Source organism: Blennius ocellaris (assembly GCF_963422515.1).
Source record: "Blennius ocellaris genome assembly, chromosome: 4".
NCBI lineage: Eukaryota > Metazoa > Chordata > Actinopteri > Blenniiformes > Blenniidae > Blennius > Blennius ocellaris.
The window spans coordinates 7,770,241-7,914,419 of NC_137653.1; the positions used below are offsets into that span (position 1 = coordinate 7,770,241).

Consider the following 144,179-nt stretch of genomic DNA (forward strand, 5'->3'; position numbering starts at 1 on the left):
CTTTATGGATCTGTTGAGCTAATTACTTTCAAGCTGAAGGGCTGTATTGACTATAGTTGTTATTCTGTGGTTATTTGTAACTTTGATTTATTTGATTGTATTTGTCATGTTTGTTTGCAAAATTAAAGGATGTGTTTTGAAGAGTGGCAGGAAATCTGAAGATGCCTCATAATCTATTTAGTGAAATTCTTCGAATATAAAGGAAGAGCCTGCTAATTCGAAGGTGGCGGCATCAACACCCTTCCCATCCCTCGTTTACACCTCCTTTGACTTCACCTCCTCCATCAGCCAACATGGTTTAATCTGAAACACAAGCCTCGGGTTGCAAAAGTCACTCTACATCTTGTCAGGACAATATTTTCACTGCCTCTTTTTCCCAGCGGCGATGACCTTCCTCTGTCTCTCTGATCTGTGCTGCAAAAACACCCAGCCCACATCGACAGAACTGCGAAAGGCAGCCAGGCATATCTTAATCCATTCAAGCTCCACTCTGCTTCGGCCCGGGTTGTCTCGGATGCTGTTCCGAGTTCTCTCTGCATCGAAGAAGGCTTTTCTCAACCCTACCTAGTCCATTAGTCCGAGTGGAAGACACGAGTAAAGACTGGGGAGATTCAGACAGCTGACAGAAGCTGATGCATCCTGTCGTTTCATGTGATGCAGCTAAATCTACCAATCGTCTCCGACTTCCACCCTCTGAAATATTCAGGCTGTGTTTGCGAAAGCTTGCACACTGTTTCAATTTGCGCTCCATGTAAATGTTCTCTTGTTAAATTATTCATTGGGTATAAATGTGCCAACGTGCTCATTGTAAAGACTGATGTAAAGAGCAGAAGATTCATTTTCAGTTCAGATGCTAAACTCCTCTGAAAAGGGGATTCATGCGGCATTAATTTCTCCGCCAAATCAAGTCACATCTGCTTGCAGGGCTAACCCTAACCCGTAAACTTGTGTGTTTCTGTTTCATGTTTTTATACACATTTATTGAGTTGATTCTACTTGTTGAATTGACTGCATGAATAAAACCTGAATGGAGCTGACTTCCAGATATTGATCTCATGTTCACAGGTCTGCTTCCATAAATAGCCACATGACTTCATCCTTGTGCACCTCACCTCTGTAGTGCATGACGTGCACTGAAACATAACAGCTGTAGACTGTTGCTCTTTATATAACTCCTCTCCTGCCGATCTGGAACAGGAATATGGAGAAGGGTCTGTTTGCACTTGAAAATGACAGCTCAAGATGCACTATATGTTGCTGGTGGGCTACGTTGTGCGTCTCTTTGCCTCCCTTCACAGATGGACGGGAGCGCTCCAGGTAAGTGAAGACCAAACCAAGGATATGAAGCAGGGATGACCAGGCTCCCACCGGATGATAACAGAGGAACTGAGGGATTGTGGGATCTGTGCTACAATAGATAATTAGTCAGGAACATCTGTTGGAGGAAGTTCCCCCAGTACCTCATGGGCTGCTGATCTTAAATCATTCTTTGGCTTGGAGACGAAGGTGTCTGTCTCCAGCTATTTACATTGATTAATCATTCATATTAATCACCTCGGTCCACCTGTACACTAACATATGGCTGTTAAAGGGTGGCGCCTGAATGTCCGTCAGCTAACAGAGTGATGAAAAAGAAAAACAATATCAAATGATGAAACCAAATTAAACTATTCAGTGTTAACCATTTGCTGCAGGCTTACAAATTTAACATTTATTTGAAATGCAAATGCAGCGGAGGGTAGATTTAAACTTTCAGGTGGTGTTGAACAAGAAACGTATGTGTTTCAGGGCTGAGTGGCAGTGAAAGGCTGCGAGTGCTTGTTAAGGTGGAGCCCACTCAGAGCAACACCGAAGGGGATTCTTCAAAAACATCACTTCATGAGCCAGTGACAGTGAAACTCTAAAACATGCCTCTGAAGCCTCCTGTTATGCTAGGATAAGACTTTGGTCTATGATCGTATCGTATTTTATTCATTACCTCAGTGCAGTGTGGCATCATGTTAACACATTTTCCTTTAGTTGTGAAAAATCTAAAACTTTTATTTAACAATTTACCAGATTGCATGATTGTTTGAAGTACGGTAGAATACATTTTAAATAACAGAGTAAAGTCTGACAATACCCAATGAAGTAATCATCCATCCATAAGAAGAATTTGCTTGAGTTGACACGTGCACACAGTTGTGGTTTTGAACGACCAAACTTCTCCTGTCTTTGCCCCACTATTGAAAATCAAAAAGGCACAGCACAAAATTCAAACCCTGAACAGAAATGCCCAGAGTCTGAAAGTGACACTGCCATATAATATAACTGGGCTATACAATTACTTTTTCCATACAACAACCGTGTGTCAAATTCTATTGACACGTGTTTAGGATGGTTTTTTTCCCCCATGTTTTCTGATATATCTATTGACTGTGTCTACATCTACTTTTGAGCAAAGAGTAAACTCACTTTAGTTTTGGACAATGAGAAAAATTTGCAGATGACAAACACGACGGAGGCCGGAGGCCCCCTTTTTGCAAAGTGACAGTCCATTGACCCCACTGACCTCTATAAGAACAAAATAAAGACACTTTAATTTCATTAGCGTCATGTTGGTCCCCTCAATCATGAAACGTCGCAGTGGGACTGCCCCTGCTGCTGGTGCAGAGAAACCTGACCATCAGCAATGAAATAGATTCTATTTAGAGCGCCAAGAAATTAGATAAATAAATAAATGGATGCACCGTTTCGTTTTGTTAAATGGGGCCAAGGAGAAAAAAGTCAGTTCAAAATCCATCAGGATGTCATTTAGTGCATCTCTGCCTCTCCCCCTCTGCCCACCCAGATAGATATCAGCTCATTGCAAACCCCGCTCCCATTAACCCATTCGGAGGCTGCCGAGAGAGGAACCTGAATTTTTCACCTCTCTATCAACTCCCCACCTCCCGCTGCCTGTTGACACCCACTCACCCACCCACCCCCTCCTCCTCCCCCTACTTTTGGTCCATCTGAGTAAGTTCCACAAAAGATAATTTCCTTTTCAAATTACAGCAAGCCTTTTCACTGACCTGGGGGCATTGTGATAATGCAGTGTGGGAGCTGAGAGGGTCTCTGATGAGAGGCAAGAGCAAATGCACCGGCCAGCACTAATGTATTGTCAACACTGTACTTGGAAACGGCGCCGACAGGACGCTACCACGGCCAGACCTGCTGAGCAGAGCGTTTCAGTCCGACTGCTCCACGGCATTTTGGGCTATAGAAAAACACGGTATGATTAGCTGACACTTGCTTCACACGGAATGTGTCGGTGGTGTTTGTGAGAGTACAGTATGTGCTGCTGTGTAACGGTCAGAGGGTTGGGAGTAAAAAAAAAAAAAAATGGAGGGAAGAATAAACTTTGGATAGGAAGCCGCAGCAGAACGTGTGACTGACTGGCGAAGCAGCTTGCAGGCAGTGTTGTGATTCATGAGCTAATCGCCTCTCAGTCCAGTCAGGCATGAGAAACACTGAGAAGAGGAGGTGTCAGGTACAGCGAGGAATACTTTTGATATTAGAATTCAAGGCATCTACGTCTTGCCTTGAGCAGGATAATCCCATTATGCCTCAGGTCACAGAAATGCACACACACAGAGAGAGAGAGGCACAACTCACTTCAAAATAAACTGCTTACAGTTGACAAGAATAACACAAACAGCCGTCAGAAATAACATCAAACTCCAACCCAAACTGAATTAGAACCTCCAATTTAAGGAGAAAAAATACCTCTGGTATTGAAAAGAGTGAACAACACAATTAGATTTTTTTTTTTTTTTAAGTGGGAAAGTTGGTGTTTTTTTTCGCAGGCAGACTTTTACAGTTCATCTGGGGTATTTTCAAGATCGAGCGCTTTTTCATTACAGTCTGTCAGCTTTCATTATGAAATGAGGAAATCTAATTTCGCTTGGTGTATCTGACAGTTTTTCTAACTAATTCATCCTGTCAAGATAAAGAACCGGCAAACCTACCAGATGGTGTTTGTGTAACAGAGAGCTTTGTTTTTGGTGCGCACATTTCGTAAAGTGCAAGACCCCCTTCATTTGAATCTCAACATTCACTGTGTTTTAAAGTCTTTTTTTCATCGTGAGATGGAAAATTGTCTTTACTGAGCTCTGATTGCTATCTTGTTTGATTCAGATTAGGCTATAATGCATACAAATTGGCTGTTAGTGTTCTCTAAATTATACCAACTTTAGCATTTAATTAATTGGAGATATTTCCTAATAAAAAAAGTAAATCCTACAAATAGAAAGCTGCGACACTCTGATGAGGTCTAGATGAAGCTTTGCTCTTATATTGGCCTTCAGATAATAATAGGATTGGTGAGTCAGCGTCATCCACTTCCAATAAGATGTCGGCACCTTTCTGACCACAGTGAGAAAAATGCCATTTTAGTAATATTATTCTCTCCTGCAGATAGCTGACCAGGGAATTTATTCCAGGGGGAGAAATGGAGGATTTAAATCAACAGCTTCAGAAGCATCAGTCTGTAAAAATTGCAATGAAACCGGCTATGAGTTAATAACTTACACACTATAACAAATCTAAGAAAAAAAAAATCCCATTAGAAGGAATAACACTGGAGAAGTTTAATGTGTAGGATGATTTAAATGCAATTGCCATGGTATTTTCTTCCATGATAAGAAAAAAATTGAGAGGATGCTGAATATTTTAACTGAAAAAAGGATGCTAAATTAAAAAGGAATCTGCACAATAATGAAATGTCATTGGCGACTGTGACAGATTTATCCTACAGACACGAGAGGCGCTAGAGACATATTTCCAAACATATCTTCAAAGTCAGCCCGTTCGACTGAATCACCAGTTTAATCAGGAGCTTTCCGCACTGTTGACTGAAAACATTGTCCTCATCATAGTCATGATTCCCAAGATTCACAGGACTTTAAAGCCACACAAGCTAATATTGATTCAATGATTGCAGCTAACAAATGATAAACTAGGAGCTGTTAGCAGTATACTTGAACTGTACGGCTCCAGTTTTCTTGAAACTGAAACCACCAGAGCCTGTGTTCTTGCTCACATTCATGAGGAAAATAAAGCTCTCCTGAAGGCCAGTCTGGCTGCACAGCAGGGGTGTCTGGCTTTGGCAGGAGAAAACAAAAAAACCCAAAACAAAACAAGAAACCAGGGTTGTGGGGCAGAAAATTGCAACATGACTCATCGTTTTTCACGCTGCAATGTGACTGCTCACATTCTGTGCACGTGGAGCGTTTCCTTCGACATCACCATCTCTGTTTGTACTTTTAACCTTGCAACCAACTCAGCTAAGTGCAGTAGTGTTGCTGTGATCCCCTTCCAGAGATAATCACAATCTTGTTTTCAGATTGAAAAAGCATGATATGATATATTTGGTGATTTTCCTTGATAAGACACTTTACAGAAAATAAAGGGTTAACAATGCAATAAGTAAACACCAGGCAAATAAATTGGTTGAACAATTTTAAGCATTTGTTGAGTTTGAATGGAAGTATAAACAACCTTTGGTAGCCTGGGATAGTTTTTCTGGGTTAAAACTCAGGTCATTAGTTACCTTCCGGTATGCTTAGAGCAGAAAGCACAGATATTTAGAGACAGGAATGAAGAGAAAACGAACACGATCATTACTTAAAATGTGGATTTCCATAGATTGTTTCTGATGCACAACTGCAAATTAAGACCATGTGAATATCACAATGGCTTCCGGTGATTCCTGCCAGGATGATCTGTGAATTGTTCACAAAACGTTATCAATCACGACTGCCAACGTCGTCCTATGTGCATCCTGCCCAATGCTTTTTACTCCCGAGAATGAAACCTATAAGTCAATAGCAGTACACAAAATTGTCAAACAGCCAGGCCTCAGCTCCGCACTGTGGGTTTCCCCAACACGCACAGTGCATTTCCATTTAACTTTTGTGAAGGTCTTTTATGGCAGAGCAACAAAACCCAGAGGAGCTATGGTATGAAAAGATCTTTCATTATTAATAGAATATTAGCCCACATAAAGGTGAATGACTGAAGGATTGTGTTTCAACACTGCAGGGGCTGTAAAGTGCACAGAGGTTAATTCTCTGATCCAAGGGTAGATTTGTATCATTGTTTGTAGATAGAAAGGGTTTTTTTTCCAAGGCATTGGATTCATGTCTTCTCTCTCTCTTTTCCTTGGAGCACTGTGGTAGATTGCCTGGTCTGATTAATCTTAATGAATTATGCAAATAGCCTTTATCTCAAATGATTTAGCAATGTTTCTGTATTGTTTTATTAATGCACTTTTGAATTACTCTGTATAATCACGTAGCCTTCCCTCAGCCGTGCGCTGTTTGTAATTCATCGCCAGCTCTTTATTAAATCCATGGTAGTCTCTGGCGAATTGCATGCAGGAATGAGAAATTAGTCATTACTGTAATTTAATGATTTCTAACCAAACAAGAGGCAACCTGGATCGCTAACCATAGCAACCCCTCGCACTCCTCCCCCTCAGCGCCGGTCCCACGGGGCTGATCTTTGGGAGGGAGCCTTCCACATTTTTGCTTAATTAATTGTGTTTAGTATAAGAAGCATTCTGGTGGTGAATGTACCGTTTCAATTACTCACAGAAATTGACTTACAAAATATGAAATTCCCAACAAAGTGGATGGTTTATTTGCAGTCTAGATGCACTCTTACAACCAACTGAAGGAGTTTTTCATTCCATATACTAACTTTCTTTTTTTTTTCTTGTAATGTGATGACATTTTCCCAATTTATGCTGTGATGCTCACAGAGAGGTTATTCCTATAGTCTCTTAGAGTCATAAACATGAGGGCTATAGTGGGAATTAGCATTTCAAAAAGCTATTTCATTTTCATGTGAGAGGACGAGCTCCTGCCTTATAGTCTCCAAGGTGTATGTGGACAGTATGTTTTGCAGGCGAAGTATAAATACATCAACTGTTTGTCATCTCTAACCTGCTTGGTTTCCTCAGAGATTGAGAGAGCTCCATGTTGATATCTGAAATGATAGTAACCACATTACACACGTCAGAAGCGGTGTACTTCCACCAAACTGGTTCAGGTAGATTGCAGCTGAATTATCTATTTCCCATTCATCAAATATCTCCAAAACTTCCCGCTTCACACAACCAAGCCTGGCTCCCTCCAAAGAGGTGTTTTTCTTAAGCTTTTAATGATACGTAGTTACAATGCTTCTGACAGACAGTGCGCTGTGGGAAATGATTTGGACCAAAGAGGAAGAAAAAACTTAGTTTGGTTGGCAATGGGGAACTTTCATTTGAACACAATGAATGGGGGCTCGGGTGACACCGACATCTAATTTAGGGGATGAATCAGATCGGATTAGGGTTGTTTGAGAGTGAGAGCTAATTAGCCGTCCCTCTGTGGACCAGATTTCAGATGGCTTTTTGTAAAGTCAAGAGAAAAAAAAAAATGATCTAGTGAGAGTTTCTCTTTTGTATTTTTCCTCTTCTTTTTTTTGTGCTCGTGTCCTATTTTTGCATTTGCTGATTTTCACATTTCAGCTCCACCATGAACACAACCTTGATTAGCTGTGAGCTCTTCTCTGCCTGCTGCACTTTGTTTTGTTTTTTTTTCAGATTATTTGCTTGACCTGCTAATTTCGAGTCCCAACAGCTCCTGCCTATACAGCACAATGGTCTGATATGCAAATGGTATTGGCACATATTTTTCTTAAGACTCATTTCCATCGAGTTAGATTTATTAAGATAATATTGACATTTGTAATGAGTAATAATTACCAGGGCTTGAAAACAACAAATACAAATAAAACAGTTTGGCAGAACTCAGCTATGTCGGCCCTTGGTAACTTGTAGTCAAACATCAGTACATTTTTCTGGGTTTTATTGTTGTGGCATCGTCTTCTCTGTTCAAAAGCTTCACATCCTAAACAAAGTTTTACAAAGAAAAAGTCCACTTTTAAATCAACAAACAGAAACAGAAATTGTATCTGCTTCATAAGGCTAAAAGGATGGAGATGCTTATGATCTCACTAGATCTTCAACACAGAAATGCATTCAGAGTCTGGAGCTCTTTGTGGTCAGAGAGAAAAAAAAAAACAACACAAAGAGTTTCACATCACATGGTTTCTTTTTGAGGGTGATCTTTTTTTTTTCCTGTTGTAATCCATAGTCTTTCAGTCAATAAATATCCTCATTGTAGGGTCTTCTAGTTTTTAGGAACAAAACTATAATACAAAGAGAGATTTGGTGGGCAGTACAGCTCAGAGACGGCTACTTTTGCTGGATCAAAAGTCAGGATTTTAGATATGCAAGTCTTTCACGAAGCTCGCTGGTCACCCATTCGTTCACCGGAATGTCCATGATCACTGTCCTTGTTGGTCCTCGATCTCCACCAAAGCTTAAAACACAGAGATCCAAATGTCCTCCATGTTGGCCGAAGAAGCAGAGTCTTGTTCTGAATGAAAGTCTCATTCAGAACAGCCGACTATCGGGTGACCTACAAAGAAAAGACAGGAAAACTTAAAATGAGGAAACGGAATAAAACGGAATTGGGAAGCAAATCTGACACAAATATTAACAAATTAGAGGAAATAGTCTGAGAACAAGTGCTATTGAAGGTCAACTATAAAAGAAAATATGTGGTTAAGGTATGAAAAACTAAGAAATATGACCACAAGCAGTTCATACTCAGACAAGGATTTGTCTCATTGTCTCAGAAGGAAATCATTTCATCACATTAGAGCTGCAACTGTTGAATAAGATACGTCGGGTATATAAATCTCAAAAAACACAAAGCTCCATTAGGGGGATTAGGCTTTTAACAGACCGAAGTAACAACACACACATGCGTAATAGTATACAGTGTTGGAAAAAAACAAGAAGGATGTAAGCCTTTTGAAAGGTTTGGATTTTCTGCATGTGCACACATAAACATAATGCATCAGCTGTGATGAGACTAAAAGCAAAAATCTAAAACAAGCATGAGCAATTTCTTGTTTAACAGCAATAAGAACAAAACTTGGAAAAGGGCAACAAGGTTAAACATTCCTAAAGCATATCACTGCATGCGAATGTAATTATTTATCGTGCATCACTGATGTGCTGCATATAAAACTGGCGAGAGCACGGCTGTGCACTCTGATTCATGTGTTTGTCCAGCAAGCGATTGAAGAATAGTTTCAGCTCGCCGTCAAATTGCAGCTACCTCATTTAAACAAGCTGCTGGTCTGGAGCTGCACATCTAACAACCGTCTATCTGTCAAATGTGTGACAGGTTCAAGGTGTTCATATTCCCAGCTGGCATGCTTGTAATTCCAACATCTGCGGTGTTGGGACTGCAAAAAGTGGAAAGACAGTGAGCGGCAAGGAGTCCGAAATAATGCAATGTACATCATGGTCAATGACTTCCATGCAAACAGGGGGGGGGGGGGCATTATTATTCATGACGGCATACTGCTGGTATAAGTATTCTCAGAAGCTTTCATGAATAATAATCTAAAGGATTGAAAGACGCAGTTTGTACTACTCTTTAACTCTAAAAATACTCTCGAAGGTGAAATGCTATTCTTTGTTGGTTTGCCCTTTAAAAAGTACAACACAAGTAACTTTTTGACTTGTCCTGTGATGTAAGAGACGCATACACACACGCGCACACACACACACACACACACACACACACACACACACACACACACACACACACACACACACACACACACACACACACACACACACACACACACACACACACACACACACACACACACACACACACACACACACACACACACACACACACACACACACACACACACAAGAACAAGTGTTCCAGGTTGAAGATCTGCACGTTATGTCATTCAGTTTGCAGTTTGCAGCGTCCCACCAATTGAATCAACGAGACTTTAACACACACAATCGGTGTTCGGAGCGATGTAATTCTGAAATTCCGTGGAGGTGTGATTTTTTTTTTCAGCCTCTTAGAGCTGCTGCTGATGACACAGTGTTCGCTGTTTGGGGAGGCACTATTTAATTTTCACTTCTATGTGACAATCCTCAGGAACCACGGGTGTGAGAGAATACGAAAATTATTCAGTCTTGATAAAAGTTGCAGCAGCCTGCAGACCAAAAATATCCATACTATTTTCATTAAATAAAAACATTAAGAAGCACACTCTGGTAGATTCATACCTGCTGTTCTTATATGCATGTAGTAAAAATATACAATTTAAAAAGAGGAGTAGCTAAAAGAGACCAAAAAAAAAAGAAGGAATAAACAAACAAACAAAACCTTAAAAGCTGGGTGAAAACTTGTTGAAGTCATTTGCATGCTGTGGCATTGTGGGCATCACTGCGAGGGTTATCGGTGAGTTAAAACACAAAGGAGAGTCAGTGGGACAGAAGACAGCTCCTCTGGGCTTGACGCTTAAGCCGCTTCAGGATGAAAGGCCACACTTGACTGGTCAGCCGTGGTTCAAAGTCTCATTGACAAACAAACTACAGACCCACCTTTGATAGAGAGCTACAGAGCGTGTGTGTGTGTGTGTGTGTGCATGCTCATTATTATCCACATAAAAGAGCCAAATATTGATCATTCCTGAAAGATCACGGTTTTTATGCGTGGCTCTCTTAATTCCCACCGGTCGTTTTTCTTTACCTATTGTCTAAAAATCACAAATTACATGCTCGATTTCTGCCTACAGGAATGTTCTAAAAGAAAACAATAATCAATACACTGATTTAGTTCCTCTTTCTGAACTCAATGAACATCTCATGCTATTTTTCTTTATGGCTTTCAACTAATCAGAAGTTTTATTTCCTCGCGGACACAAAATATTTGAAGCTGATGAATATAAACAGTGTTTTGATTTCTCATAAAGAATCCGAGACAAGCTGAAATTTTTGTCTTTACGACATGCCTCAAATGGTTGCTCGTGGAAACAAATAAGTTCTTTTAAGATGGTCTGAGAGTCACAGCCACTAAATGTGGTCTACTCTCAATGTGGCTGAGGTCTGCTCAAACGATTGGCCTTTAGAAATCAAGGATGAACACATTAATATTCACTGCATGAATTTAATACATCACTTCTTATAATCATTGTGATTTCTCACTATTCTAAATGCTTCATTTTAATTCTTTACTATTTATTCTCCTGTTTTAATTGACTTTTGTCATTTGAATGCTCTTTTCTTTTCTTTTTTGTATTGCTTTATTTCTATAATCTTTTATATAACTTTATGTATTTCTTTGCCTTTGTGAAGCACTTTGAATTGCCGCATGTTTGAACGGTGCCATTCAAACAAACTTGCCTCGCCTTAATGTGTATTTTTCACTGTAACTTCAGAAAAAATTTAAGCATCAAGGTGCCCTAAGCCAAATAAATAAATATCTCCCCTGGGTAGCGGGGGTATAAAACAATATGCCTGTGTGCATCGATCAACACACAGAGCAGCACACAGAGCTCCTCATGGTTGTTTTGGCTCGCTGAGAGAGTGAATGTTCACGTCTGATTCACAATGTCAGAATTGTACAAGGTCAGAAGATTTAACTTGTGTGTCTAAACCTGAATTTGAATGGTAATGATTGCTCTTCTATTTTACTACAGGCTCAAAAAGCTACCTAGCATTTTCATGACATTTATCTTGCATTCACATCAATGCTTAAGTCAAACATCCTGTGCATTTCAAGTTTTGTGGAATATTTATTGGGCTTTTAATTACCTTCACAAATGTTTTCAATTTAAAAAATTTTACATATTATACATTGGTGAAGCCATTGTGTGTGTGTTTTCTTTTCAGTTGAATTATACATTAGAACTAAACCTTCTCTGTGAGTTGACGCCATGAGGGAACAAAGCCACCGTGACTCCTGTGCTTCATACACATCGAGTCCATCGTACTAAACGTCAATCAGGAGTGACATATACATACACACCGCTAGCAGAGTAGTTAAAAGTCAAAAGAAAGATGTTAAATGATTTATACATTTCAAGCAGTTTATTCCTCACCAAGGCTACAATACATATCTTGTACACGGTAGTGCAGTCCATGTAAGACATATTGTCATTATGGCGTGGAAATAAATCTCTCTCAGACAGCTTTCCTTCACCAAACTCCAACACATTCTTCATCTGTCAAGTGGAAAGACTCTGTGGTTCTTTCGCTTTCCATCCTCTGATTGATAGGAGGCGAAAAGCAGGAGCTGTCAGGGTTATAATTCCTGACATTACCAGCAGGACTATAAAACTCGCTGCCCGGGGACAGGCGCAGAAAGAGGGAACAGCCGAAGTTGTCCGAGAAAGTGTCTGCAGGGTGTTAACACGTCTGATTTACTGATGTAACTTCATCACGAGCCAAGACGCCGCCGTCATTTTTTATCAACAAAGCCACCGCTGGACATCAAGGAAGGAAGGATTTATTGTGGTGTTTGAGGTCTTTCTTCACACCAGATGGATCGTTCTCAAAACAACACCAAACTGCTTGTTTTACCTTTAACATACACAATAAGTGAATGGGACTATATGGGGCCATTTTTATTTTCTCAACCGAGTACAACAGCTGAAACCTACTGAGCGTTAAATCACATACATTTAATGTTAATTGACACTCTGCATTACTCATATAACTGAATAAAGCTGTATAGAGGACAGTTGCACTTTTCAAGGTTGCCAACTTTGGACTGAAATTCTCCTTCAAGGGAGATATATAAACAGAGATTATGGTGTTTCATTTATATTTCATAGTTTGTCCTTTCTTTATCCACAATTCTTTTGTTATTATTGCCCTGCAGGAGAACTTCTCTCTTTTTGCACAGTATGTCCAGACATTAAAGCAATAATCAAATTATATTTGTACCTTATCAAATACAACACAGTCATCTCGAATCACTTTTTATAGAGAAAAACCCAATTATTTCACTTGAGTGAATGTGGGCAACATTGGAAAAGCTCTGGAATTTCCTTTTTATCAGGAAGACAACAGAGTGAGACTTAGAGTGCCAATATCAAGTGTTTTAACGTATTAATCCGTGTTTACAACCACATCAGTTAATGGTTCATTAAATTTAAGACCCTAAAAAGTCATTAAAGATAAAATTGTTAAATGTAGTTACAGAAAAAAAACACCCCACACAATTTGTGTGTCAGGATAACTGTCTGGCAAAAGCAGAAGTAGAAGAATTTAACAGCCTGTTTTACAAGGTAATTGGAACTCAAATCAAGCCGAGTCTTGCTCAAGAAGCATAGATTGTCTCTTAACTGGGTTCAAGGTATTTTTGTTTTGTAATTAATGCTTCATAAAGTAATTATAGTTCCACACATTTCTGGCATTATCCCCTCAGTACCTGGTACTGCAGTTAAATGTTGACGGTTGAAGCATTGCAGAGCTGAAGTCACTCCATCGTTCTCACAAGATAGTTCAAGCATCAGCTGTTCATGATGATGGATTACTTACTATAGTAAACAATTATCAGTTTACCTCATAATGTTTTCAATTCCTAAAAAGTTTGGCAATGCATTAGTGTTCATCAAATAGTTTTTGTTGTTGTTACTATTTTAACTATGTCATTCCAGTGTATTATTTTATTACCTATCACAGTGATTTATTATGACAATAATCCCCATGTTGTACTGTTACTATAATATCCCTGTCAAGCACGTATAAGCATGTTTTAATTCATGTTATAAAGAAGTTATTATTATTTTCGTCCTCGAGACCCGTCTGCTGCTATATGAATGATCTGCACTTTCGTTCATGACTGTTTACATTAGTTAACATTCACATTACAGAGCATCATCATCCTATTAACTGATGTAACTTTGGCTGAGCTTAATGAATGAATCAGTGATCAAATCAACCCGCACAGTGCTGACAGCTCAACTGATGCATCAGAGAAACAGCACGATAGTGCAGCTATGAACACATTAATCAAACATGTAAAGGTGATAAAGGCTGTCCAGGACTGGGCTGGTAGGAAACTGATAGACAGTACAATGCCTGTGAGAATAAAAAATAATCTTTAAATCTTTCAATTGGGCCTTGAATGGTCAAATATCCTCCATATCAGCTTTAGAGGCCCATAATAACAGAGCAGGGTGCTCAAGTTAAATTATGATTACAGCATTTTTTTTTTTACTCAACACAGATCTAAAAAAAGGATTTAATGTTTGCTCACACTTGCTTTGACAGTGTGTGAATCTACAAAGCTCTGGTGTGTTCCATGTGAAAAGGGATGTAAAATGTATTTTTTACAGTCTCCATATTCACTAATCTGAACAGAAAACCAGGCCTGATAGGTTTGATATTGTTTTGTGACAACGCACTTTTAAAGAGCTGCTCAGGTTTTATTCATAGGACTTTTTGTTCACAGAGTAATGGACTTCCCAGGAGCCGTCACAGCACCGGGGCCACTCTTGAGAGGCTGCGCTGGATGCTCACAAAGCCCCCCCCCCATTCATTCCCCACAATGATGTTAACTGTCCAGGAAGCTTGGGGAACGGAGCCTTCCAGCAAACACAAGCCATCCCCTCACCGGCTCTCTGCGGGGGGCGGCAAGGCCATGAGCATGGAGAGACCCCCGCTGACTCTCTAATCAAAAAAGAGCTGAGGTTCTGATGGGTTCCACTCGCCACCTGGACCCCTGCTTGTCTGTGCCTCTGTTTCTGCTTTCCCGTGGCTGTGTGAGAGGGCATGAATTATTAACCCAGCTAAAATAAAAAGCTCTGCTTCATCCAGGCCTCCTGTAGCCATGAATAATGGAAAAGGGAGCTCAACTACAGGCGTTTGGTGAGTCAAACAGTGGACCGTGATGGATGGCTGAGGGCCTACTGTGTCCCCCCTCTTCACCTACCATCCACTTCAGCTCTACCACACCCTCAAACCCAAAACACGCTTCGAGATAACCTCTATTAATCTCTAGAAGTGCTACAGCTTGAGCCCTTCTGCCCTGCCTCGTCACATCCTACTCGACAATGTTGCTTCCTGGAAGGACTTTAGTATTTGCTTTGTTTGTCTTCTTCGTTGCCTTTATTTTTGTTTCTCACTCCTTTAAAAGTACAAGCAACCATGTTTTGAAGGTAGAACCTGATTTGAGAGTGATTATCCTGAAGACTAAAGCTTAAAACTTTTAAGTGAAGATGGATACAAGTAAGCTGAAGATCTGTAGTCATCAGCAACATGCTCCGATTCCCCAGGAGCCTCAGTTTCCAGCTTGTACCGATGAGCTCACTGGTGAATAATCACACTATGTGCTGCAGAGGCGATAATTACTTCAATTTACAAAGAAGTCATGTGCTCTGTTTCCATGTCTCATCCTACATCACCTTAACCTCCAGCTAACAATAGATGGTCCCGTGGTAATTTTATTTCAATATTCAATCTTTTGATTTTTTTTTTTTTTATCACCACAGAGGTGAGAGCTGAATTATTATTTCAAACCCGTAACTCAGATTTTCTGTGAAATTATACAGTACATTTATGCAGAAACAAGCAAAATGTGTTGCTGCATATATTTGTGTGGCACATTGTGAATATTCATGAACAATTGTGACACTAAATATTCTGTTTTCTACTTAGGCTCTGTCTTAAAACAAGCTTGGGTGTCAATTTAAGATGAAAACCCAGGGTTTACTCCAGGACTAACAATGACAGCTCTCATGCCATCAAAGAGGTATTTGACTGCATTGTATTTGAAATAATTATCAGTTTTCAATCAAATACTGAAATTTTGAACTTGATTACCTGAGTATTGACACAGCACGATACTTTTCAGCTAAAGAATTGAGTTTCGTAAATAAGTAGCATAACATTCCTGGACGTTTAGGTGAGATTTTATCTGCAAAAATACATATATATGAAAGCACAATCCCTTCATTCATCAATCCATCAAACCATCCATCCATCCATCGCGGGGCGCTGGGGCTGATCTCAGCTTACTATGGGTGACAGGATAAACCCTGAACAGATCTCCAGTCAATGACAAAGCAAACACAGAGACATTCAATCACACACACTCACATTCACACTTACGGGCAATTTATGGCAATCAGTTTATACCCAGCTCTAAAAAAAGAGAGAATACACTTAAACTATGTACAATTTTACTTAGAATCCCAGATGAAAATTACTTATAGCGTTGTAAATATTGAAAATAATTACAAATCAAATCAAACACACACTGGTTTGATGTGTGAGATAAGTAATGAGGTAAGAGAAACCTCGTATCTGCATTGCTGTATATGGTAGTGGAGGTCTTACCTGAACACATTTTGTGTGATCTTTCTTATCCACTGGGGATACAAATTAGTGCTGGCAATTGATTGCCAAACATCAAATAATATTATGTTCCATATGTTAAGAGTTTTATGTATTTTTATTTTTTGTACGTCAAACAGCACCAAATTTAACTGACAGAATTGCAATCTAAACAGTGCCCACAAAAAGTGAAATAATGAAAATATCCAGATAACCAGATAAAAAGATTAAATTTAAATAGAGGCAAAATAACATTTCCCAAAGAAAAGCCAAATAATAGCAAAACTGGATCATCTCAGGGGCAAAATATGACAAATATAAAAATGAATTAGAAATGAATAAAAAGTAAATCAGATGAGGAGTTCAACAGATTCTATAAAAGTAGTAATTAGGAAGTCATTTTGAACACATTGCCAAATTCCACACCGCTTAGAATCACAGAGAGATGAAGCTATTTGAAAGGAGGCAAAAGGCACGGTATGTCTCGGGCAGATCAAGACAGACAAACACACACACTTACATCATATTAATTGGTAATTCTGGATCAATTAACCTCACATGCATGGGTTTAGAATGTCTAAAGAAGCCATGTACCATGAAATATTTTTGCTGTGAATGCTTACCACTACATCAATTGTAAGTCTTTTATTTATTGTCCAAAAATAAACAAACCAATAATGTAGTAGAAGACTGAATGCAGTCATGTTTTGTTACATTTGAAAATGTACAGACAATCTGTAGAAGACTCTGTGGCTTTATTGCACAGGAGAGGATGTCTGGACTTTGAACAGTTTGACCACACATCCTGCTCTGGGAACTGCAGACAGTGTGATCTACATAGCTCAAGCGAATTAGCGGATTAAGTAAAATGCAATAAACTGACTTGGTGTAGTTAGACTTCTATGACAAAATGGGACTGTAGCTAAAGAGAAACCTCAACCTAACTCACCCCTTTCTAGTGTTGTAAGCCGATTGCTTCGAGACACACTTCACAGACTCTCCCCTGTGAGTCACATCTTTCTCTCCCGCCGCCTCCTACTCGGCTCTGCACTCATCTGAAGTTAATAAAAAGTCTTCCAGTGCTCTCTCTGGCTCTTGTCTCTTTCTTTTTCCCTCGCGCTCCTCTATTTTTCCAGGGTCACATTTAGTTTCAACGATTATTCTAGGCCACGGATTTGCAGTCATTTGTCGGCTCTTACAAATCTTCTGTTCCCCCTGCTTTGAAGCGGGATAATTTTAAGTTCACCCCCTATTCAGGCTCAAAAACTAGTGTGTGACACACCTTGGTTGTCTTAACTTTGTTTCCTGTACTGCAGCTCCATCCTTTGAGATCTGGCAGGACTTTACACTCCTCCCCGTCCATGCAGGGATGCATCTGGCACCACCACTTCTGTGCAACTATAGACGCTGTGAGAAAAAAAGGGGAAGGTTGGTTAAAAAAAACAGTACTGGAAGCAATTAGCAGCATGCTGTTTGAAAGCACAGCACTGGTTCTGCCCCTGCTGCAGCCTCAACAAGCACCTTCAACCTCTATGTATATCCCAGTGATTGAAGAGAGCATCTTGATCTCTGGCTTGACAGCATAGACCTCTCAGTTCTGGCCCTGTGTGTTTTCAGGTCTGAAATACAGGGCACGGGTCAATGTCAAGCCTGCGAGTGTTTGTGAGAAGATGTGCCTGACATCAGGGGGCTGGTTGTTTGCATGTGGACGGAGTACGGAAAGCAGTGCAGAAGACTGGTGCTTCAAGGTCTTGTGTTGCTTTGAGGAGGCCTACAGGAGAGAAACCGCTTCCCCTGACATTTCTACGGTGAAAAGAGAACTGTCAAAACCGAGGAAGCCCCTGTCAGAGCTATTACAGTGCGGAGAGAAGATAGGAGATCGATTCACCTGTAACTGAGGCCACTTTTGACATGATATTAAATGACCTTCTGTCGACTTGCCTGCACGGATCTGATATCGCCTCAAAAACAGACAAAAGTGCCAAGTAAATGTACCACATGAGTGATTCGACACTGAGGAAAAAGAGAAGTCTTCAGATAATACAATAACACAAATGTCAGCACATTTCTCCCTTCTTTAAGGCAATAAGGCTCTCATACCCAAATAATCAATAAAAGAAGCACCAGTAGCACAGTGACAAGTGTGACAGCTTCGCTTCGTGCCACATTTTCTACCCCCTAATCAGAAGCCGGTTTCATATCATTAGCAAAATCTATAATGAGAAGCCTGTCGTACCGTCTACACAAGATGGAGCCGCTCTTGTTGTTCCCGCCACCTGTCCGGGGAAGCAGGAACATTTGACAGTCTGGGATCTCTCTTCGATCTTGTTCTTGTTGCAGCATCGGTGTGCAGCAATTACCTCACAGGTTCCCGCTTTCACATGAACTGGAAGCAGAAACATATACAATGATGAGAAACAAAGTTTCTACAGCAGAAAATCATCTGTTCTTGACATTTTTTTCGCACAAGAAAAGGAAAATATAAATATTTGTGATAATGGATGTTGTGTTCTTCTTTTCCATGGACAAAATCACTTTAATTTTGCGAAATAAAAAGGCTTCAATAGTCCAAAACTACTTTCATAGATCATAAAGGGCACTGCATTAGCCCGCTTCTCTGTATTTGCCGCTATTTTTTTGTGGTACTCAAACAGAAAACCATTAGTTGCAACTGAAAACATACATTTTAAAAGATTGGAAACACACACAAAACAGCTTTATTGTCTGGTAAGTAATGTCTGACAAGAGAATTGCATTTTAGCTTTTAGCAAACAACTCAGAAGGAGTACATTTATGGGAGACTATTAAAAAATATATACGCATTAGTGAGTACATTACAGCTGTAGGGCAACATGTGTAGGATCAAATGTGTTCATTGTCATCAGGGAAAGTAGTGCCAGATGCAGCTGTGTGCTTTACTAATGTCTTTTTCTGGTTGTTCTGGAAAATGTTTGAGTTCTGCGCATCAGAGTAATGAACTTTTAGCCTTTGCCTACTTACTTTTTTTTTTTTATTATTTATTTAAGGGTGACTAAACCTGACCTATTTGCACTAAGCTTTGTCGTCTGTAGTCTGTAGTCTGTACTCAGCCAGGATAACCAGCTCCAGGTGGCACCTTCTCATTTACTGTACAGACCAGAGTCATACAAATTTAGCAAAGGAGCAAATGTGCACATTTCCAAAAATGCAGATGTATTTATTAAACTAAGCTGTACAGGCTTGGTTTTAATGGGATTAAGCGTGCTGGCAAGAATGCAGCTGACAAATCTGTCATACCATTTATTTCCAACACGAACCTCCAATGTTCACGCTCAAAATATTAAATCCTCACCAACCACTCATTTATTGTGCAGGGAGCCAAAGAGGCTGTTTGTGTAATACAGGAAAACAATCAGTGCAGGGAAAATGTTCAATGTTTTGTGGAATCATGAATATGCGTCTAAAGAAGGTCGAACAAGGTTTCCTCAGTGGTGTGCTTCCATGTCTGAAGAGTCCTATTAGGGCGTTGAAGTAATTTCTCAGAGAAGTCTTTTTTCCAATGGCTACTTGGAATCCAGGTCATCCCCCAGGTGGAGGAGCTGGGCTTTGAACCTCAGCGCAGCCCCGCCTGTCCACATATCCTTGAGCAACACACTTAATCCACTAACCCTGCCCTCCAACCAGAGGACAAAAAGAGACGCTCTACTGAGGAGGTTAATTACATAACCCATTTATATTTCTTGAAAATTGGCTAATTAACATCTCTAAACTTCTCAAATGTGCACAAGAATACTATATTATCAATTACAAGAACGCTGTTTTCATCGCTATTAGGTTAGATCAAACATCAATTCTGCTCTGTTTATATTCATTACCTTTTTTGCATCACAATTCAAAGCATGGTTGTGTATTTACACATAACAAGCAGGATCGGTATGGGTGGGGGGGCATCTGAAAAGTTCTGACATTCTTTTCAGATAAACCTTAATTATGCCTGTAAAGATTTTCAATTTGGGACTTGACTTGAAAATAGATTGCAGGGAGCTTCCATCTTCCCATTAGCTGGCAATCCAGAAATCTCATCTACAACATTAAAAACATTTTGCTTCCAATCAATAAGGTGCTATTCACATTCCCACAAAAGGCAAGACAACAATTGCCGATTGAGTGCTTTTCAGCGGAGCAGAAACTTACTGATGCAAAAACGGGTCAGACTCCGTGCCCTTGATGTGATTATCTTTAAGCCACCAGCACGCCCCTCCGGTCAAACTTAATTTTAAAAGTTGGAATAGCTTCGATAGAATATTCAAACTTTGTTTAAAAGACAGATGCACATGGACTAAAGGCAAACACAAGAGGTGCAACAGGCGAAAGAGTCACAGTCAAATGACCAGACTATGAAGGAAAAAGAAAATAGAGCATTTGCTTTAAGCATCCGGAAAATACTGCCTTATCTTAACTGACCAGTCATGACAAGCCCAACAGTGCAGTGCGATAAAACAATGGCTTTTTACACTTGTGCAATATAAAAGAATCGACTGAAATCAAGGAAGCGTCAAGGAATAGATGTCACACAAGCAGCCTTTTGAATCTTTTTTAGTGTTGTGTGCTTCTTCCTTCACAAAAAGTAAAAAACATTTTTTTATGTAGCTTCACTGTGTGTACGCCACTCTGCCATGATGTGAAAATCAGAAAAAAAGGTAGCTACAGCTTGAGATGCGTCCGGCCCAGGTCTCTCAACCCATTAAAACTGGAGATGTCGTCCAAGGTCGCTGACTCTGAGGCGGGACCCCAAAACACCACGCAGGGAGGAGAGGATGAAAGGTCAGAGAGCAGGACACGGTGGTCCACCCAATAGCAAGTCATAGAAGGAACAAACCATGAAATGTACAGCTGTCACTCTTACTACACACCGAGTCTGCAAGGCGCTGGAAGTAGAAAACTTCAAATGAAGGAACCTGCAAACAAGAGCTTAAAAGTTCTAATTCAGAAAAATTAAGCAATTTAGAGTTATTTGTTCTCGTTTTTTTTGTTTTTTTTATTACAATAGTCGTTCAGTTTTACTGCCAGTGCAGAGTCATTGCTTAAATCACTTGGTGTTGATTGCTCAAATAAAACAAAATAGTTTTTTGTGGAAAAATACCTGAGGCCTAAACAAAAACTTCAAAACTCTGCACTGACAACACACCTGGTTCGATAATGAGCTTCTCACTGAGTAGAGTGTGCATGATCTCCCTGTGCATGTGTGAGTGTTTAACTTGCCCTTCGCACAGTCAGGTGGGATCCACTATACAGGTACATAAAATGTGACTAGGCGATAAATGTAGGGTAATGTTTAATGCTTTTACTTATTACCCAAACACCATTATAGAATAATTCTGATACTCCTTACTGCTTATTCACAGGAGCCTCATTCACTCAGAGAATCTTCCTTGCAGCTGTCGCGCCTTTAATTGCCCTTCACACCGCTATTGGTATGAAGGGCATCGAGACAATACAGAGATTTGATTTGTTGTGCAGCTGACACACCTTGATGTGCAGAGAAACACGGGCAAAACCACATCTTTGTAAAAACAAGTTACCACAGGAAGAGCGCACATATACTAATGTGCCATACATTTCACTCTTTTAACTCTCTGTTGCACAAAGCCAGTGGCTGTTGAAATTGTACACGAGGTGGCCTGACCATAGTTCACACTAAAGTCCCAAAAGCAAAAACAAGAATAAGCGTTGTGCAAAGGGAAATCTAAAAATGTTCAACAAGCAGAACAGGAGTCATACAACTGTGGCCGATTAAAATCAAACCCAGACTGTTCATTTATGTTGGCTCTGACTGTAAATAATCATTAAAAAAATAAAATAAAACTACTTCAACACTATGTTTTTGTCTCACTTCAGCAGAGCCCATCGACTTCACCCCACTGAGCCATCTGAGTGCTTCCGAAATGCAAATTTTTTTTCCCCCACCAAGAACCACATATTTCTTCAAAAAGACTAGTTCAATCTGCATTTTTGTTGCGTCAACAGAATGACATCAACAGGTTTTCATGAGTGTTTCAGGGACAGATGCTTGGCCTTCCTGACACTATCTCTGTGCACTGGTGAGCTTTCCCCAAAAACCCAAGAAATCAAACTAGAATGATCTGCGCCACATGTTACATATTGCACACAGTTAATAAGAACTTGGTTCCAATGCTCTACAATCATTTATATTCAAGGGGCATCTCCACACGTCCGATGAAAAGATTAAACTCAACAATAGTTACACCGTCCGTTCAATATTTATCTTGTCATATACCGTCTTTCCCTTCATCTCCTCTTCACGTGTGGCTACTGGCTAGTATCCAGAGATATCTGGTTACGGTCACATTGACACGCACAGAGATATCTAGAGTTTTGCTTTAAAAGGCAACAATGACAATCACTTGTTACTCTGCGATAAAAACAATTATAATAATTTGATGGGACGTTGATATGAGGTTTCTTCAACCCTTTATACAACATTCATTGAAATAAAACACAGCAAAAGGTTATCATGATAGTCCAATATTCTAAAGTCTGTGGAACACCTTCATGTGTCATTTATACATTATAAAAAAAAGTGGTACAGTGAGCAAAAACAAAAATTGTATTATGTGTATCTATACAAGTCTACAAATTTCTTACTAAATTTCAGTAAAAAAAAAGTGGCCACATGCTACTGAGTACCCCTATCCTACTATATTCTATATAATTTGGTCTAAAAATGCACCCTCAGCATAACTTAGAAAAAGTTTAGTGCATGTATTTGAAACCTTGAACCAATCATAGGAACTGACTGGAAGGAAAACATGTTCTTTTCCAAAGCAAATGGGGCGAAACACACCAGCAGCAGGAGACATCTCAATATTTAGCATAATAATTGAATTATGTGCTAAATTATTGCGCTCAATGTTCATTCACCGCCCAAGAGATACATGGAAAAAATACAATTAAGGGTGGAGGAAAAACAAATTGTGCGCAAATTTTAGAAAAACCTTTTGGTTTTTGCTTTTTTTGTGTTTATTGAAAATGTCGCATGACAATGATGATTTATTTAAAATAAGACATGTGTCTTTGAATCAAACCCACAAGAAACACTTCAGAGTCACTGCTATGAGCAGCTGAAAGGTCAATGTTTTGCTCAAGGGCACATAAACAGTATTAACATGACCGCTGAACTCTTGACCTCACCGTTTCAGTACCGTAATCACCCTGTCATCGTCTTCACAATGAAAAATCCTCATGAGTTTGTCATCGACGAGAGAGGCTGATGGAGGGGGGGGGCGAGTAAATTGCAGGGGAGGCAGCCTGTTGTCGGCTCTGCCCATGAACAACCAGGTAGCTGCATAAATGGCTCATAAGCCCCCGTGATCAATACATTTCTATTAAAGCACTTAGGACCGCCATCAGTTTGAATCACCAGGCACCCACGTCAGCAGGAGGGATAGATGAGAGGCAGAGAAAGGTGAAAGGACAGAGACCACTAATGAGAAGTGGCACACGGCCCACTGATCAATAGCACTCCGAAGGAGAGCACTCTGCTCCACAATCATATCCATCGATCCCCTGATTGATAAATGCCGATATGATGCAAGCAGAATAAACAGCGAGCCGGACAAGGGGGGAAAGGGGAAACTTACGGGCTCCTTTTCTCAAACTGCCTGATACAGACATGAAAGTCAAATTGTCTGGCTTTAATAAGGCTGATAGTCTATATGGCTGCTCCCTTTTTTCAGCAGGGAACACCACACCAGGTAAACCTGGCTCATTTTTATGCATTTTAAGATGGGCTTTATGCCACAAAGTGGATCTCCTACACTCAATGCCAAGATTAAACTTCTGAAAATCCCAGCACATTTATTAGTTATATAATTTGTTTTTCTTGTTTGGTTTAAATTAAATGGTTAACCAAGGAGACAAAACCATTGTGGCAGATAATGACATTTCCAAGTCTAAAATGACAAATTAGGCAATAACTTTTTATTTTTTTTATTAAATTTTTTTATATCCTTCACACTGAAAGTTGCAAAGTTTGCATGGACTCTGTAAACACTGAGACAATTGAACTGGATCTGGAACTAGCAATATTACTTCAAGTGCACATCTACACTGTGAGGAAGAGCTTGTGAAAATGTGTATTTCAAAAGGTTACAGTAAATCACGCAGCCTGGAAAAAAATGCAGTCTTTTTAGGCTGACATCACCAAAATGTCAGTCTAAATACAATCACTGAGGCAAAGAAGATTTCACATTATATTTTTATATTTAAATGACATTCATTTATAGATTTTTGTGAGAAAGTCGTTAAATGTGAAAAGTTTTGAAGAATTCAAGTTGCCATTAGTTATAGATTATGATGACGTAAGTTTACTAGTTCAGCCCTTGAGTTTACAGTATGTTTTCTAATAGAAGGCCTGCTGTAGTTTAATTTATAATGTGATGGCGTCAAAGCAATGGTTCCAGACCTTTTTTTCACAAAAGTTTGTCTTTTGTAGTGTCGGCAGACAAAAATGTTACAACTACTGGTGGACAGACACTAACATTTTACATTCGATCTAGATAGTGAAAAGTGTCAATATCAACAACTCAAGTATTACAAGCGACAGAGCGTATAAAGGCTCCATTCACCACCGCTCCCTTTGTGAAGAGAAAAAAAAAAAAAAAAGTGAGGGTCCATGATCAGTAAGCACCCAGAAACTGCTTTAATAAACTTCAAGTTTTAAAACTAGTTAGTTAGAATTTAGACTGTTATGATCTAATTATGAGCAATTCAGTGAAGGAAAATAATTGCTTCCGTGTTCTTGTTCTAGTCCCAAAATGGAGATATTAGGTTTTACTGACAGAGGAGATAATTCCCACATGTCGGAAGAAACCACCGCTGCGCTGGCAGTTACGTCTAAATAAAATCGAAAAGCAACTGATTCAAGCTATTTAAAAAAAAAAAAAAAAAAGGGCTGTTTGTATCTGGTTTGACTCATTAAAAGATAAAAATACAAAACACGGCAAAAGGACTAATTTAAGATGTTTAAATGGCTTGAGAAAGGCTGTAGAGGGAGCAACAGTGCGTGCACAATCCCAAAAAACAAGGTTTGACTGTTCTTACTAATCCCATTTCTATAAAAGTAGAGGCAGCAATATTTTTTATTTTAAAAACGATTTAATTTGTCAGGCTCTGCATCCCATCACACGCTGGCATTTTATTTTGCATTCATCAAGGTCATTATTTGGTCGTAAACATTCACGTCCATTCACTTTGAAATCAATAGATTAATGTGAAACCAAACTGTTTAAATGAAACGGAATGCAGATTTATATTCATGAGCAGTGATTCAGCCCGTCAGCAAAACTGGTGCCTGAACTTCACAATGCAGGGCACACATTCAGTTTTTATGGAACTTCTAAAAGTAGATGATAGAAAATTGTCATCCCTTTAATCAAAATATGGTACATTTTCATTTAAAAGGCTTTGCAAAGTGTGAATCTACTGACTGAAAAACAAGTTGAAGGATGTGTTCACCTTTCTGTTTGCCGATTTCACCCGTCAATATTGCCCACTGGCTTTGACTTACTATGTTTTTCATGCAGGTGCCTGCTGACACGATGACAAAAATAGGTATTGAGAGAAAGAACCACAGCCCCAGGGATTGTCTGCAAAATATGCTTAAAAGAAAAGGATCCTTGCTGCAACAGGGAAGCATTGTGTCTTTTACTTTGAACTATTTCTGATCTCAAATGGCTACACAAGGCAACACACGGCCGTGTATTTGACAGGATAATAAGGTCAATCTGAATTTAATTCAAGAGTACTTCTTGGAAAAGTAGTGGGACTAGTTTAGTTACCGAAACAAAACAATGAGTAGTAACATGCATTGCGTTTAATTGTCCATCTTTTTCAGGATGTTCATTCTCGGCATTGGACCCCATGCAAGAGAGCAGAGAGTTGCCGTTACAGGGTTCGGGGAGCAGGCGAGACGATGCTCAGGGGCCAGCAGTGCCCTGGGAATCAAACCAGGGACATTCTGAACACAAGACTGTGTCGCTGACTTCTCGGCCACCATCACTTCTTGAAACAATTGTCTCAATAATCAAATGACAACAAAAAAGGAGGACATAAGGAGTAGAGATGAAATACCTGTTCTTATTTGAACTTGGACAGTTCTTATAAAGTCCAGTTAATGTTTAATTATATAATTCTACAACACTGTGAAGGCATGGGAGCAGTCATCGGGGAGCAGAACAGAAAGAGGGAGCAGCTCTTGAACTGTGATGAAAGTAACAAGTACTTGGCTCACACGAACTTCATTTTATAATAGAAATATCTTCGGTTGTGGTGTTTTGTAACGAGTTATTCCCAATACTGGTCGTGAATACATAAAACCTTTAATGGGTCTATAGTATAACCATTGTCTTTTGAAGTCAACTAAAGTCAAGCTGACATTCAGTTTGTATGTTCCTGCTGATTTCTGCAAAATCCCACTTATATAGGAACACATTAACTGTAGGATGCAGTTTGTCCTTTAAGTAACGACATTCAGAACTCAGCTGAAAAAGCCCTTGAGATAATCCACTAGTGACTGAACATTATAGGACATTGCTGTTGGTTCATTTTTGGTGGAAAACTTTTAGCTCGTCTCTGCTCCCCTGTTGTTCTTATCAAAAAAAAAAACAACCTGATGATATGGTTTAGAACAAAGCCAACAGGTTGCTTTCAGCTTCTGTAGCAATCAAACAATTGATCTGACGTGCAGGTGGGGAGGCATCAAGAACAACGCGGCGCTCAGGCTGTCAGTTACATGACTGGCTGTATCAGCCTCACCTGGCCAGTCAAGCACAAAGTACAGTAATAGAAGCACAACAGGGGATACATGAAAAACAGTGGCATGGTGTTCATTTTAATGCTGAAAGGGAGACCTCACCGGCTGCAACAAAGAATCAGAAATACTCCGTGATGCACTAGATGTTTCATTTGTCATGGTGACATCAAGCAGACACCCTGTTCCATCCCAAACAGACATCTATTACAAGGCTATTATAAAGCTCAAACAGGAGTCTGCCATTCACATGAAATATGGACGATTTTCTGGAGAAGTATTTCTTTGCAAAGATTTTTTTTCCTTTAATTGCCAATGCATTAAAACATTTCACAAACAACATATAACTAAATATCAAAAGAGATATATGAAATTAAGTCTGCTAAAAGCTGGACACCATCTGCTTTTAAAATACCATTATCCTCCTCTTTAGCTCCACAGAGGTGAAGCACACCTACAAATGTACATTATAGAAATGTAATTGGAAAATGTGTCAGTTATTTTTATTCTCAAAATATGAACGAAGGCTGTACAACATATCATTACTGTATCATTACTGCAACATTAATGTGCGTAATATACATACAGCAAAAGACTGACTGGATGTGATAAATTATATTTCTCTGCACTTCGCATTAATGCAAATTTAGCATTAATGCAAAATTAGCCCCAATTATTTCATGCCTATTTACCACAGGTGGATTAGTCAGAAGCACTAAAATCAAAGAAATATCACCACCAGAGGGGACTACAGACTCACATCTTATGGGGACATAGAGGAAGAAAAAGTGATCATTAAATAATAAGAAATAAAAGGCCCAGTGAGAACTGGTGTAAATTAACAGCAAACCTTAAAGCACAACATTAACATCATCATCTTAAGTGTTTGTATCTATCACCAATCATACTTTTATCACAATAATCAATGAAATTATTGCATATTTGAGCATTATTCCCATTTCTACCATTTTTTGTCACTGTAAAAATATAAAGCGTGGAATAAATGAAAACATCTTTCATATTATACATTCTTCAAAATAGCCACCTTTTGCTTTGATTACTGCTTTGCACACTGGGAATTCTCTTGATGTGCTTCACCAGGTCGTCACCTGAAATGGTTTTCAAACAGTCTTGAAGGACGTCCAGACTTGTTGAGCACTTGTTGGCCCTTTTGCCTTCAGTCTGTGGTCCATCTCATCCCGAACCATCTCAAATGGTTGAGGTCATGTGACTGTGGAGGCCAGGTCCTCTGGCGCAGCACTCCATCACTCTCAATCTTGGTCAGATCGCCCTCACACAGCCTAGAGGTGTGTTTGGGGTCATTGTCCTGGTGAAAAATGAATTATGGTCCAACTAAATGCAAACTGGATGGGATGGCATGTCGCTGCAGGATGCTGTGGCCGCCCTGCTTGAACCAAAGATCTCGAATTTGGACTCGACAGATTTCCACTGGTCTGTTGTCCATATCTTGAGTTTCTTGGTCCAAACAAATCTCCTTTGCTTGTTGCTTGTCTTTATTAGTGGTTTCCTTGCAGCTATTTGACTGGAAAGGCTTGACTCATGCCATCTCGTCTGAACAGTTGATGGAGAGATGTGTCTGCTACTAGAACTCTGTGTTGCATTTATCTGGGCTCTCATCTGAGCCGCTGTTAACTTGTGATTTCTGAGGCTGGTGACTCAGATGAAGTTGTCCCCACTAGTAGAGGTTACTCTTGGTCTTCCCTCTCTGTCACCTACAGTATGTACCAATCTGACTTGTGCACCGCACAACTGATCGTTGTAACTCAATTAAAGGCAAATGAACCGTGACAAGACTCAGCTGTGAAGTGAAAACAATTTCAGGTGACAAACCTCATGACACTAATTGAGGGAAGGCCAAGGGTTTGCAGCTCTGTCAACCACGCAAACGGTGGCTACTTTGAGGATTCTAAAACATAAAACATGTTTTCAGTTATTTTATGCTTTTTTGTTTACTATATAATTCCATATGTGCTCTTTTATAGATTTGATACCTTCAATGAGAATATACAATATAAATAGTCAAGAAAATATAGAAAAAAAATTGAAAGACAAAGTGTGTCCAAACTTTTGACTAGTACTGTATATGAATGTAAATGTCAAATCCCAATCTACATATTTTATAAAATGCTATGAGGAATAAGAAGATGAGATACTGTTGTGTCTATTTATAGCAAGTGACATCGAGCAGCTGCAGCTTACCTGTGCAGACTGCAGAGCAACCAATTTACACTTCCCACAACAGCACATTTTGTACAACATATTTGCTGTAATCACCATTAGAACCTGAACTTGTCTCCTTTTGTCATCTGGTCTAATGAATGAATAAACTGTGCCACACAGGTAGCGAGAGATATAATTGATTTTGTTACTTGGCTGTCTTTTCCCATTGCCGAGTAAGGCCTAACAGTGTTACATAAAATGTTATTGTCATTAATAATGTCAATTAGAGATGAGAATTTACAAAACACCCGCTGATGTTCAATCAGCTGTGCGAATAAATCAATACTCAGCAGTGTTGTGAACGACTCTGAACTGTGATGCTGCTGCTTTTGGCAGTAACATCCTGGTAACCGATTACCTTTATGACAATAAAACCTCAGTTGCAGTTGCTAAAGTTTTTCTACAGGCTTGTTCCTCTTCATTGTTGTTGTCGGTGGAAACAGTTGGAGATTTTCAGAGTTTCTGTCACTGTCTTGACTTTTTTACCGAACTCCTGTTTACTGAAGGAGGAACTAACTCAGCTCTCCTTGTAACAACCGATAACGTACTAATTTTGCACACTGTAATAGAACCAACAACCATGATTGAGAGAGTGATGCAGAGTATGTATCCTCAATGAATGAATATCCATCCACTATACGTATTTTGAATGAGCAAAACCTGCAAAAAGAACTGTTATTTCCAGGTAATGCAGTCAATTTTGTAATATGACATTCGCTGCAGTTTTTACATTCTGAAAGGTTTTTCAACAGAATTTCAACTGTGCAATGTATTTTTGGCAAAATGTTATCACAATAATTATTCAAGCATCTTATTGGATATTTATGATGTTATGAGCTTTATTACAGGGAATAAGAAATATCGCTATTTTCTCAGCAGGTTTGTTGTCACATCATTAATATGATTCATTTCAGGAAAAACCATCAACAATATAGAGCGTCTTCCTCCAATTATCATCACGAGAACTTATTGAGAGAATCCGTCATGAGACTGATCCACACGGCGCTCACATCTCAGCCAACATGTCACATTAACACATTATTACACTATTGGGCATGAGGTTACAAAAATGAATGAGTTTCTCTATTAATGCAAATTTTACTTTGGTAACTAATGAAGTAACTCAACTGTCAGTCAGTTAATATGTATAAATGGATATAAATGACCACAAACATCACACCTGGTGTAACCGCCACTGCGTAAACATACTCTGTTACAAAACCTTCATTGATTCACTGACATCAGACAAATACAAAGCACAAACTGATTTATTCACAAACAACTGTGCTTCAAAACAAACAACAGACTGGTATATGGTTATCAGCTGTGAACAGACCTGTGCGCCTGCTCGTGTAGAAGAAAATAAATAATTACTGAAGTTCATTACAGCTTGAATTTGATAATTACAGCAATTATACACGGCACTTTACAGAGAGTCAGAGAGCCTGGTCATCTGCCTGCAAAGGGCGGAGATAGAACACAGACTCTTGACAGGCCTTTGCAAGCAGGACGCCGAATTGTGCACACAAAGATGTTCACTCGAATTATTGTCAAAACAAATGCTCCTTTCCGGCCCTGATGTTGACATGAACAGATGCATCCACCTGAAAAGAAACAAACTTCTTTATCCAGTAAAGCATGAAGCAACAAGTCCAGCTTCAGTAGGCTTTCGCCGCAGATGGACTGAGGACAAATATACAGTGTGTGTTATCTGTTTGCCTCCCGCCTCATGCAGTGTGCAGCCAGCCGGCCTTTTCCAGTCTGCAAATGCAGAAGCAGATCAAAACACTGAAAGCAGTCACGTCCTGGCCATGGGGCCCCGACCGCAGAAACAGCAGCCGCCATAAAAAAACAGAGAGGTTGTAGGTCACACAATACAGACAGCCCGTGAATTAATAATGATTCAAATCATCCGGTTTGCTCCAAATTCTAATGACTCATCATGGTACATTGAAAAACCTCTACAGGTCAAAAATGTCTCCAACAGCGAGTTTTCCACGTGAATCAGAGTATTTATGGACCAAAGCGGCCAACGTCACGGCCAAAACACAAATAAATAAGTAAAAGCAGACATGAGTGGGCTATGAAGCAAAGAGCCAGGTAAAACAATCCAAAACCCCCCCCCAAAAAATCTGTTGATGTGACAGCAATGACACCAGTAACATATTGAAGCCAGGAGGCTCATGCAATATTCATTCATCTTGCCTGGTGAGCAACACAAAGTGATCTCTCTCAAGACCAGTGTTTAACTGGATTACCATATTGAGAAAAGACTGATTCATTTCCACCCAGCTGTAAACCTGCTGCGCTGACAATCAGCCTCAGTACGATCCAGGTAATAGGTTCACGTCTGAGAAAAGGCAAAATCAGCTAAAGAAATAACTCCGACCACCAGTTTGTACCTCGTTAGAGACATTTCTTTTCAAAGAATTGTGGTCAAGACAACAATTACCTTTTCTAATAGACTGTAAATACTTAATGGTTGTTGGTTATTTGCCACATTTTTACTGCTTCAACAATCAACAGGATTCCCATGATTGGTAAACATTTACACAGATGTACTGTCAATGGTACTGTCCGTTGGATGCAACATGGGGAATCGAACTGCCAGTACTACGATTAAAGGATGATGGAGCTGCAGTGAACCTACTGTCATGAAACATATACAACGCTATTAATGGCTTTTCAAATAACATAAATTCTCATCTTTTTATACAGTGATGTTTCACACTATAGCTGCTATTGTACATAGGTTTTTCAGGGTGAAAATAAAGATATTCACTGAATGTGTTCAACAACATGATTGAAATGTTAATGAGACACAAACAGGCAGGTACATTTCTTTTTGGTTTCTTTGCCCTGCTTTTTTCAGTAAGTTATTTAGAACTGTTCCACTGTACTGAACAGCGTAAGGGGAAGTCTTCTTTATATACTCATATACACATACAGACGGGTGGAAATTGCTCTTTGGGTTACTCTTGCTTGAGGAGACTTTTGATTATACTAAAACATGTACATGTTTTTGTATAGTTTTGAAGAAGAGGAAGTAATTCAAAATGTCACTGTAAAAAAGTGGGGCGCTGCAAGCATTCTTATTCCGTGTAATTTAAACACACTCATGCACAAACTCTTTTTGTTACATGTGATGCATTGGGGGTTTTGTCTGCATAACCCTGATGTATGTTTTTAATTCCCTTTCATGTATGTATGCAGTATCAGTCCAACCCACAGATTGGAAAACAAAATGAGCTAAAAAATCTGTACACTTAACACTCCAACTATCTTATACAACTGATTTATCCTGAATCCTTCCCCAAGTTTACATTAGGCAATAGGCAGATTACACACTGCGCAGGTCGCCAGTCCATCACAGGCCACATGGAGACAGACAATCAACCATTTACACATGACATGCATACTGTACATTGCACTCGATGATGTCAGGAACCACTCAGATTAAAGGCAGATAAATGTTGAAACACTGCAAGTGGCTAAAATGGCTAACGTAGCTGAGCTGAACAAATTTGATCTTAAATAATCAGTGACACAGCGTGAAGCCTGGCAGATCCATCAACAGTCAACATGCTATGTGATTAAAACTGAAAATTCCACAGGATCAGCTTGTGTTTTTCATGTTTATTCAATTTAGGAGACTTAAACATTTTTTGAAAGGTACTGAAAAAAATTCTATTAGACAGACTTATTGAAAAATGAGGTTATCGATTTTCCCAATAAAAAACAGAAGAATGTTGTTATGAGAAACCAAAAACATAACTTGTTATAAACTTTCAGAGAATTGCAGAATGGTCTATTCAGCAGTCCGGTGGCCCTGTGAGAATAACCAGACCAAAAATCAAGCTCATCATGACACAACTGCAAGATGAGGCTTTTAAGATTATACAACACAATATATTACTAAAATAATGCGCTGGCATACCCTTCTCATCAATCTTTCTTCTCATAGGCCAGTTTCCGTGTAAGAAGAGTACCATTTCCCTTTATTATTTCATCTTCTACTCACTGAGGAGGATCTTTAGAAAGGAGGAATATAGAAACAGATGTGTGCTCTCACATTCTCAGAGTGTATAGTTTAGAGTGTGAGATGAAGTCCATGTCAGTGGCATTCATCTGGCTGCCACACTGTAAGAGCCCACCACTGACTGATCAATTGGACTCCCTCAAGGAATCACACAGCATTATAAGTGAAAGGCTACTGAAATTATTGAATTCAGGGACGGCAGCAGCGACAGCAGCAGGAGCAGCAGCAGCAGACAGGAAGAAAAAGAGTTATACAGACACTCAAAGCCTCTTGGAAAGAAAAGTGTTGTCTTGATACTCTTACTCATTCTCTAGAGTCTAGACAGTCACAGGAAATCTAATAAGTGATGTTCAGACCGACAATCAAGGATCCATTATCATCCTTTTCTCATTTCATCACGTATGATTTTCTGGCGTTTTTAGCAATCATTCATTTTTCATCATCTCGTCTCAACACGAAAAGAGCCAATGAAACACATCATTTGTACAAGTTATTTCATGTGACGTAGAGCTATGCATTCATGTCACACAATTGTGTGTCACCACATGCATTTGCATGCGTGAGAACCATTAAAGTTGTTCAAATCTCGTGAATTTGGCTGCAATGTTTAAATAGAAGATTTTTGTGTTTTTCCGTTTCACACGCTCTGAAATAACTATCATCTAAATTCACTACACAAGGCGACTAATTAAAGCTGTAACTGTAAAATCTGCATTTAACGGCCATTAAATTTTATGGACCAACTCATTGCTTTGGCTTCCATTTTGACTGCTGTGAAGTGATTGAGAATGAAATTCTGAATACGTCCTCGGAAACGGTTTAAGGCGGGTCATAGCGAGAAGGTCCCTGGTTCGAGTTCAGGTAATTCATGGAGTTCAAGGTAAATGGTAGCTCCCCTTTTGTGTCGTTGATTGGTGTGATGGACTGACGGATGGATGGTTGAAGATCTCATTAAGGAAAGAGCTTTTCCCCTAACTTGAACTACTCTCTTATATCATTCTTGTTTGACAGGCAACTGTCTCACTCTGTCTCTTGCATTGATCTTATAGCAATAATATGAAAAACGAAAACAATCTTTCAAAATAACTTGACACTACCATCCTGATGCAACTTAAAACTGTTGTCTCGCTCCGTCAGACTGCTCCCCCGTAGCTCAGAATATTATGTGAAGATAAAAACAGACTTTTTTTTCCCCGTCTTATGTGACTCATATCAAAATCTTAAAAGGAAGATCTATCTGCATAAAGACTAAAAAGTAAAATTATTATTTAATAATGCTTCAAGGCAACTTACATGGGAACTGCGAGAGTTACAGTATTTAACACGTGATAGTTTTTACATCTGCACATTACATTTATAGTAAACATAATGGTAATAAAAATAATCCCCGGTTTGAGTCTGATTGGTTGCCTTCCCGTCCACTCAGTATGCATGTTCTCTCTGTGCATGCATAGGTTTTCTTCTGGTTTCTTCCCATCTGTGTGAATGTGATGGTGTGTGTTGCACTCCGTCTTTGACCTGTCCACGATGTATTCTGCCTCTCTCTGTATCAGATCATTTTCAGCCACCCGAGACTGTTAATAGGAAAGATGGGTTAGAAGATGAAGCTGGATTCTTGGTTTTGCTTCACTTATTTATTTCCTGAAAGCATTTGTGGTATATGTAGATGGCATACAGGATAATGTTACTACTCTTGCATACTGAAGTACTGTCAGTTGTAGCAGTTGTCACCTCTGTTCCAGTGGAGAATGACATTGTGCATGCAACCATGTAATTGTACCCATGTTTATGAGATCCATGATGCACAGTATAACAGGTAATAAACCTAAACAACTCCTGAATTTGCATACCTTGTAGGAGCCATACTCCTTATTTTTGAGAAAGAGGTTATGTATTATGAAGCCTGATTATTTCACTACAGATCATTAGTTGCAAACGTATACAAACACAGATCTAAAACAACATAACTGGCCCTGGCTCTGAATGTGTATGTTCTCCTAAATCATGTAGAAAATGCATACAGTATATATATATATATATATATATATATATATATATATATATATATATATATATATATATATATATAATGCGTATAATGCTATGTTTTAACAACACTTTACTAAATCTATGTTGTGAAGGAAAATTCCTGGTTTTCATAACACTGCAAAAAAAAGCATAGCCCCCCCCCCCCCTACTTCAAAACTTCAATATTTAACCAACAAAAAAAAATCTTTATTTAACCTTAACCAACTGCTTAAGGGATCTAAATATATTTTGAGAAATGCAGTAGATTAAAAAATGTATATTTTGCAGATGTTCCGAGAAACCTCTCCTTGGGTTGCTGAAATTCAATATTACTGAGATGTATTTCTTTCAAAAGTAAATGTTTTCTCCTGCAAATCACTGAAGTTTGCACAGTAAGGACAGCGGTTGACTGCAAGAGAGGATCAAAAAGCCTGGATTTGTATACGGAGATACTTCCCTTTCTTCAGCAAAACATATTCCTTATTTTATACACTGTATATGATAATTCAAATAACAATGACATTGCATGGCTTACATGGGGTTTTCTGAAAGCTTTACTAATATCTCTCTTTGTCGAGCTCCACCAAGACTGAGTCGGGCTCCACAGCAGCAGACAAAAGAGAAGCTGGAGATCCTTTACTCACATCTCTGGTGTCTCATCTGACATGCACACATGCTGGTTTTCTGTCAAGCCGATGTCATGTCTGCTCTAAACGGCTGCCATTTCCGCTCTCCAACTGGATTCCCATGTTTTTCATCTTTAGCAGATTCCACTGATGCCTCTCTGAGCGGAGTGACAGGCACACAGAGGATTGGTTCAACTAAAAGGGGATGAGGGCCCCACACTTAAACTGTACATTCCTGTAACAATGACAGAGGCACAAGGATCTGAACCGCACGCTGATCCGTCTTCATTAGGCAGAGGAGACGACAGCAGAGAGGCGCAACAAGCACGGAGTGGAAATAAGAAGAGCCACTGGGTTCAAACTATTTATAGCCGAGGATCGGGGATTATTCTCCTCTAAATCAAACCGTCGTCTAAATTACATTAACTACACTGCTAACTGAGAGGTATATTTAACCAGTTGCTTTAAATCAAACCTTACCACTGAAAACAATATTATCTTGTTAGTGGCGAAGCAGCCACCGGCACTGATTCCCCCGTTGAATTGCGGGCCGCCCGAGGACACTATTAAAGGAGCATCTGACCCGTCCACCCACTGACAGCTCAATATAAATGTTCCCCCTTTTAATAGACCATCTTGCTGAAAAATATGTCGACAAACCTTTTAAAAAAGCCATTTCGGAAGAACTGCAATGGTCCCACCCATTACATTTTATGCTCCGGTCCGTTCACATAAACTTGATGCTCAGCCTCGGTTGCTGTTTTTATGGTCCGATGTGGACACTCAGCACTGCACTTCATTCCTGAGGAGATGTGAGCCAGAAGGCGAAAAGTCGTCGAGCGCAGCCGGAAGATGGAGGCAGGCAATTGATAGACTGCATTTCAGAAGCTTATATTTCACTTTATTCAGTCAGTATCCAGCCTCCAGTGAATAACCACCGGGCCATAGCATAGCATTACTTTAAAAGAAAAGAGGAAACTACCCGAGGCTGAGCGGCTGAAGAGTTACTCTTCGGCTTCCTCCTCAACATCGCCTGACTACAGATGAGCACTCATAAATGTCTGTTAGGATTTATATTATCAAACCGCATAGAAACGAGGTTTCGGGGGACAGTTTTTAAGGCAAATGTGTTAAATTTACGAGCGTGGGCTGCAAATCTGTAATAGTAAGTACAGGGGAATTAGCGTTGAGAGAGGACATTAAACTTTCCCGGCATGTTCTCAGACATCTTGAAATAATAGCACATGCCAATTTGGAGACAGATGTTGAGCTGGTAGAGAGCTTTCACCGGTTTTAATGACAGTAGAGCTACAACAGGCAGCCCGCAGAGGGAAAAAACTGAATACTGAGGATGAATTTCAATTGATCATGACAAACAAAACACAAGCTGAAGCTCCTTCTTTCACTTAAAATTGATCTAGAACAAGGATACAGCATTTTTTTTTATGTGTAATACTATGGGCCACCCTTTAAACAAAAACAAGCTTCTTGAACCTGCTCTAAGTTTCAACACAGCCACCAATGAGGCTTTAGGGAATGCTTGCTCACTCATAATGTATTTATCATTTTGTTTCGGGTATGAGTAGAGGGTTTTTTGTTTGTTTTTTATGGGGGAAACAGTGGCATATTCTCCTGCTTCTGCGACCAATTGTTACCTGCCTTTTAATGTTCAAAAGCTGAAATTCATAATAAATAAATCACAACTTCTGGTTTCTGAAACTTTTGTAACTTGGACCATTTCAGAACCATTCGGGATTTTTTGGGGGGGCTGTTTTTCTTGCTTTTATTCATCATTCTTCCTCAAGTTCACGATAAGCTCAGCAGTTGGTCTTGCTCTTTGAAGTCTATAATCCCCATGCACTACAGGATCCGTGCAGACATCAGGTTGTAAACACCAAATATGTTTGATAAAGATCAGTGCAGTTTAGATCAGCCTGTGAGTCAGTCAGGGCTGAAATTTGCAAACCATAAGACCCTCTCTTCAGATCGGTTTACTTTTTTTCTTTTTTAATACACTCTCATATGTTGGAGTTTTGGCTACAATGGAAATTTCCGAGAGTATGTGTCTGTTAAATGTGTCCATTTAAATTTAAAATTAATTTCCTCAAAATTCTGCTCATTTTAAATGTTTGCGGTGTTCATTCTGTGAAAGCTGAGACCTTCTTCCATCTGATTGGCTGTTCACCAACACATTTTGCGCTGCTCCATGTACAGCTGCAGCTGTCTCCTTCACTCTCCATCAGACTGCTCTGCCTGCATATCTGAACCTAATACACTGCTATGATACACTCAATATACACGTATACTGCATGCACATCTCTCTCTGTGCATGTCACCCAACAGGTATCAATATCTTATATAAACCTTTCTGTGTGAGGTTCATATCCTGCAGTCGTGTGTTTTCTATGAACACTTTAAACTTACAATACAAATACATGCTTAATTGGTGTTAGGTATAGTACATTGTGTGTGTCTTCTGTGTTAGCCCCCATGACCTGTCCAGAGGGTCCACAATCAGCTGAAATCGGCTCCAGAATCAATAGAGCTTATATTCATGTTGCCACATGTGATTTGTTCAGGATTTAAATGCCCTTTTAACATGAAATTTGGTATTCTGTAGTGGCTCACATAGTGCTGCTACTGATAATAAGTGGGAGGCTGAGGAGATTGCATAATACAGTACTACCACACTATAATAGATGCATGATGTGGCTGTAAGAAGTCGAAATCACCATTAAACTGCTGTTTCACCTCCACCTCAATTTACTGCACAACCTTTACCTTCCCAGCTCCTCAGTCCTGAGTAAAAAAGGATTTCTTATTAATGACAAGCTGAACTGAACTCAAACTGCATGCAAATCTCCATTTGTCACAAACTGACTCAGAGTTTGGATCAAGTCCATGCACAGGTACAACATGCCAACTCCACACAGGAATACCAGGCCAAGAAAGAAGCCAGGGATAATTTCACTTTGAGGCATGACAGTTAACCCCTTCTCCACCATGCCAACCCAAGCTCATATATTTATGTCCCTTATTGAATATCCATCCCCTATATTTAATATCAGCTTTTCCAGCATTTGTTTTTTTGAATATTGTAGTTGCAATATAAACCAAAACCTCAATATATCAACATTTATGGCAATCTTCAAATACTCACTCTCGAATCACATCTTTAACCATTTATGAAGAATCAATACTCAAATGTTACAAAAATTAAGATGCCTATTTGCCATTTATTTATAAGCGAAGAGTACAACTGACAAATTACTTTTGTATCAACTGGGTATATTCCTCTGTGTATTTATGTGATGGTTATAAAATATTGCAGGCACTATTGAGTATTGAAGTCCTACAATGATGTTTATTGTATTTTTTCACATTTTATATAACTGTCATTAACTGATCAATATCAGTTTGGGGGGAACGGGATAAAGTGAGGAAATTGACAAATGTACTCACTTGAGTAATAAAAAGGGTTAAAAGCAACAGGTTTAAACATTGAACAATCATACAATTTTACCCAAATGAAAGACAAACTGTGTTAGAAACAAATTTCAAAGTTAATGTTACGTAGCAATGCACATCAAACAGACTGCTATATGACAGTCTGCGGAGCAGTGAATCATCACCAACATGAACAAATTAATCACTTCAAACTCCACCGCATTAAAATTTCAAGCCGCTACAAAAACCTTGGGATTAAGACAGAACCATGTCCAAGTTGAAAGGGAACTATCTCCTTGTGCGAAGCTTTAGCCAAGCATAGCCATTAACAGCAATACAATTGACTAGCTTTAAAAGAGGTTGCTCTAATTGCCTGGTAAGGGCAGGCTTTCAGTTGTAAGACCCAATTACTGCCATGCTGTTAGCACTTCTTTACTAATTGCATTCATCAGCTCAAATCATTATCACCAGCCTCTGCTTCGATCTAAATCTTCTATCAAAATCCAAAAATCCTCATTTCTTTGAATCTGGGAATAGCTTGAGGTAACTCATAATGTGGCAGGGATAATGGGTTTACATTTGAGCTGTAATTAGAGAGGGAATGGAGATGGAAGACTTTTGGCATATCTGATTCTGGCACAGTGAGACTCCTACCTGCTGCAATCAAGCACATTCCCCTCTTAGCTATTGCCACTGTTTTCTTGCAACATTGATAGGCTCGACAGGATCTCATTTGACCACAGAGTGCAGGAAGCAGCACTTTTTGTAATTTGGAGAACTATTTCTGGTACTTTTTGGGGATCATTTGAGCCAAGTCATCCACTGAAGTAACAAAGCAATTAGACAAGAGACAAGTTATCAGTAATGCCCAGTTATCACACACACTTTTCTTCTCTTCACAATGTGCATGCATTTGAAAGATCTTCTTTTCTTTTTTTTTTCCAATAAACTTGATAAAAGTGAAATATTGATAAAAGTAAATTATTTTTGATTGTATTTAATAATTTCTTTGTTATATCAACATCTTTTGGAGAGAAAAAAACTTATACCATTGCAAAAACTGTTTGTTTTACTTTTAAACAGTCAAAAAAGGGAATAAATGGTTAAATACAGGCCTTCACAATATCAAGTTCCCATGCGGTATGGGTTAATGTTGTTGAGTAATGCAAAAACAAAATTCCAAAACATTTAATTGTATGATGGTAAAGTTTCAGAAGCTGAACAATTTGTTATTCTTGTTTTTGATCATTTTTCTCTGTAATTATAGAGCTTTTCTGCTTCTGACTTCTCTTCTGTAGCAATCAGGTATGATGCAATGTTGTAGTAATGAATTGAAATAGGATCTGTTTTCAACAAGATGTTTTAAAAACAAAAGGATTCACCAGGAATTCTGCAACGTCCTGTCTGGCCTGATGGTCCCTGCATAACTTAAAGTGTAAATTACATTGTCCACCAGGCTTATATGGTTATTCACTTTTAGTTTGTATATTGTGCATGATAATGCAAAAACAACACATTTGCTAAATATTGCACAGTCCTAATTAAAGTTATATGTTAACAATTCATCAAGAATAGACAAACAACAGTCCTGAAATCATGTGATGTGCTGCAGGTACACCATCCACAATCCAATCTGCCCCAGCCTGTTATTGTTGCATTACAAGTGTGCGCCACCAGATGCCACATAAATAATAAAAAAAGGAAAAAAAAATATATATTTACGAATAATTTTCAGAAAGCTGTAAGAGACACTGGAGAGAACTCCAGAAAAACCAAGGCCGACAGTCACAGCTGGTGTTAATAATGGGCAAGAGTAAAAGCACCGTTATTTGACAGAACATTTCACTATTGCAATGCTCTGCAACATTATCACATATTGCATCCAGTTGTATAGGACCTCCAAAGCAGTCATATTTTGTCTGCAGTGATGCATTTTCTCCCCATGTAACTGTGTCATGCTGCACCACCAGACCGGCAGAAGGTCTGAGCTTTGACAGAAATATTCCCTCCTTGCAAAGGAACAGACACAATTTCCTCATCTACTCTCAGCACGCTTACATAGTTTTCCTGTTATATTCCAAGTTATCTGCACTGGCAGACCTTTTTTTTTTTTCTTCTTTTTTTCATATGTACATTTGACGGTCACAGTCCACACAGTTATTCTGGGCTCCATCTGAGTGGACACGGACTTCCACCAAGTTTACACTCCAATGACCTTTGCATGCAGCCACTGTGTGGACTGTGTGGACTAAATTGAGCTCTCTGGAAAGTTGAAATTAAACACTGAAGTCAGTTTGTAAACTATAATGTTTACCATTTCACATTTCAGAAAATGTTCTCTCTTTTGATAATTAAAATCATAAAAAAAAAAAAAAAAGCATTTGAATATCCACTTTGAATTTTGCAATACGGTAATGTTCAAAAACTGTTACGCCCTTTCGCACATTGCTGAAACATTAGCCATCCGCTCAGGCGTGAAGTTTGAATTTGTCGGAGTATGTGAATGAAACTATTGATATTCTCTCAGCACATAGACTGTCCCCTCGCTCGCCTCCGTCGGCTACATAGCCACACAACCACAGAGGATACAACCAAGGCCACACGCAGCCACTCATGGCTCATCTATACAGCTGCCATTCAGATGCGTATAGCAGAGGACGTTTGATGGCTTTCTAATCTCAGGAGCTGCCACTGGGAGATGGGGCGAGCTGACCCCTGTCATCCCCACAGTGCATCTCAAACAGCCCCACATCTCCATCTCAATCTCCCTTTGCTTGCTGGCTCCCCACCATTGTGTCGCCCACCTGCTCTCCAAATGTCAGGACGAATGCTCCACAGCCGCATCCCCGCACATCCCCAGGGTGGTGGTGACCTGCTCTGCAGCAGTTCGGTATAATGTCATGCTATCTCTGGGCAAAGGGTTCCACTCTGCCCCGCTATGTGTGCAGCGTCCTAATGTACACGGCCGTAGAATCACCATGCAGAGGACGTGGGAGCACTTGGCCAGGAAATCGAAAATCATCACCCTGTACGTCCCATTTGAAATCCTCTGCTTTAATTTGTGCCGGTGAACTGACACAGAAGACTAATCTACTGATCTGTGGAGCAGCTCCTTAAAACAGTGGTTTGTTTTGTGGTTGGCAGAGTTTATCCAACAGCTAATTATCTCCACTGACTATGCTCCCTGATTGAGTGATAAGCAACACCGAAAGGAAAAAAAAAAAAAGAAAGAGCGGCAATATTAGCAAAAAAAAAATCCAACAAGCCGAGATAAATATATCTAAATATGTTTTTGCTTCAATATTTCATTGTTTAGAACGTTGTGTATAATATGTAAAACATTACCGGAAAAGAGATAAAAATGTGCATTATGTTATTACTATGTAAACTCTGAGGAAGGACTGTATTTGCAAGGCTGTTTGGAGAAACATGCAAATGAGGAAAAAGTACTCTGTGAACGTACTTCATTAAAATTAATCAAAGCAGACATAATCTCTGTCTCGTTCTTAGAATGTAGCCAGAGTATGGTGAGAGAGAGAGAGAGAGAGAGAGAGAGAGAGAGAGAGACAGAGAGAGAGACAGAGAGAGAGAGAGAGAGAAGGCCAATGCAAACAAGGGGAGCTAACTAATGTTCATTAAAAGGTCACAGCCACTGAGCATCTTCTTATCAAAATTACACATTATTTAAAAAGGCATCATGAATGCGTGCAACCAGTAAATTAAATGCTATGTATAATACAAATGAGTATATTTGTGCGTGTTGTAATTGTATGTCTTCAGAACAACCCTTTTATCTTCAAGTTTCTATCTGTGTACGTGTCTCAATGACTTAAAAAAAAAAAAAACATCTTCACATTTTGTTTTCTTGCTTGGTGATCCATGAAAATGTGTGCAGAAGCTGGTGTTTGTAACTATAGAAGGAATAGACGCTCTGGCAATAGAAAAAAAAGACCTTGTTGTTGTTTTAATTATCCAGCAACGTCTTAAAGAAATGTTTCATTACTAGTCTACTGTGAAGAAAGAAAATACTTTTCCAATGCACAAGGACTATGTACATGGCACAGCTTAGCAAAGCTGGACTGTAAATACACAATATAGTTCTGTAATTCTAACGTAATTTCATAATGTTTTTGAACACATTGTGTCCTGATCTTTAAGACTTCACAATCATGTATCAAGTTTTCGTTCTTATAATTATTCGAAGACTGGCACAGGTAAATAATTATATTAAATAGCAGTAGTATTTCATAAATTTTAATCAATATGACGTATCCTTAAAAGTCTTGGGGAGAAAAACAAATTGGGTGACAAAAAAAAAAAAGCCTGTATGAAACTGATAATGATTTGGACTTCTGAGAGTCAGTTCGTACAAATTATGAAAGAGTGAAAGTGCAGAATGAAAAAGTGAATTAATTTGCATACAATAAAAAAATATATCCCCTGAATTAAAATGGACTTCAGGATGAGCCTCTCTCATGGGCATTGTACAGTTTAGAAAGTTTCCTGCATAAGCAAATATGGCAATATTCTGCTCAATTCAAATGAGAAGCTGATCATCGATAATCTGCGTGCTTTCAGATCAGAACCCGATTCTCAGTAATTTTTCACTTGATGTATTTATCTCTGAGCTACATGTCTTAACATTTTCAAAATCTATATACATTTACAACTAGGGATAGGTTTTGTTATCTTTTTTTTTTTTTAATCTCAGGTTGTGGGAGCTGCTGCTCTGTTGCATCACATATCCTGAGTGGAGTTTCCATCTTTACCACACTACCCTTGACAGGCACTGACGGAGAAACCACAGAGACCTTGATTGCTGGGGTTTTTTTGTTTTTTTTTCAAAATGAGTGAGAGACTGTCAAGACAAAAAAGTGTCCAAGTATCTAAATTGCTGAGTAATGAGGCTCCCATTTGACCTGGTCACATCATCAGTCTGAATCCTATCGATGGGACCAAAACAAATTGTACAGCCGAAAGGTACTTGTTACCACGCTCGCTCTCCAGAACGCTCTCTTCTCGCACCCTCTCTCGCCCTTGCCTCTCCCTCTCCAGTCTTTCATGACTAGCTAATGAATGTAGATGGTGCTCTGGGGGATGCAGTGGTCTTATTACAGGGGTTATGTGTGCGCGATGTAAGCTCAGCATGCTCCAGTCAGGCTATGGTGAAAGGTTCAATTGCTTTGGCAAAGCCCCTACCTCAATAAACAGAAGGGCTAAAGAGGTTTGTTTATTGGGCCCACCTTGGCTTGACCTCCGTAGCTCAGGGACATGCTACGTGATTACAGAAGTGTCAGTGCAGCCCAGGAGAACAGGCTCAGGCTACTTGTGCTAGCCCTGTCACTCTCTCTCCTAATAAATCACAGGAAAAAGCGCACAAACCACAAGAGTTAGACAAATGCAAAACCAAAGAGAGCGCAATGTAAACCTGAAGATTAAGTGGTTTATCCAGCATGTTTGCAGTCAACCAAGTGGGATTTGCTGCTCCGTTCTCGGCCTACAGTGATGAAATATGTGATGAAAATATTGAACGCAGTGATTAGATTACACAAGAGAAGGTGACAAGTGAAGATATGATTTACCGGATGGAGATGAAGTGGGGAAAAAAAAAAAAAAACAAGTGTAGTGACGCTTATAAGAGTGAGGACACTTCAATACTACATCCTGCATCCGATAGTGTGAAACTGGCCATATGTTGCTACAACAACCTGCTGCAGCTATACACCTCATTCCTGCTCATTACTGATTGTGCGCAATCATACTCTGATTCTAGTCAGTTGTAGTCAAGTTCTTCTCGAAGGTGTTGAATGTGATGAGTTGTTGCATTTGTACAAAACACACAGGACTGACACTAGGTTCATGCTGAGCTGGGGTGGTTCATTGAAAGCAATGTTTGGTGTTTTTGCTGTAAGTCCATTGGTGGAGGTATCGAGAGCTGCCATTCAAACCCCGGTGCATACCAAATGAGCAAATATCCTGAAAAGCCAGTTCCTGTCTGCCTCCAATCAAACTCTGGACTGAAGTCTGAAGATGGCAAACGCTGTAGAAACACAATCTACTTTCACTCCTTACATCTTTGAAAGTATAATCTTCTGCATTTTACCACCACAGTAATCCCACAGTATTAATGTAAAAGTTAGGATGTGTGTTTACATATTTTGGTTCAATGTGAAAACTCAGCCTTTTAAAAAAAAAATTTATTTCATCCAGTTTAAAAGATCGCCGCATTTAAAGAGTACAATGCTTCCCTCACTTTGCTGCCACACTAGATTAAAATATTATGTTTCCAATGGGTTTTTCCTTTCCATTGAGTGAGGCTGTTAAGGAGACTGATTTGTTGTGTAAGAAGACAAGAATAGGAACAAGATGAATGTATAAAATGAACCTAATTGTTTGCATTGCTGCTAATTCCAACACCAGTCCAACACCATGTTGCTGCAGCTGTAACTACATATATAAACCATGTAGCATGTGTTATGTGGTTCCTAATTGTCCTATTGTTTCTCTAGTTTGTGAAGAAAAGAAAAAAAATCTATGCAATTGATGTATTTTCTTCTAAAAAAAAAAAAAAAAAAAGTCAATAATGTTGCTGCAAATTAAACTTCAAATGAAGCGGAAGAAACCTGATTGATGTCGCAGTACTTTTGTTTTTGTTTATGGAGTACTTCCTGAAGCTGTTAAATCCTTTTCATGAATTTTCTCAAAACAATTCTATTTATATTAGTGGCGCATACAGAAGGGAAACCATTTAAGGCATCATAAACGGCGAGAAATTGGAACAGAACAAAAGAAAATGTATTGAGGCGGTGGCTTAAATGATTGGAACACTATTCAATAGGTTTTCACTCCATAGGTGAACATAACATGAAGCCTATATTCACTGCTTAGATCATTCTCAAGTCATACATTTTTCATTTAGTGTTTTTGATCTGATTTGAGATAACTGACATGAGACAGGCTGCAGTGCCTTTAGTTTCATATAGCTGCTCCCTGTATAGGTCTGCCCTGCCACTGTCCAATCAAAGATTTTTTGCTGGTCGGACTTTTGTTTTCAGCTAACATGGAGCTGCATCCGTCCAGCCTTCGTGTGCTGTTTGTCCTCCGGAGAAATACGTCTCATTATTTCAATGTGTAGTCACAGTTTCTACCGTTCTGCCCAGGGATCAGGCCAACTTACCATTAAGAAAAGATTCTCTTTGAAAGGTCTTGTCCTCTGCTTTAGACACACACACACACACACACACACACACACACACACACACACACACACACACACACACACACACACACACACACACACACACACACACACACACACACACACACACACACACACACACACACACACACACACACACACACACAGTACTGGTGTTACTGTATTTTCTTTTTTCAATTTGATGCTCCACTTGCACGACTGCTAAACTGTTGACTCCTCACGTGCATCTTTGTTGTTGAGCACAGAAATCCAGAAAAAAAAAATTATTATGTCAATTTCCTTCTCAAAGTCAGTGATGTGAAAAGTGGCCAGCACATGTGACTGATCAGGATCATTAAACTTGGTTGCGACATACAGTGAGTCTTGTGCTAATATATTCACAATGGAGTTGCTGGAAATACTCAGCTGTAAATCATTCACATTACCATTATCATAATGTCTCACAATTCATTGAAAATGTGTTATTCTCACGTTGATGGTTTTATTGTGCATTTAAAGTATAATAATGGTAAAACTAATGTTATTATAACAGTCAATCAATTGTAATTAATGAGACATTAAGAATAAAACACTTTGGAATATGAGGTTGTGTATTTGTAGCGTATATGTGTGTGCATACACACTTTGTGAGTTTGGACCTGTCTTGTGTGGGGACTAAAATACTGCACTCCATATTATTCAGAGGTCTTTTTGGGGGTCAAAGTGTGGTTTTAGGCTACTGGTAGAGGTGATTTGTAGTGTTAGGGTATCAAGCTGACAATGGATCAGTCACAGAAGTGACTCTGCACAACTGTGTGTATGTGTGATTGCAATTTCTCATAGTAGGAGCTAAAAACTGAAAATGCTAAATCATGGGGCAATGCATGCACTACCAATATTTGATATAAAACACAATTTTAGGGCTAAGGATACAGCTAGTTTGAGGCATTGTTAGACACTTAAATATACAATAGTTAAGATATCAGTATGACTAATGCATTACAATAAATAAATTTAAAAAAATAACTACGAAACTATACAGTTGACAATCTGTGGTAGAGTGTCCATTTGTCAGTTTGCTTGTTTTTACTTCCATTAATTGCCATGAAATATCTGTCAAGCGTATGTGTTTTTCACAGTCTGATGCTGTTTCCTGCTCTCCTAGAAGTCAAACACACTCATTATTTTCCAAAGTACATTAAAAAATGTTTTTTGTCAAAGGATGAGTCTTTTTAGCCTATTCATGGATAGTGACGGTAACGGGGAAAAGTGTGAATAAAAAGAAATGCTGTACATCAGTGCTCTCACTGAGCCTCACTGGTGAAGCTGCCAGTGGTTTACAGACGTTAGCTGTCATGGCTCCAGAGTGTGGCCGGAATAATTGGACTGAGGAGTTTCATTAGTCATACTGATGTGACTGAAATTCAACAGTTCGCCCACCAATTGGGTGTACAAACATTTTTCTTTTGAAGAGTAAATATAAACATATTTTCTGACCTCTCCTGAAAGCAGCATCACTTGATTTGAAGTGAAACACTATTCAGTTTAGAGTTTGGGGGCATTTTGGTGCCATAAGTGGAAATGAAATCGCTGGTGAGGCAAATAGCGCAGCAAAGCAGACACGAAGCCGAAGCTGGTTGGGATTTGTGAGCCGAGTTGCCTGTGAGCATGTGAAAAGAAAAAAAAAGGATAGAAAGTTTTGATGGTGTCAAGAGCTATTTGAATGCCCTCCCATGTATAGATGGTACTGACAACTGACTTCTCTGTTAATGTAACAAAAATCATTCACGAGTCTAACAAAAGGTCAGAAGGCAATTTTAAAAAAATCTACAAGATATATAGTTAAGTACTTTCAAACAATATATATGTTGTGTATTTCTGTGATTACAATCTTCCACAACCACATCAGATGAGAAATGCTGCTGAAATATGAAGAATGTTGCACCATGCTGTAGTATGGAGGTTATTAAAGGCGATCTTATTATTTTGCATCACAACAGTTTATTCAAGCTTAACATATTCAAATAACTTCCTGAAGTCTTTACATTCTCCAAAGGCAAGCGGAATCATACCTTCCGATTTCATTGTTATTGTCTGTGTTAGACCAAGTGGGATCATACTGTCTCTGGGTAAATGATGTCCCATTGCCGTCAGCAACAGAGAACCATTGCTTTGTGCAGGTTGACATCAAAATCAGTTGAATGTGGTTGTATGTTGCTTTATTTCTTGTTTCATCTCTCCAACTTCCCGCAGCTTCCTTATAAAACCACTGGAGCACTGCAACGGCAAGGTACGCCAAGGTCTGACGGCTCTGTAGTCCCCATGAGTGGCAGGCATCACAGTTAAGGTGCCTTACACATGAATAAAACTCTAATGAATTCAACCGACTAACATTTCACTGGGTAACTTGCAGGTGCTCGTAGGTTATCATGCACCTCCACCTTTCCGTGTTTAGGAACACTCGTGGGTCACTGTGCAGTTTAATGTAAGTGGTATGAGTGACTGCTGCTTTTAGATTCATTTAAAGAAAAGTAGTGACTGAATATAATGAAGAATTTAGTTTTTGAAGGAGGTCCTAAACATTGTGTGAATACATGCTGATAGTAGTAAAAACTGAAATGTATCCAAAAATACAAGGAAGAGAAGCTCTGACACTTTTCACCATCGAAGGACAGCGAAGCAGAACTCAATCTGAATCTTAAAGCATTCACACTAGGTGATAAGAGATTGCCTACGTGTCTGGGAATTGACAACATTTTAAATGTATTACTCTTGCAGCAAAAGAAGCCTCAAACACCTAAATAGAATAGTTAGGACCCTCTGGGTCCTCCACGAGTGTGATAAGAAACACAGTCTGGCACAGCTGGTCATTCTGGGCAACATGCCCAAAACAATGCACCCTGCTGTGAATGTGTGTCTCTGTATTTTGTGAATGAAAAAAATGTTTTTGAAAGCTTTGTGTTCAGCCATCGATCCCTGAAAAACAAGCAGAGGGTACATGCAGTGTACCTATGTGGCTTCTGTGAGATGAAGCACTGGTCAGTTGCCCCCAGAGAGACACCATACAGACGGTCAGCAGCAGCACCCTTCTGCACATGCTCTGTAGGTCCCTCTCCTGCATCCTGGAAATAAATAGAATAGAAGGAAAAAAAAAAGCATGTGGGGTTAGCCACATTTGTACCACATGAAAACTCACATATGCAGGTTGGCTCATTTGCTTTGATCCAAGAACTAACAATAAAATGAGAACAACTGAGAACCATCCTATTCTCATTTATTAATTACCACATTTTCTGGACTATAAGTCAGACCTGAGTATAAGTTGCATCATCATTTAGAAAAAAAGAAGCATTATGAAGAAGAAATGCGCATTGACATGCAAGGGTACCCTGTGTGTGTTGAGTGGGTAAATATCCATGCCGACACATTCAGAGATAATTCTAGCAGCTATAAATACCGCACTGTAGTGTAGCTCAGAAGGAAGACAACAAGTGGAGTCTCTTCATGCCGTTTTGTCTTTCCTCGTGTTGTTATCTCGCCACCTGGGAAGTAAGTAATGTTGTTTGTGTGGTCTGTGCTAATGTGGTCAGCTCAGTAATCTGCATGTACTTTCTGAGGACTGTTGTCCAGCGACGCTCTCCGTCTCCATCTGAGATGCCCAGAGAGAGGGGAAGCAGCAATCAGTGGCCCGTGGCCGCAAATCACAACCCTGCTTTGAACTCTCTTCCAGTGCAGCTGCTGAAATTAGTCAAATGCTCGGTTTCACGCAAAGAGATCAACTCCTGCTTATCTGGCTGGTGAATGAGAGAGATGTTTTGCCGTGACTGCCTTTGTACTGACAGCCAGAGCTAGTGAGATCTTAACGGGATGCACTAATTCTGTACAAGCTCAGACATCTGATGCAATCGGGATGTTATGAGCTCACAGACGGTAGAAAAACATAGACGCAGTGTCCGTACCATCACCCACAGATTCCTCTTGGGAATATCCTGAATCATTGGATGTAAATGTACAATTGATGTCGGCCGTTCATTTGCTGAAAGCAAATAATCGTGTACCGGACAAAGAAGGAAGGAGTGAGGGGAGGTAAACAAATGTTGAGCGCAGGAGGTGAAAGGAGGCCAACATGAATGTCAATCATGAAACAAAGTCGATACAGACCAACACTGCCTGCAAAATGTGCATCAATCTCATGGACCGAATGAACCCCATACGCTCAGACACTAAAAGGTAATGACTAACAAATATTAAACACTGATTTATTTTTCCTCATTTCCCATTATTGAACCTGAATTATCCTTAATTTTCAGTTCTTATTTGTTTTATTTAATTAATAATATTAAAGGTCAATCGATGGACTGTAATGTTTGTTGTTGTTTGTTTTTAGTTTCACACCGAGTGTCTCATATTAACAACAAAAGACAAACACTGCAGCATTGTAAATGAAGTGGCTGATTTGATTTCTTTTAGTTTGTTTGGTGAGGACTGACCAAGTAAATTACCTCCCACAGACTCAGAAAAAAACTCATTTTCACCTGTAGTCCCTGTAGTTTGCTCATCCACCAACACACTGCCTCCAACACCAGACGAGGATGAAGTGGTAACATGATTAAAAAGAGATTCACTTCACTGAAGCAAATGTGGCACGGGGTTGCAAATACAGTACTTCTAATGGAGTCAACAGTTCAACCTCAAATGTAGTTCATTAACGTCTCCACTTCTGGTTATCTTTAAGAAAAAGAAAAAAGAGAGAGCTATTAAACCCAGATTAAATATTTCAGCTTCTGTTCTTGAGCTTGCTTTAACTTATTTGTAGTTGCTGATAACAAGAAAGAGGGGAAAACTAATAAATCCGCTTTGACAGCTGAACTCCAGATATAATTATAATTTGGGTGCACGCTGCTGGGCTTGTTGGAGATGAAATGCTCGGCAGTTAGTCCGTGTCTGTTCTGGTCTGTAAGATGCCAAGATTTATTCCAAATTTAAATCTACTCGCACATCTTATACTGCAGTTTCCATCTCGTGTCTGGTCGTGTTCAGGTGGCTTATTGGAGCTGGTTAACAGGAAAATTAGACCACCTGACTGATGTGACACAGAGACCAGGTGGCTCATCACAAATTGTCCTGAACAGGGTAAATCTATTTTGAGGATGGGTTAAGGTGGATTTTTCCAAAATTGCAGCACACACACAAGTTTAATGTGTTTCACCGATAATGCATCCTCCACACATACTTCATCCAGACATGGGCCGCAGTCAATGCAGAGAGATTTAGAGTCACCAATTTAACCGAACATGCATGTTTTTGGGATTATGGCAGTGAGATACCCGCTTCAAGTTGGATACCGGAGGTTAACCCATCTGCTTGAGCTTTACATTCATGACTTTCATATTTCATATCTATCTTGAGTTTGGAATTTAACCACAGAAATGATGAAATCTTTTAAAAAAGAATTTGAGTTATAAACTAGTAACATTCCTCAAGGTGTTCGAGAACCTCACAGACCATCACCGACTGTAACGCTGCTTCTCATCGAGCCGTCTTCTCCATTCAACATCATTATCATCAACTACATTGTTCTTCTCTCTGAAAAAGAAGAATAATTCACCCTTGTACTTGGTCAGCTTGTTAACTGACCAACTGCTCATTCACACACAATAAACAGATGGAAATCATATATTATTGATCCAACCTGTAGAATGACACTTCCCCTATTTTATTGTTTCATCACATTTACCCAATCACACACAGACACCATGCAAAGCACTCAATCCATCCATTGGGAGTAACGTGGGATTCAGTGCCTGGCTCAAGGACACTTCAACATATGGACAACCACTCCACCAACCAAGCCAGACAGGTGAAAGGCAGTGACACTTATACCATCCAAAGTCCTTCATCTGTTTGCGCCCAAAGTCAGAGAACAAATGAATCTCAAGTATGAGAACTCAAAAACATGTGTGCAAATTTAACGGGCGGATTTGAACCAGGAAGGAACTTATTCTGATGCAACAATGCTGAACCATGCGCCCACACGCTTAATACTTTAACTTCATACTGCATTGATCAAATCACATCTAACAGTGCATATGAGGTCTCTGTGTGCCCTAAAACAGTGTCAACAAAAAGTGAATAACTTTGCGTTAAATATTTGAGTTCCTTTTAAACAACTAATACAAGGTTGCACCGGAGTTATGAAGCCACAGAGTTCCTGAGTGGTTTCTAACCTTGTCGATCAACTGCATCATTTTAATAGAGAAAAAGCAATGAGTCTGAAAGAACAAAATGCCTTGCGGATTCAGTTTTATCCAGAAATTCATACTAAATGGGTTTTGAAAATGTTCATAAACATGAATTATTAAATGTTATGTCATCCAAAAACTGCACTAAAGTATGTCTAGGAACCTTTTGTTTAAGGTCAGGAAAAGCATATTTAATATTTCAAAAGTCAACAATGACGAGAAAAAACTTTTTCTATTTTCTATTTTAATACGTAGTGTCCTAAAAGCTGGACCAACCAAACAAGTCGGCAGTACAGCCAATGCAAGGGAATTTATTTAGTGAAGAACATCTCGTCACCTGTCTGTGACCACGGTGCAGTGAATATAATCCCCACACACAGACGTCTCCAATAAAATTGAATACCAAAAAAAAACAGTTAGAGGAATACAAATGTGATTTGAAAGTGAAGAGATTGGATGGCTGCAACATGAACATTGTCCTCCCTCTCTCTAACGACTTTATAAAACAAGTCTGCAGGAGGCGGGAGCCGAAACCAGCTGACACAAGGAAGAGGGCACCCTGGACCGGGGGTCGAGTTCGTCACAGACACACATCTATCAAACGAGGTGTTTTCTCACTGTGAGGGCAAAGAGCAAAGCATCACAATACAGTGCAGCTTCCATGAACACCAAGGGACTCATAAAGTGAAGCTTTGCACACGTAAGTGTGACAAGTGGAAGTTGATCTTCTAACAGGAGGCAGTGATGATTACCTCTGAGAGAAATAACAGGCACTGTTCATTCAGCTTGTTCACCCTCAAAAACATGACAAAATCAGGTGTTTTTACCAGATTGTCTAAAATATTAATTCCAATGACAAAGTCGTTTACATCTTTTGTTGTTCATCCTCAGTCTAGCCATCTTTTCTTTATGTCTTGTAAACCACATTTCATTTGATATTTTTGGGAATGCAGCACACCATTTACTTCCTAAAAGGAAGTATTTAGTTCTGAGCTGTGTGTGATTTGTGACCTCCTGGCCTTGAAGGAAGTAACTCAAGTGAGAGCAACATTTTAAAGTATTTCAATAACAAGTATTTCAATCAGGTGCCGACAAGACAACATATTTAATCAACTGAAAGTCATTCAACTACTGAATCTTAACTTACTGTTTGAAGTTATTGAATGTAGGATGAAAATTGAGAAAGAATCATCAGTATTACTAAGGTATGCTTATATCACAATCGTTTTTGTGGATACATGAGTTTGTGTGAGAGCTGTGCCCTCCCATCTATCTTAAATGATATGAATGAAGAACGGAGATGCTATATGTACACTTCAAACTTTACCCGAATAAAACAGCTCCCTTGTTCAGTCATGAATATAACTGCTGCCAACTTGAAATAGTGTTATCTCCCTGATTACGGCCTAATGGGTCGACAAAATGGACACACACACACAAACACACAATCGTTAACGACAAAAACTTTCCCTCCAGCACTTAATGCCTTGATGCTGCTGTGAGTCAATGGGACCAATAAGACAGAGAAGTGTGTTTACAGCTGATACATGACACACAGAGTGGACGAGCTCGAGGTGGCAGCTGTGGTTGGAGGGCAAAACAAAGCCACTGCTGCTGTTCCCGTTAGGCGTTTTTGTTTACCTCTTATCTAAATACAGACACACAGTCGGTTGCGTACCAGTAGTCATGCCTTAGGCGAAGCCTTCCCCCGGTTACAGGAATGGCTATTACACTGACACAGAAAACATGGGCAGCATTACAGAGTCTGCTCAAACACAGTAGAGTATTCAGTCAGAGTAGCTTAGAGAGTCGCTGTAGAGAAGCAGTAACTGTGTTCATGTTTACCATGTAAGATATACTCTGCTGCTACAGTGCATATATCTTCCTGTAAAGCTTCATCAATATTTAAACACACAGTGTGTCCATTTATTTCCCTTTAAATAGGTTTCAATATCTAAAGTAATTATCCCATCCACTATACCTATTTATCAAGAGCAAAGCACAAAATCTGCAACAGAAACTTTTAATTTCCAAGAAATGCAGCCCTACTTATGTGTTATTACATTATTAGCTGCAGTTATTAAGGACTATTTACACTGTGGGCCTTATTACATTGAAAATAAAGTTTAAAAAAATGTGCCACAAGATATATAAATTATTATATAATCTACTGAATTCTCAAAGCATACTATGTATCTCTGGAAACTCAAGTGTCTGTCCTTTAGTCTGAAATAAAATTCCACAGGAGTGAACAACAGTCGGCTGCTTGAGTTTGAAATGCCTGACACAGAAGTATTTGTCACTGCTTGTTAGGGAGGTAATGATCTAAGACCACCTTCTTCTTCTGATGACATACAGCGAACCTCCTCGAGTGGGAGTTAACAGAATATATGAAGTTATATACGTAGCACTTTCCTTGTGAATGACTTGGTTATTGTCTCTTAATTAATTGGTGATAAAACGCGAGGCAGCAAAGAAAAGTATTTATGCCATTCTCCTAGACCAAGGAGGTGTAATATTTTCTCTGCATTATAACTGGGAGGCAATCTGTGATGAAAACAGGGAGGATCACGATGAGAAAATGGTAAAAGAAATATTTATTTTATATGCAAATTAAAATGATTAGGGCCACACACTGGCGTTAAAATCTGGTCTTGGGACATTTCTGTATGGAGTTTGCATGTTTGCATGTGTGCGTGAGGCTTTTCTTTAGGTGCCCCAGTTTTCAAGTCTGAAAACATACAGTGGTCGTTTATTGGTGACTAAATTGCGCATAAATGTGAATATGGCTGTGTGTGATGACAAAATCATTTTGCAGGTGGACCGGAGGGAACCATATCCCTCCATTCCCACATAGCAAATCACAATCTGGTTATAACACAATGTAACATGGTGCGTAATAATAAGAAAAGTAGAGAAAACTGAAAAATAGTTGCAATTTAAAGGGAGTACGGGGCAGTTCACACCCAAATTGACTGTAACTGTTAATAGAAATGATGTCTTAAGAATCAAATTGTGTCATCCCTGCCTGCAGGCATGACAAATTATCAGTACGTTAACTGAACGAAATGTCTCATTATGAGGAATCAAGAAAGTGACTGGGATGCAATCTTACAAGATTATATCTTAAAGTATTAAATCAGCTCCACTACCTTCGAAAATGTCCATTGCAGTTTCGGTTTTTTTTGCACAGTTTGTCTGTGCATTCAAAGTCAATACAAGCATGTTAGTAAAATCCAGAAAGTCAAGTATTCTGCTGGTTTACTGACCTTAAGGTCAACTCCTTACAGTCTATAAAATCATTTCTGTGTTGGATTCAAAGAAAGGCACTTAGCATCAGGAAATGTGCTCACAGTGAGAGCAGTTAGCTGGGGGGATACACCGCAGTAAGCACAGCACTGTTAGCACTTATGTTACAAATTACTTTATATTAGGTCGTCCAGTGATGGAATGTTTGAAAAAGTCCATTAATGCTCTTTTAACCTACTGCGTTTCAGTTAAGTTAAACTAAACACTGGGTTTTTCAGGACTCCAGCAGTTCTTCAAATGCACAGGACCAGAGAGCACCAACATAAAACCACAAAGTATGTCATTATTTTTGAGTGTTGGGACTTTTCAGGGAAGCTTCTACATTCTTAATGTCTGAATTACCTGACTCTGATGAAATACTTGTCTGAGATCTCCTCCTTTAATGCAGTAGTGAGATGAGCGCTCACAGTGTGGTGGTGATAATTAATTCTCCTGCCATCCTCTGCTGTAAATGTCTGACATGAAGTTCTGATCCCCCCCCCCCATCTCTCTCTTTTTAACCATCTCTCCAGATAATAATAATGAGTTGAAATGCACAAAACAGGCACCGCTGATCCAGGCAGCTGCTGGAACGGCAGCTTAACAAAAGGACTGTAATGACAGGCCGAGTGGGAAAGCGTGCTACTTAAATCTCCAGATGAATGGATCGAGGGAATGTCCATTTCCATAAAGTGATGGAATTTGCTCCCAGCATGTTTTTGTAACCGCAAATCCCAAACAATTCCAACGGATAACTGCGCTAAAATGTGCAAATCTTTATTTTTTTTCCTTCTCTTCAGACTGCCACGGGAGAATCATACGAGACAAGAGAATCAGTCAGCCTGTCAGCAACAGCTTTAACTCAGCAGGACTGATAACCTGACAAAATTATAACTTCTCAGGGAGTAGTGCAGGCATATCATCAAATGCACAATTAACACTGCAGCATATGGCTCACTTGGCAGTTGGCAGCGAAACGCGAGATGAGGTAAGTATGCAAATACAATGGCGTCATACAAGCAAATAGGCTGGTGGGAGGAGATGGGGGGGGGGGGGGGGGGGGTTACAAAGTCTTCAATTTATCTAAAGACCTGTTCAGATTGAGAGTTTAGGCTACTTCTTCGTGAAAAGGTGAGACAATAACATTTTATATTCATCCATTTCTGCCAAATTAATTATTAACCTCATTATGGACCTCATTACCTGAACTATTGAAGGACAAGGTCGACAATTTTTCACAATTTAATCAATTAGCTTCAAATGGAGTATAAATCACATTAATGAAAACCATTTTCCAAATCATGTGTTTTTATATCATCGGTTTCTGTACGTTTCTTCGGAGCTGAAGAGAGAATCATTTCCACCCTCGATTTTAGTTTAATTTATTGACTTAAAACTGGTCCAAGCAGTATATTCTGGTCCTGCTGCAGTCATCCGGGGACCGACTGTGAGGTGATCAATGTCGTGACATGAGGTTATCAAAACAGCTTTAAAATATTCGTGTGTGCACTCAGAAAACTTCACGAAGCAGTGGAAATTATTCTTCTGCATGAAGCCTGGCGGACAATGCACAGGGTCCTCTATCCTCCTTGGTGGTCTTCCAGGGTCATATAGAGATGAAGGTTAGGATACAAAATGAGCTACAAAAATAAATGTGGCTTCTCAAAGGTACTTTTTATGAAATCTTTATATTCCCCAAGTTTAACTTTCTCGATAACTGCTCATTCATCCTCAACGAAGCGTGTCGCAGCAGAGAGAAAAATCAGGCTCTTTGTTGGACTAATGTTTATGTCAACATCCACATAATTAAGGGAGAATGTAGGTAAAAAATAATTGTGTTTTCCTGAAAGCACAGATGTCTAAAATAAAACAATGCAATTGTGTTTTTTGACCAATTTAAGGTTCTCAAGGGCAAAAAGACAAACTGTTGGAAGAGCTTTTAAATATTTAAGAAGACATCTTGATAGCTGGTGAACTTGATGCTTTCCAGTCAGACTGTGTCTCTGACCCTGAATTGGTGTTAATGAATATATGTCATCAAGATAACGGGACAGAAATTTCCAATGCAACTCTGTTGATTTTCATCGTTACTTCTGGTTCGATACCTCTTTCACAATCAAACTCCATGTGGCTCGCCGGCTCCCATTGTGTGTGAAGCTGCCAGAGAAAATTGGAGTTATGAAAAACAGTAGTAAATCTAGTGGGCAGGGGTGGAGGACCGCGGCCTTGTTTCAGCATTAACTCCCCGCTGGGCTTGGTGTGGTGTTATTTTGGAAACGCCAGACCACGGGAGGCCGAGTACTTAGTTCCAGAAGCCAGCATTAGGCTCAGACCTGTTGGAAAAACATCCCCCCCCCGGGCGCACGGGTTGAGGTCGACACAGTATGGCTGAAGTCCTCTGACACACTTGGCTAGTCCCGCTATCTCATTCTGTTCTTCTCTATCTCTCCATCTCCTCCACTATTGTGGTTCAGCGAGGTCTGCTTGCTTCTGACTCATCCCGTGTCCTCACAGCATGTTCTGTGCCACCGGACACACGGAGCATCGCAGCAGGGATCAGATAGCTGTCCTACCGCATCATCGCAGTGCACAGGCACCGGGGATCAGAGAAAGACTTGGCCACAAGTATAGCATCAGAACACTATGCTTTTTTTTTTTTTTACTCCCTCCCCCCTCCTAAGTTCTGTCATGTTTTATGCAAATAAAACAAACTGCATTTGGCAAACTGTACAACCAATTCTCCAACCAAGCATCATAACACGGGCTAGATGGAAATGCAAAGAGCAACAAATAAGCTCTGATCTTACTGTATTGTTTTCTATTGTATTGTGGATTTATAGTGTTTATTCATGTTTATGAGTTACATTCAGTTCTTTTCATAATGTGACACAGTGGAATATGTTCTGCTGAAGCTTCTATTAGATTCCAGATGCAAGTGCAGTTTCTTTATCAAATTAGAAACGGATTGGAATTTAGTAATATTGAATATGCCAATAATCCTGATGACATGAATAAAGATTATGCCAGCCAGGTTAGAGTAGAATAGCCAAAACTATGCAAGAAAAGTTGACTCTTTCATTATTAATGAGCATAAATGACTTGATTAAGGTAATCTCTCATTGTTTAAGAGCAATTTGCTGGGAGCAATAGAGGTACCTATCCCCCATCTACTCTCAGTATCCATCTCTCTGACAGGGGAGACTTTATCAGATTGGACAAAAACAAATGAAATAAATATATTTAAGCAGTTCTTCTACCTCACATCCATTGCAATCCACTCTAAGCTCACATTTATGCTGTCATTATGGTTTGTCTAACAGAAAGTTTAAAAATAAAATAAATAAATAAAATTCTAAATTGCCTGCATTTTCAAAGTGAATCAATAGTTAAGGCAATAAATGACATTGAAAGAATGCAAATTAGAGGCAATTACTTGGAAAGTGAAAGCTAGAGAAAGCCAATTACCGCAATTGATGCATCAGAAACAGTTGTTTCCTTTATATTTCGACAGAATTAATGAAATAAACCATGAGACGGTCGCAGGTCCAGTCCACGCTGAGCTTTTCTGTGTGGAGTTTGTATGCTCTCCCTGTGCATTGGTTTCATGCAGGTACTCCAGTTTCTTCCCAAAGTCCAAAGATAGGCATATGACGTTTGTCTATAAATGTCTTCACACATTAGCTGGGGTCAGCTCCAGCACCGTGTAACTGTGAACTGGACAAAATGGTATTCATTTTCTCTTAAAATGTATTTCATGTCCACACTCTGTGTATTGCCACGCTCTTTTCCTCTTAGTGGAGATGGTTTGAGTATATGAGGTGTCACGGCCACAGTAGCAGGTGATTTATTCTGTTCATGAAGCTAAACTTGTACAAAATGATGGTTGCGCCTTGAACTTTGGTTCCTGCTTTTCACTGACGGGAAGTAAAGGCAAATCAGATGGCAGGAAGGCGTCATTTGAGCAAGATTTAGGATGGCTCCTCTGTTTTTTTGGGGGGGGAGGGCAAAAGGAAGTGCACTCACCCAAGTGGATGAGATTAAAAAGGTCGGTCTAAATGGCCATAGGAAGAGAAAAGGCTGCAGGCTGGAGCAAATGACAGCAGTAATGCGGTCAACGTTCTGCTGTGTTGTGAAGAGTGAGCTGAGCTGTGAGATCAGTCTCCATCCCGACGCTCACTTATGGTCATGAACTTTGATTTATGAGCTGAAGAATGACATCATGGACACGAGTGGTGGAGATTGGTTTTCTTTACAGGGTGACTGACCTGACCCTGGGTGACAGAGTGAGGGTTTTCAGAGAATCCCTGGGAGACATCAAAGTACAGCAACTATTCCTCAGCTTTAGGGGGAGCTAGTTGAGGTTCGGACATCTCACACCTGGGACTTGGAGGTCAGCCCAGGACCTGCGAGTGGAAGTTATTTTTGTCCTCCAGGACAAGAAGAAGGATGTTGTGAAGGACGTGTGAGCTTCTCTGCCTTCCATATTGCTCGATTTAAATGACTTCATACAACATGAATGGATAAGAGGTACCTAATTCAAATTTTAACATTGTGGTTTAAAACATTTCTAGATGATGTTAATGTTCATTATGATTCAAACTTTAGTTTTTTAATGATCCCTGCATCATTTTTCCCTGCAAACATTTTAAAGAAATCATGATGAAAACAAAATAAAAAAACAAAACAAAAACGTACCATTTAAACTGATTTGCTATTTATATTATAGAAATACAGATTTTTAGAATGTAATGAGGACAAGATCAAATTACAAAGTCAGATATGGAAAACAATGTGTTCTTTTATTTATTCTTTTTGCATGCGAATAATGAACAAAAGTTTGGACCCCCTTATGAGAGGGAGACTAAATTGTGTGAAATCCAACTGATAAAATCCCAAATATATAAAGCATTCTCCTAAGATTCTCGCAAAATGTATAATTAGATCAATTTCACTTTCTTCTATTTTGTTTCAGTGATGCAGATTAACGGTCTCACAGCAGTTATTTCACGGTACCTGTATTTCCAAGTGATATCTCACACTTTTCACCAAAAATAGTTTGTGTCCCTGAGGCGTCAAACACAGATACAATCAGACAAGTGAGATTCACTTGTTTTACCCCAACAAAGCAGAGCAGATTATGAAACACTGCAATCCAAAAACTCATTTTCAGACGTCAAAGGTTTTCAGATTTTTGTTAGTCGACACAGAGTGACATATGAACAGCCAATTTGGACTAATCGCAGTGTATGGGCTTATTATGGTTGCAAAACTATTTGTCTATACGTTTGGAGAGTTGTCTGTCTGTACCTCAAATAATACCCCAATAGGAGTGCATTTGTTTTATCATGCATATTTTCTCTTACCTGCTTTATTGCTCTTTATCCTATATGCTTTGACATTTCACTTTTGGCAGAGTTAGAGGTAGTTCTGCAGCAGGAGACTGACTGTCTGCAGTATTAAACTCATTAATAGCAACACTACAGAAACTCATTGCTCCACCGGTTCCTTGATAAACTGACCGCAGATCAGTGTGCACTGGCCCCTTCGCTGCACTCTGCTCTGCAGCCCGTTAATGTGAGCTGCCAGCGGAGCTTATAAACCAAATCAACAGAAGATGAAAAAACCAACAGGATGATCTGAGCCTTTGTCTGCAGACGTCGTGCCGCTGTGAACGGGCACGAACCACAAACCGATGGAGCAGGAGCCCTCTCTCTAAACTGGAAGCTTGATTTCAGCTGTCATTACAGAATGAATTGTGCACATGCCTCAACAATAGAAGCCCAATTAATATTGCATGGAATACTGCGAGGACTTGTTTATGAGTAATCAATATGTCAATACTAAAATTACGGCTTTATTATACTGCAGCATCAATTATTCATTAAAGTATTTATACACCAATTATGAATAAGGTTAATTTATATTGCACATTTAAAAACCCACAAAAATATTTCTGTATTTTTAAAAATGTACTTGGAAGATATTGAATTAGGCAAACTCTCAAATACATTAATGGGGTGGTTAGAATAGTAGAAAGACCTCTCAATCTGATGCAGTTCAGCTAAACACACCTGGAAACTACAGCCTGAAAAATAAATGTTAACATAAATTAAACCCTCATTAGAAGTTTGGGCAACTGTGTTTGTATTATACGTCTCCTGCAGAGCTGTCATCAGATTTTCATTGTCAACAAAAACAAACAAAAGGTTCAGAACTGCCATTATCCGCAAGGTTATAGTCTTGACTTGTGTAAATCTGAACTCTCATTTAAAGCTTTTAATGAGAGAGGATCATTTTCCCTGGTAAATACTTAGCAAAGCTGCCAAAGAATGAAAAACAGGCTCAGTTGGAATTGAAATTTTAAATTATTATGATAAATTCAGTTGTGGTTACATTACCACTCACTCAGAATTTATGATATTGTGGATGAATGAGTCATTTGTATTTTAAGGTTTGTAAAATTTTCGTGTTTTGCTTTTTCTTAATTTTCTTATCGGGAGCAGCTCTGTTGTCATGTCTAATACAGAGTCAGAGACAACACGCTGCTTTAGTGTGTGTGTATGTGTGTGTGTGTGTGAACTACCTACTTAAAATGAATATTCAAAACCGTGAAAAGCATTTTGACATAAACTGAATATGTGAGCCAGCCATAAGCTGTAATAAGATCAAAGTAATGCTAAGTGGATCTTCAAGCTTTATTTCCACATTTCATCCAACAATGTGTCTGCTGAAGCAGAAAATTATTGCGCTGCTTTAAAGCAATATAAGTCACTCCAGAATAAACAGTATTCACTCGGGTCCTCATACTCATACAATTAAGCTCCAACGACTGACTGAGCAGATAAGAACTACCAAGAAATGAAGCCGGAGCAAAATGAGTAATGATGGCAATAAACCAGCAGACCGGCCGCCTCTGTGTGGAGTTACTGCTGCTCCTCAATAATTCCCACGAGCAAGTGAAGTGGGAAACATTTTTAAAACTATCCCACAATGGGGGGAGGGGGGGGGGGGGCTGGATTTTACTACAAACTGTGCAGTGCAGCTTTGATTGTTCTTCAACTCTGTTGATATTGGTAAACTTGGATGAACCAAAACACGTCATCTTTTTTTATATGGTATTAACAAACAGACGGATCTTTCTTTCTTCAATTCAATCATTCCTCTCATTTTTTTCTTGTTAGAGTGCAACATTCACACAGAGAGCACCTTTGCTTCTCAATCATGTTTTTATAAAGTTAAATATGTATTCATGCTGCTACACCCGGATAACGATGTTCTCAGCGATAGCGTTTTAATGCTATTTTTTTTTTATTTGTTCTCTGCGTTACGTCTGTGCCAGAAGTCAAAGACAAGTCTAGAATAGAATAGAATAGAATGGAATAGAATAGAATAGAATCAGTTGTATAAATGTGTGTGATAAAACATTTCTGATGGTATGAAATATTTTAAAAAATTTGCTTGTAGCTATGGTATCAATTTAAAAATGAATCAATGATGGCTGAACTTTTGTAAATAAGAACAAAGGCACAATATTTTTCCTTCATTCCTATATCAAACTATCAAACAACATGGGCAAAACAATGAGGAAGAAGAAACTTGCACGTGGTTTCTCGTCGTCACACGGACTCGGTGGATGCACCACAAGTTTACTGAAATACCTGTGTGATTGTTGACCTTCGCATTATATACATTCAGCATCACACTGGAGCGGCATGATGACACGTTTCTCCTGTTTCTAAAGAAAAACCCACTTTCACATAGTCACTGCTGATTGACGATGAAAATGTCCATACCTGAAACCGTGATTACACGAATGCTTGGAGTTGGCACAATCAACGATCTATATCAAACAAGCTACACAAGTTGGCAGTGATTGTTACAATCAGTATTATTAATATGAGTCACAGGATGATTAGCCACACACATGCGCACACATACATACACATACACACAAACACAAAGGTTTGATATGATAAAAAAAAAGAAAAGAAGAATCGGTCCATGTTTTTATGAGCTGACACAGTGACCGAGGCCAGATTGCTTAAATATAGGTTTCTGGAATAATTTCTTTGTACCTTTTGTTTTTTTTATCAAGTGTAACTTTTAGCCTTGGTGCAGGAATTTTTGTTGTATAGCTGTACAGAAATTGAAAGGATAAGAAGTATTTTCTATCTGCATAGCATCCGATTGGGTTGATTTGTTACGCATGTGAAGGGTGTCCAGGGTGTTCCCTGCTTTTTGGCCACTGCTTTCTGGGTTAGACTCCAGCCCCATGTCACTCAAGCCGATATGAAGTAGCTATGGAAGATTGAGAGACGGATGATTATTATCTGATTGACTGACATTTCCAACAGCAAATCTGTGTTCCTTCCCCAATGCAAGTCACTGTTGTTCCAACCTGGTAAAACCAAACTTTTTCTGTGACCTACATTCAGCTTCAAGCATTGAAGTGACTGGAGTGTATCTCTCAGAAAGTGACAGTTTCATGATGTCATCGTTTTATTTAGTGAGCTACCCAGTGCTCCCCAGCAGTCTTCGGTGCTGTGCCGAGTCTTAAATAGGTCGGTTTTCAATTCTAGGGATGAGCTGTAAAAGGGAATGTGATTCTAATAAAATGAGATACAGGCGGACAGGACGGGGATGTGGACGGATCTGCATAAATGCTGACCAGGGGCGATGGCTCCGGAATTCATTACAAGTGAACATGTTTTAGGTCATGTATAAGCAGCTCAATGTTTCTCTGTTGAGAGCAGAAAGTTTGTTTTGTTGTTTTCAGAGTAAAGATTCATCTGAGCTGTCATGCTCATGGAAAGATGGCAGCAGAGCAGAGCTTTCCAAGTACGCTGGACACCCTTCACAGTCAGTGTAGTGCTTAAATAATGAGTCCCCATGCTGCTGCCGCTGGACTCTGTTCTGCATCATAATAAGTGTTGGGTCAAACGAATAACTTGGAAGTAGTGTAGTGCACCTCATTAGCCTCCCTTTAGGACAGCAGAAAAGGTGCCAGAGACTCCAAAGGGCAGCTTTTTGGGATATGGGCCAGTACTTGTGTGCTCCCAAACAACACCGCACTCCACCATCTAGAAGTCCACTAGCACCTTTGAAAGACTGCAGGTTTGTGCCAAATGCATTATTTACGGTGGAGCAATGCAGGGTTCCCATTCTATTTGCTTCAGCAGAAGTAGCTTGGCATGCATTCATAAATAATAAATGTGCAGCACAACGCGTGGGAACGGGGAAAAGCAAGCATAAAGAGAAGCCCAAGTCACACAGCATGAAAAAGAACAAGGCCGTTTAATCTGGGCATGGTAAAACACAGTGCATGCGTGCACGTCATCCATGGAGAACTAAACACCAGATGACAAAATGCAGACAGAAAGACAACAGGGGCGAGCAGGCTCGCAAAGAGAGGATATTTGGATCTCTGGTGGCATTTGGGCACATCGCCACTGTGCTAAACTGATCTAATCACAGTCTGGCAAGAGGAAGAAGGCAGATAAGGGGTGGCTGCAGTTCAGTTGGATATTTTATGTACTATAACACACAATGAGAGGCTTTCACTGACACTTATGACAAATGAGCTGCGATCCACTAAGACATGGTCTATTGCGTGTCTTCATGGAGCTGCCACTTATCTAATTCTTCTTTCAAACTGCTGGTGAGGGTGCCACACAGGCTGTCGGCAAGCGGCGCCACGAAAATGAACCAACCTTTCGAATAGGATTAGACGTCAACCGCGACCCCCACCCCCACCCCGCCAATCTGGCGAGGATTTGCAGGATGTTTGGATTCATTTTTCATAAGAGAGTAGTTAATAAAAGTTGTTCCAGCCAATAGCCCTGGGAGAGCAGTAGCCGTAATTGGATGTCTAACTGAGTCCTCTGACATGTTTGGACAAGCTAATTCTCAGAGCAATTTGGAACTTTAGTTTTAACTCCGTAAAATACGGCGGTCACTGTGTTCCCCCTCCCCTCTGGCAATACAGAAACATTGGTCACTCGCTGATTTGTATATTTTAGGTTTTCTGACTTCGATGGAGTCAGTCATTTTTGATTTAGTTCAAATTAAATGTGCAGGGAACGGTTCAGTGAACACAAACGGATAATGTCACTGAGGTTTGGTAAGAGAATATAATGAGAGGATTATCGCAAAACTGGAGCAATCATAGGAATGCCATCATATAATGCATATGTTTGTTGTCTGCCATGCATCGAGCTCAAAATGCCTTTTCATCCGTTTCAACGGTTGCAAGTGGAAACATTATTGGATCATCTTTTCAAAATGTGCTGATTGTGGCAAAATGAGATGCAATAAACTGGAATGGAAATCATCACGATGATGATGATGTAGTCTGATTACAAAACGCAATCAATGATACATATACGGGGGTTGACTCAATAGTGGATCACCACACGATTAAAAAAAATCTATGCGGCATCAACTATTCACGGTACTCCTTAACAGCAGGTGGCAATAATACAATGCGATCAGACTACCATTTGCTTCACACCGAAGAAAAAAATTAATAATCATAATTTTCTGGTATGTGTTAATTGAACATCGTGAAACACTTATAGGAAGCAGAATATACGGTTTGGATTCATTTATAAAGAGTACAATAAAGAAAAATGTCACGATGAAACCTTCAAAACCAAAGAGGCTTCAGTAGAGATCAAGTATATTTGATGTCTGCACAACAACAAGACGGAGTCTCTTTAATACATTTCTGTGATGAAAAAGTTTTCTATTTGTTTGTTTTTTTTAAATGCAGCTAACTGGTCCTAAAAATGAATATTTTCTTATATATACATCCATTTATTGTTAATTTTGTCTTTTTTGAGAACAACTGCTTTACATCTTGAGAGTGTTTATTTTGTGATTTATTGTTTAGGCACATTTTGAAATACACATTATTGAAGTGACAATTATTCTAAATCAAATGTAATAGTAAAATCCGTGTTCACTACAATGGCTAAAATGAGTTTGTTCTCCTTATAGCTGCAATGTAAGTAATACATTCACATGTTACAATCTCTCCTTTTTAAATAGGTGTCTCTCACTGTAAACATGATGACGTGATAAAGTGAATGGGTTTCAGTTACAATATTTACATTATGCAATGTGAAATGTGAAACGTGACATGATTTCTACATTTGGTCTTCATGTGCATGTCTCAACAATCCTTCTGATTCTGATGCAAAGATTAGTTTGATGCAGGAGACTATAAATATTATGCAGAATGTGTAAGTGAAGAGTTCCTTTCAAACACTGGAGATGTCTGCTTAAGTCATGTCAACATTTTTAAATAAATCTACTTTACAAGTCGGAAGTTATATTGTCAAATTGTATTCTATCATTTTAATTATCCTGAGCCATAGTATAAAAGTGGATCCGTATTTTTTTTATTTCTTTAAAAGGATGAGATAAGGTGTCAGATTAATCTATTGGAGAGTCATATAGATTCAGAGTAGTCAGAGTATAGGTACTTGTTATAAACAGAAAACTGATGAAGGTAAAAGTACTAATTTAACTTCTGCTAGGTTTGTCATTATGAGTATACTTGCTTATTAATTAATAATTAAGAATAGCAGTGCAAACTGTCTACTGTGGTCTTGTATGTGTATCCAAAAAAATAAGGTGAAACAGCTCAGAATGTAACTTCTCAGTGAAAGAAAACAAGCAATAACGAGGCTGAGCTGTTGAAGGACTTTTATTTTTTGCAACTTGTAAACTATGAAGTTTTGGCAATTAACCTTGATCACTCTTCAAATTAATCTGCTTCTGTAGCTTCAGTGCGAATAAATGTTACCATTGACTGCTTTCTACCTTTCACTGTAACTCTGAATCATCGTCGTGGACGTAATAAACGAGGAACGAGCCAGTTTGAAGATTATAAGTAAAAAAAAAAATGGTGTTCAAATATGGAAGTGAAAGATCCAAAGAAAAATAGAGGCTCAAGGAAAATACAGATGACTGAAAAATCAACTTGTTGATCCCCAGAAAGATAACTTACAAACAGGAGTTAATTTTATGGGAAAATTCCAGTCATTGTCTTCTTGGTCTATTTTAAACATTGCCAGGTTCTCCAGCGGGCCACTCGTTTTGGCTCCAAGCCATATGTTAGACATTTATATCCATTTATAAAAGTTTAAATAAAGAGTCAAGGCCACAGGGGCTTACATGACATTCTTCCAGTGACACACGTTTAATGATGCTGTGGATTGTAGTAGACAATTAAATATTGATATTCTTAGAAACTCATTGTAATAATTCAGAAATCTGAGAAAAAAATGATTGGATCCTTTGTGACTGGTGAACATGGTGCTACCTCCAATCTACTTACAATCAAGATACTTGTCTTGTACTCAACGAAATACGCAAGGTGACATAAATGTATGAATTATGTAAAAATATAACGATCTAATACAGATAAAATAAGAGGCATGACCAGATGATTGAGGTACATTGGTCACAAAAAGACAACTTTCACTTTAAAAGTTAAAGCCTTTAACGGCCACCGAACAAGAAATGCAATTTATTGCACATGAACAATATGACAACATTATTTCATTATGAAAGTACAGAAAAATCTGCATTTGGCATGAGCACCACGGTAATACAGTTGAAAATTTCTTCTGCACATGAGCGAGTAGATGGACAATAATAACAATGGCGGCCTCCAGAGTGGAATGACTCCTCGTCGATGTTCTCATGGGACTTGGTAGATTTATTAGCGTATTGTTCTCTGCGTGGACGTGCGTGGTTTCATTACAAAAACAAACAACAGCACTACAAATGGCTGAACACGAAAACAACATAATTTTCAGCCTTTTTTACCATTTACATGTAAATGGACATTGTTTTCAAAGCGTCAACAAGTAAATGCAAATCATTTCTGAAACGAAATGCAAAAACTAAGCATTTTCACTGAGAAAGCTGTCATGTAAACGGGACTTTATGTGTTTTGTCTTTAACCCCCATGAGGGGGGATGGTTTACATACTCCCCTTTGTGACAAATGCTTGGAGGGCCACACAAGGACCAGAGAGAGGTCGATCCGACTCCATGTCAGACAACATCACCACGAATGAACTGAAGTAAGAAGGGAAAAAGCCAAAATACTTTGACTATTCATTCAACAAAACATCTGCTTAACTTGTAGCCTTGACAAACCTATAGCAAACAAAACTATTAACCTCCAGTCATTACATCCTGGATTGAAAGAATTGGGGGGAAAACAATGTTGAAGTTGAGCTTTCATGAGACAATAGGCAGTATTACCAGACTCCGTGTGAGGCATTCCTCCATGGCAGAAAGATCTGCAGTAAGGACCGCAGTGTCTTGGCAGGGCGCTGCGTATTCTGGGAGAAGGAATGGCGAGGCAGAAGAGAGGAGCTAAAAGAATCCCTTTTCAAACTAGAGCCAGTTTAATTTTTTGACAGGCCTGCTTAATTCCCTTTTAGAGTCCCTTCAAAAGATTTGGTTCTGTGCTGCTTCTTTGTGCCTTTCCAGCAGGGAGTCTTGTGTTTGTGTTTTCCGGGCACACTTCAGCCTATTTATGCAAGCTAATTTAAAGTATAAATGAGGCCACATTTTTGGTGAGTGCACAGACAATTGCGGGTGGGAATAGAGATGACTGTTTATTTTTTTCCACCTATAGTCGTTTGAGCGACGACGCTGCGTCTCCAATGACTTCTGAGTGAGAAAGCTGCATAAAATAACAGATTACTTGGCATAACTTCTTGACAGCAAACAACTTCATTGTTTCATTGTCGTCCAATCAAAACCAGAGGTGGCAAGAAATTAGATATATTAGCCACGTCTCCTCTTTTTTTCTGTAAAATTTTTACTTTTACTTGCGACATTTGAACACAAATATCTGTTCTTTCTCCATCTTATATTCGTACAAACTGGCTCCTTATTTGATTCTAACCTCTGCTAATGATGATTCAAAGTAACAGTGAAAATATTAAAGCAGTAACAGTTATCAATGCTGAAAAAAATTATCAAAATACATCAATGGAAAGAATGCATACTTCAAAATTAGAAAATGAAAAGATTGTACTTGATTACATGGTTGCCTCATTGTGAGAAGGTTGTGGGTTTGAGTCCATGCCAGATTTTTCTGTATGGAGTTTACATGTTCTAAACTACTGTAATTTCCACACTATAAGCCACTACGTTTTACACATGCTTTGAACCCTGCAGTATATACAATGACACAGCTAATTTATGGATTTTTACGGGTTAAAGGGCTTCATGCCGCCAGATTCCACTTCCACATGTAGATGCATACTGGTTTGAGCTGCTGCTTCTCCAAACCTTGCCCTAAAAGTGATCATTCTGCTCTTTGTGACCTCATCTTGTGCTACTTTCTGTGGTGCGGAACTCCAACAGCTGGCGGCCGTGAATGATGCGTTCAGGTGCATCACGTAAAGCCACCCTGCTGGACTCCGTGGCTGAGAAATCAATCTTTCTCCTTAGAATCACAATCTTTCATCAACAGAGATAAAACCTAAAACAATTTTCGAAGATAAGTTTATTTCTGCCTGTTCTACACTGATGTTATAGTGGGAGGAGGTCAGAGCGAATAAAACCACACAACAGCTCAATATGTGGTTTGAGCCTTCCCACATGCTGATGACATTGGAAGATGTCAGTCCAGTGTCAATTCATATTTACTGGTACTGAAGCTTACAAGTAGAGTATGATACATAATGAACTTTCAATATCACAAACTGACAACTCTATTTTTTGTATCTTTATCATTACAGTGCAGCTTTCTTCATTGCAAAAATAAAAAATAAAATGTTTCTCAGGTTTAAGATTAGTCTCAAACACAAAAAGTATACACAAAAGCATATATACTGTGTCATTTTACGTGCACATGTGTGTACATACGTACACCTTTGCTGCATTTTGATTCCCTGACATACTAACAGAAAAAAAACATTTCTTATGCTTCAGTTACTTTAATCACCCAAACTTTGCAGATAAATATGAGATATTCAGTGGTTACAAGTTTCCTAAAATGTTTTTTGTATGGCAAATTCTCGTGAAAGTCAAAATGGCCAACTGCGTGCATTTCAAATTGTTTGTTATCAAACTGCCTATAATTCATATAGGCAGTTTGGCAGAGGTCAGAGTGAATGGGTCTTCAAGTTTACCACACCCTGATATGAGCAGAAATATGTCAGTCATCCTTTTTAAAACTGATGCAATACCGATAAGAACTGTTTTAATTCGAGAGTCAAAACTTATCTAAAATGCATGTTTCTGAACTGTCTCTGAAAAAAAGTGGTTTAAAGTTAATTAATTTTCATGAAACTCCAAATGACATGTTCTGTTATGTAAATTAAAATTACTCTTTGATATGGATGTTACAGATGTGTTAGCCCACGCTGGTACAAGTGTGCATTTGTCCAAGTGCGGCTGATTAATTGATGTCTAAAAATACCTTCCTCTGTATGGTTGCTCTGTGGAACGCTCCACAGACAGATGTGAGCTTGCATCTCAGCAGATCTTCCTTCACAGATGACCTGCAGCTCACATGCCACCTTTCAGCCATATGGAGCTCCTCTAAGAGCATGTCAGTGTGTGTTATCACGGCAATGGTGCGGGTGAGCAGGAAGGAGCCTTGGGGTTGTCCATATGGTGCCTGATTAGCAGTGCAAGGGAGAAGATGTTGCTGGTAGTGGCTGAGGTTGTTTCTTCCTGTATATGCCTCAACTTCTTTTGTCATTTTTTCGCCTTTTTAAAAACTTTTGACCCCTTGGCATTTCATATATATTTAGTATGAGTATTTTATCTATTCATATGTATTTCACAACATTAATCTGAACTATGAATGAGTCATTGTGTTTTGAATTGGAACAACCTGTGCAACATGCAACATTGGTCTCCCAGAACAAGTGTCTGATGTTGCAAAATAAAAATTACAATAGTCTACCAAACTGTTTCAAACACCCAGCCCTTCACAAAAGAATGTGTAGAATACACATGTGCAAAGCACATTACATTTGCAAGCATCAAAAACAGTTAAAGAAGGATATTTACAAGTAGAAACGCATACACAGTCACACAAATAGACAAATTCTAAACACCTATGGTTTGCCTTCACCTCATCATTAGCTCTTTGTTTACAACCAACTTCAAAACTTCAAAATTATGCACATGCCACAAATCAACAGTTACCAGGGAAACCGGTTGCTCAAACACATTAACACTATATCACACCTCTGCAAGGTTTCTTTATTGTTTACATGTGATGTTACCAGGTGGCTAGTTTAGTAAAAATAGTCTCATGCATCAACATAATTGAAAGAATTTCTATACCATGCTTTTAATGACTTTGTGCCAGCACTGTGATGACTATGAAGGAGGAGAGACCCCAGAATACTCACTCTGTATGTCAATCAGATTGATATCATTTTGGGGTTTTTTTTGTTTACTTTTTATAAATGGGGACACAATCTAACTTTATGATGTTCTGGTCCTAGAAGAAAACCTGTGCTGATCAACTTTTGAAAAAGTCATGTGCTTCCTTGGGCCAAAGATGTTTCAAAACTAACAGGCCCAAAACTTCCTTTATTCATCCTGCTACTGACACTTAAACAATGCTGTGTTAGCTTCTCAGTTTTTTTTTTTTTTTTTATTGTTTCTATTTCTTTGCTATGAAACAAGATGCCCTAAGGGGATATTAAAGGAATCCTTGATGATCATTTTGCAATGGTTTGCAGTGTTGAGCAGCTTAGACAAAGATAGAGGGGTCAAGTTGAGAATGTATGGACAGGACCTGAAGAGAGAAAGTATACAGTATATACTGGACGACAGATGCTGGAGCTGCCAGGGAAGAGGAAAACCTCAGAAAAATCAAAGAAGTAGTGAAGGAGGATGTAGAAACTGTCACAAACCGTCACACACCGGGACAAGCTGCAATTGAACGTGATGAAATGGCTACCATACACCGTTGCTTGCCATGAGAACCGTGATGAACTGCAGGGCAACGTGACAAAACACGAAGCAGCCGTGTACCAACCATGACAGTTCACGCACTAAATGTAACAGAACGTGAAAATACCGTGGGATGCCGGGAAATACACAAGCTTCCCGTTGCACAACGGACCACCTCTAAGTTCTATTCCGGCCTATAACGTGCTGCCATGTTTTGTTACGTTCATCCCATTTTGCTACAGCCTACTAAGTTTCTCATCCGCGCCGTTGCCGCCGTGGTAAAATTTTTGACAGTTAAAAAGATCTGGCATGGCACCCACGGCAATCACGACCTGTTTCGTTTGCCCATCACGTCCCCCTGCGTTGTCTCGCGTCCATCTCGTTTTGTCCACGGTGGCCTGAAACATGGTTGCCGTGAACATAGTGTAAACCTAGCTTAAATAAGTGTAGACACAAATAAACACCACAAACATCATTATGCTGTGGTAATTGAATAAAGTATTAAACAAATAAAAATGAAAATGATTACAATAAAAGAGTAACATTTTAATAAAGTAAAACAGTATAAAACAATAAATAATCTACAGATGAAATATGGAATTAACAAAGTAAGAAGGAATAATATAATAATAATAATATTGACTAAGCTATAAGATAAAGACTACATCAGCAGTCTGAACTCCCTCCTCCTTCTTGCTTTGCCACACCCGTTTTATTCAGCCGCAGCAACTTGAATCACGCTTCCTGTCATTTTCCTCCCACAAAGTATCTAAATACTGCGCATACCTTCAGCAGCTCTCCTTTGTGCGAGAAGCTGCTCTCAGCTTATCTTACAAACCCACTCAGGGGAATTGATTAATTCATCACTGCAAGCTGTTTTTAATTACAGTGTCAAATGATCTGTTAATGGACAAAGTGAAATCTATTACATCTTTATATATATACATGGAGAGCATTCTCTGCTCCAGCCAACAGTGTCTGGTCTCTGAGGTCATGCAGGATTACTGATATATGAAACTGTATTCGGAGACATAAGCAACACTTAATTAGGTCCTGCCTGCTCACTTATCAATGTCTCAGTCTAATCCTACAGCTCGGACACTGCTTGACACCACTTTGCGGAGAGACATTTACTTTAATGCCTCAAGTGCCAATCATGCCAAGACAGAAAATTATCAAATCAAACATTAAAGTGATGAAAAATAAACACAGTGCCACTCACTAGCGGTTGCTTCATAGGCCGTCATTAGAATAGGGAGGTGCTCAAAATGTGAAAAGTATGCAACCTTGACATTGTGGTGAAATAATTGGCAGCGTAGTTTGCCAGCCTGCAAGGCGAGCTCAAGGCCCCAAGGTTGAAAACAGCTTTCATTGCGTTTGGCCTGAAACGATAGCACAGCACTTATTATAATGGCATTCCACCTACCGTCAGGTGAATGTTGATATGTGCTGTGTTATCAGTTTCACTGAGACTCTTTGAAGGATTTTCCACAGCTTTGTACTTCATTCTATAAATGAAAAATTAATCTCCAGATCAAGGAAGGAGAGCCTCTCCACAACATATGTCTAGACAATCTTTTTATATTCTTCCTCTTTTGGATTTGGTTTATTTCTTACCTCTTTTATTTTCTTTGAATGAGGAAACGGGGCGGGGTGTCGCTGATACGACATTTTCAATAAGAAAGATTTATGGATGCTATCTGACCCAGAAATGTGAGGAATGCTGGAGTACTTCCCTCACAGGACTGAAAAGTACCGTTTCCATAAAATATGTCTTTGTGATCACTGGTGTGTCAAGCAGCCTTAGAAACTTTTCAGGAAGCCTGCCAGAGCATGAGCATATGTAGTGCAGACATCAGTTTACTGTTTCCAAACAGCTCTGAACTTGGAGCTCTCATTAGCTTTCAGGATGAGCTCAGACAATTATTCTTTCAAATCAGCACCACACACCAACTTATGACGTAAACTGTTACACTGCTCTAATGACGGCAGGAGTCCCCCGAGCAAGGCAGCACTTATGACAAAAAAAATATCGACAGTCAACACGAGAGCAGGTAAAATGGAAACATGTCATCTAAGAAACAGCGGGAGAAGTATTTCAGTCAAATGACTTGGCCTCCAAGCACTAAGTACCTCGCTGAGTGACAGCTTTTCTTTCTAGTTTTTTCTCCTTTCACATGAGAGCCGGAATGGCTCAGTGGGATGGCTCAGTGATGCTCTACAAACTATCGCTCATTAAAATATTACCTTACACTGCAGCAACACTGCCAACAACACTGTCCACACGGCGGAAGGTGATTATCACTCATCTCCGCTTTCTTATACCTTTTATCCCTTTTAACCACACTTAACACTATTAGTGTTTTCGTATTCAGCAGCACCCCCAGGGAGAAGCGATGTACATACTGTATGTACATTGGGGGAGAAGAAGCTATTAGAGAGAAAATCAGGAGTACACTCTGCTTCAGATCTGTGCGTGATGCCCACGAATTCTTACTTTTTAAATCGCCTGTCCGATTGGTTGCCACGGCTATGAACAGACAGCTCTCTGCAGGAAGAGTGTTCTTCAGTATAAGCTCTCAGATTAAAGATAGCTCTGGGACACCAGCAAGGCCGTGCATAAAGAAAGGCCTGATTGGCCCAACAGAAGGGTTTTAGTCAGGAAGGAAGGTTTAATCAATGCAGTTTGCACCCTATTCACAGGGGAAGTGGTACATAGCTGAGAGTCGGGGTGAGCAGAGGGGAAGGTTGGGTGATATTAAATAAACTTTCACATCCTCTAATTGATTTATGGGTTGTTGTGTCTGGCTTTTTATTGATCGCTTCACACCAAACACAGTTTGCAGAGTTTGAATTAATTCTGCAGTGGAAAAACAATAGCTACAATAAAAGCACTTAAAAGGTCAGTATGCATTAACCATGTACGGGGGCTTAACATACATGTGCAGTCTATATAAACTTTCACAAAGAAGGTTAAATGCCATATGATCTGTATTTCTCGGGTGACCTGAAGCCGGTAGGGAGTCGTGTACATGTAGGTACAACTGTAGCGATCATTAAGTTACTGGCATACAGGGAACCCGCAGGTCAATGCAAACAATTGTCCCTATATGCCACAAGAAGAAGAGATATTCACTATCAAACAAAGAACAATTTCTTTCAGAGATCGAAATATAACAAATTGATCGTCCACAAAACGCCTCCTCAACACAGCATAAGTCTTCGTAAAGCCTACAGGGAATAACTGCCATGTCTGTAACACTTCTGCATGAGAAAGTGGCGCTACTTTCAGAAATCCATCTGCACCACTTTGTCCAACTTGAGGTTGCAGTGTGCTGGAGTAGATCCCAGTTGACAGTGGGCAGAGGCAGGGTGCGGTGTGTACAGGTCACCAGTCCATCACAGAGCAAACACAGACAGACAAGCAATCACACATTCATGCCTTTGGTTTTAGAGTTCAGAGACAAACCTCAAATGCACATGTCTGGACTGTGGGAGCAGCCTTGCAAGGTAGGACAAGGTCTTACTCTAACAAAGACTCAAAATGATCATGTTATCGGGAAAAACAAACACTCATAATTAAAATAAACGTACAGTTCAGTGAATCAACATAGTCACTGTATGTGTTTAATGATATTGGAGAAGCACTCACGGCTTTGTGACATCAGTCAAGGAAGATTTGCCACATCACATCAGAAGCTCCACTAAACAGCTGTGTTACACTAATGTGTCACCAGTCTATCCTGAGTGAGGTCTCATGGGCTGGACATAGCTGATTATTCAGTCAGTCGGGCTCGTTGCAATACCATTTCACACTCAACAAAGTTGGAACAACTGGAAACATGTCTCCTGGGAGCAAATGCCTTCATACTTTACAAAAAAAACTGTCTGGCAGGCTGATCACAACTACACATTCACTTAATCTTCATACGAGTGGGGCGCACTGATGTGCAGTGGTTAGAGAACGTTGAGGGTTTGAGAGCAGGCTTGTCTGTGTGGAGTTTACATGTTCTCCCTGAGTGGCTTTTCTTACAGTACTTCACTTTCCTCCAAAACATGCAACTGAGGCTGAATGGTGACCCAAAAATTCAAGTATGAGCTGATGATGCTGGGACCGGTGTTATTTCAGCTTGCAAGAAAGGCTGGTTGGAAGTTTGAATTTAGAGGCTGCTATTAATCCCAAATTAAAGATCGCACAATTTTAAAATGATAGGTTTTGAGAACTAATCGTTCCTCTGTAAGCACATCACAAATCTTGGCAGATGTATCAAAAGTATCTCTGAATTGTAGGGCTTCACAATCAGTTATGACCTAAATACTACTCACATACAGTATATCATTATCAGCCACAAGATTTTCATACAGTAATCCAATATGAACATGTGAAAGTAACATCATAAATGTGGTGATTGACGTGTCCATAGATCTGTGATGTGATAATGGTGCTTCAAGATTAATGAACATTTTTTAAAAAAAAAGAAAGTCCTGCAGCAGAAAGTTGTGACAAGGCAGAACGTGCAGGCTGATGAAATGTGATCTAATCTGACGGGAAGCTAATGGAAGCTTATTTCTACATATGTTTTTAAAATCACTTTAATGATTGACATTTTTCAGAGAGCGTGATTTGAGGCAGAGATGAAGACGACACACATCATAGTCCTCGTCGATGAATTTCAATGAGACGCTTCAAGGAATGAAAATAGATCCTTCTATTTATACTGAAGGACCTGCACATTGTCTTGCATTGCAATTCTGAAATTTCTCCAGTTTTCAGGGATGCACAGTAAATTAAATTAACGGGCGGACGCAAGCCAAACATGGTGAGTGCATTCACCGAGCTGAAAAAAAAAACCCAGTTGTTTTCTATGTGTACTGTGATTAATTAAAGAAAAAAAAAAGAAAAAGAAAAAATCCAAAGCCCTGCTTCTGTTTTTGGCTTCTCTTTGATCAACCTTCCATTGTCTGACTAAAATAGTCGTCGCAATTTCATCTCTATTTTTCCCATCCAGGATTTATTTGGCCTGTGACTGTGCATGTTAATACTATATTAAAACCTGTATGCTAAGTGGATTGTATAAGCTTGCTTAGCATAATCACAGAGTTTTAAGCATATGCACCCTGGCACATTAAAAAAAAAAAAACCCCACACACAGGCACACGGAGAAAAAGAAAAAAAAACACACACACGCTTCTAACAGATGCTAAACTTTATATTGATCCATGAGCTTATTTCCAAATGAGTTTGTTTTTTTTTTTTTTCTCAACAGGATGCACTGTAAGGTATGTCTTCTCAGGAGAGAGCATTTCCCCTCAAGTGTGTGCCTACAAAAAGCAACAAGAGAAAAGTGTGTTATTGTAGCCGCTCTCGGCTCACCCCTCCTTGCGTGTGCAGAAAAATCGAGAGAGCAGTTTGACATGTTGCTGACTGTTGACATGAAGTTTTTTTTTTTCCTTCCCTCTTCTCCCCATTTCATTGCCTCTCCTCGGCTTGTTGTCCTTTCTTTTCTCCTCCCTTCCTCCTCCTTCTCCGCCTCCGTCCTCCCTGGCAGCTGTCTGTTCAGCTACCTGTGAGTACAGTATCACCTTTCAGACAGGGACTTGTACTGTGAGGCTCACAAAAATAAGCCTCTTTTCTGCACTACTGTCTCGGCAGCAAAGGTGCAGATAAGAAAGAAGGCGGGCTGCCGTGTGAATGACCCTTTTTCTTTTCTCGAGCCAAAGAATTAGCACAGATCAAGTGGAAAATCTGTCTACTTGAATATAAAATATGCACATTTCTTCCTTCTCATGTATAAAAAATGCACAAACCCAGTGCAGATTGACTCCCTTTGAAGACGAAATATTCTGGCAAATTGCAGCTTATTTTAAATGTGCACACTGTGGATGGTGGGTTATCTTTTTTGTCAGATTACACACCTGGGCCATCTCTATCTGCAGTAGTATTTTGTTGTCCCTGCACTCACAACCGCAAAAACAATCCCTTTCTCTCCAGTAACATGTGCAGATAAATATGATGCACTAGTGAAAGACTATCATCAGCATATTGATGTCACACTCAAACATGTTTGTATAGGAGACAAGCGGAAAAAAAAGGTGTCAAAGTCATACATAAAATTACTTTGATTAATGCAAATGACCAACACAATACAGTTTTTTTAATGGGCAATGATGTCAAAGAATATGTCCAAGTTCAAATTCAATTATTTTTATGAGGAATAGAATGTTGACATTTTCATTGGGGCAGAGTTAAACATGAACAAATGGGTGAACAGTTGAGAAATGAAGCTTAAGAGAGCTGGGATGGTTTGGATATGGGTTGAAAAGGAATAGTGGATATACTGTGCATGAAATGTGTGAGATGGAGCCAATAGGCTGGACAAAAGGAGCAAGAACTCAGAGTAGATTGATGAGATGCATTTAAGGAGGGCATGAAGATTGTTGACAGAAGAGGAAGACAAGGACAAGATGACAAGGAGGTATATGACCACGGGTGACAACTCCTGAAGGGAGCAACCAAAAGACAACGAAGAACACAAGCAAGAAGCTTTACAGGCTTTAAGAACTATTTGCTTGACCTGACATTTCAGCGATACATGCATGAATCAAAAACAGCCGCACAAGAATGATCAAGTAATCGTGGCTTCATGTCTAGCGTTATATGACCTCCAGTACAGTGTGTAAATCCCAATTTTATTGGTTCAATTATAGACGGTTCCCAAGTCACATTACTTTACTGACACCGAAAGATTTATTTTTTCAATACGTTTTGCTCATATCAAAGGAGCATTTATCACTATGCGAGAGGTAAATTCTGTCCTAACCGGTGCTGAAAATCAAATAAAATCATAGACATTAACGTTATTTACTATTCTCATCTTTCTGTATACACTGACCAAAGGGAATCATGCAGGGTCGTAGGGTGTATTCCACCTTTACTGCACAAATCACCGTCATAAAGCAGAACGTTGATATCATATTGAAATCTGTGACCTGAGAGTCATACTGAGTCATGCTCAGCCAAGTCGCGCTGCATTACAAAAAACAAGTGAAACGTGTAAGAAAACAAAAAGCATGCAAACAGAAGTTTGATGCTGACCCTGCTGATGGTCAGATCCAAGGAGAAAAACATAAAAATACAATGAATAAAATAACCATTATTCTCTATTTCCTATTACTATAAATGTCAGATTTCATTCAACATGAACAAAACTATAGATTTTATCTGTGAATGTGTTTTCTAATTCATTCAACTGAAAAGCAGAATAGAAGAGAAAGTTTTTAACTGTAATACCTTTAATATATCAGTTTAATGTAACATGGGTGTCCTAAAACAAATCTCGGCATGTCAATGCTATTATATATAAAACCTTTTTCCAAGTAAGCTGCATTTTATGACAGGATTCCGCGAAACACGGTGGGAACTGCTGCGCTCACAGAGACAGAAAAGATGGCCTCATCTCATGAGAGGTATAAAAACATAAAAGTGTATCTATAGTGTAGCAGGCACTGTAACAATATAGCTATATTAACAAAAGCCAGAAAATAACAGAAGGTTCAATAATTTAAACCCAACTAACTCAAAGTCGGTTAATTTCCTGAACCTTCAAGAAAAATAATTACCTTATTAGAAAATGTGATAGAGGGAGTTGCTGTATTGGACCAACTGCTAGTTTTACTCCTCTCAATCATTTGTTGCATTTTTAATGTTGAGGTTTTATCTCCCGCCGTCCAGTTAGAATGAAGCTCCAGCCTCGTATGAAGCAAATTGTCAGCCATGGCTCCCTGACAGTAAATGGCATTTTGGGGCGAGGAGAAGTCAAGATATCGACATGCTCAGTGAGGATGGCTATTTTGCGAAATGCCAAACTTTTCTGACAGGCTTGCAGAGGTTAACAGGCAGGTGACGGACACTATGGTCTGACTCCTATGTAAACATATTTCTGTGGGAACGTCTGGATCCACCACTGGAAATTAAAGGTGATAATCAAAGTTTACAAAGGTACTGAGTCTTTACTTATTAAGAAGTACAGATATTTAGAGAAAACTAGAAAACTGTTTTTTCCTGGTCAAGGTTAAAATCCTTGCTGGGCCTTTTTGTGTGGACTTTGCATGTTCTGTAATGTGTTTTCCTCTTTTTTGTGCTAAAACGTACCAAGAAAATGCAAAATGTAATCAAGAAAAGTAAAATAGATCATGAAAAATATACTTGAGTAAAATAAATCACAAATACTTTAAGTGCCTGTGATCAATACAAAGCAATTTAACTGCTGACTTTGTGCACATTGTGTTATGACCATTGTATGTCCCTAGATTCCAGTGACGAAGGGGAAACAATAACCATTGAGTGATTTTGTGATTAATCCTATTATCTGATTGGTAACTGTAGGATCACCAATACCCCCCGGATGCACTTTATTAATCCAACCCTACTCTGCCATCTCTGATTTCAATTTGCTAAGAAGTTTTGTTGAAAAGACGTGAATCCAAACTTCTTGAGGATTTGGGCTTCCACTTGGAGTTTTGCGTGATATTTTATTGTGGCAGTGCACATTTGTTTTTGCAAACTAAGCATTTAATATCTTCAAATACAATGAAGTATTTCCAAATACAACTCTTGTGTTGTTCAGCTTGGTTTACATGATAACTGTAGACTGCAGTGTGTTCGGCTTAAAAGTTTCAGGTTCACAGGACAACTTTTAGATAGCAATTGCTGTATTCACTGAAATGCTGAAAACACTGTGGTTTGCATGTGAGGCTGTTTCAAACAGTTTTTCTTTGTCTTACAGATACACTCAGTATCTGGCGTCTGAATGAAAAAAGAAAAAGGCATCTCCCCACTCCAGCTGAAAGCTGAAGGATAGGAAGACATTGGAGTAGTGCTGTTAAATTCAAGAGTGAGCAGCACAAACACTCTGGAATCCTCTTTTGTTTTTGTTTTCAATCTACTCGCCAAAGTGCAGAAAAACAATTTACTATGACAGGAACAGGAATGTACATCATTCCACATTTCAAAGAAGTTGTGTTTTGCCTGTTTACAAGAAAACCATTTTGAAAGTTGCACCCTGGAAGCCATATCCAGGAGACCCCAACATAAGCCAAGTTTGCCATTTTCACTTGAAAATATTGTCTTACGAACAAGGTTGTTGCACAACCCCAATACAGTGTATACATCCATCTTCTATTCTGCTTTGTTCAGTTCACAGTCACAGATAGCTGGAGCAGATCCCAGCCGATGATGGGCGAAAGTGATCCACACCCAGGACAGGTCACAGGTTATATGTGATATTATGCAGTCCTGATCTGAAACACTGAGAAATCCTTTCGATAAAGCTGCACCTCTGGTGGGCCAAAAGGAACAATGGGTCAGCATGGAAGAGTCTCCAGAAGGAAACCTAACCCCAAAATCATAAGTACACAAAGCGATATTTTGATGAAATCTTTCTGTTAGAACAGATTATTGAAGAAGTAAACTTTCTGGCAGCAATCACCAAAGATATGAAATTCAACATGGGCAGATTTCCACACCAGAACAATTACAAAAAATGCTGAACTCCTAACCCACATAAAACAACTTCGAGAGAAACAGACTGAAGCTTTTGCAATTGTCCTCATTATCTCTGAACATCACTGAACCCTATGAGAAGATCTTCAACATCTTGGGCAATGCAGTGATCTTGGATATAGCTGAGTGAATGCTGACTTGTCCAAATGTTTCCACATGTCATATTTTGAATCTCATGACAGAAAAAAAAACCCAACAGTGCACCAAAATTTGATTAATAAAGCCCATTGTAATATGTGATAACTCAAGAGATTAGACAGCAATTACAATGGACTGCCATGGATCAGCAACTTCAAAGAAACATAATGCAGAGTATTTATTTATATGTAATGCGACCACAATTTTGGGAGCTGAAACTGTGTGGTGTCCATGAAGATGCATATAATAATCTATACATTTGTGTGTTTAGATGTGATAGCTGCCTGCAAACGCCCATAGATACACAAACAACCACACGACAAACACACAGGATCAAAATGTCCATCTTGTAACACACAGGCATCTGGTATGTGATGATCACCTACTATTTTCTCAAATATCTTCCTCTGCCTCCCTCAGTCTTATCACATAATCATCTATCACAGAAACCCAGGTATATTTTTTCCAATATCGTGTACAGCAGGACTTTAAGTGTTATCTGATTTGGTTTTGGAGACGTGCGACACATCTGTACATGACTGATCACCATCGGAGGGAGTCGGCCATCTTTGGACTTTGGAACCTGATTCGATGTTCAAAATGGTGATTATTGATTTCTGTCATGGTGTCTGTGTCTTTCTTTTCCCGTCCATGTCACAGTTAGTGAGGACAGACTCTGCTGCCTTTGTCAGTGTGGTCGTAGCTCATGTTGCATTGAAGTGAAGTGGGATCAATCCATCTCACAACATGACAGCAGAAAGCAGTGGGAACGATGTTGTGATGTATACAAATCTAAATGTCGTCATTTGACAAGTGCAGCTTATTGTTTTGCTGTCAAGCTGCTACTTAGAGCCGAGTGCAAAACACCTGCACCATAACAAAGACAGCAAGTGGATTATCATTGCGCTATTGCATTAGGAAGAAAAGGGAAGCATTTTACAAGAAATTATACAATTATACACTGTACAACAGTGAAATAGAGCGAAATGAATGGAAACATCAGAGAAGGTTTGAAAGGGGTTATCCAATCGATCACAATGAAGGCTCCCAGAGGCTTGATATATATCACATTATAATGACTTTTCTTTTAAAACACCAATTTTACTGGATGAGATATATATTTGCCAAGAAGTGAACATTTTGTCCTCAAAGTTGATGTGTTGCAAACTACAAAAATGAATAATGTTGGATTTGAAGGAGTTTGACCCAAACCAAGTTGTTACGCTTAGACAAATGGGTCAGGCGTCTCTGAAAACTGCAGCTCTTGTGTGCTGCTCCTGACATCAGCAGTCAATCGCTTGCAAAAAAATGGTCCAAGAAAGAAAGAGCTGTGAACTGGCGACAGAGTCATTAGTTGCAAAGACTCATTGATGCTCGTGAAAACTGTGAAGGCTGGCCTGTGTGGTCCAATCTGACAACCTTAAACTGCTGGCGGAGTTCTTGCTGGGTTTTGATAGAGCTGACAGAATATACAGTAATTCGGGAGACATAATGTTAACATGTAACTTTGACTTACTCTTTCAGGATTGAATGTGCTTTATGTAATAATTTAGTTGAATGAAAGACAACTTTAACCTATAACAATCAGCTGAATGAAACAGACCAACAGTCACAACAGTCTTGCGTTGTGATCCCGACTTACGGACGTCTGCAACTTTTCTAACCTGCCAACTTGCAATACGAGTTTGCAACAAAACACTGTGTATTTAGACACTCGGAGCAACGGCAGGAAATGTTTCCATACAATAACTGAAGCCCTTTGCTTCTCCACCTTCCCTGTGATAAGCAGAGCATAAAACCCAGATCATTGTAATTTCCAACCAAAAGAGCTAAAAATCCAGGCAAAGGACAGACTGTTGACTCAACACTGCCATCCAATGGCTTTTTAAGCATTTTACTTGACTCTCACATCAAACTCGCTTAACATTCAAATGAGAATAGTTGCTTTCAGTTTCTACTGCGCCCAAGAGGCCAACAAAATTATTTTTGTCTCACAAATGTTCAGCGTTTATATGAAAAGAATCTAAAAACACAGACTTTTTCCACCCCCTACTTCTTAACTAGGCCTGTGGAGTTTATTTATATGCTATATTGTATCTAAATAATCATTTCCAAAATATACTATTATGCATATAATTTCCTTCTGCTGACCAAAACACTTTAATAGATTATTTATTAGATTGAACATGTGAAGCAAACAAACTTGCTGTGGCACTGTGGAAGTGTTTAACACTCAGAAAGCATGGACAAATGAATTGAGGAGCGGCTTCATAATGTAGTACAGGCCTGTTTTCACCTCATGAATCCTTCAATCAAAAAGCAGAAGCCTCCTGCAGACGAAAAACTAATTTGTGAAATGAGGGTAAAGAGTGATACTGCATATCGGAAACTAGAGGAAAGCTCAAGACACAGTAAAATGTAATCTTTTCATTTGGGTTCATCACTTCAGCAGCCCTGTCATGTTGCGCAGGCTAATAGATGTTGAAAAAATGAAATTCCTTTATTATCATTACAATTTCACTGGTGCTGTGTACACTGAACGATTCGCCCCAAAGGGTTCTCAGACATTTGTGCAAAACAAGAAGATCCCATTTTCTGCGCTGCATAAAAAGGCTGCCAGAGATGGCAATGCAATACAAGAGCTACAACTTCTGCTAAAGACACCAAGAAAAGCAAATTAGGAGCATAAAAAACGTGTTTTGTGCGGTTGATAAACAGAGATGCTGCTCTTGCCTCTCAGTTACACTGAATCATTTCCTATTTCACGTCTCAGTTTCTTTCACTGACTGAGATTCCAACTCTGTGCAAACACCGACATGATCTATGTACAAACATGCCAAAACACACAAATACCCCCGTTATCACGCGAACACGCTCACGAGTGACAAGACAAGTAGGAGTGCTGCTGGAGACGGGTGTGAAAACCTCCTTACAAGACTGGTTAATGAATTGGCAGAAGCCCCCCCCCCCCCCCCCACGTCCTGTGCCAAACAGCACAGAGTTATCAACAATACCGTCTCAGCATCTGTTTCTCAGCCAGGAGGGCCCATCATCCTTCTTTCATCCTTTCTCTTTATTATTGTTATTTATTCATCTTTACTTTTTTCACAATCGCATTTTTTTTTTTTTGCTCCTCGAAGAGACGCATGTTTCTAATTACCTCAGGGCTATTCATTACAAACGACACCCTCCACGTTGCACTGCAGAGATATTCCGAGTGTTGAAGAAAATAGGGTTTGCCTTCACACTGTGTTCTTCTGCGTTGATGAAAAGGGAGATAGAGGGGAGGAAAGCTTTTATCTTTTGACAAAATGCTATGCCGGGGCATGAATATCTGCTTTTATTGTCAGACTATCTTCTGTGTGAAGAATCTGTTAAAGGGAGTTGGTCTTGCTTGAGAGCGCACCGAGAGAAAGTCTGATCTGCGGCAGTGAATCACCTGCAGGAGGCATCCGCGATACAAGGGGTGACGCCAGAGAAATTCATTATGCCGCAAAAAGGATCAAAACCAAAGGAAGCAAAACATCGACACCACCACTGCAGCGTGGTTCCAGGTTTCTATTCCTGCTGATGCCCCTTCTTTCAGAGGTCACACACTTCTCCAAATCTGCACATTTACAACAGTCAAGGTAATCAGACATCCAGTTGCCGCCTCGCTTCTGGACCAGCAATGTTAACAAAACCGTGTCAAATCGGCCCCCAGTGGAGAGCAATACTTACTTCCTGTTAGTTAAGGTATCGTGCGTACAGCTGTTGACGAAGCTATAATGTCGCAATCACACAATCAACGGCGTGACGTGATTGCTTCGTCCCGGCTGTTTTGAGTGACTTTTAATGTTTAAAAATCAGTGTAAAGCAGAGGCTCATCAAGACGGATTTTCAAACAGGGCAAAGCCTTTTTCCGTGTGCTTGCACCCAAGTTCGTAATAACCCATAAGAATAGAAAATGCTTAGAACTGTGCAAAAGTTAAAGACAGCTGAGTGGCTTTAAAGAAATAAAGAATTTATTTTTTTTATTCTTTGTATAAAACGACACTTAAAACATGCCAATTTTGCAAATATGCAACGTATGATAGCTTTTTTTTTGCCAGGAAAAAGCACAAATAACTTCTTTTTAATGCGATTCTGATGTGAAAGTTGTGAACATTCTATGCCAAAAATAAAACTCTGGCTGAACATTACAATGAGGCAATGGAAATGATTCAGTAGCTTACTTCACTTTGACTCCTGACTCAAAAGCGGAAATATATAAATGTCATTATTTTTTTAACACTCCGGGAAACATCAGCAGGGACTAGGACTTTTTCGATAAATCCTCCATCCAACTATGATGGGAAAATTTTAAGAAACAAGAAGAAGAGCTTTAAATTAAATGCATATAATAGTTAAACGGGCACAAAATGTTGAAAACCAAGCCAGGTGGCTGCCACAAGATGGAAATAACAGGACAACCACATAAAAATATATCAGGGCCAAATGTGATTTCCAGTTTGTCCTGTGGGGACTAAAGAAACCCTTCAACACAGTGTTGTATTATAAATAAATAAATAAATAAATAACAATCCTTTGTACTTTATATGACTCTTCTCTGGATTTGATGTTATTTTTAGTTTTCAGTCATAAAAGGGAAGTGACATTGCATTTTGCTACATACAGCCATCAGTGTGTGTGTGTGTGCGTGCGTGTGCGTGTGCGTGTGTGTGTGTGTGTGTGTTACAAAATGGACGGGCCAGAATATGGATGGATAATTAGAATATATAATATATCATGATATGTTAATAAATATCAAATATCATTAATGTATATATCCACATAGTTTTTATTTAATATTTGCATCACTCTACTATATGATATGATGGAAAATACAAAACGATATTTGTTCATTATACTAAATATCATGCCATTCACAATCAAGGAGCAGATGTTCTTCTCTGGGGTTCACAAGACTTAACACACATAATCGTAAAGAAATAAAAATATAGTCCGTAAGAAGTGGAGCTGCCAGTTTCTCCACCAGTAGTGATTAATAGTCTGTTAGTACCATAATACAGCACAGCCAAGCTGACATGTTGCACTTTGCATAACCAGTGTGGCTGCCACCTTTTCAGGGGAAGAAGCACACTTGCTTTCTTACCCTTATTATGTGATCACGGCACTGTGGTGCTTTCCACCTACACACACAACTCTCAGCTGAAAAGAACAAGTTAGGCTCAGCAGTAAGGGTGTGATCTTCGTGCTCCCGCTCCTCAGCTGCTCTCAGACACGAGCTGGGAAAATGTTCTGCACGTCTACAAGTTTCAACTCTGCAAATCTGATAAATTCGCCTCCTGAATGACAAAATGACTAAAATACAAACTGTCAGTCAAAAAGAAGCATTCGTTTCTGGACCAATTTATTCTTTTGAATAATCATAATGAGGAAGACTGTCACCGTGAAATAAACTTTATGGCTGCTAGTTGATGGGAACAAACTCATTAATAAGAAATATCCTTCTGCTTCATTTCACATTCAAATTTGTGTGATTAAAGGATACACAATTGGTATGAAATGACTGGAGCTCATTTGATCAAACACTTTGTGATTCCAGTTTTTCAGTTGTGAGGAGTTGCTGCTTTTTTGTCTGATGAAAGTCATTTATAATATCTTTGGCTTTTAAAGTCTTTGGGAGGCAAAACTAAATAATTAAAGATCGCAGTTAGACTGCATGAGTGGGGGAAATAGTTATTGACGAAATAAATGGCAACACTTTTTACCCACAATATGACGGGAACATTCAGTGAAAGTTTGTGGAAAACGTATTCTTAAGTTAAAGTGCTAAAATCAAGCCGAAACCTCCTGAATCCCTGGAGGCTATTTCTATTTCTGAGCGTGGAACAAGTTTTCCTCTGACACACGGGTTGTCAATGACCCTGAAATGTATTAATTAAACTGGCTTTTATCACATAATAGTGCTGTGACACTTTATTGTACTTTAATTCAAATGATTTATTTTAAGACACTTTAGTCACCTTTGGAGTTTTGTAAAGGTATATATGAAGAAATGGTGATTGATCGATCACTCGATTGACTTTTAAAAGCTGCATTTCTCCAGTACAAATAACGGAATGTCAGAATAATGTATTTGTTGTGAAACATAGCATAGTGAATGTGATGTGAAAAAAGCGGACCGCAAACATTACAGAGCTGTGTGGATAGCGAACGTGGTGAGGGACTGAAGACGAAATGTGCCAAGCATCAAAACGCAAAGTGCCAAATGGAGAAAGTGTGTTTAATGTCAATGCAAATATAGTGAGGTTCGTAAAATATCAACCATGAGACAAAGTATCGTGATTATTGCACTGAAAATCGCAATGGCATCAAAGGTAATGCACCAAATGCATTGGGTTTCAAATGTAGTCAACATAATGTGACGTGTTCATGCAGAGATCTATAAATGAACAGAACAGAACAATTACCTTCAAAGTTGAAATTTTAACTAGCACCTATCAGGATATGTTATTTAGTGCCTGTGGATCGGTCCTTGACAAAACCATCTTTCAGTGTTTAAATACTGATCATTTAAACAGAGCGTACTACTTAGTGTGAGATAAATGGTGTGCCGTGTGACTGTGGGTTTAGAGTTGATCACAGGGGTTTCACTCAGCATGTGTGACAGGTGACAGTCCTGCTTTAACATTTCCTCCACGTATTTGACATGTTTTCATCCAGTACGCTGGTGAGCGAGTTTGAAGAACAATGCAGGGGACATCGATTAAATATTTTAACAGCAGTGGAGCTGCATAGATCAGAAATTGGTTCCATCACTCCCCATATTCGTGTACTATAAACATGAATCTCCACGGGACAAAGTCAGAAGCAGAAGTAAAAATAACCGCTTCTGCTTCTGTAGCTGTACAAGTGAGAAGTGCAGGCCAACAAGAATGAGCACTGTTATTTATAAGGCTAAAACTCAAAGCACAAAGACAGTGTTTATATTTCTTACAAATCATATGAAATATTCAACAATATGTTTGTGATCACCTCAAATCGTGCAACGGCAGTTATTATGATTAGGATTATTAAATATTGAGAGCAGAAGTCCGTTTCTTTAGTCCAGACTGACATCTGAAGTCTCAGTCACCAGTGGAGATGAAATACTGACATCATTGACCTGAGAGGGGAAACAGCTGCCATCTTTCACCTTTCAACTTGAGTTTTTAGAATGTTCACCAATCTAACTATTACATACTTAAACACAAAAACCCAGGAGGGATTTTTCTGTGAAGGAGAGCTGGATGTGGCACTATTAACACCAAATTAGCTCTACTACAAAGAACGGTGTGTGTGTGTGTGTGTGTGTGTGTGTGTGTGTGTGTGTGTGTGTGTGTGTGTGTGTGTGTGTGTGTGTGTGTGTGTGTGTGTGTGTGTGTGTGTGTGTGTGTGTGTGTGTGTGTGTGTGTGTGTGTGTGTGTGTGTGTGTGTGTGTGTGCGTGTGTGCGTGTGTGCGTGTGCAGGTGGGAGATTCAGGAGGAGTGGTGCTGGAGAGGCCGCAGAGGGAGACTGACTGAGCAAAGACGGAGTGAAGAAGGAAGGGAGGCGAGGCAGAAAATGAAGAATTCAACACAGAGTCGGGGAGGAATGAAGGAAGGAAGGAGGACTTCAGGGACGTAAGGGATGAAAGGGTGAAGTATAATCGGGAGAAGCTGAGACGGCCGTCGTGAGAATGGTGAGTGGATACGTTTTAGAGTTAATACTTGAAAAGAAGAGGAGAAAAAGATGTAGACAGGAAATTAAGTGAATGATAGATAAAGATGCAGCAAAATGAGTATATGGCTTCCCCCTCAAAAAAATCAATGTATACCACAAAGATCCAAAGCAACAGATAGAACAAACAGTAGGAGCTCAATGATCCACATTTCCCGCTGCTTCCATTGCCACCTACGATTGGACATCATGAATACATCACCTGATGGAGCAAATTAATTAATGTTTGTTTGGGGGAATTATTTCTGACAAACTTTAATTTTGCATCATTATTACACACAGAATTCCAAGCTGTTAGTGCACTGTAAACATTTGATTAAAATTAATTGAGCAGTGGGGAGCGCTGTCAGAACATGCAGCAGCACACGAAATCAAATGTTTTTTTTTTTTGGGGGGGGGAGGAGTGCTCACGATCCCTCAGAGAGATGATGTCATTACGTGCTAATAATAACAATCATTTAGCACGCGTTCTCCACTGCTTGCACTCAAGCTTTCCTGATTCTCTTTCGGTGTTTGAAAAGCTCCGGGAAGATGAGGCGCGCGCACACACACGCAAGAACACGCGACTTATATTGAAAATGGCAGTGCAGAGATCACATGCATCCAAGGCTGACGGGGGCCAGATCAATAAAGCTTTTGGATATTTTAAGAAAATGACTGAGGAGGCATTCAGACAGCCCAGAGCTGCAATGCGATTTCTGCACTGTGTGTGTATTTGAAGAGCTATTCCTGAGGGGAAGGCAAAGAGCAGCAAAGCTCAAACAGAGCCACAAAGTCATTATTTTTAGTCCTGTTTGCTATGGGCTCGTTCGAAACGCCCTCTCTCCTCCCCGGGAATAAAGAGCAGCAGCGTGAGAAGAGAAATGGAACAGACCCCGAGGAGAGCACACACAGGCGTACACATCATTAAAAAATCAAGATACAACCATAATTATAATCACTCACTTTCATTTGTTACAGTTGGATTAAGTCATAATGGCGCTAGGTGCATTCTGGAAGAAATGACTACAGGCGAGCCGTGGAAATCACGTGCGTCAGTGCAAATGGTTGCATCGCATTCATCTGACTAAGATATTTTCCACATCAAGCTGCGTTGCACTTTGGCTCTTTGTACTGGTGGACTTTTACAGGTCATTAGAGAGGAGGAAAAGTCAGAGACTGTGGAGCCGTGGGAGTTCAAAATGGAAAATGCTCCGATATCATAACAAGTCTCTTCCCCACAAGTGTGTGTGTGTGTGTGTGTGTGTGTGTGTGTGTTGCTGGAGAGCGTGTGCATCTGTATGAGCGTGTGCATTTTGCATGCGGACGCTGTGCTCGAGGTCGGTGCGCATGCATGTGTGGACCACTGAAGCACCACAGACAGGAACTCATTCTGGGAGTGCTAATACAGAACAAAGCCGAGCCAGAGATGACATCTATGATCTATCACACTCAGCCACCTGCTCTTCCCCCCCCAAAAAAAGGCCATTTAAATGCCACATCTGCTGCAGTCCACCGCCATCCACCAACTGTAAAACACAAAAGAACATGAGAATTCAGCACTCCCAGATAATATATATATATATATATATATATATATATATATATATATATATATATATATATATATATATATATATATATATATATATATATATATATTGCACTTGCCCGCACAGCATACAGGCACACTGAGCTCCAAACTGAATCTGGCAACCACTTTGTAAAAAGAAAAATACAATATAAAGTAAACCTTATACTTGCTTTGCTTTTCAGTAAGCCGCATGATGCATGCGAGGCTGTCATGTGGTTCAAAAATGACCAAGGACAACTTCAGAGGTCACTTTGGCCGCGTTCACCGGGGACCAAAAGCTCATTGGTCACAGAGCGAACGAGATCCAACAAAATCTGACCAACTGTCGCCGCTTGGTTTGCTCACTGTGTGAATTGGGTTGCACTGGAAATGATTGTACTATGCAAAAAGATTCCGAAAAAGGCTGAAACAGTATCTCAACATTTTTCTGTTGTCTGTGGGTTTGGATGTAAAATATTGGGAGCAATTTCAAAGGGATATTTTTGGGGGGAAAATGTTATATCTAAAATTAAACCCATGAATATTCTCATGTCACATGGTAGACTTTGGGAGGTAATTCATGAAGTGCTGTGCTAATTAAAACATATTGTGCAAGTACAATGCAAAATCTAAATGTGTAAGCACAAGGACTCACCACATCCATTTATATTACTTATTCTATTAGAACTGGATGATATTATTAAGACTCCCATAGATGTTGGTTGCATATATAACTGGCGTCAGTTAGCATTGCCTAACATAAAGACTTGAGATAGGAAAACAGCTTACCTGGTAATGTCTCAACGTAACAAATTCCCCCCGACTGCACCTCTGAACTTCACTAATTAAGGCGCCACATCAGTTTTCTAACGGTTGAAAAACTGTGAAACAAAAGTGTAAATACAGGCACTCACAGTTTTACCAGAGGTCATGAGTTTTAGGGATGCTCGTGGACCAATTCCATCATCAGATTAAAGGCTGTTTTTCTAATTTTTTTCTCTCCACATTAAAGTTCAGACACCTAATGTTATTAATTGCTTCATCCTCTTGGTCTCAAGGCATACACTGTCTAATTTGTCAGAATTGTATTAATTGTTAGAACAGACGATTTGCACCACAATGCAAATGCAAAATACCGTCACATAGAACTGATAAATCGTTTGGTAAACATTGACAGTATACATGAATTTTCTTTTTCTCTATGTAAATACAATGGAGATCATAAGATGGAGCTGCCTTTAGCCATTTGCTTTTAGTCTCTGGATATTCATGGTGGGCTCGAGTGGAGTCAACTCGCCAGATGATAACAATTTAACTGTGGCTTTGTGTTAAATTGTTGCCTCACCTGCTGTGCAAAGGGCTGCTGTAAAAATCTTTCTTTACACTTTCAGGGGATGAAATTATATGTTCTGCAAGATGGGCGGGAAGCTAAATCGTACGAAAGGTTGTCACTTAAACAATTTTCTTTATAAGTTTTTTTTTTTTTTTTTACTTACATTTTGTTTATATGTTACTATGGTAATGCCTCGACTCATAACTTATTACAATAACAATATTTAATTTAGAATAGCTGAAATCATAATTTAGAAGCAACTTATAAACAGCCTCACTCAGGGTAATGAATACCAAGCCACTGCTGACAAATTTCACACACGCACACGCAAATGAATCATTGTTTCTTTACCTTCAGCAGCTCTGCAACATATTTCCATCTTTTTTTTAGATAGAAAAATGGAAAATCTAATTATGCGGTTCATTATTGATTTTGAGCCATTAGTGAGTAATGCATTGCTTTTGGGTCAATTGAAGAAAATCATTAGAATTGCATTGTTGATTTCATCGTCAAATTTGCTAAACAGAAGACAGGAATGGTAGAGCCCACGGAAACTATAATAATAATAATAATAATAATAATAATAATAATAATAATAATAATAATAATAATGGCTTGGATTTATATAGCGCTTTTTTCAAGCTGACTCAAAGTGCATACAGAAACCATTATTCATTCACACCAGTTCCACCGGTGGTGGTGAGCTACATTGTAGCCATGGCTGCCCTGGGGACGCCGAGAGAGATGTGGCTGCCATTTTGACCACCACCAACATTCATGCACCATGCATATGAGGCAATGTAGGTAAAGTGCCTTGCAAACCGCCAACCCTCCAGTTATTGGACGACAAACTCTACCACTGAGCGACAAAACTACACACCGAGGAGGAATCTTCACATGTCAAGTTGCTACTTTGCCATAGTTACTGTGTTTGCCGACAAGCTGTGATTTACTCCGACAGCATCCCCTTCTCCATCACTGTGCCTCACCTTTTTGTCTTTTGGTTAGCGAGATCTATAATTTCCCACCATCTCAACTACAAAAAGGGGTGAACGTACAAGTGGACACAAGCGTGAGCAAGATGTGAGCAATGTTTCCAGGCAGCATAAAGGACAATGTCACCATGTGTCACCCTGAAAAGTTAACCAGCCACTGAAATGGATGTCACTCTCACATTTTAACATTACACAACAGATCTACAAATGCTGCGCGGAGCTGTGACACTGCAGTAACATCCACTAAAAAAAAAACAACCTCTGTGCTTTGCCTGCAAGCAAAACATTCAAGTATTTGTCACATAGAAACATCCAAGGGGAGACGTTCCTTCATTCAGGCGATATGACACTGAAAAACAATGCTGCCATGCTTTGCTGCACTCTCGCCTATCTACACACACTTATTGCAGCCAGTTTGTATGAGGTGCACATGTATATTAACAGCCAAAAACAGCGAAGAACTGGAGAATTAAATGCGTCATTTTACCTATACCTATAGAGTTACCTATAAAACTCAGGTCTTCATCATCAACAACAACAAAAAAAATACTCTCCCACTTACACATTGGCACACAATAATGCCACCATGCAGGGTGCTGCTGATGTTGGCTTCAGACACTGTGGAACAAAGACAAGTTGGGTCAAGACACAACAGTCCACGTCAGTATTGATAGAGCCACAGCCACTCAAATGTTACCGTCGGGGCGTGAATACAGTTGCCTTTCAATACAAATCAACTAACAGTGATAATTGTGAATTATAGTTGGAGCTGGTATCTTTACCTATAAACGTCCTCTAAAATAAGCTTTGATCAAATCCTTATTTACATACAAATTTGACATTTAAGTGGAAATGTTTATCCTTAATTAAATTTGTAGGGATTTTATTTATTTAGTGTATGCACATCTCATGTCTGCTCTGTTGTAAAAATAAAAACCCTTTATCTCTAAGAACTATTTCTTTTGGAAGCTCTGCTCTTTTTCAACATCTGTATCTTTTTTTTCCAGATTACAATCACTAAACACTGAAATAATGATTCATCTTCTGCTTAGATGTTGGTAAAACATTCACCTGGTTACCAAATATTGCCCTTTTTGTTCTTTTGTTTTTGTTCTTAAGTTTTTTAGGATTATGCACGGAAATTCTTGCTCTTCACCTGCCGTTTCCTCATTTCCTTCAGGCTGAAGAGTGAAAAATTAAGGGGAAAAAAAGTCAAGCATCAAAAGTAATAGAACTTAATCTTCTTCTGTGTCTCTGACAGAACATCTTTGATTTGGAAAATAATGCACATTTATTGTAACCCGTCGACATTTAGATTAATTAAAAACTTGATTTTAGTGTCAGAACAATACAATGTTGAACAGAGCGAGCAGAACAGGACATTCTCATTGGTCAAATGTTGCTTCATAAAAATAAACAACGCTATTTAAATGAAAACATTTCTGCATGACGTGAAACATTACTGGCCAATTACCTGTCCACAGAAACAGCTCTTCTATTTTGAGGTCTTTCCTTTTTCTTTTTCCTCTTTCAGCATTTGTAAGATTGCTTTTTGACCCTGTTTGTTTTAAGCGGCGAAGGTTGGCTTTGGTTCAGCGGCCACAGAGGAGGCTGCGTGGGCTATTTTAATGAACTCCCTGCTCCACAGTGATGAATAGGTGTGTCTGAGCTCAATGTCTGCTCCACCCCTTCAGTGGGCTCAACTATCAGGGCACTTCGTAAGCAGAGCCTTGTGCATCCCACACACACACACACACACAGACATTCAAACATGCACACAAAAAAGGCATATACTGTGGGTGATCATATAGCAACAGCAACATTAAGATCAAAAGACAAAAGACAATCAATGGAGGAGTATTTTTAAGAAGGAAAGCAAACTGTTATTCTTGGCAAACAAGAAATGCTGGAAGATGAAAGGGCAAATAAACATCACCTCAGACCACACAAAGCATCCGAAGACAATTAGTAAAGAAAAGGGTAGCTATTGTTTTTTTTGCAGCTTAACATTAAAGTAAACACTGTACATGAATAGCCTGAAAACAATTTATTCCATCTGCATGTTAATGTGAAGGACTGGAACCAAAACTAACTCATATTATATCAATGTGATTGTGTGTGTGTGTGTGTGTGTGTGTGTGTGTGTGTGTGTGTGTGTGTGTGTGTGTGTGTGTGTGTGTGTGTGTGTGTGTGTGTGTGTGTGTGTGTGTGTGTGTGTGTGTGTGTGTGTGTATGTGTGTTTGCATGCATGCACGCATTGCTTTAGAGTGAAAATCTGCTTTTAAACTGGTGATTTTCACAATTTTCTCAGCTTAAACAGCAGCAGAATGAAGCATGACAACAATGAGGTGGTTTGGATCTGCCACTGAAAATTAGATTAAAATCTAATCAAAGCACAGAGCACAGGCTTGATTATAAGGATTATCACAGAAGTGAGGATATAAATCTCTTAAAACTTTACCCGACAACAACAACAAAAAATTTCTACCATCAGCTGATGCTGCTCATGCAGTTTAACTGAAGTTATTGAAAAAAACCGACCTACTTGTGTGATTCGGTTTCTGTCTTGTTCATTTATTGAGGAAGTACAATCACACAATCCCATGTCAGTATCAAACGTTGTGGTACAAGGTCATTTGGATCAGAAGTAAATCAGAAGGAAAAAAGAACTCACCGTATCCTGCATAGAGTATCCTTCAATTATTTAATGTTCATTTGTGCATTTTAATTACAAAATAGAGCAACCGTGTGCGAGATATTTTTTTTGTTAGGCGACAACTGGTCAGTAATCCACGGCAGTAAGTCATTAAAAAAGGTTCACCTTCTCACTTTGAGACAATATTATTCTCCTTTCACATTTATAATGTACATGATATATATTCCAGCCTGAAATAGATCCTGTTTCCTTAATTTTTTAGTTCATGATGGTAATAAACGAGGACAAAAAAAAGAAAATTTGCTAATGAGGTGGTGGGCATCCCTTTAGGGTACATTTAAAAAAAATATATATATATATTTTTTTTTTACACCTGAATGAGATTTTATACCAACTGATGCTTCATGTCACAGTTAATACTGTATCAGTGCATCTCTGAGACTATCAGCAGCCAAAAAACGAGACTTGATCTGTGTGTGGTAGTCCTTTTCCTACCGCCATCACGAAGACCGTCCTGAACATAAAGTGATTTACCCAATTAGCCATGAAGCATTCACAAAGGATGCTTGATTTACTCCTAAAATGAGGATTCATTATTGATCTTTTTTTGTTACTTTTTGATTATAAGCAATATCTTCAAATTGATTGGATTTCTGAATGACTTTCCTCCATGTACCATTAGAAGGAGCACACACACCACTGCTGGTATGCGCACCACATACCAGACGCTGCAGGTACTCCATTCATTTTCTGTACTCACTTTATCCAAATTAGACAAACCGAAACTGGACGATAACCCAACAAAGATACAGTAAAGACAAAGAGACAAAACCCTCGACTCACATCCGTCCCTCCATCTTCTGTTCCACTAACTGCAAACCACAGACTCACATCGAGGCAAAATTCAACAGAAATTGAACATGCATTTTTTTTTAATTTGTGGAAATACGACATTTTCCCCACTGGAACATGCATTTTTTTTTTTTTTTTTAGATCTTTGACTGGTCATGTAACTTGTATTAAGAAGTGACTTGTAGTCCAGAAAATAATCAATGCCGTGATCCCAGTAGCATGTTACAGTTGCACAGTTTTGATTCATTACAGTGAGGGTGCAAGATGTTGTGGGATTGAGGGATTTACCTCCATTATGATCAATGCATTCCTCTTGTTCTGAATTTTATTGCAGGTTGCAGAAAATCTATGTCCCACCCTTCTCAGGGAATGATGCTTCTTTCTCGGCAAACGAGAGGAAGTGCATTTGATAAATGAATATGAAAATAATCCATATAATTAAGTGATTACACATGTAGTATACGCACACAACTGCCTAACCATTCAGTATCATACAAAATAACTGACCTGGTCAAGATCTGTGGGTAAAAAAATAGAAAGAAAGGATTTCTCGATGTGTGCTGGTTAAAGGTGTTTGCTTTAAACTTTGTCTCAGTTTGCATTTTATTGTTTAAAAATTAAGTCAAGAAAAGTGTTCAGCAAAATCAAATATTCGCTGAAGATTCAAATGTTCGCTTATCTAGGATCATTTTTTCTCAATGATTACAAGGAAGTTAAAAAAAATGTATAAGTGGACTTCACTATTCTATGTTTTCTGATGACATTACATTGACTTACAAACTTTTCTTGCTACTTCCATTACCTCTCCCTAACCCTTATCATAACCTTGCTCAAATCAGGTCTGATGAAATATTTAATGAAACTTAAATTGGAAACCTCAATTTTTGTCTCCATAAGTGAGTGCTTCACATATCACATCATGATGACAGCAGATAAAAATGTTGTTGTCATCTTTACCGGACCTTTCATATTTTCTGTAGTGATGGGAAGTCGGAGGTGTTCCCTCAGTAAACAGCAGCTATTGTTAGCTTTCTCCTTCCATTTCATGACAGATTGTAAAAACAGGTTGTCTTTTGCTCAGTCCGCAGCGAAATCCCTGCGAGGAGAGATGAGCGAGAGACATATAGACTGCCCACCCGACAGTTTTTTTTTTTAAACTCTCCTGTCTTTTACTTTTCTGAACAGATGGAAGAGACAGCTTCTATAACATATCACAGTTCATAAGCGGAGTTTCATTTTCTTCTCCTTTCACCGAGCATTTATTCTCCTCCTCACAGCAGGATGATATTCTGTCGGATTTCTTTAAAGCCGTGTCACAGAACACACTCTTTAGAAGAGCATGTATCTGTTGCAGAGTCTTCTCTGGCTTTGCTCCAGTGCTGTGATGTGTGGGGGGGGGCTTCACAATGCAAATGTCCAATGCCGTGTCCAACTCTGTAGTCCCAGTGGGGCCAAGGAGGCCTTTGGGCTAAGATATGCCATATCTTAATACAGAATTACTGTCTGTCAAGTCTCACACCATTAATTCTGTGGAGGCTCCACAAACTGTTAGCTGTCAAGCTATCAGCTCCCTCTCCTCCCTCTCTGCCTCTCTCTCACTTCTCGTAGACCTCACTTGCAGATAATAGGCCATACAGGGGGGGAAAGTGCTCATTTTAATTATCCCGAGGATTATGAGGTTTGAGTTGTTCCCAAATGCTAATACATAGATGGCAGCTGTGCATCTTTGCATAAGGAGGAGTATATTACCCCTCCAGTTGGCCTCTGTTGCTCGTGGCTTACAGCTGATCTTTGCACACCTCATTTGACAGGAAAATAAGAGGCTGCAAAGCTCTGCTTGAGCGACCGGTGAGTGTAATGAAGTACTGAGATCCGATTACAGAGCAAATGCCAGAACTCAGCGAGTTAATGGCCAAAGTGAAAGATGGAATTAATCAGGAATTCATTTTGAACAATAAAAGACACTGATGAGGGTGATTTTGTGGATCCGAGTCAAAGTCGCCAATTAAAACTTACTGTACTGATCACACTTAATTTAATCGTAGCAGCAAATGGGTGAAGTTTACAACATCAGGAGGGTTTAGTGATGCACGATGTACTCAAGTGACTTCTTAATAGTCTGCTGTAAACATCAAAATTTATTGTACTGCCTGCATCTTGCCATACTTTCAACCCAACAGTGACTTTAAGGAGCTTAAAATGTGAGCTACAAACACTGGCTTTTACCAAAAGAGGATGACAAAGAGAACCAGATCTATTTTCCACACTACGGCCTCATCTGACACTGAATAAGCTTGATGGGTGTGAACACAGACATACTGCACATGATTCATATACCCAAAAGACCATTTATTGAGCACAAACTCTAAAAGGAATACAAAGATAGATTAATAATAAAAAAGATATATATAAAAAAAATGACGACAACAAACAGTGATCACTTCGTATTTGAAAATCTGGACCTAAAACTTGATGCCTTGCCGAGTCTACCTTCTTTCCATTTGCACAGTGAAACATCAGCACGGGTTTCAGCGAATCAATAACGTTCACAATACTCATTAATTACAGCTGCTTTGCAGTGGTATAAAGAACATTATATCACCCACATGGTCTTTCTCTTTTATATGGTCCGCAAACCCCTCAGTGGACGAATTTATTTTCTTCTCTTTAATTCTGTATTTTCTTCTCAACGTGCTTAGCTGCTACTTTGTCAGCAAATGTGGGAGACAAAATAATTGCCTCTATATTTCCTGAATTGATTTTTTTGCACCGTTGTAATATAGTGGTCAGGTTGGCACTCAGGCATCCATGACGGGCCGTTGAAATGCAGACCTTGTATTTGGGGGGGGAGCACTTCTGAATCAAGACCATTTTATTTTCTACAGCTTGTTATCAAGGTCAAGCATTAGCAATCAAAACAGTGATTCCTTGAAGAAAACACATTTTGGGAATTTCACATTTCTGATGAAGTACATCCTTGAAATATTTGGGGAAAATGGAGATACAGCAGTGATGGCTGACCTGTCGGTCATCGGGTCGTGAAAATATTAACCACAAATCCAAAGAGCCAAAAGAATACTGCCTTTTTAACTTTCCTCAAAACTGCTTATTCAGAATTTCTTTGCTTTGATGTGTAATTTAATCTGGGATGAAATCTTTCCAAAATAGACAACAAGAAGGGGAAACGGTTAACCAGTGTGCAAACTGCAAAAACTGCGTGTCTGGTACAAACTAAATATGTAAAACAACCAAAAGTGTAGTAGATTAAAAAAAAGTAAAAGAAATTAGGCTGAATTTGTAGGCTGAATTTTGGAGAGAACACGAGTCTTACTTTGGGCAGGAGCCACTTTGCTGTATTACTCTCTTTTCCTATTGTGAATATATGAACATTTAATGAAGTCGGTTCAAGTTGTCTGCATAATAAATATAAACTCTGATTATCAAATTGGGTGTTGTTATTGAAATTATATCACCGCATGTATTATGTGCTCTTATGTGGCTTTTAAGACTAGTGGACAATTTCTATTGTATTATAGAAGCTAAGTAGAAATAATCTAAAATGCACTCACAAATTTGAAAGCATTTGGTTATAGCATTAACACGAATGCAGAAAAAACTATAATAAACTGAAGTACATAGTGCACATGTATATTGGATTTTTGTATTATTTTAATTGGACGGGGTGTGTGTGTGTGTGTGTGTGTGTGTGTGTGTGTGTGTGTGTGTGTGTGTGTGTGTGTGTGTGTGTGTGTGTGTGTGTGTGTGTGTGTGTGTGTCAACCTGGTCATAATTTTTCCTCCTGGTATGATGTATGAGCTCCAGGTCTTCGTGACCCAAGTCTGGATAAATTGGGTCTGAAAGATTAATAAATAGAAGAACTGAAGCAAATAAACCAAATAATAAACCAAATGTCAATTCCCACACACTTGGTGACTAAATACCAAAGTAAAACTTGCTTCGCTTCTAGGTTTATGAAGTGCAGACAAAATCAGGTACAAAATAAGTATTGATTTCACAGCACAATGAGACTTTCTTATTATCAGATATCTGGTATGTGTATATGATGAGAAACTGGGGAACGAAAATCATAAGAAGAGATAGAAAAGTCAACAAACTAAATCAGGTTTTAAAAATAATGCCTTTTAAATCAGGAAAAGTAATCACTTTCAGCAACTTCTTTATAACCATCAAACACTTCAGACATTTAGTTTTCCATTACATCAATGAGAAATAAAAAACTGCCATAATGCCTTCAAGATTTCTAAAATCATAAAAGGACACAGCGGCGTATTCGTTGGCACTCTCATCTCATAGTGAGACTCATTCTGTGCAGAATTTGCATGTTTTCCCTGAATACTTATTGGTTTTCTCCAGATATTCCAGTTACCTCCCACAGTCCAAAAACATTTGCTTGAAGTTAATAGGGGATTATCAAATGCCAAAATATGACAGAAGGAAAAAAACATGATGAAAGTTGAAATTAAAAATGAATCCAAACTGAAGGTGTTAAGACTATACATTGCCAAAACCACATTCATCCCTTCATCGACTGACTAATGAGCAGAAATAACAAAGTTCTTTCAGGATGATCTCACAGTTCTTAATTACTGAAGTTTTCATCTTGTTTCATCCTTTATGTTGCGCTATCCCTGCAGTGAAAGTTCAGTGTAATGACCCCGCTGGACCTTTTTTAAATTAGTCAAAAGCAGAGTGGGCAAGCACCACCCACACACTGAGCTGAGGCTGAGAATAAGAAGCCACAAACAACCGACACCAAAACACAAGGTAAAAGGTGAGCGAAATGAGAGAAAAGAGACATAAATGTTGTCCTCTCAGACCAATATTAACTCATTCATTCCCAACAAGATTCTGCTCATACTAGAAACTGGCATGTTAAACCAACTTCTCTCTCAAGTCTTTGACGTGTCGGCATTTGACAAATTTCACATATGTGTGACGTCATTGTGTTGGTGACATCTTGGTTGTGATGACATAAACTGCAACACTTGAACTAAAATGTCCACACGATCTTCTCACTCCGAGGTAGTGGTATTGTCTCTATTGACCACAGTTGCAGTCGCTTTTTAATGACATAATGACATTGAGGCCAGTCAACCTTTACCACATCCGTTGTGGATACAGCTGCCAACCACAGTCCAACCAAATACAATCCCTGGAGGGCGGATGGGTTGGCTGCTGATCCTGCTCTCCATGCAGATTGAACACGCTCACAAAACCCAAACGACCCCCCTGGGAGGGGTTATGATTAGCCGGTCAGTGATGAAGCGTCTTTAGTCTTTCTTTTAAGAGGTACGATGAGATGAAGGCCCTTTCTGAACCTTTAAAACACGACTCCATGACATCACACTTGCTGTTAAAATCACTCACTCTGTCGGGGAGAGAGAGAGACCGAAAGAGAGAGAGAGAGAGAGAGAAAGAGAGCATTAGACCTCTGGTGTCAACTGAGGCATCAATTAATGAGCAGACTGGGAACGTGTCCATCCAGACACACTCTGCACCGGGGTGCCAGTGGAGGCCGGGCCAGGGCCACAGACGGCTGAGGGACATGAATAATTGAGGTCCCCGTTTTAAATGTTTAAATGAATTAGGGCCATGGGAAGAGGTGTTAAGAGATGTACAAGGGGAAGGGGGGGGAAAGTATTTCTATTATGTCTGCAATTCTAATTAAGAAAGAAAGGTGTCGTATGTCCGACTTGAAACATACAAGTTAGTATATTCATTAGCTTGGTGACACCAGTGCATACTACACCAGACAGAGTGCAACACTAGCTGTGACAGCTCGATCCGGTGAGTATAATGAGTGTCTCTGCTCATCCGGGCAGGGTCTCAAACAAATTACTTTGTGCGAGTTGGGTTGACTTTTTTGATCCATTGGTACACTTTCATATGTTTGCGTATGGGTAGAAATCAGATCTGATACCAAATTAAAAAAAAAAAAAAAAAAAACCTCCCTCATTCTGTGTGCTGACCAGCAGTGACGTGACACTATTGCAGAATGAGTAGAGACTTCCTGAAGACTCAGGAGGAAAGCAGACAACAGCATATTATCACAATAAATCCAGTCGCAGCGCCTCTACCCCGGCAGGTCCCAGCTCATAAGACGGAGGATATTTTCCTCTCGTTCTGCAGTGCATCATCGCATTGCTCGTTCATCAGGTAACTGCGCAACTAAAATAAACTTAAAGCCAATAGAGAGTTATCAAAACAAAGTTGTGACACATGGTCTTATTCATGGTCGTTCAATAATGTAATAAGGCTTTATGATGCCCCACATTTTAGTGGAATAGTGTCTGAATCATCCCCTTTGGTTAGGTGATCAAAGGGCATTCACAAGTAAGGCAAAAAGCGAGAAAATAAACTCTTTTATATCAATTTGATAGTAGAGAAACAAAAAAATAAGATTTCTATGGCTTGGCAGCCATAAAAGCACAAACAAGGAGATTATAACTGGGATCAAGACCACAGGAGCCTCAGTAAGTTCTCCTTAATGGTCCATAACTGATCTACACGACTTTAGTAAAGTTTTTATTAGCCATCGACAAAGCCATAAGTCACAACTTAAAACCCCCCCACAAGCAGGATAAAGAGACGTGGCCTCTCTGAAACACAACTCTTTAAATCTTTTGGCACTAAAACATTAGTCCAGCATTTGCAGTTGGCCAGTAAAACTCGTTGGATGTTGGCATTCTTGTCACGTTTCACGTTCAACGTTCAGTCTGTGACGGATGTCAAAACAAATTAGAACTGGTGAAAAATTATTCCCTCAGCTGAATTTTACAAAATTACAAAATAAATACCAGGCATTTCCATGAATTTAGAAAACGCTATCAGGCACAACAGAGAGGACGTGAAAAGAGAACGTGCACAAGAAAAATATCCTACATTAAAGCATCTATTTGAATTGTTTTTCTTTATTTATAATCACAATCTTTCTATGCAACAAAAATCAGCAATGTAGTGGTCAACTCCGACCCCAACCAAGTGAATTACCAAATACTAACATCAATGAAGCCTCATTTCGTCAAGCCTTTTCATTAATTTCAGATGCTAGCATTCTGCATCTTTATGCAACACACAACAAATGAAATATGTCATTTTTGACCAGACGGCTAATAAATAGGCTTGGTTTCTAAAGATTAAATACAGTGTGTGCCAGTTGTCATGAAAAGTGATGATATAACTCACTAAAATCACTTTAAAAGATATTTCATTGTAATCCCCCCCCCAAAAAAAATTACACAAAATGACACATATTTCATTACAACAAAACAAGCAATGTTTCCCTTTGTGCAAATGTGCAAAATAAAAACCAAAACATTTAGCTGAAAAGGTTATTGAGTAAAAATTGTTTCATAAAATGTTGCGAGAGCCATTTTATGAAACTGTGGATGGTATTATGACCCATTTCAGGTGTTTCACTGGTTGTTTGTGTCGGTCAGCGTGACAGGTTACAGATAAGGTACAAGCAGTCAAGTTATGCATGCACTTTTAGACAATCATGCCGCATATTCGGATGAATTTCTTAAAAAAAAACAAACGGTCTTCACTATATTGTGGATAGGAGGTTAATTGTAGGTGAGTATAAATGTAGAAGGTGTTTATCAACTCATACAGGTTATCTTGATTAGGTAATATAGCCAACCAATATATCAGGGTTGTTGGGTTGTTTTTTTTTTTTTGCTTCGACACCCATTTCAGTTCAGTATTTATCAATTCGCACAAAGGCACAGTGTGTGACACCACAGCAGCTGATATTTGTACCAGCCAGTTGTCAGCGGGATGCAGAGAGTAAACAAAGCCCTGCTGATTGGCAGCCGTTCCACTCTGCAGAATCCAGCGATAGACAGCTCAAATTGGATGCAAAAACAGCACACTTAGATTTCAATTTCTCTTCACAGATGGGAGCAACACGCACATTGCTTGTGATTTGTCTCCAGTACCTGAAACAGTGATCAAATTGACACAGTCCCACAGAGGCTGCCCACATGCAAGGTTGCTGTGGACTCACACTGGGTTATGAGACCAAACAGACAGACGGGCGGGCCAAAACGGCGACATGAGAGGAGGTATCAGACTTCTTCGATGTGGGCGGCTTCCTCTGAGCTGCCAGCGCACCACTGCTTCTCCTCTCGCTTTCATTTTCTCCTTTCTCGCCTGCTCTTACGCCAAAGTCCAAAGCCCAAGAGAAATTAGTCACCCCTCACGCTGCGGCGAGGGAGCTGTTGTGTGTGCGTTTGAAGAAAAGACGGGGTGCAAGGAGGACGGAAGGGAGCAGAGAGAGAGAAAGAACAAAATAGTTTTTCATTCCAAGGCTTATAATTCCCCCTCATATCTAAAAATTGATGCTCCTATGGAAAAAGTACATCAATCTAAGCATCAGAAAAGTGCTGCGGCAACAAGAAAAGCCCCCCTGTACCGTAGAGGAAGGCTGGAAAATGGATCTACAGGAGCCACCGAGTTTGAACGCTTGCACAATTTATAAAGGGTTTAAGCCCCTGCATTCTGTAGTGACATCGACCCTTTCAATCATTCAAAGGTGCAGTATATACATTTGAAAAGATCTCACTTTTGTGCATAAGTTGGCAGTGGTGAGTGTATCCAGTAAGTCAGTGCCCAGCTCTTTTGTACTTTTAAGTCTTTCACGAGGCAACAGACAGACAGACAGACAGAGTCATATACAATCATATTCACATCTACAGACTATAAAGAATGAACTTAAACTATAGTTTTAGGACAAACAACCTTGAAGGACTCCGAGAACAAAAGGATATGAGGGGAGCACTTTTTACAGTGTGTAATTTGTTTGATTGCATAAAGATTTTTGTTTTTAGTCGATGGCATAGGTTAGAATTCACCCTGCATAAGCAAGATCTCCCACGGTTTGAGTCTCTGTTGGGCTTGGAAACATTTCTGTGTGGAGTTTTCTGGTTCTCCTGTGTGTGTGCGACTTTTCTCCAGATTTCTTCTCATAGTCCAAAAAGATAAAGCTGATTGAAAACACTAAATTGCCTGTTGGTGTGAAAGTGACAAAAATAAGTGTGATTGTTTCACAGTTTGCCCTATGATGAACTGTCCAGGGTGCATCCTGCCTTTGTCCAAAGTCATCTGTCATCAGCGCCCCCACCCTACAATCGTGTCGCTACTTGCTCTATTAATTTGAATTTCACCTTATTGATGGTGGGAAATATTACCAGTGGGAAAAAAATTAACTCTGTACAGTTGAGAAATTCTTTAAAAGTTATTATGCAGAGATTTACCCACTGTATTATTACTTTTCCGTTCTTTTTTGTGTTCAACTGCATCCCGAATATCCAACTTTAATGCTAAATGTCATACAGAGAAACAGAGCTTTTCCTTCCAGAGTAAAATGTTGTCAAAAACAATATCCTATATCAGTCCTTCTATGCATTTAAAAGACGTTTTGCAATGCTGTGGATTTCAACCTTTTTTTCACAGGTAATTATTTCCCCCGATGGATAGAGCCGTGTCCTCCCTGAAAAGCACTAATGAGCTCATCTGAGCTCCTCCTTGACACTCCTGGCTCACACTAAAAGACATTCCCCGTTTTCCCTTAACACAACTGTGTTTCATCCATAAAAATCACATTAAAATATGACTGTTAAATCTAAATGCATGAGAATAATTAGGAGAGAAATGTTCTGTACGTATTTATAGTCCAAGTAAATTGTGAACATAACTGTCTGACTGACAGAAGAAGTGTTTCAGTAGATGAAAGTGTCGTGGAAACTGCCGCTCCCCTTGAGCTAATTCTGTCATGCTGGCAAGAAAGCACAAGTACCCTGAATTCTGTGAAATCTACCATCATTGTACACGATCGCAGTTCAGACGCTGGCTTAGGAGCAAAACACTGAATGACGTTTTGGAAATACAAGCCTGCTTTGAAGAATCCTTAAACTTTTCCTGTTTGGCTGTTGGGATGAAGGAAATAAAAGTGGGGTTGCAAAATGTAACCAATCTCCAATTGTTTGAAAAGGGCAGAATCAAGAGAACTAAAAACGATGTCAACAATCTCCAGGAGGAAAATGTCCTACTTTCAGTTTAACCACAGAGATCCCAGCTTGAATAACTCTACATATTTGAAACAATCACACATCTTTTACATGTGTCACTCACTTTATTGGGTCCATTGTTGTTAAACTGTCTTCAATGATTATATTTTCCAAAATAAATTACAGGTGCAGAAAATATCATGTCCATTTGCAATAGTAGCTTTTTTACCCAGAGAGAGAGAGAGAGAGAGAGAGAAAGAGAGAGAGAGAGAGAGAGAAAGAGAGAGAGAGAGAGAGAAAGAGAGAGAAAGAGAGAGAGAGAGAGAGAGAAAGAGAGAGAGAGAGAGAGAGAGAAAGAGAGAGAGAAAGAGAGAAAGAGAGAGAAAGAGAGAGAAAGAGAGAAAGAGAGAGAGAGAGCGAGAGAGAGAGAGAGAGAGAGAGAATCTAGCTCCCTTACTCCCCAAGGAACCAGGGTTTAAGAAGTGGTGCTTCTGAAAATCTGCAATTCCCAAACCTTTTCACTGGGCGGACGGTTAAGGGCTCGGAGAATCGAGTTCTTTGCTGCCGTGCTGGAGGAGGAGTTGATAGAGATTCAGCACAATGACACAATATTAAGGACGAAGGCTGCCGAATACCGACCACGCTCGAGAAAAACAACAAAGGAAGGGACTGAAGAAAGACAAAAAAGGCAGAAGGGATGGGATAAAAATAAAGAACAAATAAAAAAAGTTTGAAAACCACCTTCATGGAAGAGTGAATTTCTCTGCTCAGGCTCTTCTACACTCAAACCTCATTGTCTTCAGAGCCCACAACATTTTAAGTGTCAGCTGGAAAGAAAATTCCAAGGTAGAGTTTGGAGATTCCTCCACTGTGTGCAGAGCGTGTCGAGAATTGACAAATCCATATGGGCTTTTTCTTTGTTTGCACACGTCATCCCCGTACAACAAGCAGTGCTTAAACCTGGTCTGATCAGCCTCCAAACAAAACAAATCAAATCCCGAGTCTAAACTTGACACAATGTCTTTTTTGTGTTTATCAACGGTTTCCATCTATTGCTTGCACAGAAAAAGCAAGTCCAACAAGGCGGAGTGTCTTTTTTTTTTTTTTTTAACAATAGATAATTTGAAGGCTTGTTTCACCAATCAACTATTGTTTTTGGCACAGAAATCCACCTGCTGGCCAGATAATATCATTACGTGAGGTTCAAAACAAGCCGGCATCTTCCATGATAAATTGAAGGAAATTGTAATTGCTCTTTTCTTTGGGACATTTCCTGTTGGGGTTTGCCACAGCAGATCCTCTTATTCTAAACCGATCTCAACACTCACCCACTTGCATGAATCTCCTTACTCAACCTGCCTCTTCTCTTCTTGCCTGGCTGCTCCATCCTCATCATCGTTTTGCCCACATGGCATCATCATTTCTCCAACATACATGACCAAACCACGTCAACCTCGTCCATCTCAATTTCACACCAAGCTGTCCACCATGGGCTGCGGCTCCAATGTGCTCATTCTCAATCCCATCCATTCTGCTGACTCTCAGTGAAAACCATATTACCCTCAGCTCTGCCACCTCTAGTTCAGTAACTGCAAATTGTTTTGCACTTGCCAAGATTTAATTTCCAATTTTTAGAAATGATAGATCATTTGACTTGTTTTAAAAGTTATTTACTCTTTTTTTCTCCTTGATTTCACAGTATAAATTTACTTGCTGCATGGACAGATAATTGCAATAGTTTTAAGTAATTTTCTTCACAAATTTTGTTTAGATCTTATATTTGGGCTACCCTCTTTTGCAGGATACTCCAATTCTGGTTCTAGGGATACACTGTCCTGCATGTTATAGGTCCCTTATACTACTGGTGAGATACTGTATAAATTCACTGAACAACAAAGTTGGTCATTTGAACGGAAAAACTGCTCAATATGCCAGGATCCTTCCTCTTTAAAACAGAGCCCTTACATATATACAGTATATATGTAAAGATGTGCAGAATCATCTGAAGGATTGTTTGCACAGTGAAGTATCTGACAGAAGGAAGCGCTACAATTTTAATATCTTTTTTTTTTCCACAGAGTTTTGAGATGTGCACTGTAATTGAAGTGTTTCAGCTCTGACAATAAGAACAAGAGAAACATTTGAGACCACATCTAATAGGGCTCTTAAGAAATCCACCAAATCGTAACAAAAACATCAAACGCGAAGCTAAATGTGTGGGCGGAGGGAGTGGGAAGAGCACATTTATATGCATTGCCTAAGCCATTTGTTTCAGTTAACACAAGAGTGCCAGATGAACTTTAGTCGTCATGATCATCTGTACGCCAGTCATGCCCACTGATCAGCCAACGGAAGGGGCTGATATAATACAATGACAGTTTGAAACGCGGGGTGGGAGATACAGAAGCCTGTACACACGTGCACGATGTGCCTATACACGCTTCATTCAAATAGATGCTCAGAAAAACACACACTTTTTTACAAATGCCACGGCAATTCAGCTGTAAACGGACGCACACATGCTCGCTCTCTCACCGCCGAGCTCCCCTCTCTCACACACACACACCCACAGCCAAACACGCACACAGCAAATCAGCATGAATAAATAAGAGATGGAGTTGTGCTTCACAGCCTAATCTCTCAGGAAAAAACAGCTTGCCGCATCGGCAAGGATCAGCCCGGGCGAGTGAGTGGGACACTGCTGGCTTCCAGAAAACCAATTTGTTAGTTTATTGTCTTGGTGTTTAGTTTGCGGTTACAGTTCATGTCAGCCAGCCTTTCTTGGGCATGCTCCTTTAAATGGCATCTATAAAACATGGGATGTACTCTCCTCGTGTCCTCCTCCTCCTCCTTCTCCTCCTCCTCATCTTCCTCATCTTCCTCCTCTTCCTCCTCTTCCTCCTCTTCCTCCTCTGTACACGTCGGATCTGCACAAAAGCAGCACAATGCTGCATTACGTTTGCTATGGTGGAGCTTTGAATTTCCCTTTAAGTGCCCGGCGGATTCACCCCAGCAGTTCGAGCTGGCGCGTTCAGAGGTGGAACAAACTGTGCTTTCTAAACACATTAGTGTATGAACGCCACTGTGCAGCAAATCTTGAGGTGCTGAAATCGGGTGTAATCATGTGGATAGATGGCTGACTTTTTATTGTTTGCTAAACCAAATCTGTAGCGTTGGTGTTGAATACGGAGCTGCTGGAATGATGCAACACCAATGATTTTATGGTTAACTCATGGTGCTGCTGTATTATGTTCTCTGTGACAAGACACTGGATTGCCATACGTGTCCTGGCAATCCCATCACGTCCAAACTAGGCGAAATGCAAACATATCGGCCATTAATGGAAGGATGGCAATAAAAAAAACAGGTAATCTTGACTTGTCTGTTTATGTTGCCGCTCCACAGCACAACACATGAATATATAAAGTGCAGAAATGACAGCGCATGTATTGTTTTGTCTCATGCCTGCAAACGCAATCCAGACTCTTATATTATGCCCTATTGATCTGACAGAGTGAGCAGGAAGCTGGCGGAGAACACAAATACTGCCTGGGGTGGCTCCTTAAAACTAGAGACAAGCCTCTTATCCATGGTGTTCTCTTCCTCTGGAAATCACCTGGTGGCTCATGCATATCAAGTACTCTCTCCAAGCCTCAGTCTGCACTCTGCCTTCATCTGGCTCGGCTGTTTGTTGCACCATCTGTATGAAGAGGCTTCTTTTATGAAGGCAAAATTGCAGGATAATTGGCTTCACCCCTGCATGCTGTTTACCCTAAACAACCACAATGAGTATTGTCTCAACCTAACGACGTATTTAACGATTTTAGTTTCACAACATTGTCGGTTATGTGCGTGCAAGTGTGGTCTGACGACATCATGGTGGCAAACTTCAATCCGGAGCTCCGAAACAAATACCTGCTTTTCACGGCAAACACCGCAGAGTGAGTGATTTTTTGTTTCCAAGTTTCGACAGCGTTACTGTCAAATACAGTGAAACTGTCACAGGGATCCCATCTTCAGTAATCCCAGGGTGGCCTTTGCTCTGCCTGTCAGCAATACCAACCAATAACCCCGCACAATAAAACCCTCCAGAACAACAGTGGGCCGCAGGCCGCTTCAAGGGCTACTGACGGCGATCTATAAAACAATATAATGGGTTGCCTGTCAGTGAGTGTGAAAGGGAAGATCTACGCCTCCTCTGACTCTCTTAGGAGACTTCAATTAATCACAGCAGAATTGTATCACCCTGCAATAGGAGTGTAAGGTTATTACCATCCCAGTATTCCGCAGGATGAAATGCGATGATAGCACTAATTGAGGGGAAGAAAAAAAAAAGAAGAAAAAAAAACAGCTGACCGTACACTTGTCAAAGGGATGAAGGGCAGATGAAAGAAAGAGGTGCACAGCAAGATAGACTGAGGCAGGAGGGGGAAAAGGGGGAGGAACAAAATGGGAGGGGGAGAGTGGAAAGGCAATGGGGTTGCAGAAAGAGAAATATTCACAGCAATGTGTAAGCATAATCAACAGTATACACAGTCTGGGTGCCGAGCAGTTGACAACAAATGCGAGAGTTTTCATTAGGGATGCCATCCGCGTTATCTCAACATAATACGACGAGATAACAGCATTGTACTTTTCTTAAGTCACACAACAAGCAGCTTAAAGCTGAAGGAGATTTTCTCCCATTTTAGAGTTCGGGGATTCACGCCGGCCCCTGTTATGAATTCAGCTCCAGATTTGCCTTGGCTGTTGTAGAGCTTTTCTGTGGGGAGCCATGTTTTTGTCTGGGGTTACCTTTGCCAAGGGACAAGTGATGGGGAGGCAGAGACAGTAGAATAATTTGGGCGTTCTTTGGGAGTGAAGTAGAGGTCAAACGCAAGCAAGCATCAACTCTTTGATTTCCAGATAGATAGATAGATAGATAGATAGATAGATAGATAGATAGATAGATAGATAGATAGATAGATAGATAGATAGATAGATAGATAGATAGATAGATAGATAGATGCACATGATTATTTCCATATTACTTATTGTTGTTATTAAATCTTTCATATTGCCTAGGTGCTCCCAGATCTCCCAGACGGGAAACTTTAAGGCAGTCATGATTTCATGTTGCACCACAGACCTGTTCTTCTCTGAATCTACAGTGTGAAGTTGAACATTTGCCAGCCTGCAGCTACAACCTGAACACCACCTAAAATCATCAGCTTCCAGCAGCCAATCGGTGTGTCACGCGAGTTAATGACTATTTATCAGAGTCGAAGTAATCGATCACTTCATCGATACGTTTTTGGTTATCACATGTTTGGCTATTGCGCACAGGGGAAATCCCAATTTAATGTCTGTTTGTGAGAGTTTGCTAGTTTAATAAAGTAGAAAATATAAAAGGTTTTTTTTTTTTTTTTGAATGGTTAATTAATCGGAGTCTGTGCACCTACCTGTCGTTGTTCTCTCAGTTAATCCCTGGAAACGTCCCTCTCATTTATTCTCCATTGTCAAAGAAAAGGAAACCAGAGAGCTCTTCTTTAGGAGAATGCCATTTCCTCGTCGCTTCAAGACGCCCAGGACCAAACATAATCTGAACACAAAGCGGTCAAAATGTCAAAGCTCTCCGGACGCACAATCCCCGAGTCGAACAAGTGTGGACTGGAGATGCGGGTTACTTGCAGGATGCGGACTTCAAAGTCTATAAAAGTTGCTGGTCCTCCGACTCTGACTCACAACTTCCAACCCGCCGGAGCGCAGCGGCAGCTGGATGAGGCGCCGGGCGGTCACTCATAGTTTCTGGATCCGGGCGTCATGCGCTTTTTCGCGTTCCTCCGTCCACATACCGGTGGCAGTCGTGTTTTGGATTCGCCTGCGCGCAGTTCCAGAAATGGATTGGAGGTGTCCGAGGGATGGGAAGAGCAGCCCGGATTCATGCCGGTGTTTCAGCGCCACCCAGAGGCGCAGCCGTGTGACTCCGGGTCTGCTGATGGGATCAGGGCAGACCGTAATCTCAACCGGATTCACAGGATGAGAACTGCAACAACGTGTCATCTTGAATGCAGCAATAAACCGACAACTTCCCACTGTGCCAAATCCTGAGAAGTCCACATTTGCTGAGTTTGGTCCAACCATTTATGCTGCACTACCTCTATACACTTGGAAATTTAACATTTTCATCCTGGTGTGTTGTTTAGGATTCTCCAAAACATATGGCTCACAACCTCTACAACCCTGACAAATCCCTAAAGTCTTGCAGATTGTAGAACTCTAGAAGATATATATAACCTCGAACAAATGTTAGAGCTCACACACATTCTCACACCTTCTCAACATTTCACATCTTATAAAACTCACACTCTCAAGGACTCACATTCGAGAGGGCTCATCAAATTCTACACATTATAGAACTGTCACATGTTGTTGAACTCATGAGAACAAAGGCATATTTTACAAGTTTCTCCAATTCTCCAACTTGCCCATCTTCCAGAAGTCACTGAACATGTAAAACTTTGTAGAACTGTCACATATTCTATTCTAGAACTCAAAAAAACATCAGAATTCTCACACATTCGAGACTTTACATAACCTCTACAACTGCTACACATTCAAGACATCTTACACATTCTAGAGCTCACACAAATGCTTACAAATGCTAGAGTTGTAGGACATTTGCTGGAAATGCACTTTCTGCACTGTACTCTCTGATTATATCATATATATCACTGTGATTTTGGAAGGAATTACAAGAAGCTTAAAGCAAAATTACTGACATGTTTGGTTTGATTAGTTTTAAGGGAGAAGTTAGTAATTTGAGGATTTTGTTCAAATTCTTTGCAGAAAATGCATTTTTGAAACTAAGCAAATAGGAGAGTTAGGCTGACTTTGACTTTGAGGGAGGGGCAACACATCGAACATGGTGTAATGGGGAGCACTGTGAACTGTGTTTGCCCTGTGATGGATGGCCTATCCGTCCACGATGTACCCTGGACACCCACAGTCAGCTGGGAACTGCTCAGTTGGACAAAGCTATATTGAAGACGGGTGGGTGGATGGATTTAATAGAAAGTTTGATCATCCAAGATGTTTCTCGATTTTATAAACACCGTCCCTACCGAGAAAAAAAAAATCAATGAACTCCCCAATAGTTCAAATAGGTAAAAACTGACAAAATACCTTCACTCCATTTTTAAAAGGCGACTGTTCCCAAATCGCTGTCTTTCTGCTTCATTTTCTTTAATGATCAATGTTGCTCTTGGTTTTGTATGACTGCTTCCTTCGCTAGGTGTCTCTTGTAAAAGTGGGAGAGGGAAGAAATTTATCTCCCCTGCATCATGATTAATGCTATTTCACCAACAGACCAGGACAAACACATCAAATAAATCCAATATAAAAGCTAAGTATTGAGAGCAAAACACAGACTATTAACTCGATCACACTCAGATTGCGCATTATTTGCATGACAAAGTAATTTTTTATTTTATTATTGTTAAGGATTTCTCATATTTACCATATGAAATGGATCGTTGTCAACAGCAGATCCACGGGCAATAAATTACGTTTGTTGATGGGTGATAAGTGGGGGCCATTACTTTGAAAATCATAGCTTTAGTATTTGACACACGATTAATATTTTCCATGGTCTTGCGATTAATTTGATCAGTGTTGCATCATTGCATTTATGATATTAATTTCAGTAAAAGCTGAACTTATAATGAAGTTGCGAGGCGTTGTGTAAAATTACTATAGTTTTTACACGGCTGCTTCAATCAGAAATTGCACATATCAAACACATAATGTGTGAAAAAAACAGAATAATGTAAATCATAGACATGACACCTTACTACTCACCAAGTTCATAACAAGTTATCTGTCTCTGACATTTACCTTCCACTCTCCTCAAACATTACTGCCCAGTCTACAAAGGCTTCCCCCCTGTAATTGCATTATCATCTCTCCATTTCTCAAGCAGTGTCTTTCGTCTGGCCCCCCTGAAAGGCAGGAATGGGTGGAATAATCAATACCAACCTTTGAAATAGCCTGTAGAGATGGGAGGCAAGCTTTTGGATTTGGATTTGATTGATTTTGGACCGCCCTCAGAGAGTGTTATCATCATAAAGCCCAAAGCCATCGACCTCATAGACATCACTGATAGTAGACACACACTCAAACACACACACACACACACAGAGAAAGACACACACACACAAACAAACCCACACATGTAAGCAAAATCAAAGGGCAGGACACACAACTCCCCATGGACTGAAGACAAAGAAATGTCAGTGCATTACCATTGACCAGGGTAAGCCTATGAAATCCAACCCTGATATGCAGACCGGAGCCTTCTCATCACTTTCTAAATGACTATCAATATAAAAGCTGTTATTTAGATTCTATTTGCATCATTGATATCATATGATTCCCAAAGTCATCGAGTTTCTTTCTTCCTCTCTCTCTCGCTCGCTCACACACATTGCGAGAGGAGATGACCTCATTAATCTTCAGTGCATTGTATAGACCCATCCCGTCAAACCCCTGACACTGTGGTTAGTGACACAACTCCTCTCATTAAATCATATGACAGGATGAGGTCAGCCAAGAGGTAAGTTGTCTCGGCTGTGTGTGAGCAGATAAAGCCAGAAGTGTGAGCCTCGGTTAGAGAGCTCGGGAACGTGTATCCTGTAGGTGGCAGCTGAGGTGACTCACGAGGTAATCTCTGTTAGGGAGCACTTGGCATCAAATTCTAATAAAAGCCTTCGGTTTTGTCTCTTTGAGGTCACTCCACAGGGACAAACACACATTCTCCGAGCACAAGGCGTCATGTGAACTGGCATCTCGCAGAGGAAAACTCACTGTCTTTTGGGGTGTTGTTGCTGTAGGTGGCACCTTGCATAACACTCATCATTCCCATGCTTGTCATCTTGTGATTACTTTCACTTCACACAAGGAACAAGGTTGCGAGGGACTTCATGGCTGCACATTGATTGTGGTGGTTTTCAGCCTAAAATAACAGCGACCTGCAGGGAGCCGGGCGAGCACTCTGCCTGAACCCGCCATGGCTTTCACTGCAGAAGTGTTTGAAGACAGCGAGACGTCTAGCAGAAAATTGCAAGGAGAAAAATAGGAGGCATTATGGCCTCAGGAATGGAGCTCTCCATCAATAATGCAGAGGAAGCAGTGGTTAATGCCCCCTTTAATTCAACAGGTCTGCAGACACCAGCACAGTTATTCTTCCTTAGCTGCAGATGCTCAATGAGCAGCAGGTCCATCAGGCTTTATGGCGTGGTGTGCGGTTACACTGCCCGGTCTTTCCTCCGACCTCAATCTCGATTGCAGAGCCATTAATGGTTTTTCATCAGGGGCCTTCATAGTAATGGAGTTTCTAACTTCACCAACACTCTTGGATACCAGCTGGAGATGCAACTCCAGAGGGACAAAAAACTAACATTCAGCATTCATATTTAACAAATAATGCAACTGTAGTCACGTTTTATCAAGATTTAGCAGTTTTAAAGTTTTAAAGTTTTTGTATGAAGCTACTTTCAGTTTTTGACAAATTATATGAAACAGTAAGAAAGCCCCAAAAACTATTTGAGGTAGATGCAGATTATTTATTTTCTTAAAAGTGATGGCAGAGACTTTTGCTTTCTTGGTCTAATACTTGACTGAAAGCAAAAGATATACAAGAAGAAAAAAATTTGGTAAATTGATAGAAAATGGGAATAAGTTATGTGTAATCTACTGTTTTAGAGTCTTGTTTTTTGTCTTTGTCACTATATTTGTGTTTTTCTATCTGATTCAGGTGAAATAATACTAGGCAAATTATATGCATGTCACACACAAGCAGAACTTTATGACCATCTATTACATCCTAAATATTCAGAAACTACAATAAAGCTGAAAAACTGCTTTCTGCCCATAGACTGATTGTTTCAGTGAGCTCTCGGAGAACAGTCAGAACATGGTTTTCCTAAAGCTTTGAAATCACACAGTAAAATTGAAAAACTGCCAGATATCTCGGAATAATTGTTCATAAGCAATCACTCGTTGCCTATGTTCTGACGACTCTACAACCACAAAATTTAAATAAACCCAGACAACTTGGGGGTAAAAGGGTTACTCTGATTAAAGTAAAGCAAACAAACTTGGTATATTTCTGACTAAACAGCTGAAAATCCATTACACAAAACAAAACTTCTTGGAATTACTTATTTAATATACAACAAAGAACTTGTCTTCCATATGCTTTTATTGCAGGCTGATGAAATTGGCTCACAATATGAGCTTTATTTGAAATTATAAAGCCGTGAAATGAATGTAGTGGAGTAAAAATATGGCTGAGGACTTGAAGAAAATAAAAAATGTCTGGAAACATTAATTGTCAAATAAATGCAGTCAGGTGTAATATGTGAGAAAATAAAACAATGCTGCATTTTTTTATTTTTTTATTTTTAAAAACACACACACACAATAGGTCACACATTGATGTAGATGTTAGGAGATTTTCCTCAGAGAGAGGAACACAAACTCAGGTTTCCTTCCACGGCCTAAAAACATGCATTTCAGGTGAAGTGGCGACTTTGGGTTGTCCTTAAGTGTGGTTGTGTGTTTCTCTGTGACAGCCCTGGGAAAGACTGCTGACCCATCTGGCAAATCCTAGTGTAACGATGCAGGTAGACAGACCACACAATAGGTATGAGTAAATACCTTGTGTTGGTTTTCCTCCAGCTGAAAGAACACTGGAGGAGCATTTTTGTAAAGAAAATCACATTATTTGCAGTGTAACTCTAACTGGAGTGCACTCTTTTTAAATGTCTCCTAGCAGCAGAGATTTCCTAAACTGGGACCAAAGTGTGAACTTCTATCACCCCAAACACAAAGCCAGAGAGATCACGGGAACTAATTCTCCCGCCATTCCACTGTTTCCCTTGGATTCAGAGCAGCCTGCCTCAGCAGCCTCTGTCAGACAGGCAGTGGGTCATTCATCAGGAGAGAGATTAAATCTTCATCCACTGCTACTGGATGTTGGGAGTACTTTATCTCTGGGGAAGGAAATAAAAGTAAAGTTTAAAAAAAAATCCATCCTTTGAGGCAAGGGAAATCATTTAGTTTCGTTTTATCACTCGCCAGCATGTGGTGTTGTCGACAGTTTTCAATGGAGCAGCTGCTATTACAGAAACTAGTCAAAACAAGGGAATAAAACAGAAGATGTGCCAACATACATACACGTTTCTCAGTGAGTAGGCTATAAAATACAAAATCTCATCTGTTTAGGAGGCCCATAGACATAATGAGCAAAAGATTCCTATTAAGCATCACTACAGTAGCAAGAGATGCTCGACTGGTGGTGTTTTGGCACCATCTATTGGAGAAATAATGCAAACAGCAGTGTGAGGAAAATACGTTAAACTTGATAGGACGATTATTCTAGATTTGTGGTGAATATCTGATTTATTTCAGTGAAACAAGCACTGGTGGTAAAACCCTATAATGCCAGTTTAAGCATAAAACTACACGTTATGCAGAGGTTTGTAGTGACTCATAATGGCATAATTTCAATGTGATAAAAAAAAGTTCACTGTGGTAATTGACTGACTGCTTAGTAAATTCATCAAAACACACTATAACAAAGGCTTTGCACATGAAACATATTACAGAGTTTCACTATGTAGCTATGACTCATTTTGAAACATTTTATAAGTATCATTTTCACCTTCGTCATTCCTACAGAGCTGAAAAGAAATGGAAGACAAATGCTTACTATCAAATAAATCTTGGTTTCACCAAATCCTTGAATTGCCATATTTTCTACATTTATTTAAGGTATAAATGAAAATACCATAAAGCATCGTTGCTCCGATTAAGCGTCTCTGACAACAAGAGAGGTAGTTGTCTCTTTAAGGGTCTTGTTTTTTTGTTTTGTTTTTTGTTAAACAATTCCAATGGGACACATTTGCATTTGTGAAGCAAATCAATAAAGTGTTATAAATTGCATTTTACTCCTCCACAGTTCTGTTGGTTATCATCACATCCTTCCTCTTCCTTTCAGATCAGCTGAAATCTCACGATGTGACTCAAGCAGTCTATAAATATTTCTTGTAGGTGTTGATCACTGTGATGTTTTTTTTTAGTGTGTGTGTGTGTGTGTGTGTGTGTGTGTGTGTGTGTGTGTGTGTGTGTGTGTGTGTGTGTGTGTGTGTGTGTGTGTGTGTGTGTGTGTGCCCCTGCCTGCCTCCTGCTGGAGGATTACAGCCTTTACGCAGCAACTCAAAACCTTTATTCCGTTTGAATGAGGAAAACATCGCGTCTCTCTCTCCGATCGCCGTCACATGGGGCCGATCGCTTCCTGAAATGATCCTCGTCATTAGCGATGTGAGGTTTTTTCTTTTATTCTTTTTCTCCTCCCTTTCTCTAACGTAACGTCGCACCGCGTATCGATTTCCCATCCGCGCGTCGTTTAGGTGTTTAGTTTTTTTTGTTTGTTTTTGTTTTTGTTTTGACCGATCGGAACGTCGGTGCGTCGATGATGATCAGCAAAGTTAAGAACGCCATGTCCAACCTGGTGGGAGGGATGGTGCCTCACGGACACCACCACCACCACCACCACCACAACCACCACTCAGGTGGCGGCCAGACGTGCGGACCGGACAGCCTGCCGCCGCGCTTCCCCTACGGCCGCCCGGATTTCTTGGACCTCACCCCGGAGCTCCTGCAGTACTCCACCGAGCACGCGTCACGGCCGGTGCTCACGTTAAAACGAGACAGCAGGCTGCCCTGGCGCACGGGGTACGCAGAGTGAGTATGCCGGATTCCTCCAGTGACACACACCGGTCATCGATTTATTTGTTTATTTTTTTTTTTTTTATTCCGGGGAAACAAATCCATGTGTTGTGATTTATATAAATATATATATATATTGCAGGCCTGAGTGTTTTTGTTGCTGCGGCACCTCGGAGTGCATTGCAGCAGCCAAAATGATGGCCAACATGGCCCTTGACGCTGTTGAACAGTTTCCTGCCTGGTAATGATCAGGAGTGTGTCTTGAGCTGTAATCCCACGACATGCTCAAATTCATAACACACTGACATGTAGGATCTTAAACTGCAGCCTTTTTCTCACGTCAAGTTAAAGGATTATATGGTGGGGAGAAAAATGTGCAGGTAGGAAATGTCACATATAGCCTGCAGTTTCCATCACTTTTTAATAAAAAAAAAAGAAGCTTGGATCCTTTTCTTTCTCCTTATGTCCAATTGCATATGTGGATGTATGTGTACGTATATTTTCTACAATGTGGTCATAAAGATTTGTTTGTTTGAGCCTCCCCAATGGCCATCTTGTTGTATTCATTCAAACAGATACAGCATTGGTCGTTCAAATGTGTGTGAGGTGCAGAGCTTCACTCCTCCTGTCCTTGGTTTTTTTTTAAATTGCTGCTTGTGCTGCTGCTTTCACACTCAGATACACCTGCAGTGTCCTCACAGGTAGCAACAACGCTGCACCATTTCATTCAGCTATTGGCCAAAATGTGCTGTTGGCGTGATTCCTCAGCAGATAAAACATTTTCATGGGATTCACTCTCCCACAGGGGAGGGGGGAGTTATAAAGGTCTCAATAGCTTCACTCAAACAGTGCGTGGACTATACCACCTCTGCAGGACTCTCTATGGAAATGTGGGGTGAAAAAAAAGAGCTGAATCATACATAAAGTCTCAAGGGGACAGGGGTGAGGCTTTGTGACGACGGCTCTTTCAGAAGGCTGAATGAAAGGAGTCATTCGGAAAACGTGGGATAATTCTGCTGGTCATGCACTGTGTCATCATTGAAAATCATTTGCATCCTGCAGCAAATTACTCACAGGTGTAGTTTCACTGTAAACTGTAATCGTGGCATTAGCGGTGCTGTTTACAACGCCACATAATCGCCTGAGCTGATCACACGTCGGCTGCCAGTGCTCCTTTAGTGCAGCGTTAAAAATCCCCCAAATCTGCAGCCATCAGTGTGAAGCGTCGTACTGTATGCAGATAAAACGCAACGCCAGTCCAGAATATATGGCACCGCAAAGTCAACGCCTCGGCTGAAAACTTAAGCCCTTCTGATGCTAAATTGTTGCTGTTGTCATAATGTAAAGAAATATGCATTCAGAATGTACAAAAAGTCATATTTGAGGTTGATCTAATGTAATATATGTCACAATGTTTACTGTACTATCCCATCAGCCTGCTCATTGCTGTTAAAGTGTTCTGTGTCGTAACGAGCAGGAGCAATGGTGGCCTAAGAAGAGTGCGAGTGGAAGCGATCCATTTGGATTCCACTTGCTGGCTCACATTCAAACCCTGAGCAATGTCTTCCCTTTTGATATCGATTATTTAGTATCTCTGCGTCATTCTGGCTATAATGAGCATTCGCAGTTATTGTTGACAACTTTGCTTTTTTTCTGGCACCGCGATGATGGAGTGGCGTTTGCCTCACTGCTGTGAAAAGACTGCTCGAAGGTTTGCTTCTTTCTCAGATAAGACGCAAAGGGACTAAAATCAACAGGAATTCTGAAGGTAAAATCCATCTGCAATTTTGGCACCAATCGTGTAAGATGCAGAAGATGATCAGTGCGATAACCTTGATGTACAAATGCGTCAGCATAAATATTTAAGTGCACTTATGGTATTACTCTCAAAGTGCTTTGGTCAAATGGTTATTTGATACTGTTTAATACACTTCAAGTCTTCTTACAAAGGGATCACAAAAGGAAGTTTGAGTAGATTAAAATTGGAAGAATTATAAAGAATAGTACTTTTGCAGACTAATATGTTAATATTGCATTAATAAACGAACAAAAACAGGTTGAAAATCTGATTTTCTCTATGTATATTGCATCATGGCCTAGAAATGCATGAAAACCATTCCGGACCTCTGGTATATTTTCAGATTTTAAACTTATTTTGTCATGCTTAAAAATTCAATATATGTAACCCAGTTTTGTAAAAATATGTCAATACACTTGCTATGAATCACTTGTATTGTTTCAGTAGGATGCAAGACCTGTTTTTACACTACACTGATATGAAGGGGGGGAAAAAAACACATATAAACCATTTGGCTTGTCAAAACAACCTGCCTTTGCAAAATTGGCAACACAGAGTGAGAAGTGCCCTGATTTTGAAATGCAGTGTCTAAAAAAAAAAAAAGAAATCTCACATTCCAGGTTTCTCTCTTTCATAAAGCGTGACAGAATATTTTGACTAGAACGCCGCAACTGACTAACATGACAAGATGTCACGTCTAACTTAATCACTTGACAAGTTCTTTGTAAGATCTTTCTGTGTGTCATGGGTTTGTGGAGTTTTACCTGAATATTATGAGCCTTTGTAGGATTTGCTTTAGGCTAAGCATACAGTTTTGAGTCGTGAGGTGAGCGTTTTAACCACCACAAAAAACATGCCGCCTCATTAATGTGGAAATGCCATACAAGTTATTATACATTTATTCTCCAGGGAATTTGTTGTCCTGCCACCTTTCATTTCTCTGTGCTGCACAAACGTGACAAGCAACTTCCTCTCCCTGCAAAGGAATTCAGAAAGTGACAAGTCTAATTCTTCAGTGCTCCTTATAGAGGCTTTGAGACTGCAGGATTCCATGTCCAGTTACATGAAATCCTCGCCTGCAGTGTTCGTCTGGAGGCCAACTTCCGTCTATACGTCAACCAAGTTATGCCAACACAATCTTCTAGGATGCATTAAAACACAAAGTCAATATAGGGAGATTGTCAGCCACTCAAAAACTAATTGGTTGGTTTTTAGAGAGGTATTTCTTTCACTGGATTGCATGCACTACTGCTCTGCCTCTGATTAAACCACAAGGGGTTTCTGTATCTTCAAAACAGCCGCTCCTCTCCGTAGGAGGTTGTCATTACAGAGTCTTCCACAAGTTTCATACAAGCCACAGTTTTACAACAGATTGCGTCTTTTTGTCTGAGAGATGATGTCTTCACACAGACATTTTTTTTTTTCAGATTTGTGAAGTCACGCTGCCGAGCAGTCACAACTCCAAGACTTCACAGGAACGCTCAGCTTCCTCTTTTGAGTTTTCCTGACATAACATACAGTAAGCAGGCTCAAGATTGAGACGGGCTGTTTCACGAAACGCCACCAAAATGATTTTCCGTCACAGGTTGAGGAGACACATGACCTATTTACTAACATGTGAAAGAGTTGAGCGATGACTGAAGCTCCTCATTTAGACCGACATCCTCCCACATGGCAAACCGCGTCCTCATTTATTGCTCACTGAGCTCATGTGACTGCTTTCAAAACAGACGAAATGCTGATTCATGACTGGGAGTTCATTATCCTGGGGAAGAAAATATTGACGTTCTCAATGAGTCTTCTCTCAAAGACAGCGTCCGCCCATCCGTTCTCTATGCTGAAAAGGTTGTCAGTCGATCACAGGGCAAACACAGAGAGACGGACGACTAAATTCACAACTCTGGGAATTGGTCAGAGTTGTCACTTATTAGCGGCAAATGCATGTTTTTTGTGTGTGGAAAACTATGCAGGCATGGGCAGAACATGCAAACTTGACAAAGAAAGATATCCAAGAAGATTTAAAAGACGCTTTGCAGTGACTGTGCCGATCAATACAGCACCGTGCTATGGGTAAGATATTTCGGCTGACCAAACACACTGCAGGACTCCAGGGAAGAGTTATATTTAATAACACCAAATGAATAGTTTTGTGTTTGTTCACAAACTTTTACGCAGACCTCGCGGCTTCAGGGCAGCGTCGGTTCTGCAGCCAGCCTTCACAAATCTATGACCTGGATTATATAGCACCCAAACTGTTGGCAGTCTCATGGTGAAGCTAAAGTAAATCTGGCAGGACTTTGCGGATTTGCGTCGTCACATTCCAGTACAGTTGGGGTGTTTTTTGTTTTTTCGTTGTTGTTTTTTTTTGGTGAGGGGTTGGGGGGGGGTTTGTCCGCAGCCTTGCGTCCAGATCTCTGGCCTGTCAACCAGGCCATTTTTAAATTCTTCCCCATCATTAGTCCTAATGCAAGCCCCCGCAGTCCAGGACACTGTGGGGCCTGTCCACTGCTTTCAACTGATTAGAAAGTGAAAGGGCTTTCTATAATCCACATTTGGGAAGCCGATGCATTTTGAGCCTCACATTTGCAACACTCTGATATCTGAGCTTCTGGTGAGCCAGCTTCCATTTTCACTAATGATTCTAATCATCGGTATTATAGGGGAAAATGAAAGGCCAGAACTCTTTATCTGATAAGATTTTTTTTCCCCAGGCGATTTTTATCCTGACAAGTTGTTTTTACTATTGACTGTTTCCACTGCCATTGCACCTTTTATTGTTCGTTTTAATCTCCCTGTCCATTTCTTTTGCTTTTCCTCCGATGAGCCCAACAGTGGCCAACTGATAGACTCCTAATCCTTCAACTCCAGAGCTTTCGGGAAGGAATCTTAATGACAATGCTTGAAATGCTAAAATTGCATAATAGGTATTACGCTGTAATATTCAGCGAATCTGGCATTCATCTATAATTGAAAATGTTGCATAACAGGCCAGCATGAGATCCAAACTGCAGCTGCCTTTCTAAGTCAGCCTCATGTGGCGGCTTAGGAGACAAAGCTAGTGAATGTCTGCATATTGTTCCAAACAGATGCTCGCTTTGTTAGATATGTATAGCTTTTTAATATATGTTTTGCTGCTAGTACAAACAGCAAATAGTTTCTATTTTTTTTCAGCAATGGTTGAAAATATATGATCCAGCTTCTTTTTTTATTATGGTTTTGGGCCTCACAGATTTGGGAATGTTTCCATAAATGTCTGTCTCTGTGTGGTTTGCCCTGTGATTGACTCGCGATCACGCCATGGAGTATCCTGCTTTCACCCTGGGACCAATGTGAGGGCACTTTTACCCTGAATTTGAAAAAGTGTTATAAAAGATGGAAGAGAAAACCACTCAGATGGAGAAAAAGGTTGGGTTGAAAAGGCTAACAGTTTAATAATATGACTTAAGTTGATCAAGAGAGCAAAGATGCTTCTCCATAATTATGTAGATTGTGGAGGAAGAGGTTTGCTGTAAGAGATCTGTTTGATATACTCATTGTAAGCTTGTGTCATGTTTACAGCAGTCATTTTTCATCCTGTTTGGAAGCAGCCACTGCCCTGCATCTCTTATCTCCCTCCTCCAATATGTTACTCTAATGAAATGGTTTATTCATTCAGCTCACTTGTGCTGAAGGAAGAAAAAAAAACAGAAACAAAACAGAAATAACAATACAAGCTGGTCCAGGCCAGAGAACCTTGGCTTGCAGTTTGTTTCTCCAAATGGCCAAAAAAAAACACTGGAGGTTTTAAAATGGAGAAATCAACACTCATTTGACTAATTGTCTTTGCTCACTGATGTTCAGTGTGAAAAGGCAGGATGAGGTCATGCATTCAAAACTGTTTCGCAATATAAGTGGCACCATCTGTAGAGCAGAGTGGCTGGATGAGAAGTGGTTGACACTGTTTCTCCACAACCAGAAGTTCCAGGTGCAATTAGGATACTGTCCATGTTCATATCATGACAACAATATACTTGCAAAATACTGTGCAGCCATACATCTACACTGTTTGTTTGAAATCCGATACTGACACTTACAGTAGTTTTCTGCGCTCTGAAATTGTGAAAAGCATTGTGACAGTTAGATTATTTTCATGAAAACGTTTTTTTTCCTCTATTTGGGTATTTACCTCACTTCAATATTGTTTTACAAGACGACATGTTAATTAAAGGGTTAGTAGTCTCTGTGGCTCTAGTTTGAATAAAGTCTGTGTACAAGATAAATGGATGGATCTGTAGAGCTGTAGCATGCAGAACTTATGGCATGTCCAAAGTCTGTGAGCGACAGGATTCTTCTACACTTGTGGCGCTTAATATGCAGATTTAAACGTGTAACTGTGTGTTTTCAATATTTATCTCCAACATGTTCAGCACAGTTTTCAACGCTTAAATGCTGATGATTTGGTAGTTTTATCTGGTTCACACACCAGGGAAGTGGATGCTGCTTGAGTAGGAAACAGTGCATTACTCTGAAGCTATTATCCTCCAAACACTTAATCCCTCCTGGAAGTTCCCTGTGGGACGTGGCTGCATCCTGCCCCACTTTTTAACCTCGCTGTTCGACTCTCTCGCTCCATTTTTCTGGCTGCTGCACATGTTTATATGCGGTTAGACAATGAGTGCAAACAACATAAATCATCTGGCTCCGGGGCTCACCTTACCCCTTCGTGTCTTCTCTCCATCAGGGTGATCAATGCGGGGAAGAGCATGCTGAACGAGGACCAGGCCTCTTGTGAGAAGCTGTTTGTGAAGAAGCCGAGCGGCAAACATCGTAACTCCACTTTGCTGGAAGACAGCGGGGTGAGCAAGGGCCAAACTCCTGACCGAGGGTTTATTTAGCTCCCGTGAAGAATCACTTAAGATATTCTGAGGATGATATCATCATAGTTAACACGCCGAAGGTGTCTGAGGGCAATATTACTCAAGGATGGTTTCAGTTCTCCTTATCTGGCCTGAAATGTAACACGAGACGTGTTAGAAATGGATTCTCACAGCCTCACTCTATCGGTGCATGCACTCCAGTTACCTGACACCCCGCAGTGGTGTCTACACATTGTGTTGGGTATTGATGGACCTCGTTGTTGGAATTCCTCCACAGTGCTGGTCACACTTTCTCATTTTTCACTACGAATCACCCCTTTTAGACATTTTCATCTTTCTTCCTCACCGTAAAGAACAAAATATGGACTTTCAGTATGTGTTCACTGCTTCAGCAGTCTTGCACTGTTAGTAATGTTCAACCATTTCCATCACTCCTCAACATCCTCTTAAAGTAGAAACTTTAGATTTTTCTTTCTTTCTGTGTTTGTATAATATTTATGCTCTCAAACACCACTGTTGTGGATTTGAGAGTTTTTCATAAATTCCTAAATGTTTTTAATGGGGAAAAAAATCCAGCAGAATTGCAAATGGAAGAAACATATTGCTTACTTCGACAAAAATAAAAGTCAGCAGCTGCAGACACCGACCGAGCCTGTAAGCCCTCACAATCTGCTCAGAGTTGTAATCTCATGGGAGCTATTATTAAACCCAGCAAAATCGAGCCATTAATTTTGTGTTTTATATCACTGCTTTTTCTTTTAACAGATTTATTTTATCGTTTTTTTTTTTTTTTTTTTAATATATATATTTATTTATTTTTTCCAGGATGGCACAGGACTCCCCCTCCACTTCTGGGGCGTGTTCGATGGACACGCAGGCTCTGGCGCGGCCATCATGGCCTCCAAGCTGCTTCACCGCCTCATCAGAGACCGGCTGGGAGAAATTTGCCACCTCCTGGAGAACCCCAGCAGCGCGCCTCCAATCTGCCTGGCCAAGAACGGCAGCCCGTACCAGGCGGATTCGAAGAAAGGAGCTGCGCAGGAGCCGGAGGACCCCGACTCCGTCAGCGACTCCACCGTACGCTTTCACATGGAGAAGGTTGTCAGCATGGAGAGCCTGGTGATGGGGGTCATAGAGACCGCCTTCAAACAGATGGTGAGCATATGATGACTAATGATGCGTGAGAGAAAATAAGTAAACAACCCAGTATTGTAAGTGTTTCCTGAACATTTTTGCTCATTTGCATGATCTTAAACCTTAAGGAGATACATTTTGTTATATCGCTACTCAGCTAGAATTTGAACTGCTCAACGATGAAATAAAACATAGTGGTGTAGCGTTTAGCACTCCAGCCAGATGACAAGAACATCCCCGGTTTGAGAATGGGCGTCAGGTCCTTGCTGAGTGGTGTTTGCATGTTCTCACCATTCATTTTGGGTTAACTGGCATCCCTAAACAGCTTTTTTGACGTGACTGTTTCTGTCTCTTTGTTTGCCGTATGATGGACAGGCCACCTGTCCAGGGTCCCTGCTTTCACCCAGTTTACTCAGAATTACTCAGAATGTGGCACCAAGCAGTCCCTTTACCTATTGTTCTGTGGTTTTCTTAATTTTCTTGTGGATAAATCGAGTAAGTGGAGACTGAAACTATGAATTATTGTATTACAAAACACAGTTTTTGCTGAGTTTGTTTGTGACAAAGGTAAAGTGTTCCTCCAAGCTTACTAGTTTTTGTTCATCAAGACCACATTTTGCTTATTTTTTTGTGGATGAATATGTATAAAGAGCTTTCGAACCAACAAAAGAGCTTTATTCTTATATTGATTTCCCTCTTTGTTTCAGGATGACCTGATTGAAAAGGAAAAAACGTCATACGCCATTTCTGGTGGGTGTTGTGCCTTAACTGCTATTCATCTAATGGGAAAACTCTACGTCGCCAATGCTGGAGATAGCAGGTAAGACATGGTTGCGATTGATCATGTCTCATCTTGAGTTGAGTTTGCAAACTGCAGCCAGTTGTCCTGTTTTTCTCCACAGGGCCATAATTATACGAAATAATGAAGTTATTCCTATGACGAATGAATTCACACCTGAGTCGGAGAGACAGCGGCTACAGTATCTGGTATATACATTTTATTGATCTTTTATTGTGCTGTCCCATGTAATATATAGTCTTTACTACAGACACGGGGCCATATAAAACAACTCTGGATGAAGGCAGGATACACAGGTCTCCAGTCCTTCACAGGGAAAACACACACAGATCAACAAAAATGTTAGAAAACATGGAAACTACAGCAAGAAAGAGAACCATCACACCGCCACTTCAGGACTCTAATCAATTCTTTCGGGCATTTATACATTCTTTGTTTAATTTATTTAGTTAAGAGTCCACAGCCACCTGCTGAAGGAAAAGCTTGAATATGAGCTGTTACTAGTTGAGTGAGGTTGTTGACACTAAAGCAAAATGTCACGCTGAAGCAAAGCGTAGATCATTTGCTCATTGTTTTAGTGCCTGCTTATCAGTTCAGATTAGATCAGAATTGGGTTTATTGCCAAGTACAGTTTACACAATACCAAGAACTTGTTTTTGATGACGTTGGTGCAACACAGTAGAAGGTAAAACGCTGCAACAAGAAGAAATTATGTAAGAAATTATAGTCGTAGTCACCCAGTGGGTGGATGATGTTTGTTGCTAAACTGAGGAGCTGCTCTAGTCTTCAATATATAACGTGTATATATAAGTGTTTGGAGGATAATAGCTTCAACTGCCCTGAGGCCTCAGCAACACCCACAAACCTACAATCTATTGCCTTTTGTGCTTTAAGGGTGAAAAACTACTGGCGTGACTCAAATGAAGTGTTACATTTTTCTACTTTGATGCAATTGTCCCAATTCTGTGTGTCACTGCAGGGATTCCTGAGGCCAGAGCTCCTGGGTAATGAGTTCACTCACATTGAGTTTCCTCGTAGGATCCAGCACAGTGAGCTGGGAAAGAAGATGCTCTACAGAGACCACACCATGACTGGCTGGTAAAACCTCCAGATCCGCCTTAATCACATTAGTCACTGTTAATTACTTCTGGACCTTTTTTTTTTTCTGGCTTTTCTTAGTATTCAGGATTGCCCAAAAAATTACTTGCACTTTAGAATACCTGTTATCTGGTAGTAAATAAAGAAATAGCCTGAAATTACATTTGTGAAAATTGTTAATGCCATAGAAGTTGAAAATTGAAATATTCTGCAGACTATATTTATGTGGCTTACATGTGGCTTACATTCCTTGCAGGGCTTATAAGACAATCGTTGAAGATGATCTCAAATTCCCGTTGATATATGGAGAAGGGAAAAAGGTAAACTATAAAAAAAAAAAAAAACATGTTTACAGGTATTAAACTGGTAGGAAGTTTTATTTAGTAGTATGTAACAAGTTCAATTATGCAATTTCCATATTGTTCCTTGTAGTATTTTGAACAGATGCTGCCAGTTTTCACTTTGTGTCCATGCTGATCGTTGTATTTTTAATCATTCGTAAAGTGTAATGTTTGCCTGGACAGTACCTCCTCTGTATTTTTCATTAGTGCATGAAGGAATATAATCTTCACTTAATAATCCACCATAAGTGGATTTTCTCAGAAGTGAATCACATTGGTAGCATTAGCCTACATTGCTCTGTGCATTTATATATAAATATATACCCTATATTGCCAAAAGTATTTGCTCAGCAACCTAAATCATTGAATTCCGGTGTTCCAGTCAAATTAAGCACCGAAATATTTCTCCAAACATTTATGAAAGAGTGGCTCCCCAAGGCAATTTTGAGAATTTCATGCTCTCTAGTTTGTGGGAGGGAGGTTTTCAGAGATGGTATACTGTATGCAATATTGTGTGTGTGTGTGTGTGTGTGTGTGTGTGTGTGTGTGTGTGTGTGTGTGTGTGTGTGTGTGTGTGTGTGTGTGTGTGTGTGTGTGTGTGTGTGTGTGTGTGTGTGTGTGTGTGTGTGTGTGTGTGTGTGTGTGTGTGTGTGTGTGTGTCCACTGATTTTTGTGCAACTGAATATTTGTGGGTGCGTTCAGGCTCGTGTCATGGCGACCATCGGGGTGACCCGCGGGCTGGGTGATCACGACCTGAAGGTGTACAACTCCAACATTTATATAAAGCCCTTCCTCTCATGTGTCCCAGAGGTGAGTGAGGAGAAAGAAGAACTGACACATCGTTTCTCAGTCATTTGAAAGCTAACCTTAAATGTTTTTCAATTCCAAACATTTCTTAGCAAAAGTGCGGCGAAACATTTTGTGCGGTGTCATATCATTTAGAATTGTAATATTTTTTTAACATGAATTTCATGAAGCATTCTGACCATAAAGGCAAGACCTTGGATTTGTTGATGATGTGACACTTTATAATTTAGCAAAGGTGCAACATCACAGTATAAAGCAGAATCAAAAACATAGCTAAAATTTGCTACACAGTCAAATTAAAACAAATATGAATTACACCACTTGTTTTCCTCAATTATGAATACTTTTTTGTATAGAAATCCTTTGTGGATGTTTGCATGTGTGGATGTTGGCAATTAAGACCACTTCAGGAGGTCATTCTTTATTTTGGTGATTTGGAAAATGTTTATTACTGAAACAGGTTGTTTCTCTAAGTTTATGTTTGATATTTATTATTATGTATTTGTAGCATTTCCCAGTTGCATTCTTGTAATTTGGTTAATTCAGTGCAAAATGACAAACTCTATCCAATAACCAAATAGCTGACCATTATTATTTTTTGATAATTGTGATAATATCAAAAATGTAAACATATTTAAAGTCCTAATCTTTGATCTGTAATCACAATGGATTCGTTAATATCCACATTAAGATGTTTAGTTGTTTCACACTCTTGGATCTAATCTGCACAAAAAGGCATACTTTCCATTCTTTTTAACATTAGAAAGGTTATAAGTGCACACAACAGTTTCACGGTCTCTTGAAACATCACAGTACTTCCCATTTCTGTATTTCACATTCTCACTACGTTATGTTCTTGGAACAGGAAATGAGAATTCAGTCCAGGGTCACAGAAACTCTGTTATTCCGGCTTAGTTTATATGATCGTTGTTAGTTGTGACTCTGCTTAATGTAAACAACAAAAAAAAGTGACTAAATACGAGCAGCTTTACTCCGGTTACTGGAGCTTATGGCCTTTTGCATGTCAGCACACAGTTTTAATCTTTTTTCTGTAGATAAAAGCAGAAAATGTTTATTGACTGCTTATGGGTGTAAATAGTTTTAGAAATCTGGTGATGAAAACAAACTCACCTCCAACATTTTCATGATAACAGGTAATGGTTTATAACATGGACGAAAACAAACACGGACCGGACGACGTCCTGGTGATGGGTACAGATGGACTGTGGGACGTGACAACAGACCGCGAGGTGGCAGATGCTGTGTCAGCCTACTTATCCTGCTGTGACCCTTCTGATCCCATGAGGTACTCTGAATACCAAATAATCCGTTACATCTCACTTTTTGTTGTCACTGCATTGTCGGTTAATGTGGTCACATTTCAGCTTCATGCAGTCAGTGAGGAACATCTGTGTTGTTGTACCAAGTATGCCCGCAAGGTGGTGACAGATCCTTTACTGTACTTTCTACTCATTTCATTTCCATTCAGTACATTTATTAGAAATTACATTAGTAGTATTACATTTTCTAGTTCTATTTTAATTAGAAACACAACAGGTTTGAAATTCCTGAAGAAGATAGAGAAACAAACATTGTTATATAGATTTTCTGTCATCATGTAGTACATATAATTATATATAATCACATAATTGCAAGCTGCTAAATTAGCAATGATGGGAAGTGAATTTGCACGAGTGCAGCTTTCATTCGCATTTTGGGTACCTTTCAAGGTTTGTATAAATATTTAATTAGATTTTAGATTGAAGAACTGTTGCTGTGTTTAACAATTCTATTCAACAATATTGAAATTCACATTTCACATCAAAAAAACACTTTATTTATTCATCATTTCTTATTACAGTGGGACTACTTTGAAGGGTTTCAGCTCTATTTTGAGTTCTTTTGGACCATCATTTATCATTTCCGTACTACTGCCATGATTCAGTTTTGATGTTTTGTTATTAATACTCTCACTTTTCATGTGATTTATTTATCATCGAGCCAAGAACTTTCTTTTATCAAATGACAGAAAACCTGCCGTGTTTTCCAGAACATGGAAATGTACTTTCGTGTAGGTCCATAATTACACATTTCACCACTGTAATGGCTGTTTATGCTCCCTGCTGTGTGTGCCTGCGACACAGATACACGCTGGCGGCTCAGGACCTGCTCATGAGGTCTCGAGGAGTGTTGAAGGAGCGCGGCTGGCGGCTGCCCAATGAAAAGCTGGGCTCCGGCGACGACATCACCGTGTTCGTCATCCCGCTGGCAGGGCATGAGCCGGAGACATGACGAGGTGTTTGTGACGACCGATGCGACGGGGGGTTCTTCCCACCGCCTCCTTTGAGCTCCTTAAACCCTGGACTGATGGAGCAGTGGGAGACTAAAAACAAAGAAAATAAAACAAAATGAAAAAAAAAAAAAACCCAGCTTCATGGTAAAGAAGAATCCGGTCTGAGCAGCAGACCCAGTCTCTTCCCTTCGACTTAGCCCAGGATCAGCTTCCCATCTCCTCTCCTTCATGCAAACAAAAGATTTCGGGTGACTTTAGCAGTTGAGTCGCCACTTTTCTCCCAAACCTGTGATTTGTGGCAGTTGCCAGTGAGAACTTAATCCCTGTAATATATTTTTTTCTTTTTCCTGTTTATGTTCAAGGCAGCAAAATCATTCAAACTTACAAAATGGATTGTTCTTTTACATGTTATGACCCTATTTAAATTCCATTTTGTAAAAAAAAAAAAAAAAGACTGAAAAAAAAGAAAGCCTCCCATAACTTCCACAATCATGTATGTCAAGACGGGGTATTGCAACAAAGAATGTGAGGAAACCAAAGAGATGCTGCTGTGGCATGGGGATGGAAAATCTGTACAAATAAATAAGGATAAAACTAAACAAAAAAAAACAACACATCAGTTTCATGTCTGTACATTACCGGTGCATGGAGGCAGTAAAAACAAAAACCACTGGACTCAAACTGAGTCTGGGTTGCAGTATTTCCTTTTTTTTCCCTTTCCTAATAATGAATGAATAAATGAAGACACCTGAGGCACTTGAAGACAGTTGTTCATGCTCTGTGGTCGCCTGTTGATTTTTGATGTCTTTCCAATGAATGTGCTGATAAAGTTGATTTTTTGATTTGTAGGCTTTCACTTATGATAAAATTATTATTGGCTTAATTTAACATCACATTTTGTTGTTGCTTTTTTTTTTTTTTAGCCTCCAGAGGAGGAAATTTGTCTCCGCAGATGTCTCGGTATAGTAAGATGTGATAAATTTCACACATATGCCTTATTAAACGCTGAAAGGGATTCAAGAGGTTTATTCTTCAGATGCACTAAATTTGATCCTTGTAGAGGAGGCAAAAAACAAAAATTCTGAAATGTACCACATACCTCTTTTTTTAAACGTTTTTGTTACGTCGTGCTACTTAAGAGTATCCATATATTTTTTAAAGATAAATTTAATTGTAAGCTGTATCAGAAGTTTTATTTTTATGTTTTTAATCCATCGCTGTACGTTTAGACAGATGGAGTGTCTCTGGGTACGAGCTACCAAAATGTGTGATGGAAGGATAAAATGTTCCAGTTTAGAAATAAATCAGATTTTTCCCATTTGCTTTGGTTGTGTGTGTTTTTTTTTAATTGTTTTTATTATAAATCTTTCATCCCTTGTACTTGTCAAGAAGAAATTAATCTTTACTGCAGCCAAGTGATGAATCTGTCTCAAATCCAATTACACTTTCATTACTCAATCACTATCTTGATTAAAACTTCCACAGCCACTGTATTATTATAATTATTATCACAGTGTTATGAGATATAATTGAGTTTCAGATGGAAAAGTTTTCCAAAAATATACTTTTGATTCAAACACAGCCGGGAGGTACAGTACTGGAGTTGTTAGCCCTCTTGCTTCATGGCGAGTTCATCACTGGTTAAAGACCAGGTAGAACCAGGGAAACTTTTCCTGCATTAGTTTGTGCGTTCGTCCCTGTGAGTGTATGAGTTTTCTCCCAAAACGTGCATTTCAGGTTATTGGATGACTCTAAAATGTGACTTTGTTCCGTCTTCATCTTCATAGTCCACTGGGAATAGCATTAAAGCTTTGGAAGAAGATGGATGGAAGCTATTTTAGGATGAAAACAGTTTTTATATTCACTATATTTAGGTTTTTTTTAAATGCCAATGTAACAAAATAATGTTTTCTTGTAATGTCAACTTTAAAATCAAATGGTGACAGTGCTGTCAAATCACAGAATATGTAAATATAGTATCACACAAAAAAAGAGAGTTGTGAGCAGTGAAAGTATCACTGCTCCAATATTTTTTTCAAGAAAGGCAATCCACAGTGTTTCAACCATCTTCCATCCTTTATCCAATCCCAGCTATATGGTGAGGGCAGGATACACTCCGAGCAGGTTGCCAGTCCATCACAGGACAAACACCCAGAAACATGACCATATTCACACCCAGAAGAAATTTAGGGTCACTCATTATCCTTTTCATGGATGTGTTGGACTCAAACTCATGCAACATGCAAACTCAACACAGAAAGGCTGAGGCAGTTCCAGGGGTCTCCAGCTCCGGTCCTGGAGAGCCCCTGTATGGCATGTTTTAGTTCTCTCCCTGCTTCGGTATACACAATCTAATGATGATGTCATCACCAAGGTTGCGAAAAAGCCCCGTAACGAGCCCCTCATTGCAATCAGGTGTGCTGCAAGTAGGAGAGAGTTTGGAGACCCCTGCAACCCACAACATGTATTTGGAAACAGGGAGAATATGCTAACTCAAAACAGATGGGCAAAAATGCAAAATTACTACACCACTGCACGCACCCTTCCCACCACTCAAAACAAGAATTTCTGGAATTTCTTTTTATACAAATCCTTAAAGAAATGTTTAAATTACACCAATCAGAATTTTAAAATAGTTTACAGTTGTAGTGTGTGTGTGTGTGTGTGTGTGTGTGTGTGTGTGTGTGTGTGGGTGGGTGGGTGTGTGCGCGCGCGCGTGTGTGTCAGTTCACACACCCAGCCCTCCTGTTGCTCGAGCCGGCCTGTCGTACAGATGATGTCATCCTTGAGGAGAGGATGGATCTGGGCGGCACGAGCGCCTGCAGCAGCGTCAAGTAGTCAGTAGTAACCATAACAAAGCCGGAAATGCATGCTGACCGCCTTGAAAGTAAGAGCGCCAAGCAAGGCGTGACAATAGAAATTAAATGAACGAAACAAAAAAGTGCCTAGTTTAATGGTTCAGGAGGAATTGTTTTTGTCAAAAATAACTGTTGATTTAAATGTATTTGTTAACAATGACACCAAATGCTTACAAGACCAAAATCATCAAAATACTATTAAAACTGGAATAGCAAAATAATGTACCTGACAGACCAGACATTTAAATATTCTGACGACAACAACACCAAAGATTGTGAAGAAGCTATTCTTAATGGGGCTCGAAAGAAAATCATTAAAAAAAAATGTTACTTGATTTTTTTTTTTTCCCACGACTTAATGTGATTTAACTTCTGCAAACACAAGTGGGGGACGTCATACACACTATTTGCCTTCAAAACCGTACCTTTTTTCGTTTCCTTTTGCAGCGACGGAATGATAAAGAAAAGCGTCTCGCGCCACGTTCCGCTCTTATTGTGCGGGCGGTGCGCGCCGTGCGGGACGCTGCAGCGCGCGGAGCTGCGGCAGCTTGTCTCTACTGTCGGTGGGAGGATCTCCGCCCCTGTCCCGCTCCTCAGCACCTCTCTCTGCTGTGTAAAATCCAGCGATCACTGCAGCAAGAAGTGTGTGTCTGTGCGTGCGTGTGTTTACGTGTGTGTGTGTGTGTATATCTCACGATCAAGCGACGGGAGCGCGCGCGAGGATTAACACCTGTGAAGACGAAGACCCTTCACCCGGCAGCTGACAGGTAATCATGACACTGTGATCGATATTGTCATCACACTCCGGTCGACAGTCTAAAATGTGGCTCACTTTCTTGGCTGAAGGAGGACACAAGGTGGTGTCCTGTCCTCTCCTTCTGGGCTCGTGCTGATTTCTATGCACGTGCTGTGATTTGTGTGGTTGAACTGATGTTAGTTTTGTCTCTTCAACTGTTGATGGCTTCAATGTTGCCAGTTTTAAAAAAAAACAAGCAGCATTGGTCGGGACCTCGAGACTGCCCGTCGGGGGGGTGGCTATGAACGGTTAATAAAAAAAACAATTTTTTAAGTAAAAAAAAAAAAGAAAAAAAAAAAAGACTTTTATTTTGAAAAAACGGCGTCAAAACCAGCTAATTAGCTAGTGATTTGTGATCGCAGCAACCCCATTAGGCTACCTACCAAATTTCGGCTCAATCAGACAATGTTTGCAACCATGCTAGCAGGCATGCTAAGCCGCAAGCTAGCCGAGCTGCCTGAAAATGTCTGTTAGGTACTCCCCAGATGGCCCCGATCCTGAATCTGGTCTTACTTCAATTGTAGTGTAAAAGACACAGCACTTATGGCACAATAAAGGTTTTTCAAAAACTTCCACCGACATGAATTACATGGCCTCAGGCCAAGCCTCCTACAGAGGTCAGTGTGGGACATGAGAGTGACCTGGTGGAGTGCCGGGCCTAGGAGGCCCGGCCTTTGTCGGCGTGAACGAAGGTGTGAATGATGCATCAATGAAGGTTTTTCACAAACTTCCACCGACATGAATTACATGTCTCAGGCCAGGTCTCATACAGGTTTTGCATGTCCTCATGACAGGAGAACATGAGACATGAGAGTGAGGTCAGGTCACATGAGAGTAACCTGACCTGAGAATGACTGGTGAGGTCACTCTCAGGTCAAACTGCAGGATATGACAGGCTGTCAATCACACAGCAGTGATGAGCCTGAAGCTACAGGAAGCTGCCCATATATGGAGTGATGCACTGACCAATCACAGTGGAGAATTTCACAGCTGCACCGAGCGCGGACACTCTGACGTCAGAGTGAGACAGGGAGGATTATATTCAAAGATTTTGCGAACAAGTGCTCTTAATCTATACTTATCGGGGGAGTATGTGGATAAAAATACCATACTTTTGTAGGAATTTTTGTCCTCTTTAAGACGGTGTACGCTTGGAAGCAGTCGGAGGTAAACTTTGGACACCAGGGGGCGCTGTTTGGCAGGAACGGCAGATTTGGCTCCATCCGCTATAGTGTTAAGATTTCGGACGAGAAAAATGTTACTGTGTCGCTTTAACTCGTCATTCTGGGGACTTGTTTTGGAATTTTCCCCACATATGTTACATCCTCTTGTTCGGCAGGGTCTCGTGAGCGTGGCGATGCCCTCGGTTTGTGGCTGAGAGTCACGGTTTGCAAGCAGTTAAGAGTAGTTCGGGGAGTTTAAAATCGTTGATTTTGTGGGAGAATTTTCGGTTTCCCCATGTTAATGGATGACAGGAGCCAAAAAGGCGATTAGGGGGTGGGGAGCTTGGACGGCTAATAAAAATTAAACTGGACTAGGTAAGAAAAATTCCCTCTAAATTATTGTAGTAAACAATCTCCTCTATTTTTGTATATCTCAATTTAACCGATACGACCTTCGCCCTATGATGGTTTAGATTTTCCGTTTCGGCCTTTTTTTGCCTTTTTTGGGCGAACACCTTACTTTGAAAGGCAAATAGCCGGCTTCCTGTTGGAGTTAGGTCAAAAGTTAGAGCGCGTGAGTCGTAGGGGTCGAGTAGACGAAGAAGTTTCGTATTCGCTGTTTTTCTCTACGACATTCGTACGGACCGTGGCGGGTGATTGCAATTTTCTAGGTGGCGCTAGAGAGCCATTTTTGGATTTTTTGGGAATTTCTTGACGTGAGATTGTGGAGTGCCACACTTTTGACGAGTCTCCCAAATTTGGTGAGTTTTTGAGCGTGTTTAGGGGGTTCGGAGGGCCCGCACTTTTGGCGACGACGAAATCCAAAAGAGACCTGCCGTTGGCTGGGCCTAGGGCCCAGCCGTTGGCGAGGTCCCTAAAAAGGAAAAAAAAGTGACAAGTGCGAGATGACGTCCGGTCGATGTGAACACTCTGTCCAAGTGCTGCCGACTGATCTCCTAATGATACCTTCCTGGATCACACGCTTCACTCATTATTTACACTCTTTTGCTTTGTTAAACTGGCCTGTGCTTGTTTCCAAACACGGTAAAGACATAGGATTAGTTATTCCTCATATCACCAGATTTGGTATAAAATATAGAATAAAGAACGAAAGAAAAGAATGAATCCACATCAGAAACAGTATTCAGTAATAATACACAGCTCCTAAAGTTGTCGGTGTGAAAACAACCAAATCTCACAATCTGAGGTTAAATTGTTAGCTGGCAACTATAAAAATATATTTTCGTATGTCTACAAATCACATCTAGGTGATCTTCATCGGTGTATTTGTGATGGACATAGTGTCTTTTGTATGCAGATTTTAAGGTGAACTTGTCAATCAACTTTTGTTGTGTCAATGATCCCAAACTGAGATCTAAATCGCAAAATAAATCGAATATTCGATCAGCATAGTGATGTGGATTCATATCAGTTTCTTTCTCGATGAATCAATGTGCTCCCTGGTTCTTCATGCTTCTGCATCCTCTGGACCGGCAGCCAACAACCCAAAATGAGTTTAAAAAGAAAGAAAATGATCATCAGTACCTGTTCATTTGAAAAATCAAACTGTGTTTGAGTAAGAGCGACTGTTCCTTGATGGCAGTATTGAAATATCCTAGACTTTTTTTTTGTCAAGATTTTAAAAAATAATTTTCCTGTCAATTCATCAATTGATCAAATAACAAATATCCCGAATGTTCTGAACATGTGTAACATTAATTCCTTCTTAAAGTACAATAATCTCACTAAAACTACACAATAAATAAAAAAAAAAAAAGTCTGGCAATGCTGGGTGGATATTTATCATTTTGAGAAAATGTGGAATACACATGTATAGGTTTCTCTTCAGTAAATGTGAAATAATTGTGTGTTTTTTGTTGTTGTATATGATTAAAATCTGGGATGTCTAAAGGGATTAGACTGGACGCCACAAATAGATTTTGTAAAACAAGTCTGAATCATACTGTTATTATTTGAGGAATGACTTGTATCGATTAAACAAAGAGTATAATCACCAGCAGAGGTGTGGGTGGCTTCTGAATCTATTCAGTCAGTCTTGTTTGGTTGCTCATGACTTGAGTTATTAAACAGGAGTGAGTCATGAGGCGTCGCTTCCTTCACGGCAACGTAGCGTATCGGCACCAACCTCTCTTTGTCTGAGAGTTTGTGCTTTGGCCGCCAACTGGCTGAATTAAGTCTCTCTCTCCCCTTCTTGCTCTACTTCCTCTTTCTACTACATAAGTTCGGTGGAGTCTCCCTTCAGAATGATACAGTATGCATGTTTCCACTGTCCATCTTCTTCAGACAATAACTAAAGATTAGACGTATGTAACTAAAGATTAACAAATGTAAAATTCTATGATTTGTTGTTGGGGTTTTTTTGCCACGGTCCACATTGGGCAGGTTGGGCCAGTGGGTGTTTTTGTGTAAGAGTTTGCATGTTCTCCCCCGTGTGTCCAGTTTGCTTTGTCTTGGTTCCCTCCCTCGTTGGTGATTCAAAACTTGCCCGTGCTGTTGGTGTGGATGTGATTGTGTCTTTCTCCAGGAGCATTATGTGAGATGGATGAACTGATGTACTTTACTGGAAAACTGACGGAATCAAATGAATTATACCAATGAAAACCCTGCTCAAGTAGGCTCTTCCCCAAACAGTAATCGATGTCGTCTTCCTGAACAACAAAACACACGCACACACACACACACACACACACCAGTCATTTGTTTGTCAGTGTGACTCACCTGTCAGCCATCTGAAAGCAGAGGTCGTGTTGACCGAATATTTTCTGTCGGCGATCTAAACTTCTCAACAGTGACACAAAACCATCTGTCGTTTTCACACCGAGCGCAGATTTTCTTTCAGCCACTTAAATCTATCGGACAAAATGACAAGACGGTCGGGCACAACCTCTGAAGAATAGCATGCAGACAGTTCAGTTCCATTTTTTTGCGGAATATGTCAATTTAAGTTTGTCAACACATAGAGCATTTAATGCTCTTCAGAGTTCTTCAAAAGTACCGTATCTGTATTTTTAATGGCTGTCAGCATATTGATTCGTATGTGGAGCTGACTGACTGACCCGGTCTATATTGGCGCGGCGCTCAGACTTCGTTTTATGCACTTGAATGACCAGCTTATGTTAAATGTCTCAGCATTTAAGCCATACCAGCTTAATCTGCAGCATCCCGAAGCTTTCTTGTCAGATTAGCTTTTGAGAACTCGGCCTGATCCTCCGACTGATCTGTCGTCTGCTGCGACCTGTCAGATTTAGTCAGACAAAATGTTTGTGCGTCCGGGTTGGGGTGGTGCTGACAGCTGGTGCTGTGGGACGTCTGCTTTGTCTCAGCCGCTTCCACTTTATGAACTTTGGCCCATTTCCCAGGCCGAATCACCAGAGGTGAGTCTAATTCCCGAGTATCTTCACATCTGAAGGTTTCCTGTGTTGTTGGAAAAGAGCGAATAAGTGGTTACTCGGAACTCCTGGGTAACTTACCCCCTCTTTCCTCTAATGTCTTTGCATGTTCGCAAAGCTATCGTCGTCCATATCATCAGGAAAAACTGATTCTTTGTTAGTTGTATGTTTGCCTTTGCTCAGCATCGTTGTTGACATTAAACTCACAAGAGGACCGTGAAGCGGCTCGACTTCACTGGGTTCGGTCACGCTCTGCTCATTGCTACCTCTGCACAGCTTGTTGCATAATGTCTGTTGGGCCCCCTAAGCTTCAGGACGCCTCCTTAGAGGAGGAGAGAGGTGGCATGTTCATTAACCTGCGACATTGCTGACATTAATGGAGAATAACATTGTTTCTCTTCTTTCCTGTGCATTTCATTAGCGATGCCTGTGTCAGGTTAACTTAGTTGTTGAAGTGCTAATTTCACAAACATGTTCACTTTTTCTGCGTGATTTTGTGCAGATGGTGAGGCAAGCGAAGTGTACACAATGTTCTATATTACGGCAATATCTGCCTCCTGATCTGAGCCCTCTGACTTTAAGAGAGTCGATTTTTCTCAGACCTCCCATTAAAAACTAGTGGGAGTTTGTTATCGTTGATGAACGAGAGGAGCTGCTTTCCTCAGTTTCTAGTCAATATGACTTCATGTGTTATCACTCTATTTATGTCTAACCATTAAACAATATTCTCTGCATTATGTAAGCGCATAGATATACTGTCTTTGAAGAGTCGCATAAAGACGAAAATCACTGATTGAGGCACATTAAAAATCATTTTTATGGTCAAAGGTTTGTGTTTTCTAAGCATAGAGACCATCTCTATACTCCAGTTTTACAGAAACCCTTAGAATAACTACGTTTATTCTAGATCAGCCTGCTGTTACAGAAAGACAGTGGCTTATCTGATTTTCCTCACTCATACCTACATTTTGAAAATCTCTATGCATGTGTTTATTCACACAGATACTGCTGGCACTACAGGCATCTTTTTGATTGCTTTTTAGGGGAACATGCCTCTTGTGTCACTCCAACTTAAAAAAAAAAAAAACCTGCCTGTACATACAGAAAATATTTTTATTTAATGTAACCATGCAATGGTTATGTGAAACGGTCATTGTTATGCACAATTATGTAGTGGTTAACACTCACTTTCTCCCTCTAACTGGTGACCATAAAGTGTGTGTGTGCGTGTGTGTGTGTGTGTGTGTGTGTGTGTGTGTGTGTGTGTGTGTGTGTGTGTGTGTGTGTGTGTGTGTGTGTGTGTGTGTGTGTGTGTGTGTGTGTGTGTGTGTGTGTGTGTGTGTGTGTGTGTGCGTGCGTGCGTGCGTGCGTGCGTGCGTGCGTGCGTGCGTGCGTGCGTGCGTGCGTCTCCGTCAGCTCGGATCAGCACCAGCAACCCCATGTTTGAATAAAGCTTTATAGAAGACAAATAAATGTTATCTGCACTGTATCAGATAAAGCAGCTGTTGGATAATATTCACATCTCAACAGTTCCAATACATCATTTAAATTAAATCCCCAAAGTCCAGTTTGAGTCGCTCCCTGTGAGAAAGTTATTATGATGATAATCATAATAACAAATCACACATTCACTCTATCCATTAAGAGTATTGCATGAATAGGACTGGCCACCGCAGACATTGTGTTGTAATGTTGCTTGAATCGAGCCCCATTGTGTTTGTCGACACGCCTGCTGCACCAGTGGCTTTCTTTAATGCACAGCTCAAGTTGGTCTGAACTCAACTGAGTTGAATGTGCATCATCAGGCCTGGTTACTTCAAACAGTATATCTACTTTACTGCAATCCATAAATAACAGTGTTCCTGCTCCCAGTCAGCCGTGACACGTTAAGATAGCCTCATGAATATTTCACATTTTGTCTCTGTGTACCTGATAAATCTCAGTGGTTTCTTGCAGACAACGACGGGTAAATGAAACCGTCTGCACTCTGCACTGATCAGGATGATGTGGAACTATTTCAGCCATTGTTGCAGCTTTCTTGAGGGCCGTTAATCTTCCAGTAGCCACTTTCACTCGGTT

At 39.8% G+C, this 144,179-nt stretch overlaps 3 protein-coding genes across 3 annotated transcripts in view; 2 read left to right on the forward strand and 1 right to left on the reverse strand.

The window, feature by feature from the left end:
- Nucleotides 1-17,492: 17,492 nt before the first annotated feature.
- tafa3a (TAFA chemokine like family member 3a) lies at nt 17,493-113,501 on the reverse strand (the record flags this gene model as incomplete). The annotated part of the gene is made up of 4 exons (XM_080495388.1): nt 113,418-113,501; nt 49,642-49,754; nt 18,480-18,629; nt 17,493-17,650 (listed from the first exon to the last, which is right to left on the reverse strand). Exons 2-4 carry the CDS (start codon nt 49,751-49,753, stop codon nt 17,493-17,495), a joined length of 420 nt encoding a protein of 139 aa, XP_080351514.1. The 5' UTR covers nt 49,754; nt 113,418-113,501.
- Nucleotides 113,502-120,490: 6,989 nt separating this feature from the next.
- ppm1j (protein phosphatase, Mg2+/Mn2+ dependent, 1J) lies at nt 120,491-134,950 on the forward strand (the record flags this gene model as incomplete). Its single annotated transcript, XM_080495917.1, has 10 exons — nt 120,491-120,762; nt 127,266-127,380; nt 128,227-128,556; nt 129,243-129,355; nt 129,438-129,522; nt 130,314-130,432; nt 130,689-130,752; nt 131,476-131,583; nt 132,735-132,886; nt 133,725-134,950. The coding sequence occupies 10 exons, from the start codon at nt 120,491-120,493 to the stop codon at nt 133,870-133,872; spliced, it is 1,506 nt and encodes a 501-aa protein (XP_080352043.1). The 3' UTR covers nt 133,873-134,950.
- A 2,409-nt stretch (nt 134,951-137,359) lies between these two features.
- Nucleotides 137,360-144,179, forward strand: part of LOC308129014 (ras-like GTP-binding protein RHO) — an 18,965-nt gene continuing 12,145 nt past the window's right edge. The window contains exon 1 of the mRNA XM_080494759.1: nt 137,360-137,498. The gene's annotated coding sequence lies outside the window, so the exon portion shown is untranslated. The remainder of the gene's footprint in view (nt 137,499-144,179) is intronic.